The 144179-nt window shown below is 34.5% G+C and overlaps 1 protein-coding gene across 1 annotated transcript; it reads right to left on the bottom strand.

The window, feature by feature from the left end:
- Positions 1-43589: 43589 nt before the first annotated feature.
- Positions 43590-126935, bottom strand: LOC124361886 (inhibitory POU protein). The gene is made up of 8 exons (XM_046815976.1): positions 126759-126935; positions 121229-121286; positions 107838-107984; positions 104431-104678; positions 103730-103786; positions 69180-69236; positions 53420-53602; positions 43590-44679 (listed from the first exon to the last, which is right to left on the bottom strand). The coding sequence occupies exons 1-8, from the start codon at positions 126903-126905 to the stop codon at positions 43921-43923; spliced, it is 1656 nt and encodes a 551-aa protein (XP_046671932.1). The 5' UTR covers positions 126906-126935; the 3' UTR covers positions 43590-43920.
- Positions 126936-144179: the final 17244 nt, after the last annotated feature.

Here is a 144179-nt window from a genome sequence, read left to right as displayed (position 1 = left end):
TCTTTTCAGTGTTTCAAAAATTAGATATCATGTGAGGGAAATTTGTTTTTTCTTGTAATAAATAAAATACAAATTTAACAATACTTATAAAAGCAGTAAAACAAGAACGCAAGTTTTAATAAGTATTTTTATTTTGTTCAATAAAATATTATTAAACCCATTGCAATATGAATGACACGATACACAACTTTTGTAGTTGTAACTTTTATCTCTTTTTAGAGTTTGTGAATATGAACTCGAATGTCACACAATTAAGAACTGATAAAATAAATATTTTTATTTAAAATGGACATAAATGAATAATTAGAATACAAAATACCCAGAAACATTTTACTCAAAATATTTTTCTAGTAGTATCAGTGTAAAACTGTGCGGTGTTCTAATTGGTCCACGCAAGTTAAAACCGAATGGCTAGAAGCAAGATGAGTCTAACTTAAAGTATCATGTCGTCTCGAGTCGTCTCCTTGGCTAAAAGTTTTATCGGATATACTCATTACTGGTGCCTGCTGCAACTTTGATGGCTCAGATTTTTGCTGCCGTCAATCCGCCCGCTCCGCCGCGAATCTGTTATGTCTTGCATTATTTAGTAATTCCTTTTTGCCTCCCCTCCCCCCGCCCTCCCTTCACCCCTGCACTTACTTCATTCATCCCCAGATTATTTTAGTTGATCCTATTTACCGATCAGCCTCCCCCTTCCATCTTTCCCCTCGTACTTCGACTTGCCCAAATGTAGAAAAAGATTTGAATTTGTCTGCAATACATATTTCTGAAAAGCCTTTAGTATCTTACTTCCGTGAAGACTTTAGTATTTATACATTATGTATACAACCGTAATTGAGGAAAAAGTAGTACTGACTTTGGTTTGGGGTAGAGTAATAAAATGTTCCCTAAAAGTTTAGAAATCCCTATTAAATCCACATTGAAAAACATTGCAAATATTTGGGAACGAGTTGTTTGAAGGTCGATGTACAGTACATATTCGTACAAATATGATTTTTAGTCAGATTAACTTAATCAGTAACAGGTAATAAAATAATGTCACTTTACAATTTAAGAATGTCTACTATGGTTACATTTAGGGTTCTAAACTGGGGATACGAAATGCTTAATACCTACGCGCCAAGATTTAATTTTCATCCGGTCAAGCAAAACTAATTGATAAACACAAATTTAAAAAATTCAAAAACTAAACTACTGACTTAACATTTTGGATATAGGGTATTTGAAGAGGAAGAATAAAGTTTAAGACATTTAAATAGAAGTATAATTCATATCGCTCATAAACATTTAATACGTAATCAGAAATATTCAGTAAAAAACCTCAATTTTTAAACCTAATTATGTAGCACATATTCTTGTAGATTATAATTTTATCGTGTTAAGCAAATATAATATATATAATAAAAAATGTACATTTAGTCCTTGAAAGTGCCTAGGTACCTGGGTTTAGCAGAACAGATGAAAATGTGGGGTTGATTACGGGCAGTGTCAGACATAAAAAATAATTTAAGTGATCTAAGCGTAGAATAAACAGACCAAAAGAGGATCTTCCAAAGCCCAATATGTAGCATAGTCCTAAAACGTTCTGACGATAATTTTCTAATTCAGTTTTTGTCATTATAAACAATCGAAAGCCAGCTTAAACCTATTGACTTTTTCAACCTATAAGATGAAACGAAAGGTCCGTTTTAAATAAGTACAAAACGGACAGTAGTGTACATGGTTTCCGTCTTATAATGGTGTGAGGCTTAACAGTACAAAGAATTACGACACGTGAGATATTGCTTTATAGTAGTGTAAGCAGTGTTAATACATGCAAATCTATAGGTTTTATTAGGTACGTGCAACCATGACTCATCAAAGAATCAAATTTAACAAAAAATCATTTATTCGAAGTTTAAGATACAAAATTGATTAACACAAATGTTACAAAGTAGATAGACTTCCTTTGCCAAGTTAGCTTAGGAGGCTTTTTGTTTTTTCTCAAAATATTCGATCCGGTACGCAACGTATCGTATTCCATGCAAGGTATTAAGTTGGGAGGATTTAATTTATTGTTACTAAATCCGATCAACTGCATGAGAAGCTTAGCGAATGTTGCTTTTCCATGCAAACCCTGGGCAACTCACGGTTCGCTTCCTTTGGGTAGTTCTTAGCAGGATATTAGATCTTTTTCATTTTATCGCTATTTTTAAAGCTTATCCTCACTCCGCATGGGTATGTTATTTGATAAAACAACTCAAGTAAAGAAAAAACACACTGTAATTTTTACTTTACTGAAATAAAATCATTATATTCATTCACTGCAAACAATTTACAGTACTATTTTTGAAGTATATTCCAATATTATACTTTCACCCGGCAGTCGACAAAACATCCGTTGTTTTGCTTTGTTCGCTCTCGTCACTTATAGTACTTACATAGGTGAATGTCGGTATGATTTATGTACTATTGGAAACGGGGGGAAAATGCTGAAAATCATAATGCTTTAAAAATAAAAAAACAATCCATGTCAAGTGTGACCCGTTCACACAGTTTTGGCTCAATCGAGTCCACTTTCTTATAGCGGTTTGTGATTGTTTTTGAATATCAAACATGTTAAAATAGTGGTTAATAGGTGTTGAAAAGAGTGCAGTTATTATTAAATAATTTGTAGTGATGTTTTTTGGGCAATCGTATGGTTTAGATAAATATTTATATTAGCGCTTTTATAGGCTAGTTAACTACGTATAAGTTAGGCCACTTTCGAGACAGCAGCTGATTTGTAATTGCTCCTACGTCCTGACCAGAAATAGGGAGTTTATTTTCATTGCAATCTTTAACTCCAATAAGCAAGAGCTCCTCCTAAAAACAAGTAAACCTTGAGTTATACTATGAGTAAACATACTGCATACGATAATATTCTCAGATGATTGTTTTTTTTGTGAATGACTCACTATGATTTGAGGTTATAATAGTAGTATCATTTCATAAACTTACTTATTTCTTGCACACTCTTAGTTCTTTTGCAATTTATTAGGTATTAACTGTTTTTTTTTTTTTTTTTTTTTGCTCTTGTGTTCCCTATACCGATCATGTATTGTCTCAGTACGTGGAGACCCATTGATTGTGCGGCACGTGAACATTATTGTTTTGTTTATTATTATTGATTCCCGAAAATGAGTGTACCTCATGACATTGGTGATACTGTGGACCCTCCTCAATCTGTCCCTCCGGCGAAGAAAAGGAAGGCTGCTGCCTCTCTCTGACCCTTCTTCGCCGTTCTTCTAGTTCCGCCTCATCCTTGACTTTATCCGCTGAGATGGACACGATGCCTTCTACCCAACCCAGGATCCTGCCGCTTTACATTGACCACATTCCAAATTGGCATACCCATGCTGCTGCCCTAGATCGTCTGACTAGTGGGGATTTCACCGCCCGCTGTTCGAAGGGTGAGTCTATTGTTACCACTTCAAGCATCCCGAACATTTGTACAATTCGAGCTTACCTCTCTGAACAGAATGTCAGTTTTCTCACACGTTCACTGCCCGCCACCTGGCCCACGAAGTTGTTTTATCTGGACTTCCCCCTTTGCTGTCACGGAAAAAGTTCAAAACGCGATGTCGGAACAGAGTTGTTTCTCTGGGTCTTCCAACTCCGCACTAGGAGAGGGAAAACAGATCTGTGGCTTGTCTCGCTTCACTGAGACTATGAACGGGACTGTGAGAATACTCGGCCGGCAAAAGAAATTTGCAATTTATACAAGTTATTCTACTTCAAGTTTGCTGTTCGCCCCTATAGAAAGCCGCCTGGCCCCGTCCAATGCCACCAATGCCAACAGTTGGACATGGGTCGGATAATTGCGGTTGGCATACCAGATGTGTGCGATGTGGAGGACCGCATACGTGCCGGTCTTGTGAAAAAAACGACTGCTGAACCTGACCAGCTTCTTCCTCCTGGCCGCCCGGCTATCTTAGCTGGTTATTTTAATAGCAAACATGTTGGTTAAGGCCTTACAAAAACCGCCGGTCGTCTTCTCCACTCCTATGTTTCGACGAGACCGCATGGTTCTGTTGCTGCTTCTGCTACTTCAACTGATTCATACTGATCTCCTGTATGCACTCACTGTTGATTGCATCGTTGATATTTCTTCAGATCACTTACCTGTGATTATTACCCTGGAATCTCGCGGTCACTACAGTCTACCACCCGGGAGGCGCCCTAAGACAATTTGAACTAGGTTTCGTAATTATCTAGTGGACTGTCCACTTCCAGATCCTGACATTGCGTCCACTGACGACCTTGATTATTTACGCAGGGGTCAATAAGGCTTTCGTTGGGGCACTCTACCACCCTCCAGCTGGAAATGGATGTAACTACTCTTGCTGACAACTTTAATAACCGGTATGTTCACCACTCCAATTATTCTGGATATTAGTAAGGCTTTTGACAGGATGTGGCACGAAGGTTTCCTATACAAGTTGGCTCGCAGTCCACTGCCGCGTCAGTTGTTCCGACTGCTTCGCTCCTTCCTGACTGGGCGCCGCTTCTCGGTCTGTGTTGGTTCGTATATTTCCTCCGTACGACCAGTGACTGCTGGTGGGCCACTGGGATCGGTTCTTGGGCCTATCCTCTTTATGTGGTATATCGATAACATGCCTCTGTTGCCAATGATATCCACGGTCTTCTACGCAGACGATGCCCTCTTCATAACCCCGTCGATCCGGCTGCATCAATCCTGCATTTACATGCAGTTTCAAATGGACCTGCTCTCCCTGTGGTTCACTTGTTGGTGGATCAAGATCAACTCGGACAATGTGAGGCGATATGCTTCACCTGGAAAGTACTGACTATCCAGGATAACAGATTCCGGTGGAAACGTCGTCAAGGTACCTCGGAATGGTGCTGACCAGGCGGCTCTCGACAAAGGTTGCTGCAACCCGCAGGATCCAGACTGACCGAGCTGCTTTCATGTCTATTGCTCCACTTCTTCGCCGTTCCTCACTGCTTACTACATTCACCAAACTCCTCCTTCACACCTTAATCATACGGCTATCCTTTACCTACGCTGGCCCTGTATGGCACAACCAGCTGGCCGCTACTCCCAGGAAACAGCTCGAATCATTCTAACATAGAGCTGTTCGTTTCCTACCTGGAACCCGCTTTGTGTTCGGAACACTGTCATGATGCGCTCCCATCCCAAAGTTTGGTGACTACATCAAAACGTAAGCTCGGCACCTCTTTGCCTTGGTCTTTCCGTGAGGGCCCTCCTCCCATGCACAACCTGAGACGCCCCAGGACATAGTTCTTCCTCAAGCTCCGGCGACCACGTACATCTTCTTCATTGTTAATCTACTTTCGTTTTGGCCTTACCTCCATTAACTACACTTCAACAAACAAAAGTTTTTGGTAAACGCTATACAAAGATATCTGTTATGTATTACTTCTAGTTTATGCAAAACTAATATATTTATCACATCCAATACAAAACTGTATACTTTATAAGATTAGACAAAAGTTGTGATGTTCTCAAGATCACATTTCAGAATTTTTAATTTGTTTGTATAACCATTTTTTCTAGGTACACCCCATTCTTTATTTTTTTATAACAAAGAAGTTTCATCAATTGTACAGTTAACCATATTAAATTTTTATTTTCTTCTAAATATAATGTATGAAAGTGAATTGTGAAAAAAAAAAACAATACCACATATAGATAGATTAGCATTAAAAAATATTTTTTACGAATTTTATTAGAAAATACTAAGCGAATCAGCCAAAAACAGCTTACAGGTTAGAGAAAAATTATGTGCCGGTTCGAAGGAAATTAGTTTAGAATAAGAAACTTCTCCCGTGTTCAAAATTTTTTTCAGAACAACATAATTTTAACCCTTAATTGTGTTGTCGGCCACTAGCTAAATATATTTTTAACTTTTCCTCAGATCGGTCAAATAAGAGAGACGTCGGGAAGTGGTGAGTTGTGCCGAGGTAATCCAGGGGAGCCTAATTAGAGATATGTGGACCCGCCATGGCAGGTTCCGTTAGAAGCTAACTTGAGAGGGATTTACTTTCCGGGCCGGAAATAAGGACAGAGCGCTCGCTGGTTTCCGGAAGTCCGGTCAACTTTAGCTTCTCGTCTCGACTAGATCTGCGCCATCCCCACCGTCGGGACAGGGTGAGGGGATGTTGAGCACACACCCTTCTTTCAACTCGTTAATTAACTGGCCACGCTAAAGAGAGGTCAGGATTATTCTTTTCCGTCCAGGAATGTTAGATTTCAATATCTTGGAACAGTTTTTATTATATGTTAATATGCCTTTTAGTGTGCTCTGTTAACCCAAGTTAAACATATTTGTTAAAATAAATCGTATAATAAGCTGAATTTTGATTTTCTTTTAAAACGCCTTGAGTGCCGCGGGGTTTTTTGCTATATGGTGTGCATGAAATGCCGAGCCAAAATGCCTGATTTTGCAAGGGCCTGGTTAAAAATTCATAAAAGAATTATTTATTGATATAATGTCCTGGATTTTTGTTTTTTTTTGTAGATAAATATATTTTCTTTATAATTAATGTAATGAAAATAACTAAAACCCTTTAAATTAAAACGTTTTATTACATACACGTGTTTCGGTTTGTAACCATCATCAGTGTACATTAACCTCTAAATAAATAAATAAATAATAAATAATTTTCTTTATAAATATAATACATTCATTAGTAATTTAACGTCTTTATACCAATAAAAAAAAAACATTAACAAAACCTTTATCAGCAAAAACATTTAGTTTTTTATTTTGACACAACGTAGTGTTATTAAAATATTTTATTTTTTCATTTTCAGTTATGCTATCTTATACTCCATTTAATTGTTTACAAAAAGACATATAAAGACTTTTGTATACTTATAAATAAAGTTTGGAAAATAAATATGAAAATATGAACCGCTACAAAACTAGAAAGTTTCTAACCTAATCAGACACTCTGTGTATTGTCTTCACTGCTAATGCTTGAATCTAATGCATGCAATACTAGGTCTTCATTGTCAGCAATGTTTTTACGACTCATTGTTTATAAATATCGCTGAACAAACACAAAAAACTATATAAATGTATTTCGTAAAGTACTAGCTGCTTACGATCACCGTAACTCACGGTCAAGTCTTTGTTCTACTTACACACAGACTAGAACAACATACACAAACAAAATAATATGAAGATACTAACCCTACAAACCCATTTACACTTAAAAACTTTCAATATTTACAATAATTTGTGAAATAAACACCAGCGCAAACAAAACATGTGACGGCTCGTCCTTGTCGCTGTCGAATCTAAACTCGACTAGGACGCGCTATATTTATAACCACCGTAAAAATCAGAACCAACCCAAAATGTAACAAAACCTTTACCAAAAGTTACGTTGAAGTCTTTGGAATGCGTATGAATAGTCATGAAGCCAATTTAGATCAATACTATATAAAATATAAACGTTACTGAGAAGTCGTAAATAACGATTCTGGCATTTCTGGCATATAATGTAGGATCGCAAATAGCGATGCTCCGTATTCAAAGGGTACGTTGTAAAAGATTAAAAATAATAAATTATGTGTCGCAACACCATTCTTTAAATGCAGCCCCTTTCCAAGTAACAAAGTATTTGCTTTAAAATATTCTATATCCGAGGGCTGAGCTAGAAAAATTTGCTTCTAAGAGATCCTCCACGATTTTCAGTACTGTTGCAACAAATTTTAGAGAAAAGATCGTAAGATTTGCTCCTTTTAATGATTGAAATAAAAACTTCTACATGGGAAAAATTTAAAGGAGTTTTCAATAACTTTAAATTCAATGCCATACTTTTGAACATACAAAACACAAAATTATTGCTGTAACAAGCAGCGGGTAACTTGTGATTTCTGAACGCATCAGTTTTTGAGTGTGGCGATAATAATTCCGTCTAGCTTTACATTTGAATCTTGTTTCTTTTTTTATTTTTTAATCGATTTTAAGTACCCAAACACAAGGAGATATGAAAAAAATTAAAGAACTTTATAGATCCTGAATGGACTCGAGATTAAGTGACAAACTGTAGAAGTACGTCAAATAGAATACAATTTTCCATTTCAAACCATATTTAGTGCAGTGCTTTAAGCGATTTCAGGTAAGCCTTTTTCTTTAGCAAACATATATACCTCTAAATGTCACTAATAGTGATAATATAATGGTAAAAGTAGTAATATCTCAAGAACAAATAAATATATTGAATCACGGATGAAAGCATTTTCTCTGCAAACAGAGGATTGCGATTATGTATCACAATACCTTTTACATCTAACAAAATTCATCTGATTTCAGTATGGTGGATTCTAGATGGCGACCAAAAATATGAACTTAATCAAAATGAAATACTTGCTTCTCAACAATAACCAACTGTTAGTAGTGCGGAGTAGCTAAGCTGCCTTCCAGTGGACAATTTTAAGAAGTTTTATTATAAGTGATAACAATTTTACGGAAAGTACTATAAAGTAATGAATAAACCGTGAATAGTAAATCAAATTATAAATCCATGTTTGTAATAGCCAAGAAACTGTAATTACAGACAAAATATATGGGACTTTAGCTTGTCAACCGTTTTAAAAGTTAGAGTTTTAATTCAAATACAAGACAATAGTAAGTATTCATAGAGGCAAATGGTGCATTCAGTCTTATTATAGTTTATATATGTATTTGTTATTGATTTTTAATGATAAAAGATCTATTGTTTATAGTATTTCAGAACTATACTAAAGTAATATTACAATGAAACAATTTTGTGATTATTGCTAATATTATTAGAGCATAAATTATAACAAATAACAATGTATAAATATATACAAACATAATGTTGCCACGAACAAAGTACGTATTTACTCATACCTCACTGTATTATAATTTCTCAGCCCATAGCGTGAGTTACAACTGATGATTACAACTAATTATATCTCATCAAAATTCAAGAGCACGTACTGTATATTCAAGCCTACTTAACCGAAATGAACTTTGCATAATGCAGCACGTTATGAAATCCGCTCTATTTACATCCCTTACCTCATTGCTTTTCGCTGGGTTGTGCACAACACATAAAATACTGACTTGACAATAAAGAGGAATTATTATGATTGTTAATCAACGAAGGTGCAAAATATGTTTTAAAGTTATAATTAATAACGTTTTTGGTTTTAGAGATTGAAAACGACGTGACTGGGCTATGTTTTTTGCATTTGACCGATGGGTGATGGAGCTAAAATCCAATCATGACACTAATTTTATCAGAACTAGTGGAATCGCGTCTGTTCATACAATAACTTTTGGCTCACCAGCAACTAGATTAAGGTACGGATTTCAGTAGTAGTTCACAAGTCATTGAACAGTTTTTAAGGCTCCAGGTGCCACATCTCTGAAATTTTATAAAATGGACCAACTTCCTTCTGAAAGATTACATTCTGTAACATACACCGACTTCTAATATAACCGAGATATCAATCAACCAAACAGTTAGAACTCACTTGTTCTAACACAGGCACTTGACCTTTGGACGCCTCCGCCCTTTAGAACTACTAGTTTTCGTCTGTATCTGGTTTCTACGAGTTACTTATTCAACAAAAAATTCTCTTCCTGTAAGACTAATTGGTATGGAACGTCTATATTTTATTTGAGATCTCTATGAGCTTCCACCCTTTGGAAAATCTGACCTTTGAGTCGTAATTCACGGAATCAGCGTTCCCTCGATATATATAGCCTAACAAACCCTAGCAATTTTGAGCGCACAAAAATGAATCCTGGAACGATTTGGTCCTAGTCTCTGCAATATAACCATAGAGAATATCTGCCTTATGAGCACACCTTGGAACCTCAGCCACTGAAATTGAAAGGATCTGATCCTCTCCAAACATCCTAGCCTTTAAACCCAACTGGCCTGTAAGAGTCACACATCCTAACATTAACTTACCTTAATAGGCGTACTTGCTAGACACTGCTAGATCTAAGAATTAATTATCAGCCAGTTAGTTCATACCACCCACTTAATCCACTTTTTATCTGCTAGACTAGCACTTTTGGATCCACCTCGCCTCTTGGAGCTACTACCGTCTGAGAGTTCCCATAACTATTGTTCTTGACGATAGTTATAAGAAATTGGGCTGTTAGACCATAAAAGGCTTGAAACTGCCAGCTACCAGACCTTCGGGATCCTCCATTTATTGGTAAACATCAGGCCGCTGCCATTTGTAAAATTACTCCAAGTTAAAGTATAATGTGCAGAATTTGATATGCTACGTTTATGTACTTATTGTAATTCGTTTACAGATAACACTTACAATAAAACTGTGAACGTTTTGATATATTTAACGTTAGTACCACTCATTATTGCAATTACCAGAAGTAAATACTAACAAATAAAAATGAACAAAAATATTAAATAAATATGGTGTTTAGCAGAAACTTAATGAACGTTTAATATTCATGAAATTATTAAATTTCCGTCAACAAACGATGAGAACATGAAAACTGTAATCGAAACGATAACTTTCATTAAATGACAACCATTTCACACTGCTTCTTTCTTCTAAAAGTGGCATGAGACAATTTTAGTCCGCACACATAATATGTTAAGCTCCTAGAATACAGGCACATAGAATAATTGCAAAAAGTATTGGAATAATACAAAATTGAGGTTTGATGCAATTCTATAGAATATTTTTTATGAATGGGCCATTTTCTTCTTATACACATAACATAAAGTTACAAAATTTTAAAAGGGTGGAAAAGGGAGAGTAACACCTTTCATACATGCTGTTCTAGCAAAAATGATATGAATGTGAAAGAATGTAATCCCAAAAATAGGCGTTCATATAACGTGGTAACATTGTTATAGGAAAAAATTGGATTTCCCAACATTATTTATATTGTTTAGAGTTATATAACAAAAGCTAGCAAAGTTTATTTCAAAATGAAGTGTGGATACTAATTGTTTGGATGTTCTTCCAACGAACTAACCTTGGGTAAAATAAAATTTATCTTTATTTTAAAGTGTAATGTTAACGATCGACCAAATTGTAAATGACAAGCAACATCAACAGAAAATTCAGATCTAACTACGAAAAGAAATAAGTTTAAAAACTGGAAGAATTAGAAAATAACAATTGAACAACCGGCGGTGATAACTCCCGCGCTAACGCGGGCCATTGACGGATGAGCTACCATGACATTAAACCGTCAAAGGCATAATTTGGCTCTCAGCACACGGACACACAGACCTGGCCGGGCCGAGCGAGTTGAGAGTATTGACCAATGTGCTAATGGCAAGTGTCCCTACATGAGCGATTTAACGCTTTTTCTCTGTGTGATAGTCCCTAAATCCCCGTATTACAGGGGGTGGGAGGAGGGGTGCACGTCATATTGTGAAAGGGTTGAGAGACACTGCATTGAAAGGGGAGGCTACTATAATCAAGGTGAACCCTCCCCCACCCTCCTCCCATCATGATAGTCTACTGCATATTTCAGCCCCGTTAAGCTGCTCACATTATTATTATCATACGCCACGAGGATTACCTCTCGGTATCGCTAATCCCCCGCTAACTTCCCGGAATTATTCCGCCGATTCTGCTCTCTTAGTGTTATTGGGTTTGCGCCGTACCTCGTTCTCCTCGCGCCGCGCAGCGCCGTGCCGCGCTTTGTAACGACGGGAACTTTCTTCGCGAGGTGAAAAAAGGAAAACTTGATTCAGATACATAGCAAGCTTTGAAATTGACTCATATTAGGCATTTCCCAAAAGCGGAGATGAGCTATTATTATTACCCAATACTATTACTGTAAAACCCAGGACTGGGAAGGATAAGTGTCTAATGATCAATATCGTCAAGAATACGGTTTGTATAGTTTTACAAAAATTGTATTCACTTTTATAAAACATTCCTCTATTGATCTTTAACCAAAATGTTATACTAGAAGAATGTTTATGTTATAAAAATAATGTTGGTTCCCGTGCGATCAACTGAATTGTCACTCAGAACTATAATTAATTACATTGAAAGAATTATTTTTATTTAGATGTCTTTTATAAGATTATAAAAGTCACTTTAAGACTAATCCAACATCCTACTTTATTGTACACTTAAAAGGAGAACAAAGAGACTCTAGGTCAATAGTGCATTCTTATGAATCTTCTCGTATTTTAAATTGTTAAAGTTATGCATCCTGATGTAATTGGACGATTTCAAATGGTCATCTTTGGAAAGGAAATGCTAGAAGAAACATTCTGGCAACCAATTGTGTCTTTACCTTTTAGTGCTTTAGATTTATTTCAGAAGTTTACAGGTAAAACTGGACCAACGTACAAAAATGAAACAAACCCAAAATATAAAATATTGTTGGTAAATAATCAGCTTTAGCCCGATTTCACCGTAAAATACCAAATAAAGTCTAAAAACGCACAAGAGACATGTGCTATAGATGCCAAAAATGGTAATAGATTCAATAAATGCCCTCGAAACTAGTTTAATTTTTCAAAAGTTAGGGAACTCTCAGTATCCATAAAAGACCTCAAAGCCAAGAATTCAAATCTAGTTTCAAAATATATACGTATATATTACTAATATATATATTACTACGGGTAGTCGAAGACGGGCGTTTTTCACTTTAAAACTACCATAAAAAGTAAGGTACATTAGCTTTCATAAAAATCCCGTTACGTATTAAAGTTAGTTTAGTTTTAAAATGTTGGACACCTTATTGTTTTTTTGTAATATAAATTTCACGAACTCTGTAGCAAAGTAGAAATGTCAAAAACATGACATGTATAATATTTTATAAATCAAGGAACAATGTAAACTATTTCACATGAACAAAATTATAAAGAGATTTGAATAGTTTAATTTCGAACAGTTACTGTACTTGTGTGATGTGCTATATACTCGAGTTGAAGTATTAAACTCAAACAGTTGTTCAGGTGGCCGAACATCGAATGAAACTACTGGAACTTGATAAGGTGTTCCTGATTCTGGTACAATCACAGCACTGCCACCAATCCATCCCACCACGCGAGTTGGGGGCAAGACAAAGCGCCAGATCTCTGTCAATTTTCTAGTCAATTTGCAACGAATGCTGAGTGTGTGTGAGGAGGGGGGAGGGTCAGTGTTGTTGTAGTGCCCTACTCCTCCTACAGAAGGCTCTGCTAATGCCCTCTCTGTCTGAGTCTAGTGTGTACTTAGGGGAGACCCTTGCCAGCCACACACTGCCTCAGAGCGTTCAGTAGTATGTGATTTACTGGACGACACTTGTTGTTAATAGTGTTCTCTAATGTAGAATGTTCTGCATGGACAGTTCAATGGACTCTAGACACTTTTAATAGTCTATACTAAACCATTATAGAAGCGACATCAATATCCAAAATTGGAAAGAGTGTAGCTTACCTTATGGTTATCACGAAAAATGCTAATAGTGAAATACTGAAATAAATATAATAAACAGAACGAGTGCTGACCAGCTGCTAAGCGATCTTAGAGTTTTTGAGTTTAATGCATTATAAATATTAATATAACTATATATATCTAAATTACATCCAAATAAATTTCTATCGATTCAAATAACTTGCAAGATTGAAATACGCCACGCCACGATTCGCATAACGGGCCTCACTGACAGTGTATGAGACATTTCTGGTATATAACTAATTTAATTATCGAGATCCTGCGGGCAGATAGACAGAAAAACCACATAGAAAAAACACAAAAATTATGTTCAACCAAATTCCATGGTTGCACGTAGATCACCATAGAACGCACTCTTGTCAATTTAGAACTAAAATGTCATGCTAAATTTGAAGTTTACGGATGGCACCTTTCTCGAGATATTTTGCAACATGATACATTCACATTTTTGTTCACTAAGTTAGGTTTCACAGCAGTTCAAATAATAAATGCTCCGATGAGTCAAATATTGACATCGACTTTCAACATTGACTTTCTACTCTATTAGTTCTTAGTTTTACTCTATGAATAAAAATATTAGATGCTCAAATCGCAAATGCTTGTACGCAGTTTGCTTGTAAATGTATTTATTCTGCTATTTTCTCATTGCTATAAGACCAATGGAAAAACATTTGCTAAAGCTCAACTAAACCGTATAGTGTTACTTGCACAATGATCTAACTCAGTGTTGTTATTATATAAACAAAGCTTTAAGCAACATTTTAAGTCAATATAGGTCATTTTGTTTTCGAAATATCGCTCGGACAGACAAAAAAGATATGCATTTTCCCAGCCTTTCAAGTGATAGGTTTTGTTAAAGCTTAGCCAATAATATGCAAAGGTAAGATAACTCAATCATCATGAACGACTCCTATTGTTTAGGTATCTGGCGTAGCCACACACATTCGGCGTGTGGTGAGTTCGGTACCTATACAGATTAGGTTTGTTTCAGTCACAAAGCCTCTTCTCGTCAGTTCTGTCGTAAGCATCTAATTTTGTGTACCAAACTTGTTATAAAGCCAAGAGTTTCATGTAAATAACAAATTAAACATTTAAATGCTTAATTAAGAAAGTAATCTGACTATTATCTTTTTCTTATTAACCAGCTGAATAAGGTGGTTTTTTTTTAGAAGAAACAGTTTCAATAGGTGCAAGGGTTACGTAGTTTGTCCATCCATCGCACTTGCGGGATATTTTGGTTTCACTATGTTGAGATTCTTGGTTTAACATCTGTTAACTCAAAATGACTTCACAGCCAAGCGTAACTTTTTGTCTTTTATTTCTGTAACAATGTTTCAGCGCAGTGTGAACTAAAAAACCGGGAAGATATAAATTATCCTAATCATCAATTAATATCTCAGGGGTATTAGAGTTAATCTACAAAATATACATGTGAACATATTCCTTTTAACCACAGAATGGCTAAAAGACTAACTAGTACAACATAATTATATATTTGATTAAATGATGAACAACATCTAAGGCCAATCCTTTTCTAAAACCCAATATATGAATATTGATCCATCAAGTAAGTTGGTGTATATATATCATATAAATATATATATATATATCATATAATATATATATATATCATATAAATAAATATATATATATATAAGAATATGATAGCTACGGCAATAAGGAAAGTTAAGACGGTATATTATAATATTCCATTCAGCTGTCATATAAATACATGAAAGGGAGATGTATTATTCTGTACGACTGATACATATTCCGAGCTTCACATTTGGCCACCATTTTCACAGGTAATCGAATTTTATTAAGCATATACTTTGAGTGAGTTGACACAAATTAAAACATTAAAAATTAGTCATTTTGAAAGGTCATCCTTTAATACCGAGACACTGGCAACGTTAAATAATGTTTTCCTTTTGAGGACTTACTTAATGAGCGGGATGTTATCGTGTAGAGATGAGAGTTTGTGTTAAACAAGTCATAAATCTTTAGATATAGCATGTTGATATAATAGTAAGAGATGAATGGGATTAATATTATTACAAGTTTGATTTTCAACTCTTCAAGTAAGATATCGCTTCCTAGTTAAAGGTAATAGTCAGCACTTGCCAGTTGATTGAAACCGTAAAAATTATCCCCCAGAGGAAAATGTCTTCACTCTTCTAATCTCCATTGATTACCTCCCCCCAGTATCTCCCTTCTTCTAATTATTCCCAGTATTTTGTGCATAAACTACGCCGACCCTAATGCCAGTTTTATCGTTGCAGTCGTAAAAATGCTTCTAAGCCCCTCCACTCCCCCTCCCTCCCAACAACCAACCAATCTTCCCCGTCAACAGCTTAATTGTTACTTAAACAAGAACCAAGAACAAAAAAAACGCAAGGGAGCAAGGAGAAGTCTTTTATTACGGACAAATTAGTTTGTCAAGCCAATTGCTGGCTGATGAAAAATAACTTTGCAAAACAGCTTGGAACTTTTATTGAGATTAAAAACAATTACGTTCAGGCCAATGAAAGACAAAAAATATTTTCTGCTTTTAATATTAAACATGGAATATATATACGTGTGCCATGTAAAACTGTATCATAATTAGCAAGGTTATCTATGAGAACATATACTTTAAAGTAAAAATGGACAGTAATAGAGTTCTATGGCTATTATTGCATCTGACAACGTTTGTTACAGAGAAACGTGGCAAACACAAGTTGTTAAGGTAAGCAAAGAATGCGAATTACAGTTTAATTTTTCCAAATGATGAAAAATACAAGGGCTATACTTCAAACTTCTAATATAAAGAAAGTGTAATCATTTGTCAGAAATTACAGTTTTGGCCCGAAGAAAGAAGTTTTCTTCTGTCAACTTCCAAAGTAACTCTGTGATAGTGGAGCTTTTTGGCATGACGTGTGTTGTGACGTCGACATTCTCCTGATAACAGAGTATTCTTGCTAAGATAATGAAGCTATCTGATGTTAGCACCTCATGCACAGCTGGGCATCTCTTCATCGTGCATATTGCTTTCACAGAAAAGAGGTTCGCTGGATCCCGAAAGCAGGTTACACGATCGTACCCAGCAAGATGGTACACGTACCGAATGGCTGTAGTATGCAATATCTGAATCACACCAGCATGTCCTCTGGATATACTGCTACCCTGTGTGGGATAGCAATAGTCGATTTGTGACAGAATAAGCGATTTATATAAAATAAAGTTTGGCGGACTCTAAGTTCCTGTCTCTATATAGGTTTCTCAGTTGTTTCCCTGTTTTTGGACCGTGTAGGTTAAATGATCGATAGAGTTTTGCCGTTATCCAGAATCACACTCACTTGCTTGTGTATATGGTTAGACTTGAGCTCTTTTTGTCCACTTAAGACTAGAAGCTGAGGAAACCTTCCATTGCACTTAGTCCTAAAGGAACCGTTGCGCTTACTTCCAGAGTGACTATAATTGTGACCTAAATTGAGAAATATATCTGACATCTTTGTAAACTACTAAATTAATATAATACTCTTTGGGGTGTTTTGATGATCAGCAAGCTCTTAGGCTAACATATTCAGGGTTTTGTGAGTCATAATGATCTATAAAAATTTCAAACTATTTTCTTCTGAAGAACAGATACTTACCGAATACCAAATAAAAATTTGATATTTTACAGTTTTAGTTATAGTTAGGTATTTTCCATATAATCTAGCATATATGTCAGAGGCGTCATACAAAACATCTACGTCCAGGCACTACACGTAAAAATGTCCATAAAGAGGTGGTTGTGCAAAGTCTCATTAGGCTTTAGCGTTGTAGCTTCCAATAAGTCGATAAACCCCTACTTAGGTAAAACTGGTCAAATATCTATAATTGTATAGCAAACATACATTTCAAACTTGTAAAACATCAAATCTGAATATTGTGCATATTTTGGAAACATTTTTACATAAAATATGGTATTTCATTTTCTAGTACCTGTCCTAGAAGCTTTTCGTTGACCCAAGAGAACGTACAGAAGTGAGTAATGAATTAAACGTCCCCTATCTGCGCGGCAGGCGGTATGTGCCACCACCACCACCACCAGCGTGTCAGTGAGGCATAGCGTGCAGGATGACAGTTTATGATAGCACTTGTACCAATGGCACGCCACACTCTCGTGCACGTGTCAGTTATTGTAATGTTTACCACACAGCTCATAGTCTTTCACCGGGCAGTCGGTAATACTCCACTTGAGTGATAACTTCAATCCAATGCCATGACCTAGTTATGTACCTGGGAGGTATGGACGTCTGTTAAAATGTATACTACACAGCTCATAGTCTTTCACCGGACATTCGGTAATACTCCACTTGAGTGATAACTTCAATCCAATGCCATGACCTAGTTATGTACCTGGGAGGTATGGACGTATCTTGTAATGTTTACCACACAGCTCATAGTCTTTCACCGGGCAGTCGGTAATACTCCACTTGAGTGATAACTTCAATCCAATGCCATGACCTAGTTATGTACCTGGGAGGTATAGACGTATCTTGTAATGTTTACCACACAGCTCATAGTCTTTCACCGGGCAGTCGGTAATACTCCACTTGAGTGATAACTTCAATCCAATGCCATGACCTAGTTATGTACCTGGGAGGTATGGACGTCTGTTATAATGTGTACTACACAGACCGTTGTCTTTCATCGGGCATTCGGTAATACTCCACTAGAGTAACAACCGCAATCCAATGCCATGACCTAGTCATGTACCTGGGAGGTATGGACATCTGTTATAATGTGTACTACACAGACCGTTGTCTTTCATCGGGCAATCGGTAATACTCCAGTTGAGTGACAACCTCAATCCAATGTCATGCCATAGTTATGTACCTGCGAGGTATGGACTTCTGTTATAATGTTTTACACAGACCGTTGTCTTTCATCGGGTAATCGGTAATACTCCACTTGAGTGACAACCTCAATCCAATGTCATGCCATAGTTATGTACCTGCGAGGTATGGAATTCTGTTATAATGTTTTACACAGACCGTTGTCTTTCATCGGGTAATCGGTAATACTCCACTTGAGTGACAACCTCAATCCAATGTCATGCCATAGTTATGTACCTGCGAGGTATGGAATTCTGTTATAATGTATAATACACAGACCGTTGTCTTTAACTGGGCAAATAGGTAATAACTATGTGGTAATATGATCTATTAATTTGTCTGGAAAGTCCCATGCGAGTATTTTAGAGTGTTATAGCGACGAACAGAAAACCTAACTATATCTAGAAATTAATAATGCATGACAACAAGCTAATTATGGAGTATAAACGGATTGCTATGCTCACCGATATGTAAGTTTTGAATTGGAAAGTCCTTATTAGTGGTAGCTAGGATGTTTATGTCTGTATAATTCTATATTTCATTTGCCTAAATTGTATCTATTATCACATCAACTAATTTGTTTACAACAAAATGCTCTAAATCCAATACATCTTGTAAATGTTAGTTAAGACATGTTTAGTTGAGCAAAACTACAGCATTTGCTGTTATATACGTAATATGCATTTAAATCAGTTAAATGCGTACCGATATGGACACAATGTTATTCATTAAAAAGGGAATGAATGACGTATTACAGTTGGATTTTTAGATAAAAGGCGGATTTGATGCATGAAACTCACTCCCAACATTTTCTAAATTTGTAAAAACTTCATTCAGCGGATTTCTTTAATTATTTAGCCACAACAAGTAACAAAATGCGGAACACGAGACAAAAGTAGAGTGTCAAGTAGCAGATAATAGGCGGGACCGCACTGTATGAATATTTTATCTGAAATTTTCACTTCTCTTTTCATGGGTAAATATTATAGAGGAGTTTAAAGTGGAGATCCATGCCGCGTCAGGTTGTACCATGTCAGTTATCATTAAGAGAGAGGCAGAGATGGGTGTGGGGTGGGTTTGGGGGGAGGGAGTTAGGGGGACGGGTTGTTTTTTGATTGACCAAAGTCACGTGGGCTGTGTTGGGATTCAATTTGCAGACCGAGTGATTGACGCCTGATTTCACCGTTGAATTATAAAACAAGGCTCTTCACGGTGATGGATGGGGTTCCGCGTGATATCCGGCTCGGTCATCGGGGTTCTCTGGAGTAGTTCTTGCTTGAGCCTCGGGTGGTTCCTCCGTCAGTCGATAGTCATAGGAGTTGGAAGTGGATAGACATACGGAATGGATATCGTAAGTTGTTTCATTGGATGCCTGAAATATTTGCTTTATAACTAACGACGTGTAACTGAATGGAGGTGACTTTTTGAGGCCAGAGTGTAATCAAATTACGTTACTTAAGATAATATCAGAAGTAACTCTTTTGAAGTATGAAAGCTTTGAATATTGTCAGGGGAAAGGATAGCATTCTTAGTTAAAAGAACATGATGTGTTGTAAAAGTAAGATAAATGAGGTTACATGTACATTTGGTAAAGAAAATCAGCCTATTGGAATTGTTGTCATGGTAGCATTTAAGGAAAAGAGTGCTTTGCTATTACATAGAGGTCAATCTGCTCTTATCGACTATTTTTTATTAGGCTATAAGGGCAGATACGAACTTACTACAACATAATTAGTGAACCTTTTCGAGCGCTCACGTGATCTTAGCTTATATTTATGTAATACATTGAGGGATATTCTTCTTTTGCCAGAAATGTGGGCCACCGAAGCCCGCATTGATGGCCAGGAACATTTCCGGTTGATATTTGTTCGATGTTAATTCACGTTGGACGTTCTGGCACGTGATCAGAGTTCCGATCGGAAATGCCTCTGGTCATTAGTGCGGGTTTCGCTGACGCCTTCAGCGAAAAAATAACATCCTTAAAGATAAGTACCCAAGTCCAAGCTGAAGTCACGTTCGTATAGGTTACCTTTAACTTAGATACCAATATTAACATATTTACGATAATCTAATCTAAATCTACTTATATCGCGTAAGAAATAACAAGTAGTGGATATGTACAAAGTAGCCTCCGTATAATACCAAAGTACAAAGTAGCCTCAGTATAATACCAGAGTACAAAGTAGCCTCAGTATAATACCAGAGTACAAAGTAGCCTCAGTATAATACCAGAGTACAAAGTAGCCTCAGTATAATACCAAAGTACAAAGTAGCCTCAGTATAATACCAGAGTACAAAGAAAGGTTTTACATAACCACCGAACATGACCCCAGAGCCCAAAACCATGCTTCGTTCCAAATTAGAATTCTCAACTCTGTTATTTATAAATCTAGAGAAAATTTTAAAAAGTGATCTGGCATCATTATCACATGATCAGAAGTTTTTGCAAACCAATTTTTGTATCTCATTCAATGTTCGGGATATCAATTAAATGTACATCTCATACAACATCTATTATATATTTCAGTTATGACAAAATCTATTTATTTCTTTTGACTGAGGCGGAATAACTATTTTATATTAAACCCCTGGTACTTAGTGCTGGTCATATTTAATAGATACATGTGAGAAATCCGATGATATTTTTTGCCATAAAGCACGCTTTTACTTAGGCACTAAAACTTTTTTATCATTAAAGATATCAAGTTTTTTTTATTATTACTTTAAATTAAATGTAAATTCATGTGTAAACTCAAAACTACATTTGCTCTCCAAAAAGAAATAAATAAATATGTAAATAACATTTTCAAAAAGTGATTAAAATCATTATTGACTTTTTATAATCTAACATCTTTAATCCAAAATTTAGTGCCAGAGATTGGTATGGTATTTTACAATTATTTCGGTCTATATAAACAAATTAGTAATCATATATTTCTTAAAAGTTAAAGTAGGTACAGCAAACTTTATTTTTTGCGATACCGGTCCAGATTTGTACATTTTGACCAGTTTTGTAAAAGTTTTATTCTATATATATTTTAGCTTGAAAGATATCTAGAAAACTCTACGTGAACTTAAAATACAATATTTGGTTAATGACTATACCACATATTTACTTCAAAACTATATGGACACTATTTACAAGACAACACAAAAAGGGACCGAATATACGGACATCGGCATTTCTGGAAAATTGCTGACGTCCGTACCGTAAAGGGATAAAAATGTTAGGAAGTAACAGCCTTACAAGTGTGTGAAACCATCTATCAGTGTGGTGTACAGCTATCCCAATGTGGTGCTCCTTAGGCACTAGTATTTAACAGATAAAGTCCGAAGACATGTTTAACTGAATTATTTTAGAGTATACTGTTAATAGATTATTAATATATTCATTACCTAAATCACATTAATTTTACCTTTAGCCTTGTTTAGTTTACTATCAAGACATTAATGCAAGCCACCTCGTCTATAGATATAACAAATTCGATTTACTATTACAACTACAGTACCTTTGTGAAGATGAAATCCGTAAAAAATTCCATTGAAAATGAAAAAAATCATTGAACTATTTTTACAGTCCACGTTTTCTTTTCATTTATATTTTTGGCTTTATACATGACGAACTGTTAATACTTGAGAATGCTTGCAATACATTTTCACAGCATTTTTTTACGAACATTACAGCATAGAAGCACACCGCGGAGGAAGCCTGGAGGTTGGCGCGCGGTAAGAAGGATACAAGTAAGCTACTTCGGCTCTGAGCCCCGATTAAATCCCAGGTTTAACCGGTGCCTGGGCGGGCCGCTGCTAATTCACCGGCATTACTGTTGTTATTACAATTCGCCGGGCAATGAGATTACAAAAGCTTAACTGGAATATTTCCACATCCATTAAAGTTTAAGAATGTGGAAGTGAAGGTTGCGGATTAGAGCGGAGCTCGCAGGCAAATTAATTTCCACCGCATTCGCACTGATCAGCGCCGTTGTAATTAGCGTTATAATTACGGCTACTTTGATCGCTTTGATCACGGAAACGAGCTTCGCACTGGGGAAGTCAAATCAGTTTGGTTACGGGGTGATTAGAAGCCACCTCAGAAACAAAGGGATATTGTTGTTGGGCTGAGTAGATAATATTCCTGTCAACTGGAAGCTTGCAACCTTTGAACAGTTTACAATAACAAAACAACACAATACGGAGCAATAACAGGACACATAACAAAAAAATATACAGAATGAAATACCATTGTTTTTCTGCACTAAAACCATCCTCTGTTAAAATGATAAAGTACTTATACCTTATGTAAGTTTATCTTTTACTGATGTTAAAAAATCACACCCAATTAGCTGATTTGATTTTACTCAGTATGAAAAAATGATTGGTTACATAATTAAACCCGGTGTTACACCGCCTCTCACAACCAGAAGCCTGGAATGTCTTCAGATTTTTTTACAATTTATAAAAAATCTGGAACATTTTATCAATTTATAGTGTGTTATGAAGTCTTCCTTTAGCTTTGACGTAATGAACTGATCATGAACTCTTTAACGAGGCTCATAAGGCTAAATAAAAGAAAGTTTAAATTATTGATAATTATGAATATTTATGAGCGTGTGTGCATGTATGCTCCTATGAGTGATCTCGTTTCTACGACCATTATAAAATGGTTACAATCTAACACGATGCACTTGTATAATTACCGGCTCCAATATAGTTTTTCATTAAATATAGGTAGCTCTGTTGTTGGCTTTATCTTTACTTCCTCATCGTAATACATTTTGTATGACCTTTTTAAAGTGAAATTCTGTAATTTTGAAAAAGAAACTTTTATTTATAAAATATTCTACCGTACTAAGCACTCAACGGTTGTTTTAAAGTTAAGTTTCGTACGGGTATTAAGACAGAAAAAAGATGTTAAAGGTTAAACAGCGTTCGTATTCAGGAGATTAAAACTTTACGGTTGAAAAACTGGCAGACTAATTAATTGCAAAATAAATCTTGAGCGAGATTTGTTGAAATAAAAGAGGTTTGCTTAAAGGTACGTACAAGACGAGTTTTGCAAGTTTAGGATACTGTACCATCTATTGAATTTTAACATTACTAATATTTTGTTTTGGGTGTACTAAAACTTAATCATTATTTAATAAATGCGTGCTAATTAAGCTGTAGTAATTTATTCGTTTCTTGATGTGTTATGACAAAACATTGTAAGACGTCTAACTGACCGTTTTAATATCATTGCACTGAATAAACTTCAACATATAGTCCTCTTTCTCTTGTCAGCCCTTAATCGGTGTAACTTTACTTTCTTTGTTTTTAAATAAAATACTTTTCTCCAATTTAATGCAAATGTTAAAGTATTTACAGGCTTTTAAGATACATTGTTCATCCTTCAATGGCACGATGATGCAAATCTCATTCTTCGGGTAAAAGGGCAATGCATAACACACACTCACATGAGGGGCTTTGAAGATACATCCAACAGATACAGTGGCGAGTTGCAGCCTTTGTGGGGGTGGGGGTCTCTGTTTGTCCAGTGGAGAGCAATATTAGGTTGGCATAGTAGAGACAGTGGAGGGCCCTCCAGACCGCCCTCAGATAAGGGCGAGTGCTGCGATGTTATCAGTTGCGGCGAACAGATACGTCCACTCTTCATCCTGTATACACCGACCACCGGCTGTTATCTTTTAATCGTTCTGATGAGTGAACAGTCCCGCTTCCCCTTTGGTGCCGTTATGTCGTGGCATACAAGTTGGTTCACATCATAGATTTAAAATGCTGAAAGTAGATAGAAAATACAGAAACGTGGTATTTCAAACCATGGAATAGTGTCCGGCAAATTTGCACAATATTAGATGATGTCGCTATAACTTCATTACACTTATGCTAAACAATCACTGTGTTAGCTAACAATTATAAAATATGAAGTACTGCAGTTTTTAATTTGTAAGATTACAGTCGCTTGATGAGAAGACCTGATAACGAATTAATAGATTTTCATAAATTACTGATTTATAAATAATTGATTTACTATTAATTATCTAAAACATTAATTCAAATAATTTTTTTATTATATTTTGAATAATTGTGCAATGTTCTGGAAACAAGTACTTCCCTTGTCCAATAATTTTTATTTTTACCTACTAACTAAAAACATAAGAAACGAAATAATCTGTTTTACTCATAGGTTATTTTACAAAATTATTTATTTAAAGTTTGTTAGAAAAGAGAGAGAGAGAGAGATCCACTGATAATTATAATTACTGATAATTTCTCAATATTCTAATTATATATACACTAGTTTAGGGTTAGAGTGAGTTTTTTATGCACGATTTAATAAACATCCGTAAGAAAACAAAGAATGATATGCAACTTAATATGTATATGTATATTAATGTATGTATGTACAGAATATATATATGTACATATATATATATATATATATATATATATATATATCTTTGTAATAATGAAATGTTAGTAAAGTACTATAAAATAGGTGTAATACGTGTGATTGTACTTTCAAAACCAGTTATGTGTAAATATGGGCATTGCCATTTTACGAGCCAAAATGATCTAATATAACAATATAGTTGCACTTTATATAAATATTCTTCTTTCTATAATTTCTCTATTCATTTAAAAGGAATTTAACGTTTATTAGTAGTTCAAATTAGGAGTAGTTTTATAAGAAGAGGAGACAATAGTTGACTATACTGACGCTAAAAATGATAAAGCCAACAAAGATTTCAATATGGGGTTAATTGAAGAACAGATTTTTTGTATTGATAAAGCAAACATTATATTATAGGATTTTAAAAATGGCCAATAGGAGTGGCGTATGTTCAAGAACATAGGATTCTGCAAAGTGGGTAATTTGAGAAAAAACTTATGTTTCGCGTAAAAACGTTGTGACTGAAGTATAAGCATCAATCTGTATATTTAAAGTTTATAATAAATTTTAAATGATCACAGAAAATAAGTAATGCAGAAGTAATTAAACAAAATTAAAAGTGTAGTGCGGTAGTGCCAACTAAATCTTTTGGAGCATCCCCAAAACATAGAGTCATTTTTGGCGGACCTCTTACTAACAACGTTTGTACGTTGGTTAGGAAATGGAATAATCGAGGACATTTTATTTTATTAATGTGTATTCTGAACACATATAAAGTATGAGTAGGATGTAGTGTGACTTATGAAATACACTTCTCATATCGGTATTTGGTTATATATTATCAATAATATATTTTAATACAATGAGCACAAATTCCTATTTTATCTATCCAGTTTCTTTTGTTTTAGAAGTATTTAGAGTCAGAAACTTGATAACTTAGATTATGGAATTTAAAAATGTACATAACTTTAATACATTTTTAATTAATTAAGAAAAGCTATTAGGTAAATAGTTTTAAAAATTACGTGAAAAACTGAAATAGTAGTGTACTTAGAAAGATTTTTATACAAATATAATAATAGGAATAACATTTATTCTAATTATAAAAACAGGTATATTTATTTAAACATTAACAAACTATCTATACAGTATTGACATTTGGGTAGAAAATTAATGAAAAAATTAATTAAATTATTTAAAGAAGAAAGGAAAAAAATTATTATCGTGTCTTCAATTTCATGGCACGTGTACTTGTGTGTAAATTAAAATTGACTTGTTAATTCAAAATAAACCCACTTGACCTTGAAACTTTGACTTGTCAAATTTAATACATTCCATGAAAATTACAAATAAAAAAGATGAAGTAGTTTAAGTATATGTCAGATTTAGTAATTGTACGTTATAAAGATTATTTAAACATTTAAATAACAAAAACAACCTGTAATAATTGTTTTGCATTTTCATTGGAGATCACTATTTCATTTATTTGTTTACTGTATAATGCATTTAATTAAAGAGAAATAGTGATAATGTATATGCTTGTATTTAAAGTTCTTATGACAGTACATTATTACAATGATATTCCGGATGTAATGTAGCGTTGCAGTACTAAGCTCTATTGTCGAATTTCTTCGAATCATCATCACTAACCACAGTGGTGCTTGAGAACACTGTATATTACCTTATGACTAAAGGTACTAGATTTCATCCTTGTTGATAGATGTAACATGACGGCTTAATATTATAGGACGGAATTCGGGATTGGGATTGGAGACTTCTTTCATTCACAATAGATACGGTTATGGTAGTCTAAGTGAAATAAGGATTAGGGTACTTGACACACTGCTTTTAGAGGCCACAAATGTTCTCGGCCAGGATTGGGCACTGTGGTACGAATCTCTCATAATGATATTATAATGACAGAATAGGAGTTCACTGTGTATCTCAACCATTTAGTTAAGAATGTTCAATCCAAATCCTACTCGAGAGGATGAGTTTCCATGCGTGGACAGTAAAACAGGGGGCGAAAAGTTTTCTTCTAGAATTAAGTAATACTTGGTGTTTGTGGATTATCAAGACTAAATAGGTTCATAAAATACAGTTTCCTCCCATGACCAGCTTAGATTTTGAAAGAGTTGTGATAATTTCGCTGTTAATTTAGTGATATCGAAAAACACCCTGTGAACTAGAGTATACTATCTTTGGTTTTCATGATGTTTAAAACTATTTGTAAAAGAGCCTTCAGGAGAAGGGATCTTGGATTTATGAAATTCATGTATTATTTTTGAGTCTTTCTATGGTAGTCGTTCATACCTGAAATTCGTAAAAACTCTTGATGATGTAATTTTGAACTTATGAAAATGATTGGCTTGTCATAAACAAGGATTTTGTTCCTCCAAAATTACAAACACTAAACATATGTCTCATTTATTCCGAACTGCTGTAAGGCGTAGGAAAGGTTTTTAGGAATAAAGGATAAATAATAGGTATGAAGACGAATTATTTAGAAATTACTATACAGAAATGCTTAATTCTTTTCTTATACCCAACTGGCCACATCTAGCAGCAGATACTCGTAGAACATGTTCTCATGTTTTGTTATGGTAGTAAGTGTTAAACATTAACGATAAAGCATCTGAAAATAACCAAATAGTTGAGTGTAAACAATACAACATTGATTCCTGTATAACTCTCATTTCAACAACTTGATGAGAAAGAATATTAAAATTGAACTTCTAAATGTGCAACAATTTGCAAATACCCTTTTTCCATTTGTTACCACCAACTGAATCACACATAAATGCTAAAATCAAAATAGAACGTCTTCCATGGCATGTGTACTCAACGAGCCTTTAATTACTGACACAACAGGCTTCCATGTTAGTATATTTTTATCCCAAATATAAATTTAATATACAAACAATAACAATTAATATTTTTTCTTTTGCAAATTCAGGAGAAAGAACATTATTTCCAAAACTTGACAGAGTACTATCCATAATTTTATTTTTCACAGTTTATTTTTTTTATATAAATTAATAAAAACTTCACAGAGTTCTATAAAATTCCAAAACGAGAGTGATGCCTTGAAACTTTGGTAACTGCTTCTACACCGCAGCCAACACCTTGACCCTCTAAGTTGCACAGAATCAGGCTCTTGCTAACTCGTGTATCCAGCGGTCAGCAGCGATGTTGGGTAACGCCTTGCAACTTTGGTAACTGCTTCTACACCGCAGCCAACACCTTGACCCTCTAAGTTGCACAGAATCAGGCTCTTGCTAACTCGTGTATCCAGCGGTCAGCAGCGATGTTGGGTAACGCCTTGAAACTTTGGTAACTGCTTCTACACCGCAGCCAACACCTTGACCCTCTAAGTTGCACAGAATCAGGCTCTTGCTAACTCGTGTATCCAGCGGTCAGCAGCGATGTTGGGTAACGCCTTGAAACTTTGGTAACTGCTTCTACACCGCAGCCAACACCTTGACCCTCTAAGTTGCACAGAATCAGGCTCTTGCTAACCCGTGTATCCAGCGGTCAGCAGCGATGTTGGGTAACGCCTTGAAACTTTGGTAACTGCTTCTACACCGCAGCCAACACCTTGACCCTCTAAGTTGCACAGAATCAGGCTCTTGCTAACTCGTGTATCCAGCGGTCAGCAGCGATGTTGGGTAACGCCTTGCAACTTTGGTAACTGCTTCTACACCGCAGCCAACACCTTGACCCTCTAAGTTGCACAGAATCAGGCTCTTGCTAACCCGTGTATCCAGCGGCCAGCAGCGATATTGGGTAACGCCTTGCAACTTTGGTAACTACTTCTACACCGCAGCCAACACCTTGACCCTCTAAGTTGCACAGAATCAGGCTCTTGCTAACTCGTGTATCCAACGGTCAGCAGCGATGTTGGGTAACGCCTTGAAACTTTGGTAACTGCTTCTACACCGCAGCCAACACCTTGACCCTCTAAGTTGCACAGAATCAGGCTCTTGCTAACTCGTGTATCCAGCGGTCAGCAGCGATGTTGGGTAACGCCTTGCAACTTTGGTAACTGCTTCTACACCGCAGCCAACACCTTGACCCTCTAAGTTGCACAGAATCAGGCTCTTGCTAACCCGTGTATCCAGCGGCCAGCAGCGATATTGGGTAACGCCTTGCAACTTTGGTAACTACTTCTACACCGCAGCCAATGCCTTGAACCTTCAGCTGTGTTGCCCTTTCTCTGACTAAACATCTACTTCTAGTTTCGAAATGGTGAACTTTTAATATCTCATGAAACTGAATTAAATTTAGATATTATAATAATAGCTTTACTGCCGTAGACAAATACAGTATTGTATGGCGAGCCTCATATCGATTAAAACATATTAGAATAAAAATAAAAGTTACAAAACAATACAAATAACAAACAAGTACCCTTAAAAATATAAAATGCGACTATTTATTAATTATAATTGTGAACAAAGAATGCAAAACGTTTGCAAGGTAAAAAGCTAAAGTGCTACACATAACGGCTCCCCCAACCCAACAAAATTGATTAATCGGCACGATCCGCAAACTCACCAACAGAGTAGTAGGCTCCTTGTACCAGTTGGTGCCTTAGCTTCCTCTTAAACAGTGGTTTCCTATCTTCTACACGCAAGACTAAGGGCAGCTTGTTGAACAGTTTAGCTCCAACCTCAGATGGTAGAGCGTTGTAAGCCTGGAGCCTGGATATCTTTTTAATAAAAATAAAACTCACATATACAGCGTTAGTATCATAATATTTGTAACTGAATTTGAGAGAAAACTAGAAGATAAAACAAGAGATTCCTGACAAATTGAATTTATAAGATTTGTAAGCGCAGATGTGAATTTTAGTAAAATAGTTTCTGATTACCAACTATGCACTACTTGTACTATACTATAATTGTATTATAATTGTTTTTTAATTAGTGATGTTATAATTATTTTAATACAAAACCAATACAGATTATGACCTACGCCGTCGCCAAGGACTAAAGCTGCCGCTTTATAACCAATAGGTCACTCACTGGTTCGATTCCCGGAGAGGCTTATACAAAATGTACTAATGGTTTGGATACCCTGTATTTTAAACGTTTATTACAAACAGTCACAATTACAATTCCATTAGCGTTAAAATAAACACATAAAAACCGCTGTACATTTAACAATTTATAAAGTACTGTTTTATTTTATTTTATGGATGAGTAAGTTTGGTATAAAAATTAATATTTTAGTTAGTAGCCTAATGTAAAAATATTAAATATTATTCGTATAATAAATGATAAGACATAATATACAGTAGATTGCATAAATTTTTTACTGCAAGCTGTGAATAAAATTTTTGAATAATTTAAAACATCGTACTAATTTTTTAATTACTCTTAAATCATGTAAAACACTGCAAATGCTACTCAAGGACTGTAAAGTCTCTCCTTCCATAAAAAGAGCCAGTCATTCATCATATATTTACTAGAGGTTTGTAATAATAATAATAATAATAATAATAATACATAGCATCAGTATTATTCAATAGCGGCCAGTAGAAACATTAATTGTGTTTTTTAACTTACAAATGAATGTTAATCGATGGACCAAAAACATACCCTTGCTATGTAAATTCACCCGTATATAGCTAATGCAGCTAATCTATACAAAACTAAAAATTGAAACAAAAGAAAGACAAAAATGTAGAGTAAATAGATTGACAGATGAAGCGTACTCAATGTTTACATACTCGGGACAACGGCATCTGAAATATAATATCCTGGGGGAAGGGAGAGGGGAGAGACTGAGCACAACAAAGACCAAAGGGTAGGAGCACAGTTGTATTGTAAGCTTGACTAATCTCCCTATCCATCTGATGTGAGTTCAAGTTACATGTTTCGGGACTTTTTGAAGCTGAGCGACTCTCGTAACGATTAGATCTACCTCCTGCGACTCTAATGGCACAGGAATTAGCCGGTAGGGTTAATGTTAGACTAATGTTAGCATTTGTAATAGGTCTCCAGTCGCTTGTAAATAACCGTAAAATGTGTAACTTTGGATAACAGACATAATCCACCTGCCATGGAGTGTCATTAGGTAACCACCTGACTCATGGTAGTAGCATCAACCATCGTCACGCTGCAGCGATACGACGGCCGCGGCTTGATCCATCAGGCAGTGGATTGTGATACAGAAGCAGTTGTTATACATTACAAAAAGAACAAGTAGCCCTTGATATGTTATTGGCCATCAGGTAAGAGGTCCTTGTATTAAAGGATCGGATGTTGTGAGGGCGACAAAGAATCGATATAACTAATCGTCTTCACAACTTCCTTATGTTGAGCTTGTGACTGTATTACAGCAACCGCATGTTGAAACAATCATGCAATGGCATGATATATCGAAATTAAAACCAGTGAAGTGGGGATACTGTCCTGCTTCAACAGGTACTTAAAATCGTGTAGTCGTCTGCTGTCCGATTGAGTGAAAACTTTGATACAAAGGTCTTTGAAACTTAGTACATAAGATCCTTTTGATACAGTAAAGATACCTATGGATTTGCAGTAGGAAGTGAAAAAGGTGTTTTTTTAACTCGATACATGAATATAGTTATATCGACGTCAGACTACGAGATAAATTGACTAGAAGTCGGCTCTTTCATATAAAAATAAAACTGTTGTTACAGGTTTGGCTAGAACTGATTGAATTGTAATATTCGAATCTGATCTTTGCTTAGCCAAGAAGTTTATCAAACTAAGAAGCATGTGATCTGAAAATAGTATTGTGTCATATTTCTAAACCTTTTGTTAATAATCTTCTATGTAGGAAAGTAAGTAGTTAAATGAAGGTTTTTTTACATCATTCGTTAAAGGATGTAATTAAAATTAAAAGGTAATTTTAAAATTACGTTCATCAGCACAAAGGTCACCAAATGTTGTGTAACATAGTCTTGTGCTAAGCCTAGGCACTAAACCCGAGTGTTTCGGAAATTTTTTCACTTTTCTCATATTCTTTTTAATAATAATAAAAAAAAGAAGCAGGACATTTTGTACTAGTCAATGTCATCTTTCTCACTGAGATCAGCTATGCTAGTTTTAGTGGAAGTTGAATATAAAGGTATCAAAGTATTTAAAAACATGAAGTGATAATATGTACCTCAGATTAGAGTTCTTCTTCCTTAAAACATTTAAACCTGACCGTGTAACACATAAAGAATAGTTAAACCACCATCAGATAAATAGATAAAAAGAGTGAAAGTCGCCTCTTTAACTGTTACTAAATGGTAAACCAACGCTTATGTAATATTTATTTACTTGATAGTTGGTATTAAGCATTTTAAGCTAATAAAAGTATGATACAAGAAAATGTTATAATTACATATTATTTACCTTTTTGATACCCTCCCATTTAAAGCTGCACCAAAACTAGCGTGGCTGCCTATTAATTACGTACTTAAAGGAAATTTGTTTATCGCTTTCAAGAAAAACCAGATTGTGATAGACGATGCAAATTGGCTCTCCGCCCCTGTATTATAGCTTATATAGACGAGTTTCTTATCCGGAATATAGTTAAGACAATTAAATAGACAATGAACAGAATTTTATTTTTCAGTACATGTAAAATTTTCAATTCAGGGACGCTGACGTTAGGCAGTGACGAACTGAGAGGACTTGTACTTTTACAGTTACAACTTTCCAGTTAAGAATATGAAAGGCAACGACCGATAGTACACAAGTGGGAGTTGACGTGGAAGTAGTTAGAGTCTATGAGTACTTGCTCCACTATAAGGACTTGTATATTACAGCTAAAACGTTCCTGTTACGAGTATGAAAGGCAACGACCGATAGTACACAAGTGGGAGTTGACGTGGAAGTAGTTAGAGTCTATGAGTACTTGCTCCACTATAAGGACTTGTATATTACAGCTAAACGTTCCTGTTACGAGTATGAAAGGCAACGACCGATAGTACACAAGTGGGAGTTGACGTGGAAGTAGTTTAGAGTCTATGAGTAGTACTTGCTCCACTATAAGGACTTGTATATATACAGCTACCGTTCCTGTATAAAAAGGCATGAAAGGCAACGACCGATAGTACACAAGTGGGAGTTGACGTGGAAGTAGTTAGAGTCTATGAGTACTTGCTCCACTATAAGGACTTGTATATTACAGCTAAAACGTTCCTGTTACGAGTATTAAAGGCAACGACCGATAGTACACAAGTGGGAGTTGATGTGGAAGTAGTAGAGTCTATGAGTACTTGCTCCACTATAATGACTTGTATATTACAGCTAAAACGTTCCTGTTACGAGTATGAAAGGGAACGACCGATAGTACACAAGTGGGAGTTGATGTGGAAGTAGTTAGAGTCTATGAGTACTTGCTCCACTATAAGGACTTGTATATTACAGCTAAAACGTCCCTGTTACGAGTATGAAAGACAATGACCGGTAGTACACAAGTGGGAGTTGATGTGGAAGTAGTTAGAGTCTATGAGTACTTGCTCCACTATAAGGACTTGTATATTACAGCTAAAACGTTCCTGTTACGAGTATGAAAGACAATGACCGATAGTACACAAGTGGGAGTTGATGTGGAAGTAGTTAGAGTCTATGAGTACTTGCTCCACTATAAGGACTTGTATATTACAGCTAAAACGTTCCTGTTACGAGTATGAAAGGCAACGACCGATAGTACACAAGTGGGAGTTGATGTGGAAGTAGTTAGAGTCTATGAGTACTTGCTCCACTATAAGGACTTGTATATTACAGCTAAAACGTTCCTGTTACGAGTATGAAAGGCAACGACCGATAGTACACAAGTGGGAGTTGATGTGGAAGTAGTTAGAGTCTATGAGTACTTGCTCCACTATAAGGACTTGTATATTACAGCTAAAACGTTCCTGTTACGAGTATGAAAGGCAACGACCGATAGTACACAAGTGGGAGTTGATGTGGAAGTAGTTAGAGTCTATGAGTACTTGCTCCACTATAAGGACTTGTATATTACAGCTAAAACGTTCCTGTTACGAGTATGAAAGGCAACGACCGATAGTACACAAGTGGGAGTTGATGTGGAAGTAGTTAGAGTCTAAGCCGAGCTCCTAGCGTAGAGCCACTACAGTACAGACAATTGCCGCACTCCCTAGGGATCTCTCTTACTCTCTCTCTCTCTCTCACTCCCTCCCCCCACGCGTGCTCTCTCACCAGTATATCATCTTCGCGTTTCTGGTGGTGTATTTTAATAGGTTATATAGAACATGTTGTATGTTAAGATGTCTAAATATTGGATAAATCCATCTTAAAATACATTAGAATTTATGTGGATCCTATATTAGGCGTTTTATTTACTTGCTAAATTTAGAAATCTTTACAATGCCTTCCACAAAAAATGTTATATTTCCACGAGGAATTGCTGAACAGTAGTAATTCTGGACAATCTTGAATTCATTAAAACATAACAAATTATTAAGTGAATTAATTAATGAAACTTTATTAACTCATATTAATATTAAATTGATATTAATCGAAGTTATATTTAGTAAACGCTACTCTCTAAATCATAATTCGTATAGATACTGTAAAAAGGTGTATTTTTATCAGTGATGGTTTCCGCATTTCCAAATCTAAAGCTATACTCCACTGCCTGGTCTTGTAAGGTTTAATAGAAACTACTGATGTCTGTTAAATACGGCTCATTACTGAAAACCCTGTTGCATTGCATTTTACGTTACCTGGACATAAAGTACATAATGGACAATAAACGGCATAAATAAACATAGTGATTTACGTTACCTTTCTATTTAAGTAACAACCTAGTTTCCTGAATGTTATCTGTCCTCATGCACTGAAAAGTTCAGGAGAAAGTGTAGAAATTCTAGGAATTATTCACACAAATGTCTTGAAATTTCACAGATAAGTTTTTTTACAAAGAATCACTAAGAAAAAAAAGAAAAATTTTATTTTTGAATTCAGGACTTTACTCTACTGACTTGTTAAGTTTTAACAGAAATTACTGACGTCTCAAATGTATGAAGGCAAGAAAAAAAAGACAGATTTTATTTTTGAATTCAGGACTTTACTCTACTGACTTGGTAAGTTTTAACAGAAATTACTGACGTCTCAAATGTATGAAGGCTGCCTGGCACTGTTATATTTGCAACAATATATGTAACCTCCATTTCACTTCCCGGTTTTAGGGTACTACTTTTTACTAAATGAAAGGTCCTTTAAAGAGCTTTGTTAGACAATAAGGCCTAAAATAAAAATTCTGGAACTTTAAGTACCTCTAAGACAAGTACCACATATTCTCCCTTCTACACGCATTTTCTCTTCTATTTCAGGGTTCCATCCGTCTGACTTTAGTTAAGAAAGTGGCTATCAAGACGGAAGTAAACTTATTCGCAGTTATATTAACATCGTCTTGGCTCTGAATTTTTAAGGATCTGTATTAATGGAGATAAATTTAATAGAAATAATTATCATTATGTCATGTAACAAAGTTTAGTACAAAACCACTTTCTAAATATTTCAACTCATGATTTGTTTTGTACTGGTCAGTAAAATAATTTGTCTGCCAGCTCACCAGCTTTGACTTGACTGGAGCAGACTGCAGGACTTATAGGCTACTACTCTGTTGACCTCTACCAAGATCTTAGACCTCGCATGGATTAATCCTGTGTTTAACGGGACATTATGGGCAACCTTATTTTAACTGGCATTAGGAATATTTCCAACATAAGTCATAGTCACTGGAAAATTCCTATCTACACAAAACTTCCAACCTATTGGACGTTTAAGCTATGGATGAAGATGTCATAAAATAGAGACAGTTTCTTTGCAGGCACAGGTGATCTGGCATGGATTTAACACGTGTTAAAAATTGAATAGCTACTAGATTTAAAAAATGCTATGGAAATATTGAGGACGTGTGAGCCCTAAAGGTCTTGGTCGTTTCTAAGTGTACATCTCTGAGCTGCCTTGGATGTCTGTGTACATTGTTATGACATTTGTTGAAATACTTGAGTTTTCAGTAGTTCCCAGATCGAGTGTCAGAGAGACAGGACCGTGAACTGAGAATGATTTTGATTAACCTTAAGGAACCACTTTTTGGTATGTGGTTGGAAATTGTTGTGGTATTGGCTTCAGTAGATTACGAGTTCTCAGTAATTTACAACGTGAACCAGATTACCGTGAACCAGAGATGGACAGATAACTGAAATTGGAGAGATCTTTACTGTTCTTAAGCTACCACTTCGTGGTATGAACGTGGAAATTGTTTTTTATTTGTTCTTTACTCTGTGAGATTTCTGTAATTTAGTCTATAATAAAATAAAAACAGTGGGTCGGATCTGTTGTGTCCAAAGATATAACAGAGTCTTGGAAGATGTCTATGACTGTCAGTACAAAGTTCATTGGTATTCTCTATTAAGAATATTTGAAATGTCAGTAGCTGGATATTAATAACCAGGACAAGTAAAGAGAGTTTGTTAGTGTTTCACTAGGAACTTTCACTGGTAGAATATATCTCGCCGTTGGTAGTGTTACGTACAACAGTTTTAAAAATTGGGGTAGTGTATTTTTTGTGAATTAGATATTTTAAATACATTTTCTTTTAAAATCTGGTACTAATCTGTGGCAAATAAAAATATTTGTGCAATATGGATATTTAGTATACACTTCGTTATACAGAGTCTAAATATTTGTTCAAAATATTATAGAAGTTATTTTTTTTACGAAAATGTCAAAACTTTACTAGGAATGAATGTATAGTAACTATGAAATAGAAATGATTTCTGCTTTAGCTTCAAATTTCGGAAAATATTTTTAGACGTTTAGTAAATTATATGTTTGCATTCATTATCACTTACTTTTTATTTAATTTTCATGAAGCCTTCAGATTTTAATCCAGTGTTATTTTTTTGGACTATGTAAGCTAGAAAGATTCTTAATGCTAAAATATCAAAATTATTTTAAAAATGATTTACATCTATAAGAAAATTTTTTCAAAAAATAATCTAAAAACTAATTTGTGTAGAATTTTTAAAATTCCGTTTAATAATTTAATTTTATATTTGCAGAACTCGAGCAGAATGTGTACTAAGAAATTTGTATCAAGTTTAAAGAAAGTCAACTGAAATTGTAGTCTTTATAGTAGATGCTAAAAATCGATACAAATTTCACCCTCTGGGGGCTACTTGTGCCAGGCAGCAATAGCGTTTCCATTGGAATTTTACAAATAATGTTGTATCAGTATAATAATAAACTTTCTATCACACTATTTGTATGTGGTTTCTGCAACACTATAATTACTCACGTATGTTAGAGACATGTTAACGTTCAATAATCGGTTATTTACATAGAACTGCGGTGATACACCGTGTCTTCCGGATTAAACAAGTAGATACAAATTCTGAGAGGGATTAACTGAGAAATTCCTCGTAACAATATCGCGAACAGAGTAAACCTGCAGACAAAGATGAGCAGAACATGTCTCTCCGACCCGACCCTCGCAGTGCAAAGTCAACTACAAACCTATTCCATGTATGAATGTGTATTTACGCGAACGTATTCAGGGCCGGGCTCCTGAGAGCAAACGAATCGCTAATTAATTGTTTACAGTAGTTGAAACAACGCATTGTCAGCCCCCGCCCGAGTAAACACCCCCACCCCCTGGTAGTCCACCCCTGCTCGCACACCGCCCCGCCACTGCGCTCCGCTACGCTCTAACTCGATTACTCTACCTATAAATCAATTGAATGGAAAATAATTCACTCCTCTATTGTCGCAGGTTAGTTATCCTCTGTGTCGGGCCCCTGACTTGTTTTATTGCCGGGGAGGGAAGCGCCCTCTAACAGGGGTAGTTTGACAATGATGGTTATGTTTTGAATTCCATAGGGCTGCGGCGGCGCCAAGTTCTCTTCTTGCGTTATTTTGAGATTACACCCATCTTGTTTCTCAGCTTATTAAAATGGTTACTTCACAACGGTTTTAGTCAGGCCGTTTACAGGTCCTGAATATATATTCTATGTTATTAGCAGTTATGTGTTACAGACACTACCAAAAAGTTTGGTTGGATGTCTTATGTTAATATAACTGGGGTTCCAAGAACTGGGATACCTTAACACATTTAAATATTTCTGAATGAATCCAAGGTTTGTTAGAATGCACTTTATAAATAGCTATTTTCAAGTTGTTTCTTTCACAAAAAACTTTACTAAAATTACATGAAGCAACTTGTAATCGTAAAAAAGTATATCATCATTGACGCAGACAAAATAGAAGCCGAATAGTTGTTTTTTGCAATCCAAGTGTTTTTAAAACAGTGTTTGATGAATGAGTTATGTTTACACTTGCCTTTACACAACTTTACTTGGAAAGGTGAAACGTCAGATATGTTGGGTTCAATATGATCGATCATGACCACTTTTCAAGTCTTGCCTCTGAAAACCACGTCAGTTTCTATCATAAAGCGTAAAGCGAAGGCTCTAAATAAACACATCTGCGAAACAAAACGAGCAGTTCGCATGAACGCGAGCGTAGTTAATGGCATTAGGGCAATTATGACTGCCTCGTTTAGATAGGCTTGAAATGAGTTTCATCCAATTAAAAGTGGAAATGACAGGAGAGAGGTAAGGGTGGAGGGAATTGTGGGAATGACGTGCGTGCGAGACGCGAGGGTGTGCGGCGACCACTTCATTAGGTGTGTGGATAATAGGGCAGTCCGACATATTGATATTAGCGCACCTGGCCACAGCCGGACCGGCCGCAATCTAAGGGTTGGCTGAGTCACGCACTTGTTACACTTCCGGTACACTTGTAGCCACTTCCGGGCACCTGTCCCCACCGAGCTAAATCATGCTTTAATCAAATTGATTTGTGTTTTACGTAATTCCATGCATTATGAATTTTTATGTTTTCAAAATAACAACACATTTATAAACATTAAATAGTTTTCGTGTAATTTACTTAGTTAGAACTTAGTAGAATGCTGGGTAACAAAATTTGAAGATGCCTGAGGCATGATTTCTGGTGTACCTTGAACGTATTCTAATCCGAGTTTCGGCAGTGCATGTTCTTTTTGAATCTCTTTAATGAAATTAAAGTCATATGAAAGTAAATTGAACTTCATCGTTTTATCCATGTAATTTTCCTACTGATAAATAAGTAAGCAGGAGGTAATTAGTGTAAGGTTATATTACAAATATACTTTACTCTCAAAAGTATTTAAAGAAGAACCAAACAGATTTTACCAACAATAATATAGTTTCGAGGAAAGAGGTCTACAGTAAATGAAATATCAGCAAATAAAGTTTAGTAATTTGCATACGATTTATTACAATTAGACGAAAACTGAAACCTTATGTTGTTATGTGCTATGTTATGGTTAGCAAAAATATTGAGCTATACAAAATTTGAATAAAGGGTTACATTGAGCATCTTTTAATTATAAAGTTAGACAAAAAATAATATTATTTACTAGCAATATATATTATTCATTACGTAGAAATTAGAGTCAATTAGGAAATTGCATACTCATAAATTAACAGCCTACATTAAAGATGAAAGTATAGCACTAGTCTGACCTACATATATCTTATAGTTCAATATAAAAGTAAGGCAGTAAGAAGATATAACAAAGTATCCAAGTTTCATCGAATAAATGACATTAATATGACGATTGATTAGTAACATGTCCTAAGTGACAGAGTTATCAGTAGCAATGGAGACCCACATAGCCGAGTTGGAGAGTTGCAAGGCAGTAGTGTAACTCCTGTAACCAGGCAACAGTGTTTGCTAGACGTCGCGCCACGTCGTACTGTTGATCCAACCTCTACTGTATCTATCTCCAGTCTCACAACTAGAATACTAGTTACTGCTCCTCTGTAAATGTCAGCCATATACTCTATTAGGTTTACAAATGGTTACATCAGATCGTGCATCATATGAACTCGTCGTTGATGATCTTTAAACTGTGCCAATGTCTGCAAAAACGTTGAAATCTTTATGTTCTTCAGATTAATGTCACTACTTCCTGGGGAAAGGAGAGGTAAGACCCATGTTACCGGTAAATGAATAAGTTAAACTGCTGTCTTACTGTTTGTATTGAGCCTAGTTCATACCATCTTACGCACGTGCTAACTACTGTAGAAATCTGGTGGTTATGCCGAGGATTAAAAAGGAACCATAAAATGTTATAGGTATGCTTATGCCAGAAGCTGGTTGCGATAACTTTGTACACTAGTCAATGTCATCCAATCCGAAGTGTTATGTAATGAAATATATATTAAAGTTTCATTATGCGAGTATGAATTAAAAATTTTCTCATAACCCATTGTAAGGTTTAGGTCTGTAAGGTTTTTGTTCAATTACCTGTTTCAAAGATTGTGAAAGAGGTTCACTTTTGATTATCTGGAAAACCTAGTCGTCAGATGTATTTAAACACAACGATTCTTGGTTTGAAGTTTATTTTTGACGATGGAATGATTGTGAAGGAAACAGGATTTTTCCGGACATTTGCCATCCTTTTAATCGAAAACAAGTCGTACCATGCCACAACGCTTTGGCATGATTTGTTTATTTTAACCTAGTTTGTAATTACGTATTAGGTTAGTTATTTATCTGAAGAAGAGATCAGATTGCAGATCTCGAAACGTAGTGTTACTGATTGTTTGTTTCACTGAACGATAGCAAATGTCCGGAAAAATCCTGTTTCCTTCACTAAACACAACATATGCAATTGAAATAGTTAACATTCATAACAAATGTTAAACACCCACACTGAAAAACGAGGCATAATTCAGTCTCCCTTACATTTATATTTTGACAAAGTGAAGAATGTTAGTTCATGAAATTAACTCATTTTAATCTACAAAAATGTGAGCGATACATCTCAATGAGTCTAAACTGTGGTATCCAGAATGGAAAAGATCTGCTGGCTACGAAAATGAAGGCTAATCAAGGCATATGTTTGTTGAGAAACAACCAATCGCGGGCGAATATCGACTGCACACATCGGTTCGTATTAAAATGTATTCATGAAGAACGTTTAATTATCGCAGTAAGTAGAAGAGAGAGAGTCGGGAGTGTTGCGATGTGGCGGCGGTGATTGCGATCCTAGATTGATCATGTGTGCGTCCAATAATTACAGAGTTGATTAATAATTCGGCCGCAAAATGACGTGATGTTGATCAATCATTGTGGCGGCGGTCCGACGCCCTGGGCGGAAGTCAACAACTGGGCACAGGAACCGTAAGTAGCGTACAGTTGCAATTCGCAGTTTATATTTGCTTTATTTCACTTTATAAGAAGCAGGATGTTCAGCTAAAAATACAGGATACAATCTAGTTTTAATAAACCACACAAGCTGGTAATAAAATTAGAATGATTGTTCAGTTGAAGTATTGAATATCGACAGTGTAGTGTAGAAAGTGTAGAAGAGTGTAGTGCATTTAACAAGTCCTACGACTGAACACAAACATTGACAACATATTAAAGACACTATAACTATAACTATAACTATTTGGTGAAGGTGGATCGCTTGTTCTATAAATACTCTAGGTTATTATTAATATAACACATTTATTTTACTATTCGTTTACTTTTATTGATTTATGTACGAAACCTAGTGTTCTACATTTCGGGTAAAGTAATGTTTGTAAAAACCTTGAATAAATGAGGAACAACTATTTTTAAGGGGATTAACGAGCTGAATTTTGTGTTAAGATAATTATTGTATTTAAAATTTACGTATATAATAAGTTTTAAGCAGTGATTGTATTAAACATGAATAATAAGTCAGGTAATCACAGTTATTTTAAACAATATATTCATACGTAAAAGCAGGCTGTAGGAATCCACTCCCCTTTTGTAGACGACATTACAAGGTACGTGTAGGCTAGACCATAATTACAAGTAATTGGTTTATGTATCTAATTTTGCCTTTATATGATGTCACCTCCCGAAATATGTCGCTATATTATAATAAAATTATTTATTATTGAATTTTGTACAAATATAACTTTATAGTTTCATTAGGGAAAATTGATTTTAAAAATAAAATGTGTATTTAGGATATAAAACATTTTTAACTCATCATACTTTTGTTGTTGACAAAATCTCGGTAATGAAACGAATATGTGGCTCCTATGGCTTCTCATGCTGCAAACATGGGAACGTGGTAGTGAGAATCTTCTTCTTCTTCAGTACAGGAACTAGACGTGATTTCATTGATAGCCAGGTAGCTATGAAGGCATTAGACTGTTGTGTACGGTTGTGAACGGAAGGGCTGACACTGACAACTTTAGACTAGACGTCTAACACAACAGGACCTCAAACGTTTTGTGGAAATCCTGTATGTCCTCTAGAAATGTTCCGAGACGAGTGCACACTGAACACGTGAGAAGGTAGAGGATGCAGCCGGGTTTCTACAGTAATCTTCGCGTGGGATAACGTCTGATCTTCTCTCCTTGAGTAACTTGCTACTTGCAGGTTGTATAACTGACTACAAGGCATAATTTATTTGGTTTGTGAACATTTTATACTCAGAAGAGTAGTGTATATCTTTGAAGATATAACTGATATTTTAGACATAGAACGCAGTTAATTGGAGATTTCATTCTTAATAACATATAAATAACAATTTTTTTTGTAAGTTAAGCTATAAATACACTCTTTAGCTTTGGTGTTATCCTTAAAGTTTATTATGTTTTAAAATCGACGGTTTTTCGATCATAAATTAGAAGTTCTACAAAACAGTGTCATATGAAGTCTTGCTACGATTCCGTTATATTCGAAGTCCCAATAAGGAGAATGACAGAATTTGAGACAAATCCCAAAGACAAAGTGACAAAGTTCACTCACCATCCAAATGCTCGGACCTCAGTATCGTTTCTAAGATAGGCAATGGTTATTTGAAGAAACTTGCTGCACCAAGCCGGAAAGTTTTTGACCTTCACCGAGAGAGGGATCATCGGGTACCATCGCCTATACGGTGAGATATATGGTGGCCATTTATCACCATTAGAAGAAACCTACTCTGTCTCGCTACATACCAGGTTATGAACATATGACGTCATCGAAAACACTCTACATTCACATCAAAGGTTTCGTTGTTAGGGCACATATGTACCAAGTGTCTTAATTTTTAAGTGATCGGAATTAAATTAAACAGACTAACATAGATATATACACAGTAAGTTATAATACAATCTCATACTCTGGAAAGGGGATTGTTAAGCTTGAGTAATGAATAAAGACCCAGGCCAAAGTTTAGATGATCAACCAAACTGACAATCTATTAAAATAGACTATCCAACTTTACAACTAAAATTGGAAAACAAATTTCGTCCTGGGAACATAATGATTTAAATATACTAGCATATTAAATTACCTCCATGATAAATCTACTTTATATTTTTATGTTTTATGTGCACATGAATGTAACTTTTCTAAATACGACTGTGATTATTTCCCGGTCGGATTTTAAAATAAAATATGGATAATTGCTACTTTATTAAATCACTATTTTCCATATATGAACTACAAATAGATAACTTTGAATCAAGTTGGTCGATGTAATGTTTATTTAGCTCTTAATAAATAAATAATAAAACTTATTAACACAGAGCTTTTAAAACGCTTTCGTTTTCCATAGAGGAATGAACAATAAATAATCAACATTTTGTACCAAAGATCACATGTGTTCCCAGTTGTAAAATTCACTGTGTAACGTGAATTAATCTAAAAACCGTACTAGTATGTTTGTATAAATATGCAAATAATTCGATAACATAATTTTTACAATTTCATACCTATTTCTCATTAAAATATTTGTTACTTGTAAGCTTGTAACTAATTTTAGATTTAAGTCTTTTCTTAAAAGAAGGTTAAGTAGGAAAATAAGCGGTGTATAATATTTAAAACCTTTGGTTTAATGCCATACATTAATAACGTATTTACAAAACTAAAGTTACGAACGTTTGTACATAGAACTGACTAGAACTAGAAAACGAAGGAACGTAACCGAACGGAAATATTGAACACCGAGATTGCTATGACATTACTCGCTAAGTTAGAGCTAGGTATACAGCGGGCATTGTTTCTTGGGTTACAAAACGTCGACAACGTCTCTATATGTACAATTGTCTATATGAACGGCACATAGCCTTGATATGTAAAGTTCTTGTCGTCACTTTCAGTGTCCGTCTCACTTATTGCACGTCACCCGGAGTATCCCATCTGTCAGTGTTGCGCAGCGAACTTCATCCGCTTCTGTTTCTGCCTCTGGTTGCAGAACCACACTCTGACGACGTTCTTCTTCAGGTCCAGTTTCTCCGCTATCGCCGCGATCTTCTCCCCTGACGGTCTCGGCTGAACGGCGAAGTACGCCTCCAGCGACCTCTTCTCCGGAGCCGCTATCGACGTCCTCTTCCGCTTTTTCTCTCCCGCGGGCAGCACGCTGGGCGCGTCGGGGTCTCTTCTTTTGTTCTTCGCCTGCGCCTCCGCCTCCTCCAGCCACGCCTGCAGGATGGGCTTCAGCGCTATCATGTTGTTGTGGGACAGCGTTAAGGACTCGAATCGACAGATGGTAGACTGTGAGAGGGCCCCGACTCCCGGGAGCTTCAGGTTGGCCAGCGCCTTCCCGACGTCTGCCTGTGTCACCCCCAGTTTTATCCTCCTCTGTTTGAACCTCTCCGCGAAGGCCTCCAGCTCGCGCGGGTCAGTGTCGGCGTCCGGGTGTTGCACCATGCCGGGATGATGCCCGTGGTGGTGGTGTCCCGGCGGTCCGTGGCCACCCAGCGGACTGCCGTGGTGGTGGTGGTGGTGATGGTGGTGGCCCCCCATCATGGTATTCATGCCCGGGTAGACTGAGGGTGCGTGAAGTTGAGGGTGGCCGCTGGCCCCGACTCCGCTGTCTGACATCGGCGTTAGTGTCGTCATGGCTGAGGAGGAGATAGGATCCAGCATTTCTAGTCCTTCCATGCCATGGTGGTGACTCATCTGGAACAACCACAACTCATAAGTAAACGTTGTTGGTTACTATTATTGTATATATTATTGTAATATATAATGACTTATTTGTACATTTTTTTATGAATTATAATCCTCAGAAATATCCAGTTATTTCATCAGAATAGTTCAACATGCTTCTAAACGATGAAAATATAACTAGTATAAGACCTTTATCAGGTTACAATTGACTTCAATAAACATAAAACTTACAAGAACGGATTGTAATGAGAGAATAACTTTACTCTGGATGTCTCACTTAATGGCCATATATGGGAGCAAACATCATAATTTTACGGTGAAGTTAGGTTATCATGTAGAAAACTATTTTGCTTTTAAAGGAAAACATTTTATGGTATTTTCTTAGCTCTAGACAATCGGATCAGACTTCCATTCACTAGAAGAGTACGCGAGTGGGAAGGACTTAGAATCCCTCGATTCTCAGTATATGAGAAAAGCTAGTTCCTATTGACTCAAAGACAAGCTTTTTGTCAGTTTGCTGGGAACATTTTAAAGTCGGTGTTGTAGTAAACATGTTTAGACATTATTAAACTTTGCTTAAAACCTGTTATAAACAGAGGATGATTTACCGAAGCAACTGGATTGTTACCGACTTTGAATCCTTATGTAAAAACTTGAAACAAAATATTTCGAGAACTGATAATATCATTATTATTCTTTTGAAGACTTTCAAGTGTATAACGAGGAATAAAACGTTTGTGAACCTCTTGTAAACACGACGAAATTATGAATTAAAATGGGGAATTAGAGTATCAACCATCAAGAAATTCACAGAAGTGCACAACGAAGTAAGGAGTTGTAACTGAGAAGTTGTTTGTCTGCACTCCATACTTTGAGATCAAACACCAATATGTAAGATGACCAACCAATTATAGTTAATCTTTGAGATTTAATCTTGTGTTTGGATTCGAAATGTTTGTTGAAAAGAATTCTTATTTGAAGGCCCCAGTGTTCCTGTTATCCATTAAATTTAATGTAATTCATTCACACAGATTTGATATTAACTGAAATATCTTTGTCTTGTAAGCACGCATCTCACTCAGAGCTGGAAGCACATGATCCCACCCTACAACTATAGTATAAACCCAATAATATTAAATTTTATACTTTACTAGGCAGTAAGAGTTGTTGTATAAGGCAGTTTTAACAATATGGGTGTTAGTGACCTCAAAACACCTCAAAACTTCACAAAACTACAAAATATATTGATTAGTGGAAAGTAGTTATCAGTATTACTACGAAGTGAAATAAAAGGAAATGGTTCAGAGATAATCATTGTCACCGGTGTTCGAGTTTCTCTGGGCAATCATTTGGCAATTTAATTGATGGCTAAGTAAATGCCTTATGAAGAATTCCTAGTTTTCGATAAAGGTTTTCGACCTACTAGCAGAACCTATAATGCGAAATAGTTTCTAGGTTGATGCGATGGGAACTAGAAGTTCTTATAGTGCGTGTTTCGTCTGAATACATTCTAACCTAAGTAAAAAAAAACTCAATTGTGTATGTTTTTATCAGTAATAACCAATACAAAGTGCCATATAGTACATTGAACATTTCCCAAATAAAATTAAAAATGTACATACAAATTGGGAGAAGCTTCTTTTATAATTTCTCACATATAAAATATAATTGAATTGATTAATTTATATTATGTAAACAAGGTTATAAATACTCTCATCACGGTTGTATCGAGAGTTCATTGAATCCACCAATAATGTATTGTTGTTTAATGAACAAAAATTACATTAAAAAATTGATTAGGCATAGATTAGAGACCAATCCTTATTTTTCAAATATGTTTCCTTATTACGAAGTAGTTTCAAACATGTAAAATGTCAAAATGATACTAAGTGATTTTAAATCTTTCAGTACTAATTATTATTTCAAGGGATATTTAAGGTAAACAAAGTTAAAGCAGTAAAGCAGTATAATTTTATTTTTAAACACACTACCGCTAATGAAACAGACTTTTGGTGAAAATACAATTTAGTAGATTCCTCATATATAACTCAACGGAATAGTTATGCTGAAAGCAATGACGTACAAATCAACACTTATACAAATTTAATATATATTAATAATTATATAATAATGTTTATACACTAGAATGTATATTTTACGAGGAGTGCGGTTAAATAATTTATAGTTTAAAAATGCTCCACTCTGTATATTTGTATATAACATTTATTTTCAAAATCATTTTGTTGTATTAATTACTAAACTTACATTTTTAAGTTTTCATTAAGTACTAATAACTTATACAAGTTACTTTACTTATATTAATTCCTTTGTATAAGATAAAAATTTGTTTTTCTTCTAGTGCCAACCGACAAGAACTTCAATAGATATCAGGAGAACGCTATCAAGATAAATTAATTTAAATTGCGTTTAGTTTTAAATTTCATCCAAAAATCATTTATGCATATTTTATTTCAATATGTATAAAACGGTGTATGTAAACAAATCACGTACGTAGTACAATTCATATAAATTAAGCAATTTTCCCACTTTTTATAAAATTTTGTATGATCACTTTATATCAGTTAATTAGAACAATGGTTTTAATTATAGCCATAATAAGAAGGAAACTCCCTTTGAAAGTTTCTGCTCTCAAAGCAGTAGTTTGCGTATTGATTAGCTAAAGAAAAGTTCCTTTTTCATTATTATGGCATTATACAACATCACATACTTGTATTAACTACAGAAATGTATTGTAAATGTCGTTTTTGATATGAGGTTCTAAGATATATGTAAAGAAGTATATATTTTACAAATAAAAGATAAGAGTTAGGTTTTGAAATTAAGATATTTCTAAAGTTTATAAAATATTATTGTGAACTATTTTTCACTATTTATATATTAGTAATTCATTTAACAACTGCTACAAATTTGCGTAATGCCTATGAAAATTAAAAATATTATTGTATTAATAATAAAGTTACATTATTAGTTACGTTATTAGTTTGCTTATGAGGAAGGTCACTCGTTCACCATCGCTGTGTAAAACGTATTACGAGTGGATCGGATGGAAATTAGAATTTCCATTTCCATTTGCGACAAGTGGGCAGTTGACCGCAGGGGTGGAAAGTAGCCATTAGCCCGTATGTAGATGTGCTCGCGTGAACTGCGACAATATCGGGGCGAGTGTGCAAGTGTCTGCAGCGTACCGTGTGAGGGCCGCGACTAATTGAAGCCCTCTCTGTCGGTATGTTGCCCCGGCCCCGGCCCCGTGCCGTGTCGGTAATGATGAAATATTCGGCCTGAGGGACGGGGACCGGGTGAATCATGGGCTGCTGTCGATTACCCGTTACAAGGGTTGCGCCACGACCCCCACGGGAGCCTCCGTCAGCTTGCTCCGCTCTAATAACATCATAGAATGACGATCGCATTCAATATTCATGGCAAAACATCCAGCTCCTTGTTGGATTTAACACGGCCGCAAGTGAGCCCTGGAGAGACTGTTTGCTACGGCGGGAATTCGAGTACAGCCTTCTTACTCGAGGTTCTAATATTTTACATTTGAAATAGACTTGAACTATACATACATATGACCTAATTTAGAAGGAATTACACCACTTATATTCTCAAAATTACTTTTTATGTATGTATTCTTTGAAACCTTTGGTAGAAACAGAATATCATCCCATCTAGATTAAAAATTTAATGATTAGCAAAAATTGAACTATAATGTAAAACAATTTATAAATAATTTATCAGACAACTTCATGCTGGCGGTGTTAATATATTAAATTGTATAACCTTGTTTTAAAACTCTTAAATTTATGGTTGAGAATTAACATTATACTGTCAAACCACACATGGTACTACAGTTTTTATTAATGTGTACCATGCTTCTGGTTTCTAGAAGTCTTTATGTATAGAAAGTTCTACTAATTTACATTTTTGTAACAAATATAATACAGTTTAAAGAGTTTAACTCAAAATTAAATTAAAAACAACCATTCAATAATATTAGCAATGGAATACTTTGATCTTTGCCCAAAAACCATGTTTGGAAGTTTATATCAATATTAATTTATATGCGTATATTTGTCCTGAAGTGGAGGATAAATTAATTTCTGATATTACAAGAGCAGACTAGGATTATGCTATACATGTACTCGTACGTATAATGTAATTGTTAGCTTTACAAAATACATCCAAATAAGACTATTTCAAAAAGTTACTATACATTAAAACAATACATAGAAATAAATTAAACCATCTAGAGAACTTGTAAAGTATATGATTTAGAGTGAAGAATACAATAAAATAAAATATACACAATATATAGAGTTTTTCATTTTGGGCGGGTAGATTTTGGCAGCCATGTACTGTAGGCGAGAGAAAAGAAGAGACCTGGCCCGTGCCGGCGCACAGCTGTGTACTAGTGTGTTGCCGCGCGGTAATTTCAGGCGCTTCGCCCCACAGCCAACCCTGCGAATTGTTTATCATAGCAATGGAACAGTGAAACAATAATGGAATTACGAAACAAGGCGCGGCAACATACTAGTAGTAGCGCCTGCAAATTTCAGATAGGCCAGAATCCAGGTCTCCTCTTTTCTCTCGCCATCAGTAGTTTTGGTGTCAGCTGTTTCATTAGTGTATTTTTGTTCAGTGACTGCTGCCATTTTATGACAAGTTATTTCATCATGACAAGTTACACGGCTCACACATCATGAGCAGCACGTTCAGATGATTAAACAAAATTATCAAAATGAGTGTTCACTTGTTAAAACGTTACGTGCGTTGCGACCATTTTACGGCAGACATGGAGGCCCTTCAATGTCAATTCTTCAACGTTTCGTAGCTAAATTCGAGGAGACCGGTTCGGTAAACAAACAGCGTAGGCTTATACCCAGACTTCAAAGGAACAGCAGATCTATCGAGAACATCGCCGCTGTCCGTGAATGTGTGCAGAGGAGCACGAGAATCTTCAACTTGGTGAATTTTGCGTCTGGAGTTAGCCCTGCATCCGTACAAAATCTAACTGACCCTGCAGCTCAAAGTTTATGAGGCCATCACTGTCAATGGCGAACGATGGTAGCGGATTTATTTTGGCCCAAAATGAACGATATGGACGTAAACGACGTGTGGTTTCAGCAGGACGGCGCTACGTGCCACACAGCGATCGACACCATGAACATTCTGCATGAACGGCAGGCAGGCAGGTTGCGACTGGGGGGGGGGTGGATCCCCCACTTCTTTCAAGGCTTCTGCCGGTTAAGCTTTTACCTTGTGTCATTAGGGTCAAAGCCCTAGTAGCCTTCGTTACTTGTCAGTGGTGTAGTGGGGTAGTGTGAAGTTGTAGTCATCAGTCTTCCATAGGAAGACGCAGTTGGGGGACCTCCTGGGCATGAAGCTCCCTGATGTGTTCCCACGGAGAGGACTCAGTGGCTTCTTCGAGGCTCGATGTCAGACCTTCCACGAAGCTCCTGATGGTGGGGACGTTGGACGAAGCCCTGACTACGGTGTTCCTCACGAACCAGGGCGACCCAGTGGCTCGCCGGAGACACACGCTCTGCACTGCGAGCAGCTGTCTCCGGGCGGTCCTGCATGTGGGATGGTACCATGCTGGGGCCGCGTAAGTGAGCACTGGTCGTATCAGAGCCGTGTATAGTAGGACCTTCGTCCTGGTCGGTAGCCTCGTGGAGTTGAGCAGGGGGCCGATGCTGCCGAAGCCCTGTCTTGCTTGACCTGTCTTTTTCTGGTAATCTTCCATCGTTCAGTAATACCAGAAATTCCAAAAAATACGTTTCGAGACTTGCAATTTGGTTTCTTATACAGGTGGATAACTAACAAAACAATAACCATAACCTAGGTTAAAATAACCATATCATACAATAGCATTACGACAGTTCTGAGTGGTCGGTAGTTCGGTGCAGACCTATTGTAACATTTATTATTTAGTTCGGTTTTAATAATCAGTGTTTTTAAGAGCAAGTTTTAGAGATAGTGTCCGTAGAGTTGACTGATGGTCACCATGGTTGTCGTGATTCCTGGTAAATTCGTGTCGCAACGCTGCGGTGTTATTGGTTTATTTTAACGCAGATTTTGGTTGTGTGTTAGGTTAGTTATCCACGTGAGGAAAAGATCAGATTACAGATCTCGAAACTTAGTGTTACTGGTTTCTTGTACGACTGATTGATGTCAGGAAAAATCCCGTTTCCTTCACAATCCTCCCTCGTCAAAAGAAAACTTCTAAAAAAGAATAACTTTAACGGTTAAAATAACACTATTCAATATCTTTTATACCCAGGTAACCTAATCGATAAAAATAAGTTCTACGAATTGTATTTAAAGTATGAAAGTACGGTGTTTAACGTTCTGCAATTATAAATAAGAGGCGATGATCAACAATACATTTACTTACCGTTTTCTTGAATTATTTATGAGCCCTATTTAGAAGTATATTTCTTATTCACTGATTTAAAATTCTGTTTTACCAACGTTTTCTCGTCAATTTAGACTTTAGGCTACATTTTGAACCAACGAAAAATCAAATCAATAATGTCATAGTTTAAGGTAAATTTTTATAATTCACATTACCGATTTTACATAGTTAGTTGAATACATAAAAACATATACTAACATATAAATGTGTTTTTTTTAACTGTTTACTACTCGTACTTAACTCTAAAATAAGAAGCCCTGGAACATTATATATGTTAGCACCAAAATATTTTTTTTGCTCCTATTGTATGTGTAGATAGTAGTGTATATTGTGGTAAGTTTTATCCTTATAAAATCAGCTATGATTATTTGTTGTTATTAAATACTAGAGATGGTTAATGGTTTTCTTTCAGACATGCAAATTTATATAAGAGCCTTTAATTATGCCGTTTAACTTCCTTTTATATTCAGTGTTTTAATTTCACACGAACAGCTTCTATTGTATTTCCAGTTAAACAATCCAAAGTGTAATATATTAAGAACCCATTTCCAGCCCCACCTCAGCATTTCCAGGAAGATTAATTTACCGTAAAGTAGCAACAGTCGGAATAACGCCCATTTAAACAGGATCACCGCAATAATCTAGCACTCAGGGGCGGGTGGAGCGATGAAACTCTATACCTGCTGTAATGGAATGGAGATTTATCGTATTTTAAAAAGCCGTGTAATTTTCATGTCAGTCTCCCCCAGTATCCTCCGACCCCCGGACATCAAGGAGGGGCGCTGGCGATATATGGCTCGACTCGGGGGTCACCTGAAATATACGGGGCAACTTTCCGGCAATTGATCAACTTAGAGACGGAACAGGACCTCCAGGACGCATTATCGCTAAACCTACCGCTTATACATCTTAATTCCAACCTTTCCTGAACGACGAGCGGAGTTTTTAGCGTTAAGTGCACGGCTCTTCTAGAACACACAACCGAGTTTTTTTACGGAAACGAGTAATACAAGTGAAATCCATTAACTTGTGTGTTTTGTTGTAATTTATTTCTTAATGGATGTAGATATTTAAGAACTCTGATAATATTTGAATAATCAGTAAATATTTTAAAATTTCGCTAGGAGATTAGACACACACATTGTAGAAGGTAACCTACGTTTTAAGGAAAGGTTTGTAATCTACGACAAACATTAATACTTTTCGGTCAAATAAAGACATCCTCACATCTGTAAAAACATGTTAGTGTTCCTATTTTAGATTTATAATGGAACCAGAATCCCATGGGCTTTGCAAAAATTCTATATAAAGATTAGTTAACACTAGGTATTTATTGTGTAGTCGCATGTCCATCATCTGAGTTATGGAAATTAAATTTCATAGTTAAATTAATTAAATTTAATAGTATTTAATATTTATAAATTTGCAAGCAAACTACATCGTTACACTTATACTCCAGCGTTATTTCACTAGAAACACTATAAGTAGTTGTATTCTATTTTTACTATTAATGAGTACAGTTTCATAAAATCATGTTACTATTCTTACACATTGAAACATTATTACCGATTCTATGTTGAATATAGACTATTATTGGATGAAGAATTGTAGAGCTGTTTTAAACAGTTTTATTATCTGTATTACTCAATTTTTATTCTTCCATTTTCCGTTTACTAGAAATGATATTATTAATTTCATCCCCTATCGTTTAAGGACTTTTAGTTCGCTGTTTGAATAAATCTTAGCCTAAATTAATTTTTATTATATCTTATAAATTAGAGAAGTGAAAATAAGTCTGTGGCAAAGTTTAAGAAAAATTGTGCTTCTAACAGGCGTTACACTATGCGCGAAGGCAAGTTTTATACTATTTATTATATGTATTCTGCATTTAGTCTTTATTGAAAAGAATTGGTTAAGAAGTAAAGTTTTGGGTTGGCCACATAGAATATCTAATCTATGAATGGGAGTTAAGTAGATAGTTAAATACCAGTACAAACGCGTTAAATGTATACGTTCAGTGGTAAATATTTTCACGGATTTGAGAAATTTCAGATTCTGTTTTCGAAGTCAGTCATTTTAATACAAGTCAATTTAGACGTTTCCAATTATGACATTCCCGAAATATCTTATTGTTTAGGTTGGGAGGTACAGTTGGTGGTACAATAATAGTCCCAATTGAAACATTATTCCTAAATATAAAATTATATTGTAAAAACCATCTTTGATCCTGTATTGCCTTAATACAATCAAATTTTAATTTCCATCGCATCAGGTGTTTAGGAACCACAAAAAATAGCAATAGAAATACAAGTTTACCTGATGTGGCCTCGTGTTTGGTGGTCCGGGGTGAGGCGCGCCCATGCCGTGGTGGTACATCATGTCATGTTTGAGCTGGGGAAGTCCTGGGGTGGGGTTTGACTGGTGTTTGCCGATGTCGACCGCCGCCAGAGCCTCTGCCCGGCTCAGCAGGCCGTCGTTCAGACCGCTGAACAGGTCTCCCTACACAGAAAAACACTACAATTAAAATAATTTGTTTTTGTTATTACAAAATATTCTAGATTAACAGATTTTTCTCTTATTAAATCACATTTATTTTGAACTAATAACTTTACCCACTTAAATTTGTGATTTATTATCCATTTTTCTCGTCAAAATTGGAATATTTATATAATTTCTCGCAGGATTTGTTTTCGAATTGAAAATATGCTAATTTTAAGACTGAGTGGTTCCAGACACTTAACTATCACGGGCAGAAATATTTCTACACCTCAGAGAGAGATACGTAGTTTATGATTATGTAAGTGTTAAAACTTCAGAGGATGAGGTAATTTTGAAGATGTTAAGATACAGGAGCTACCAGACGCATAGTAAATCCTGAAGTGAAATAAAAGTCTAGTGAACTAAGAAAATGGGGAAACGTATAGTTTAAGCAGTTATAAATATCAAGAGTAGAAGCAGGGTTGGATACTTCGACAAAGATTCCTCATATGTCATAAATTCACAGAGACACAAACGTGTGGGTGTTAAGAGGTACTATTCAGCAAGGTAGTACCAAACAAAAAGTGACTCAACCGAGCCTATGCATCCTTTGTGTATTCATTTCTGATATTACAAAATTGCCATTTTTGTAACTACGTAATGGTTTTAACATCCAAATGTTTTAAATCTTTTAAAATTAGTTAATGGCTGGCTATTTATTTGTGTTGTAATATTTACTGTAATGTAACAAAATAGAAATCCACACCAATAATCGTCATACTTTGTCCTAATACGAAATTTGTAATTATAACTTTGAGCAAATTTACAGGGAATGACGCTGATGTGATTTTCAGAGAAAACGGAAATTCATTAATATCTAATCTAAAGCTAATTTACCAGAGTGCGGAGTATCAAGGTAAAGATAACTTGTCTTCAAAATCACCCAGACGGCTAATAAATAATTCCAAAACGGTTCGTTAACAGACAGAAACACTCTGCAAAATATAAAACAATTTAACTTAACATAACAAAGTGGAAAGTTGGGAAAAGTTGGATAAAGTTTGCTCTCTCTAAGTGGACAGCGAAATGGCAGACGAATTTGGTGCCGAGCACTTTTTAAACTCCGAGAAGCGAACTATCAGGGGAAGTAGTGAAATATTAAAGTGGGGTTGAGTTAGGGCTGTCGGTGAGGGGAGGGGGGGAGGTGTCGTCACCTCGTTACAGGAGGTGACATAATTCGTTGATCAGCTGATAAGGAATCTAAACATCCAGTGTGAAATCAACTCTTCTAGAACACTGTTTATGTATCGCTGAAGGAGGACTAAGGGTCTAGAGTGTGCGGCCCCTCGCAAGATGGCGGAACGTGTGATCTCCAACACCCTGACAGAAGATCGCGACAAACACGGAGCCGATAAGCCGGAGCCGGGTGTCATGTGTGAGGAAGATGCCGGCTTTGTCTCAGGATACGAGAGGGCAGATGGTGTTGGATCAGAGTAAATTAGATGTTTTGTCATAACTGAAGAGCGCAATTCAAGACAGAATGCCCCTTTGGTGAGGCTCCTTATCTCAAGCATCATTCGACCTCACTCTCTGAGCTCGTCATAATAGTCTCAGGAGATTTAACGAGCTGAGTGTTACTTGCAATTTCTAAAACCATTCGTGAAGCTCTAAAATTAATAGCACTATTAGGAAAATGCAGATTTCTTATTACAAAAACTTTGATCTTGCGTTTGATCCATTTTAACTTGCGTTTTTGGAAGTGTAGCAAATAAAAGCTCGTGAGTACCGTTAGCCGAGCGGTCCAGGATGTCTGACTTTGACTTCATCGTCTCTCCTTCTTTCTCTATTTAATAAGGACCTCGCAAGGGTCAGTGGCACATGAGGACGAACAGAATAAGAATTAAAAGGGGATCGATCTCTTCTTAAAAGGAATAATGCGATTATGTTAAATATTGTATTGTATGGGTGTAGACAGCACTGACATGATTACAAATATGTAAATATGAATTCACAACATGGACGGAGACTAAAACATAACATGTATGTTGAAACTATTTTTCATTGCCAAAGTTTTGTGTAAATTATTCCTTTACTGGAGCAATACAACCAACTAGAGGGCTCGACCTCGGTGTTCTAATGTCAACAAATTGTTTCATACATTCTCGTCAAGAGCTGAATTTTAGTCCTTTTTAAAGTGTTTAACTCTACCAAATAAACCTGAAGCATCATAGCTGTAAATATCACATATTGAGGTTATAATTAATTAATTAATGAATGGGATTTTCTTTGGCAACATTGTTCTTCAAGACTAACGAAATTGTAATCGGTTTGTATTAGACTGGTTACGATGATCTAAGGGACTTAAGCAGAACTCTGAGGCCGTCAATAATATTTTCAATATCTTCCATAATTTGAAACCGAAACGTCAGCCACTCAAAAAATTCGCAAGCGGAAATAAAAAAGAGCTAATTGATTCAAAATTTTTACAAGAATATATTTATGACATTTATAAACAGATCTAACGTTATCTTACGTATGAATATCGATGAAAGATATCGAAATATAGTTATTGTCTTTTCGTCATTGTCATTATAGCAGTAATCAATAATGAATATTTTCTTCAGCTTGTTATCGTACTAATATTTACAACAGATTGTAAACCGTATTCTATTTCTGAAAATTACTGTAGTCTTTTGGGCATTTTGTATTTCATATCTTTGTTTGTTTGTATACTTTTGTATACAACTATTTAAGAAATATAAAACTTACTTTAGTTGGGGGTAGCAGACAATGCATTCATTGGAGCACATACAGGGTGGTGAATGTCACGTTCTATTAGGCGTGAAACCACTCACGTGAGTACAGAGTATAGGGATAAGCGTGCAAGTTAAACGTGAGGAAATGCCACTTAACTTCTATATTACGCTTTATACTCACTGAAACAGATAAATTGATAAAATTACGTAAAAACATTCAAAACTAGAGGAAATGTCGGAGTAAACGCAGGAAAGTGGCGCATGGTGACGTCAGAGCCGCACTGTAATTGTCTGGTCTACACAGCCTCTGTTATTGCCTGGTCTACACAGCCTCTGTTATTTGTGCCTTCGACTTTAGGACTACTACTTGGGCTGAATTATTGAGCGCGATCGACCGACCGACCCCTCGCGTGATAAACAACTCCGCATTATACCCGTTGTTGTTTTTTCTCCGGACAGTTACAGTTCCGTTGTTTTTGTCTTCGGTCGTTCTTTCCTCTCACAAATGACAACTGAGAGTGAAGACCGATAGTAAATCTTACCAGCAAAGTTTGGAAAGCAAATGAGTGAAGTACATATACATTTCCGATATGAACTTGTGTTGATAATAAAAAAATGAAAATATTTAAACAAATTATCCTAGAGAATGTACATGAAAAGTTACAAGAAGTAGATATGTGTTTTGTTCAAGAATGTATAGGTTGATTAATTTATTGTCAAGACGTTAAATTTATATCACGGAATCTACGTGAATTTTCCTCATGGGTAGGTACATAGTAGTGTATAAGGGGTTTGAATAATCTGGAAAGATTTAACTAGGAAGAACTACAATATAAAGTTTTTTTTTCAACACAATATAATGATAACATTTTAAATTTTAAACGTCACATATAGGACTAGCTTCTACCACAATTTAAGTACAGTACTGTAGTCTTGTTTTAAATATTGTTATGAACAATAAAATAAATAATTTGCAGTTGGGAGTTACGTGAGTTTTCTAAATTAATAGATGAAAGTTTCCACCTTTAGGACGGATTCATCCCATATTCCTAGTCTCGGATCCTCCCACCCTCAGCTACCGCTGTTTGTAGCTTTTGGATATGAGAATTTTTTTAATACGGTAATAGACACCGTATACTCTGTGCTCCATCTCCACATATGTTGCCAAAACCACCATTGTAACCATATTGGTAACATCTAATGCCACTAGTTTGAAAGGCCGCCGAGTCCACATCAACTGGTATCGGGCAATTCCATTGCTTAAATATTCCTTTAGCATTAATAAGAAGCAACGCTTTAGTTGCATCAGGTACGTCACTGTTACGCCAATGTATAATAACACCTTGAATTGTCCTGAATCGTAAACTACTTGATTAAATCAATCTGTATTGCATTATTCTGACAAGAAATTTGCATTAAATCTAAATTCAGAGTAAAACCAAAACGAACATGTAAACTATCCTGCAAGTAAGCAATAATTTGTAGGTTTGTAATAAATCATCAAAAATAAAACGGAAAATGAATTCAATTACAGAATTACTGTACATAATGTCAAACGAATAGTTTACGGACAAATACGTTCCGTCAGTTGAACAATCTAGTTACAGCTCACAATTAATTTATTACCAGAACACAATGAGTGGCTGATCGTGTGGCTACGGTTCCATTAATAACCTCAGAAGATAATACAGTAATACAGTAGCGAGTGTGTATCGAGCTAAGCAGTAACCGCACGGCCGTTCCGTTTTACTCCAGTAGAACAAATCGGAGCTGAGGGGATGTTTAATCATAATGAACCGACAAGAGCCGAGAAGTTAGTTGTTGCTCAGCTCGCTTATAATGGCTGGTATTAATTTGTGGCTGTAATTGGACGGGGCCGTTACGCTTCTAATCCAAACACCGCAATATTGGGCAAGTGTGAGACAATGAAATAACCCAAGATGGCGGCGTGCCCGGCTCGGGGGAGTTAATTTACGGGCTTCATTACAAGTTGGTAAGTTCATCTCGGCATTAACACCGGCATCGCCTGTCATCGCCGCGCCGTGCAAACACAACTTGATACCGAGTTTGATGGAATATTCAAGGATATACTGTCTGGCCCTCTCGTCAACTTGGAATAATCAGACACTACCTATTGAAGAACAGTGTGCTCGTAGAACTACAGAGTTTATAAACTTTGATTAAATTATAACTTTTAAATCCTGTTTTGGAATTTGTGTTTTTGTTAGTTTATTTTACTTACATTTGGTAATACGTTTGTGCAAAATATCGAGCAAGATTCCTTTAGTATGAAATTTTCCAGGACTTTTATCTCAATGTTCTAATTAGCTCAAATCTAATTAATGAAACTTAACATAAGCTGTTAAGCTGGATGAGATCTCAAATAATTCATTCGAACTCACCGAACTGTTCTCTCATGAGTTACCGGTTTTCTTGGTCTTTACACGGCAATGGTGTATAGACGAAATAGAAAGACACTATGATACAATCTGACAACGTAAAATCTTATCATTATAGCTCTATAAAAGAAACAACTTGCTCGATTGCTTGCTTTTGTATTTTGAAGATATCGATTTATCACTGAGACACGATGTTATATTAATACAAGAGCCTTGCTTTTTGAAATATTTATATTAAAATTAGTGCTATGTAATAAACTAGTTATATTATTTAAGGGTGTGATAAATGACGTACATCTATCTTAAAGTTTGAACAATTCTAATTGTCTAGTCAAATTAATTCAAACAAGAAATTGAAAATTATAGAACCCAAATCATACACGTTTAATAAATTCATTTATAGTTATCATTCAAACCGAGGCCATTATTTATATAATAATTTCAAATAACAATTTTTAATCATACGTTTATGTCTTATTTTGTTTACTAAATTTATATTCTATACGACTTAGTTTCAGTTCTTGTTGGAAAATAAATTACTGAGAATATTTTATTCAAAAGAAATTTTACGTGTTATAATAGTGTTTTAGTATATGGAATTCATTAATTTTTGTCTAAATATAGGTTTTGTTGTTATTCAAATTTTAAACAACACTTCCATTTAAATTACAGCTAAGTTTGTAATTAGATGCTCTATTTCCCTTCATTTAAAGCAACTTCAACTTTCAAAAATACCGACTCGATATATACAGATAATAAACGATATACAGATGGCAATGTTTATTTTGTTCATAGGACAAGGATTAATAGATTCACTCCGATGTTTTTCACTGAAATTTCCTTTAGCCTGTGTAGATAGGGCAAAAATCTTTCAAATGCTGCTCTTTTCAAGTCTCTTCAACTAAAATATAAGAAAATACTCCATCTAAAGGGAGACTTGGTAAGGGCAGGTCCAAAACGTTATTTACAATAAATATGTATTTAATATTGTTAAAATTTCAGTCTTTCATCCAGGATGGTGTTTTGGGTTTTCTTTGAACCTTATATTGGCTGACGTCATGATTATTGTAGATTCAGGGGCTCATGAGATCTGTGTACCAACTATCTCATATCCTTTAAAACTAAATTTTTGAAACCTCCAAATAGTTAGTCATAACAAGTTATATATGATTGCACGAATTTCCATGTATATTCTTTACAGAATAACATGCGGAAAGAATAACAGTTCATTTGCTAGAATTTTACTTCCAATGGTCAAATCTTACCATTTAAAAAATGGTCTGAGAGATCCAGACAGCAATCTCCCTTAGATTGTGACTAACCAAAACCAGATTTAGTTTTGTAATGTCCTAGATTCCTTGGAATTATTGATACCATGTCTAAATAATCACTTAATCGATTTCCTCTTGGGTAAGTATTTCTTGGAGGCAGTTTATTGTCGTCGGTCAAGAAGAGAAACTATGGTAAAGCCATCCTCCTGGTATACACTTGGTAAAATTAAGAATTGATGTTCCTTTAGTTTCTTTTTCAACATTCAATAAGATTTAATCATATCATCACAGCTGTAATCCACAGCTATTATATATTAATGAAATACAAAACGATACCATGGTGTCCTAAACACCATCAACTTTACTAGCAATGGCATGTTAGGGGAAAAAGAATAACTTCTTTCTGTTGTAATTCAAAATTTATAAATACAATATTTGAAAATGAATTATTTGTGGTATCCCTTAGAAGGATTTCAACGGATTCTCATTTTGGTAATAATTAGTGAAGTATATTAAGCGTTATAAATAATCTAATCTTAGTACACAGAACTTCAGAATCCCGCGATAATGCTAGAGGACTAACCAAATATTAAGTTTTAGATTGATAATCCTAGATAATAGTTATAGTAAGTCATCAATATACTATATTTTATTTAGGTATAATTTGATATTTAAAAATTGGTGCTGTAAATAATTATTACATAAAACATACGTCTCGATGATGTATAAAGATTTTTTAAGTGCCGTTATAATAATACTTTGTATAAAGTTCATACAGTCCTGTCTATTAGGGATATTTTATAGTCTTATATCTTATGCAATTTAACGCGAATACGCGCACACGATCTAAAACTTTTCGAAATTCAATTGAATTGAATTCCGATTATTAGGAAAATAATAAATATACACATAACAACTTGTATGAACAAATATGACAAGTTTTTTGTAGCCGAATTCTAAGGGTGCGGCAATGTACAGTTTGGATAGACGGCTGCTGTGTAGTGCTATCTCCTACTGAGAAAAGGGAAAAAATGTATAAAGCCAATTAATTTCGAATAAAGACATTCCACCATTTTCAGATATTTTGTAGTTTCATCACCTTAAAGTATAATTCGTATCCTACCTAAAACCATTGCATTGTAAGAGTAAAATATGTTCTGCGATTTTTATAATGCATATGCAAAAAAACTACTTTTTTACCTTCTTCTGACGGTATCATAAGCGATATATGATATTTAATCCTAACGTTATAAAGCGAATGACTTGAATAACAAATTTATTATGTTACATATTTGACTGTAAAAAAATTATCGTCCTTTGTTGCAGTATCTTAAAATAAATTAAACAATTAGATATTCGTCATTTTATATTTAGGTTAGTTAACAATAAAAAATATAAATATAACACATACATCTAAACCAATATCATTATTGGATACATATAAATAAATATCATTTATTTATCCATTTTAGGGTAAATTATCGATACATAGTTTATGAGCAATGCTTTATTATTTAAAAAAAATCAATAACATAAAAGTCATATTCTTAAGATTATTCTAAAATGTTTACTCCCAAAGCCCGGACGCTTCTGAATTTCACAGACTGCTTTCAAAATAAATAAGAGCTCCTCTCGACTGTTATCCGTAGCCCTTAAAATCTTTCTGAATCAACGATCCTTTTATGTATCTTGATTGCGGCAAACTGTTTTCTATAAAGCTCTCGACTCTGTTTGCGGCCCAAGGCGGTGGAGGGGAAGGTAGGGCGGCCGAGGGGGAGGGAGAGCGAGGGGAACTCCACTCACTGCCCAACTTTAAGTGTAAGGCTGCAATTGACTTTTCATGAATATAAAATGGCACGATGAAAATGGCAGGTCCTGATTCGCGGAAACAATTAGCCATCGGGTTTGATTGCCGCGTGAAGAAGAAGGATAATTACAGAAACAGGAGCGAGAGAAGGATATCGGCGGGTCCGAGTGGCGAGTGAAATATTTATGAGACGTTTCAACCCCGTGAAAAAGCGCTGCTTCCCCTCCCCTCCTCCCCTTCAGACGCTTGGCGAGTCACTACAGACACACGTGTAGAAATATGGCGGGTTGTCTTGTCTCCATTATGTATGTACGCGGGACTCGGAGTGCACATTTTACTATGGAAACATATCGTGACCTCGTGTCTAGATTGTAGAGAATATCTTCTAAGTTTATTGAAAATTTTTTCTCTGAAAACAACATTTTGTATTCAAGAAAATGCAATTAATATATTCGTAGAGGTTGGTCTATGTATAAACTTGGTAGACGTAAATATTTAAAACTACGTAACTAAATTGACCTGTATTGCTGTACATTAAAGTATCTGAGGTTACATCTTCCTTAGAATTAAGGTGAGAATTTATGGTCTGTAAAATATTTGTATAGATTTAATTGTAATTCATTCAAAACAATAAAGTTTCTAAATTTCATAATACAATATATCACGTATAGATTGTTCTAGATAGTTGAAGACTGATGTGTAGAATACAAAGCCAATGTGCAGGTGCAATGTTAACATCAGACTTATCTAACTGATTACAATGATGGCAAATGACAATCGCCTGTTTCCACTAATAAAGGTATTAGCGATTTATTTTTAAACACGATTCACTCATTATGGTGATTCATTCGTTGGAACTTCGTCTGTTCCAAACTAACATACATAAACATCTTAAATACATACACAGATCCCTCATTGTGTTTTAGTTAAACGTTAAACATTGGCCCCCAAAAGACATTACTACATTACTCCCAAAATAAATATTGCATTTAATTAACAACAAGTTTGTAGCAACTTTTACCGATAAAAAACAGACCCTAATTTGACGAAAAAATTCTACTTTTTAGATTTAAAGCTCTAGAACCGAATGTAAGCAAATTCTAAGTCATATTTACATGAATCTATCCGGATATATGTAACCGCGCAATAAGTATTGCAAGTGAAAAATTATCTATATTGTTAATATAATAGAAAATGTCTCTAAGGTATTATATTGTCATATGGTTAAGAAGAAAAAAAAACTTAAAATAATAAAGAATCGAATTAAATAGGTGAATCATATTTAGTTACAGAGAGCCTGTCATCTTCTGTGTACATCTAAACTACTCGTGTTTGATTGTCTCCATACTCAATCCTGTGGATGAGATGAAAGGTTTGTATATGTATAATATACATAATTTAAACATATTAAAGTTACTATATAATGCTTGTCTGAATAGCATTTGTGTACAGAAAAGCAGTTTGCAGCTATCAAGGTGAAGATCAATCAGAAAAGCCGGTTTTATTTTTGTTTTCTGTAAGAGATGTGTTAAAGGAATTGTTTCCTTATTTTTCCAACTTTTATTAATGCATTACTGAAGCTACTTTTTATTTCTTATCTATTCCTATACTCGTTATTTGGTCACTTATTGATAAAACGTTACTAATACATCTCAGTTGTTCATAACATAAGTTTAACACAAATATAAATAAATAAGATGTTTCAAATCAAATAGTCTATTTAAGTTGTTTTATTAAAAATAATATAAGTGTCAAAAGTTGTTTCAGTATGATATAAAGACGTGTATCATTGTGATAAAAGAAGTGAAATAAGAAACACGGTACACCGCGCCGCGCCGTGAAGACTGCAGACTGCAAAACGTATACAGCTTGCGTTTTGCATTCTGCCCCTGCAAGCCAACGGGTCTGGTAGAAATCAATGGAACATTTAAGTCATTGGAGCTTTGAGGTTCAAATATTATAATATAAATATATCATCAAACACTGCTTTAACAACTTTTATATTAATATTTGATACGTGTGATGAAGGTATAAAGTATTTTAATATTTTCATTAACTTGTCACTCTTGGATAACATGAAAACAAGTACAAAAACAAGATTAAAACAGTTAATTCATGCAGTAACTTGAGTGTTTTAGATACTACTCATCGACAAAGAACATCAGACTATAGTAATGCTATTTATTGGGTAAAAAAATTTAATTTACTGTACATTAATAGGCAAACATAGTTTACTAGTTTAAGAAAATTATAATCCTTCCCAACCATTCTTCTATTTAAGGTGCAGAGGACTTAAAACTCTTTTATTCAGTGTTATAATTAAAAATTTAGATTTTTTTCACTATTTAATGAACGGCCATTTTGAGGACTGTAGTACTTTTTACCAATAAGTTTTATAGCATATTTAAAGACTGTTATAAAACACATCTTACTTTCTTTTTATAAGTAGTCTTCATAGACCTGTGTCCGTGTGTATGTTCTCGACCGGGGATAAAAACAAACTATGGAACCAGAGTAAATTAGACCGGAGTGAATGCAATAGTTATAAGATTGAAATATGCTTCTTAGACCTACGTATGTGTATATTTTCTTAATCAAAGCAGCAAGACAAACTAAACCACGGCTAAGGAAATATAAATTCGTTCAACTAGAATGCTCGTACAAGCGCATAGTCATAAGAATTATTCGCAATTTTGAAATATACGCAACAATGAAGTAATCTGTACCTAATAGACACCTACTTCCATTTAAAACTTATTTATCACATCATAAGGGTGTTAACTGAAAAGCTAACGACTTGAACTTAGGACTCCTCTTCACTGGCTTAAAATAGTTAACTGTTACTGAAAATGTTGGAGCTATTCAATCAAATATAATGAAGTGTTGGAAACAATCAAGGTTATTTCACAGGTACTTAAAAAACTGTCTCAATCTCCGACTTCAGGACTCCACAACACTTATTTTTTTAAACTTAAATCTAAAAAGGATTATTAGATTGGTATATCTTTCAGTGGATATCATTATTTAGGAGGGTTTAAAATGTCATTTAAAATTAAGATACCCATGGCGTTCCTGTTTTCATCAGGAAATTGAGCGAGAGACCGCGAGTAACTGCTAGTTATAAGTAAGCTTTACGTTATTATGTAAAAAGCCCAACTCATTTCACTGACATAAAATTTCATGTGCCAACAAAATAGAAACATTTTAAGGTTGTCTTAAAACATAACTCCTGAAAGCCTCTCGAGGATCATTACACATAATGTGTTAGAGGAGCGCCAGGCTATAACCCGTGATGGGATGGGGAGGGCATGTCACACTTGCAGGGCATAAGACGTAAGCAGCGAGGGGCTTATAATGATCCTGAAAGAAAATGATTGTGCGCTCCTACAAAGCCCGAACTCTCTCTCGTACTTAGTGTAAAGTGGGATCGAAATTCGAATTAAAAGGCTGGGGTGGAGGCTTTAAAACCACCCATAGCTTGATGCATAATAGATGGGCCTAAGCAGGGCGCAGCTCTGCCGCCTAAACACCCCCTTCCCACCCGCCCCTTCCTTAGCTCCAGCCTTACTCACTGTAGGGCTAATTACTTCTTCTTATTCACAAAACAGCTGTTTTCACTCGCTCGGTAATGACCTAGATATCACCTGTGACGACACCTTTCTTTCCTTTTCAATTCTACTTGTAATGTGAATGAGGTTCGTTGACTTCTTTATAAAAGCAATCAAGAAGGGACTGAAAAGGAAGAAAAGAACGCGATATTAATCTTGAAAGAGGCTAAAAATGGTTGTGGTACAAAATAAATCAGACCCTAGACCAACACCAACTCTTCATAAATGAAGAGTGTTTATAAATAACTGGACTATTTTGTTTATTTCCTAAATGGAGTGTAAGAAGAGAATGTTTAATACGATTAAAATAATGTCAGTAATTTATTTCTTCACTAAATGATTTATAATATAAATAAATGTTCAAGTAATTAATAATCTAAGAGTTTTGTACAAGGAATATTTTATTGGTTGGGTAAGTACCAGGCAAGAACCAAATGTTCATCACAACTTTAAATCCTCATTACAGCATTAAATTGATTAATTAATTAATTTGCTAGTGTAAGTAATTTATAATTCATTGTCTTAAACATACAGTACGCTTTAATTAACAAAATCAAGTAGTTTTAACTTTAATAATATTTTACCCTTGGTTTTCACTGTGCATCCTTTTTAAGCGCAAAATTAATTTATTCCAGAACATGGAGCTTTTTAACTTGCCTGCTAGGGTACCACTGCACGGTGCATAGAGCTCTTCGAGGCTACAGAACGCGGTTTAGAAGGTGGAATAAATTGATTGCGAGGTGAAGCAAGTTCAGTTTGTCTTCCTATCACAAACGCGATAAATTGAAATTATCCGTACAATTAGTACAAGATTCATTCATATAGTCCTTCCTAAGTACCTGCAATCAATTGCTCCCTTTGTGTATCCATAATGTTGTAGGCGATGTTCAAACAATCAAAGTGAAAGGAAGTTTACAAGTATTAGTTGTAAAGTGTTTAGTACTATGTTCACTGAATTAAGTATGATAAAAGAGATGGATACAGATTTTCAGGTTGCATCATTACATGACGAGGATGATCATTTGAGTTCACCATACTTTAATTAAAAACAACAACTTAGGGTTTTAGAATGCTAAACACTTTAGTACTGGTTTTAAGCATAAAAAAACGTTAATTTTATCGTTAAATTTGTGTCTGCATTACTAATAATTTATCTACGAAATTAATCTTTACAACCAGGTAATTTTGAAATAGAAATTAACCATTTTAACACTTCGACGACGTAATGATGTTTGAAGGAAACAGGACTTTTTTCCGGAAATGTTCCATCGTTCAGTGAAACAAAAAAAACCAGAAACCCAGTTTTGTTTCACTGAACGATGGCAAATATCCGGAAAAATCCTGTTTCCGTCTCAATCCTTCCATCGTCAAAAATAAACTTCAAACAAAGTAATGGCGTTTTAGTTTGCCGCTATTAGCCACTTTTTATTTGGTCGTCGTTATTAAATATGTTTGTCTTGCTTTCCCCCCCCCCCCCTTTAGGCGTGAGCTACTATAACGTAAACATTACTCATGACCCTAGTCATTGCTAAGGTCAAAGTGAGCTAAACTATTGTTATAATCACGTGTAAATAAAAGCAAAGATGGTTTACAAGTTTCGGATTACACCTTTGACTGGGTGGTATTTTATGACTTTTTGAAATATCACACTGAAATAGTTTTAATATGATATAACTCATTTATAAATCTCTCAAAAACAGTTTTATTTCATACAAAATACTATCTTCATATCCATAATCATCCTAGTGATGAGTCATGAAATATACGAGAAACATGTAAGATAGATATTTCTTTTATAACTTCGAAGTTTACGTGACTTACATCAATCTAAATGAACGAACATAACTGAAAAATAATTAAGCGTAGCATAAAACGATATCTGGAGGTCAATTTTGAAAGAAACTTTAGGATCGGATGGCAAACATTTAAGATTTTACTACGCATTTTTGAATTTTACGTGAACCAAATAATTGTGTACTTTTTCAAGCTGGCTGAAATATTTGCTAGGCTGAGAAAATCTTGACCATCTGACAATGCTACACCACCGACTCTCAATTTTAAATCAGAGGAGAAGGGTCAAGTGTTACACGTTATATTTTAAGACCGAGAACATACCGGTTAAGTGGGGGCCTGCTCACACACTTCCTGCGCATTTCCCGTACAGGAATTACTCAGCAACTGACAGTAAAGTGTACATTAATAAACACATCCAGTCCATTGCCATTATTGTAGGGGTGACTGTAAATTGGATGCATCTGTAGTAAATAATTTTAATCTGAACTGCAATAAAACTGGCACTAAAAATTAAACAAAATAGGTGTGTGCAAAACACGTATCTGACAAATATGACAAAACTAAATGAGTTAGAGTTTTCCAATTAATTTAAACGGAACTGCGATGGATGGAATGAAATACTATTCCCAGCCTGAGCTAAAGCTGTGGCCAGGTTAGGGCTGTGGAGGGTTGGGGGGAGGGAGGGGTTCCCATCACAATGTTTTATTTAATTAATAATTGAACTCCCAACGGGGTCGGTGTCAAATTATGTCCAACGAAAAATATATTGAAAAATAAACTATTTTACACAGGTGAGCGGGGAAAAAGAGATAATGGAAATATCCACGTGGAGGCTGAGCGTAAATCGTTTTTAACTGGTGGCTTATAGATCACATTCGGATAAATAAACACTTTTAGAGTACGCAACAGTTAAGTACTCACCAATCCCACACAATATTGTCTTTAAAGCGATTACTTTATTATTGAATTATCCAAAAATTACTTTAATTCAATCTGTCAAAATGATCTATTTAACTGTTTAGCATTATCAAATTTAAGGATTGTGTAAAATTTAGAATTATATCGAACATTATTTAAAGGTCTGATTTCTAACTATCCTTGTTCATAAAATATATTTTTTATTTGACTTGAAAAAATAATATTTTTCTCAAGGTGTATGCGTCTCAGATGAAAACATGTTATGGAAATATTGAGATATATTCAAATCTGACTGATATTGGCAAGTAAATACAACCGAGTTGTACTAGCTTACAATATAACGCTTCGCATAATTTATGTTGATAAACAAGATAGAGATAGAATTCAAATATTCTGCGGAAAAAATAGATAGAGGGATAGAAGTAGAATGGTGTCAGTTATAATAGTGATAGCGAAATGCAATTTAAATTCTATAGATTGATTAGTTCTGGAGATATTCTGCAGGAAGTAAGGCTTCGCTAAGGCTCAGAAAAACCCTATGCAGAAACATCCACCATCATAGAAATACATTTTTTCTATACATAAGTGAAGCTTCATACCAAATTTCAATTCTATAGATAAATTTTCCTCGAGATATTGTGTGAACAGATAGACTGTTAGGAAGAAACATATTTTCAGCTCCCTGAGTGATAGGCTGAGCGTTAGGAAAGGTAATTGAATTTAAATAACTATCCGAGGTTTGCAGAGAATTTCAATTACAGTAACGGTGATACCATAATTAAACATGAATTCTAATAAACATCGTGGACTGACCCATGCATACTTAAATGTGTTCTTAAATTTTAAAATTAGTTACAACATATTTTAAAGCACGCAGCATCAACTGCGTTAAAACGTAAAGTGCGATGAAGTATATCTGAATGTGCTCAAAAATATGTAAAAGTTACTGGCAAAGTTAAAACAAAATGAAAGCTGTAAGTTAGCAAAACATAAGCTTAATTTATAGATATTCATGCTCCAATACAGAATTGATAAGGAGACATACATTGTGTCTGGGGGACCAGGAGTTGCACATGATGGAAGCATCCTCCAGGATACGACTCTGTAACAGAACACTCTATGAGACAACTTTATTCCAGGTATCTAGCTACTAGCTAAACATGAAGGATATAAGCATAAGAAACAATTTAAATGGAAGGTAATCTAAAATACTGCTTAGTTATAAATATTACCAAAAAAACTTTATTTTTCTATAGCAACTTTAGATATATAAAAGTACTATTTTATAGACAAATTTGGCATCAGTCGGAAGATCTTGCACTTTAGATATGCTCTTTTGAAATACGCCCGACAAAACTAAATTTTAACAAAAACTATTTTTTATTAAAAGCTGATTACTATTACCCATACGTGTTGCTTAGGCAGATATTCTCACTCAGCTAACCAACTTAATATTAGCTGATTAGTTATTACATCATTTAACATACTTAACTAAAATAGTTAAACATGTTTAAAATAATCTGATGTGAGAACTGTCTTTAAATAATCGTTTTAGTAATTATTTTCAATACAAAATTTGTACATAGGTGTCAAGTATCAGTGTTTAATTATCTTCACAGGTTATTAAGTTATCTCATCAATTATTCCTACTTTTTAGGTATGAATAATGTTGATATAGTATGGAATACCATACACTTTTCATATGTGTTAATTTAGTGTAAAACTACAATTTATGTAGGCAGATCTTGTTATATCATATTTTAATTCAGTATAGTTATGAGAATTCTAGAGATTTTCCTATATTTTCTAAAAATACCTATTAGAAATCATATAACTATACTTTTGTTTATTAACATATGAATTTCTTGTAATGTCATGTAATATTCTTTTGTATTCTAAATATAGTAAATAAACATAATTGTAGTGCAATCAGAATGTTATAATAAATAATATAATTTTAAGTATAACTCACCAAATAATTAGTTTTCAGACATATGTAGCTTTAATTTAGAATATTAATTTCAAACTGTTACTTGAAGTTCATATAATGCTCCTACTTGCATAAGTGTTCAAAACTTAAAATACGAGTATAGCGAGTTTAGTTGACCTTTACAACAGTACTGTTTGTAAGCTTCGGTTATGAGCTATGCAGTGTCGTACCTGACTTATTTTTACTTAACTTACGCTATTTTATTTATTTTCTGATCCTATAGAGTTTCATACTGAAAATCTCTTATGCAAAAACTTTATATTCCAGGCTTTAATTATTTTTTGTTAATTCTTCACAAACATAACATTATTTTATTTCCTTGTGACTGTACATATTTTTGTGATCTTTATCTGGGTTTATTGCCTTGAAGTGTGATTTAACTGTATGAATATTTGTAATCTATATGGCTGATTTTGAGCTGTATGAGTGTTTATGATCTATATTTGTGTATGTGGTTTTTATTAGTGTTTATGACCTGTATGTACGTTTTTCTCAGATTTATCCTATTAGTTGTTACATTTCTAATCAACGTTTTAGGGGCGTCACATTAACTCCTTTCTAATAGGTGTGAAGTATTCTTGTAATGAGTAGTGTGTACAGGAACATATCTCCACCACTAAACCAATTCCGAATCATTGATAATTGTTTCGTAACGGCCGATGGGTTTCAGACCTGAAGGCGGATAATGAAACAGGTCATACGAGAACCTGACATATCAAGAAATTCTTTAGCATATGCTGAAGTAGTTCCTTAGGTAACAATAGTTACTGGTGAAGTGGGGAACATTTTTATTCGAGTATTGTTTATTAGAACTAGGCATTCAGCTAAACCATACATTGAAAGGAATAGCTTGCTGTGTATAGTACTATAATAAGTGTATACACTGCACGGAAGGCTTCATATGTACGGCCTTCTGTCCGTAGTCCGCCTGCCTCCACCTGTCCTGTACTAGCGAATAGCTTGCTGTGTATAGTACTATAATAAGTGTATAAAGTGCACGGAAGGCTTCATATGTACGGCCTTCAGTCCGTAGTCCGCCTGCCTCCACCTGTCCTGTACTAGCGCGTGCCTCCGGGTGGCCGCCACTTAACGAAATGAGCCACGGAACTCGCATTAGTAGATTGCAACATAACATGTTTATATCAGCGGTAGTACGATCGCGATGCCGCCCCAGCGCCTGCCGGCCGTGTGCGCCTGTAATAGAATTAGGCGCGGACGTCCTGATTATCGCCGCGTGGCGGGCGTCGGTTGACAAATCGGCCCGGTGCGTGCGTGTGTGTGGCCGACATGTGTACTCTCCCCGCACGTTCCCACAGAGCGGGGGTCGGAGTGGCGGAGGTGACAGTTGACGGGATCACACAGACTGATGAGAAGCGGTTTCGAGTGCGAGGACTCTCGAGTGTTTGGGAAAAAGATTTATGGCGGGAGTAAAGGGTTTGGGAACGTTACACGGAGCGTACTGAGGCCATTGTGAGCGGCGCGACACAGTGACGTCATTACGATTTTACAAAATACTGTGTGACCCCGAGCAACACAAGTATGAAAATGTTATTGATTGATACCTTAGATTGTAATAAAAATAAAAAATTTAATATTCATTATTTACAGCTCATACTGACGATCGATGACTGAAAGGACAAAGAAAGTCGGAAATTTTCCACCGCTATCTATAAAAGTACAACCTTTACCTGGCATCTTCTTCAGATATTAAAACGTAAGACAGGGTTAAGATGCATAACAATTATAAAGATGGTAAGACTCAGTTGACAACAGAACATTTTTTGTAAGTCAAAAATTCAACACAAAAATTCAAAGTCCAGTATCAGTTAGGCGAATAACAAACAATGTCTACCGCGCTGCAAAAAAAGTAGACAGGTAGGGAACTGAGCTGATAATGTTTTGTGGTACCGTAGACTATTGTTTCGCTTTTCTTCACCGGCTCTGGATTTTCATATACATGCCTAATTTTCCTGAATATAGTTTTCTTTTTCTTTATTTCGAGCTTATTCAATGTGTTCTTGATTTGTTTGTAATTATAACTGTCGTGGATGATTAAATTTGTCTAAAGTATTGGTATATGACGAAGATGACAGATTCCTGCTCACGAAACTTAGTTTAATTCCACGAATAACTGTAGCAAATTTTCGAGATCCTGGTAGTATTTTAATTGATAATGTTAGTTGATAAAATACTAATGTATATATTGAGGTTTATTTAAAAACATCTCTTCCACTTACTATAAATCTATTTAACATTTACTATACATCTATTCTTATACATTTGAAATAGTTATGTGTAAATTATTTTGCGTGGGGGATGAAACATATTCAAAATTTTAAGAGATTTACCTTAAGTTGATTTCGTTATTTGTTGTAGAATCAACAGTCACAAACACAACATTATGCCAATAAAAATGCCTAGAAATGTATAGTGATAACTAATTATAACAACTAGACTGTGTATTGTTTTTATTGTATGAATGTAGCTTTACATTTTGCGAACTTTTAAAAATTTTTATCGTACGTTAAGAGTATAGAAAAACGTTGCTAATATTCACTTGTAAAAAGTGTATTAATGACATGGTGAAACTGTAGAATATGTCTAGAAACACGTTGCTAATATTCACTTGTTAAAAGTGTATTAATGACAGGGTGAAACTGTGGAGTATGTCAATAAACTGTGGAATATTGACTTGTTAAAAGAGTATTAGTGACATGTCGAAACTGTAGAATATGTCTAGAAACACGTTGCTAATATTCACTTGTTAAAAGTGTATTAATGACAGGGTGAAACTGTAGAGTATGTCTATAAACTGTGGAATATTGACTTGTTAAAAGAGTATTAGTGACATGTCGAAACTGTAGAATATGTCTAGAAACACGTTGCTAATATTCACTTGTTAAAAGTGTATTAATGACAGGGTGAACATGTCCTGAAACTGAGCGATGTGAAGCCGTCGACCGCAAGTGTCCCCCGGTAACATATTGCCCCCAGTCACGCGGTTGTAGCAGCAACAGGGGATCGATAGGGAAGGACAATATTTGGAGAGGGCTGGACAGGTGCGAGGGGAGACTATTGCGAGCCGCAGCCGACCCACAAGATCCATAAGTCATCAGATGCAGCCCCTGCCCGGGCCGGTTAAAGTAGTTAATCCTGGAACCTGCCATTTGCATTAGCCCCAAGCTGTCCATCATGTCAGCGGCGGTGACATCTATAATTTGACGCCAATGACTCTGACCCCCCCCCCCCCCACAACACTGAGCCCGCATTAGTCGGCTTAACTATTGCTATTGTCGCCGGTAAAACTGCTCAAGCCTACTGAGCCCGACGATAGCCGCAGCTGAGTATCTCTCGTCATCTAACACTGGTGATATAGCACGATGCCCTGGGATGATTCCCGCAAAAACATATCAGACTTTGTGAAAGAAAGTCAAATATCTTAAGCACAAAACTCGAACAATTCTTCGGTAAACGTAATAAGCCCATTCTGTTTAATTCCTTATTTACAGATACAGGCTGTATCATTGAAATTTCCAGTTAATAATTTGAGCATTATTTTTAGCAGGCTCAATTTGTCGTATAAAATATTAAAATTGTTTAAAAAACCTTGAACACTAAGAAATAGTCCAACGTTCCCACAAATGTTTATGTTAACAATGATATCTTAAGGACTAAAAAATACAATCTCCTGAAAATGTTGTACAATAAACAGAGAAGAAATACAATAATATATCAAAGTCCCGAATTTATAGACTAAACTTACGTAAATTAGATCTCACAATCTAATGAGGACATTATATTGTCAATCACAACTAAAAAAGTATCAACTACCACAATATTTCCAGAATGTGACACTTCACAGCATCCTACTCAAAATATTCATAGAGTAAATAAATCAACAAATTTCAAGCAAAATGTCATATTGAATCATTCGTGCATAGTGACATTCATACTTATTTAGCATGAAACATCATGCACGGTATATGTAGTTTAATCGGTGTTCACTTGAATTAAACTATCGATATTAAATACCGCACTAAAATTTAGTTTATTAGAATATCATAATGAATGTTACTGTTAATACATTTAGTAGAGGCCAACTGTTTGCCTGGCTTTAATCGTCCAGCCAACTGTGCAGTGGGATGTCTGCATCGACCCCTCTGTATGTCAAACTTGTGATTGGACAGTTAATCGTTAATTATATTCATGCTAGGTTTTCTGGCCCCACTTTAATTAGCTGATAGTACGTATGAATACTTTCTAATTCAACGTAAGAAACTTTAAGATGTATATATTTACTTGACGAGGTACGCGTTAATAAATAAATAATTCCTGCAATTACTACAATAATCTGTTTATAATTGGTCCCGTAAGGTACTGTTCCTAAGGAGGTTAGCAAATGTTGGATTAATTCACTTTGGAGGCAAAGTCAATTGAAGTATTCACTGCCTATGAATATGAACATATGTCTTTAAGTATAGAACGAGACTTTGTTGGAAGTACAGTGCTTTGTAGGTATTAGCAGTTCAAACAAGAGCGTAAGGTTTATTTTTAACTACAGTTCCGTATAAATTGAAAGGATCTTTAACTCTGTTGTTGAGATGTTAAAACCAGTGATGATTGTGAAAATCCACTCCTTTCGTCTCTTTTCCAAGATGAACTCTTTGAGTGAAGCCTGACAAGGGACATCTTCTAGGGAACGTTACGAAAGAATTAGCAAGACGTTCGTAAGTAACAAAAGATTATTAAAGTCAGGTCTGCATATCGCAACAGCAATTTGGAGGGCTTTGTGTGACGACTGGCGGGCGTTAATAATTTACCGGAGAAGCGACGAAGGTGAGTTATTAGAAGCAAAGGGAATTGCAAATTGCAGATTAACGGCTGTTGGAATTGGTTCCGCGCGCCATCGAATACACTCTTAGAAGCGCGACGACGCGTCACCTCGCGACGCGGCGCTTCGGGATGTTAGAGACAACAGCTATCAGACCTTACAGAAGTTACAGATCAGATCATACATGGTGCAGTTATAATAGTTATCACTTGTAGCCCTTCCGGCTCAGTCGGAAGACGTATAGAGATAGAGATATTTTTAATGCGACTCACTTAAAATGTCTCAAAATCTGTTTAAGATACAAAAAAAAGTTTGTAGGGAAATGCTTTAAGTATTCAAAATACTTTTTTAATTTTTATTTCGATCTATAATTGAGTTATGAATTTTATTAAATTTGAACAACCACATGTTTTATGTATATTTAAACATATTTAAATTTAAATATATATTCAATAATTATATATATATATATATATATATATATATATATATATGTATATAATTTCAATAAACCTATATATACACTCACACACTTTGGAACAGGGATAGTTTAGGGCTTTGAGGGTCATGTTCGGTAAAGTTATGTAGAAATTCAATTTACGTGCTACCACGTGTAGAATTGCAATTGAAAACATATAATTCATATGATAACGGAATTCTGTATGGAAAGGTAGCCAAGTGAATACAAGTGTTTCGAGTTGGAAGGGATTATTTTGTATTCATACAAATGCATATTCACATTCAACGGTATGAGAATGTTAAATTTTGTGAGATATTCAAGGTAGGCTCACATTCTTCCAGAATTTGAGTCCTCCCATAAGGGTTAAAATAGAGATGGATAAAACAACTAATGGATTTACAGTAAAAATATTGTATCGCTACTTAGATAATTTTTCTAAACTAATACCTACAAACCTTTTCAGATGTAGTAACTATCTAGAAAACGCATGGTCAGAATATATGCAGTCTATGAATGTATATGTTTATGCTATTTTATGACTGAATGCGGGGATTCAAGGACTGGATAGCGAGCGGATCTCACGTGATACCGGGGACATGACAACAGGCATCAGGATATGACGAGCCGAGGATCTTCCTCAACATCCCCTGGAATGCTGGACCGGGTTCTTGCGTCACACCTAGAGGAATGCTTATTCTGCGGATGGACACGGCTAAGGCGCCGTGATAGATATAAGATCACTGAACTGAATGAACAACCCCCGCATTTAAACGAGTTAGGGTTCCTTTATAACTAATACTATTTGACATGTGTAATGCGAATAGCCTATTCTTTTAATAAGAATAAGCATACAAATAAATATTGCCAAATTGAAAAAAGCCTTCTGGTGACGTGCAAATCGTGTTAGAACTATATAGACTTAGTAGGATATAAACTCTAGCCTCTTTTCCTGCCTAAAATGTCCAACTGGATAAATGGTTCTTGGTGGGTGAAAATATGTTTTGTTATAATGCTACATAAATATGATACGGTATTGGATAAAAACAGTTTTCTCCAAAAATTACCTTTTTAATGAAAGATAAAACTGAAAAGTAGTGAATTTTGACACAAATGTATTTTGACAATTATTAGACAAATGTAACAGTTTTTAGAATCTCTATCAAATTTACAATCTGAAAAAGTTATTGATTTGAAAGGTAAGGAATGATAATTAATCTTCAGAATGAGTCAAAATGCAAAAATTCTAAGTTGCAGAAAAACTGAAAGAGCATTGAAGTTATATTTTTTATCACACCTTGTATACAAATAAATATAAGTTTAAATGTTATAATTACCTCTATTACTTATATATTAAACACTGTTTCCACAGAGTCATAAAGTAAATAATCTATGACTATTATAACATTTAAATTATTTCATTCTAAAAATATGTTAACAGTCACAATTGTTTGGATGGTTTGCCAATCATAAGAAATTATACCAGAAGGAAATGTCAATGTCAGCATTCCAAAGTGTCTCATTTACATATGTCCCTCAGCAGCAAATTTGTAAGAACTGTGTGCAGCAAAATTTGGACTGGCAAAATTGGTGAATGTGTGAACTGTGTTCTGAAGACACTCGTAAGAGGTGCTAGTTCAAAAAATGGATATGGCCAAAAATGGTAGAAACTGAATGCCGAGAACGTAACGAGAACTCTTTGCTAGATTTCATGCGTCCATTGATAGCATCGTGATCACGCAGGGCCCTGGTGATGTGACATCAGGCAGAAATGGTATGGTGAGGTGGTCATGGAAGAAGAATGGTAGAAACTGAATGCTGAGAACGTAAAGAAAACTCTTTGCTAGATTTCATGCTTCCATTGATAGCATCGTGATCACGCAGGGTCCTGGTGATGTGACATCAGGCAGCAATGGTATGACGAGTTCGTCATGGAGGAAGAATGGTAGAAACTGAATGCCGAGAACGTAATGAGAACTCTTTGCTAGATTTCATGCGTCCATTGATGGCCTCATAGTCACGCAAGGCCCTGGTGATGTGACATCAGGCAGCAATGGTATGACGAGTTGGCCATGGAGGAAGAATGGTAGAAACTGAATGCCGAGAACGTAATGAGAACTCTTTGCTAGATTTCATGCGTCCATTGATAGCCTCATAGTCACGCAGGGCCCTGGTGATGTGACATCAGGCAGCAATGGTATGACGAGTTGGCCATGGAGGAAGAATGGTAGAAACTGGATGCCGAGAACGTAAAGAGAACTCTTTGATAGATTTCATGCGTCCATTGATAGCATCGTGATCACGCAGGGTCCTGGTGATGTGACATCAGGCAGCAATGGTATGACGAGTTCGTCATGGAGGAAGAATGGTAGAAACTGAATGCCGAGAACGTAAAGAAAACTCTTTGATAGATTTCATGCGTCCATTGATAGCGTCTTAGTCACGCAGGGCCCTGGTGATGTGACATCAGGCAGCAATGGTATGACGAGTTCGTCATGGAGGAACTGAATGCCGAGAACGTAACTAGAACTCTTTGTTAGATTTCATGCTTCCATTGATAGCCTCATAGTCACGCAAGGCCCTGGTGATGTGACATCGGGCAGCAATGGTATGACGAGCTGGCCATAGAAGAAGAATGGTAGAAACTGAATGCCGAGAACGTAATGAGAACTCTTTGCTAGATTTCATGCGTCCATTGATAGCCTCGTGATCACGCATGGCCCTGGGGACTGATACGGAGGTGACACGCTCCCTCTCACAGAGCCGTTGTGGTCACGCAGACGATAGATAACAGTTCCAGTTGTGACGTCAACCACCGTTCCTCATTCCAGCTGGAAACAAACCTTTATTCTTTCGCTTCGTTAATTGTGACAAAAATGTGCCAGATTATTTAGATAAAAGTGGTGTTTGTTTAGTAATGTTTTGTAGGACTTTTACTATAACAGGAACATTAGATAGTTCACGTACATGGAGCTATAAAATTTTTTTGAAAATCGGATAACTATTTTTAGGAGTCACGTTTTGACGAAATGAGCTTTAAATTTTCTATAATATAGGTGTTTAAACCCTCACAACATGGACAGTACGTAGTTATGATGATTTAACTGAGATGAACATTATCAAAATATAAACAACATCAATTAATAATGATTAACTTTCGACTAAACTTAAAATATTTTTCTAAAATAAACTAAATGCAAGTGAAATATAAAAAGAAAATCATCATTAAATACATGTAGAGTTAAAGCTGGATTATTTAGTGTTTAGCTGCTGTGTCCAACCGTTTTAAGGGTATTACATAGTATTTAAGTTCAATAAAAAAAAACAAAAAAAAAAAAAAAACCGTGGTAAACATTAATTTTCTCAGTTATTTATTATCTAATCACAAAAATAAAGTACACTACACACTTTGTGTTTTACAAGCTTGTTTTTATACGTCTTGACAGTTAATTGATTTTTATATCGGCTTTATTTCGGCCAGAATATTTGAACACGGCCGACATTTCGTAATTAGTGATTTTTTAGCTTTTACTGTAAGTAAATATAAATTATAGTTGTAGTAATATAAATTTAATGATCACTCCAAATTATAAATATTATTCAAACTTATTTTGAGCCACGCCTTTTTAAGGGGAAAAACAAACACAGGTAGGCGGAAGATGAACCATTTTGGAATTTAAAAATCTTTTTCTTATTTTAATGCAATAAACAATAAACCGAAATTTCGGAAAAGTAGATTGGAATTACTTTGTGAGTATTTGCACTTAGAGTAATGGAAAACAAAGAACACATATCTGGATACATATACAAGGATACATATTTGGGTTCTAGAAAATGTTCACATTCTTTTATGAAATTGTCAAGCATAGTCTTATCAGTGCATATTGATAAGAAGCAGTATTTTTGCAACAATGTACGACGAACAGTTGTGGTCCAGTAGTGTAAGGATATACCGGTGTCAGGACAAAGAGACATGCAAAGTGACGACAAAAGAAGAGAACAAAAGGACCGAATAGAGGAGATTGGAGACTTACAAAGCCTGGAGAAATCGTGGCCCCCAGGGACAGAGATATACACTGACACAACGGGCGCGGCGCAGGAGACAGTGCATACACTCGTGTCAGTACAGTGTATTAGCAGTGTTCTAGCCTACAGTTGGCGCATAGTAGTACTCTCGTCAATATTAATGTCATCAGTTAATAGAAGGAAAAATAAAACCTTACAGCTCATTAAGCAACCACAATGAATCAGTCAATAACATAGATAATTCGGATACTTACACCAAATATATTGTTTAAATTAAACAACATAATTTCTTTTACAATGTTGCGATGAATTCAGTTCAGCATATTCGTAAAATAAAGCCGTCAAATCGAAATATGATCACATTTTATTTCAATGGAAAAACCTTTTATTGAACAACACCTTTTTTGTAGAAACGATTACAGCTTGGATTTCCATGCGTAGTTTACCGTGGATCCTTTGTAGTTAAAAAGAGTACTTAAAACTCGAAAAGGTTTTATCAACCAACTAAGGTGGTAAAGTAGATTTATACGTTTGTAGCTCAAATACCACACGAGGTGAAGCGCAAAGACTAAACTAAAATTATGATTCCACTTAGTCTTCTACTCTAGTGGCCAATTTTCGATCATTCCTTATAAGAGATTTTGGTAAAATGAGTCCGACAAAGATAAAAAAGATTTAGTTTTACTTGTTTTCTACATTTAGTAATTAGTATTTTCGATTTTATCTGAAGGCGATACTGCTACTACCGCCTAATATCTTGACTAATATATGGACTGTTTAATCCCCTTAGGCTGTGAATAATGTAACCAAAATATAGAACAATTGTGTGCTATTAATTATGTATTTTAGTGGGGTTCCAGTTCTATTAAATTCTAATGCATTAATTAATTAAATTAAATTCCTACAGTACAAAAATATATTATTATTTTAAATACAACAGCAAGTATGAAATGTTTAATTACAATTGCGATGCAGAACGAACCTTCTTCTGGCCTGAACAAGTTTTTGACCTACAACACAAGATCTAAAGACATATTTGAGAGAAGTCACGATGCAACAAATTGTAAAATAAGCAGTGCTGCCGTCATAATTTAATATCTTGTCATCATAATAACCTGTGGATATTGATAATTTTTGTACAAAAAGCATTATTCGTAGCGATGTCAATACAATTTTTAAAAAACACACGATTAATGGAGCACATTCTTAATACATTTTTTAATATCTTTCAACAGGCGAATCGTCTTGCAAACATGAGCTATAGTGGAATAATGTGCTGCAGAATACAGTGTCCATCTGGTTAAACAATGTTCTCGGGAGAGAAGGACAATCAGAGTGATAACTGGCATGATACACATTCTTTGATTTAAGGTGCACTCAGGCTTTGAAGGGATGGGACAGTTGACAATCTTATTCTGTACAAATTTTACAAGGATATTCCCGGTAGGTCTGTTGAAGTCCCACTCTTAGACCAGGGTGTCAGCTGTGTGATAGCAACTTTTCCATTAATCCCATGTATTGTCAATTTGGGTTTTATGTTAAGCTAAAACCACATTTATATTTGACCTCATAAAAGAGCATTACGAAACGAGTGTCCCAGATGGAAATGGTATTTGATTAACCGCTTCCGTCGATGAAATTATTAAATGTTGCAATGAGGACAGATTCAAGATCAGTGTTACTATTGTAAAGTGACCGATCAGACCATGACTCATATCGCGAGTAAGTGCTTTACATAAGGTTAAAGGGCAGTGAGATGGGTATCAAACAGTTTCTATGGGTATCAATCAGATGTGTAAAATTTATATGTGAAACTCCATAGTATTTGGTTAGTAGTTTCCCAATATCTCACTGTTACTGTTAATAATTTAAAATCAGTGTTGTATCATTGGTTTTAAAATGAAAGTAAGCATCGGGTAGTAATCATAAGTTCTTTGTGAACCTGATGCAAAACGGTGAATGTCCTTGCTTTCCTTGTCCACGATCACTGTATCCTATTTACTGGGTCCTCGACCTAGGATTATCACTCAGTATCATATCTCTCGGCACTGCAACACGAGGTCCTGCACTGAACGTTATGGTTTAATCGACCTTGGTGAAATATTTTATATGCCAATGGTATTGGACAGGGCCGTCTGCATTCATTTGGTACGATCTGAATTTAAAACTAGTTTTGAAGTGAAATCTTCAGTTTCTGGAATACAACACGGAATGAATAGAAATACTTTCAGTTCTCAAAATTCAAATAAATATTTGATCTTTTATAGGTTTTAATTAAGGTTATACAAAATTTAAAATTAGTTGCTTTCGTAGTGTATGCGTAATGAAGGGCGAAACTCAATAAACTTCACAATCCATCCATCCAAACTTTTCATATTTATAATATTAGTAAAACCATACTGATTATATATTAGGCATATATTGTGGTTAATCTTCGTACTTGAGATAATTTGAGCGCAGTCTTGTATATTTAATCTATCACACAATTATAGAACGGACTCTAGAACGCTTTTTTTCAACAAAAAATTGGTACTTGCAAAAAAGAATTTACAAAGAAAGTTGGGTCTTACAAGGGCCTTTTAACGGTGAAGAACAGACATAATTTATGTATTATTTATGAAGCAACGTCGATAATAAACAAAAACAGTTATGTTATTAATTTTGCATACTTGTGTGCTAAATACTGGTATAAAAGTAATCTTTACGAAACAATTGTTTTATATTTAAATGCTAATTACAGACTTAGGCATAACATTATATTCAGGATTGTTTTAAGTAATAATCATAAAGATGAGATAAGAACTTTGTAAACCTCAAAAGTTTATTAATTTCACTATTTAAGCGTAAAGGTTTCTTTGTAGAAAATAAGTAGCTGATTCATATGATAATTCCCTTGGTAATGAAATTTGCTAAAATAAATCTTGCTTACACGGATTGTTAAAATTGGAATTTTTGAATTTTCAGAAGACAAATCCAATACATTTAGGAGGTAAACTCAGAAAGACATTTTTACTTATTCAACAATATAAGGACTATGATCCCGACACGCCTGGAGTCAAGACAATCTCAAGTGTTATTCTCGGATAAAGTGACGGGAGTTGAAATATTTATTCCCTCTGAAGGAACAAATCACAGAAATATGAGAATCTGGTGCCTGGAGCTCAGATAAAGTGAACTCAGTTCTATTGATCAAAGCGGGATAATGTAGTAATTCAACTACTCTTGGGCGTGTGAAGTCTTTAAGGTAAGAATGACTTCCTGAATCTAAACCATCAGGAAAACTACGCTTCATCTTTCAGATCCACACTACTGAGATAGGAATGCGGTCTAGTGATCACATTATGCGAGTTAATGTTCAGTGTGGTCAGACCATTTTCTTATAAATGCTATGTGCAACGTTTCAACAGCAAAGAAAAAACAGTGTTGTAACTGTATGAAATTATAATACATGTATAAAATATGCAAAACAAGTGTATCAATTAGTAATAAGTTAGTATAATATTGCCAAAGCGGAATATGTATTTTGGTTTTGTAATTTATTTAGCTCTTTGTAATACTGTCAATATCAGTTTTCTTGAGCAAACAGACAGTTCGGTTTTGAGGTCACAGTATTAAGAAACATTAAGAAATGGTTGATATCTGAAAAGAACATTTAATTTCTTCAATATAAATTTATTGATTTATTGAAGATCTTGAATATTCATATTCCATATTCGCAATTTCACGATTAATAACTAACGAATACTAAACGCACATAGAGAAGATATAAAGCACCCTCGCAGTGACCGCGAGGAGCGGCGCGCCGGACGTGGCGTAGCGGGCAGTTAAAGACGACTATTTATCGCTCGCTCGAGATCCTACTGGTAATCGCACTGGTACGTGGAAAAGCGATGAAATCGTGGGCAATATTGTCGGAAATCGATTGTGATTTGTCGAGTGTACTGGAAGTGGAGTCAGTAGAGGCAGAGGTGAGCCGTGCAGCAGCATGGAGGATCGATCTGCCTGCCTCCCGATTGGTCGGCGAGCCGGCAGAGGGGAGGGTGGAGGGGATGATCGCCGCTTTGTTTCTCTCCCCCCCTCCATCCCGCTACTTTCCCTCCCTACTTCTAATCGACCACAATTTCTTCCCTATAAATAGCCTTATAATCATCGGCAGACTTGAAGCCTTGCCTTCATCTTCCGCAAGCAATGTAATACTAGTGGTGAGCTGGTTTGGTGTTTTAGGCACTAGGCCTACAATTTACATCTACGCTTTTGTACCACAGAATTTGTTGAGGTAGATATGAGAATCTAAACTAAAATTCATGCGGTAGATGTACATGCATACATACAAATTTATGTAGTTTACTGTTTAAAATTTTAATTAAAGATAGTGCACTTAAGAATGCTAGAAAACGTACAATTTTTGTTTTCTGCTGACGCATCAATTCATACTATTAAACTGTTTTTAAACGGCAAACACCTTTATTTGTTAACACGTGATTTGGAATTAAAACATAGCCGACTAGACCAAATGATCACATGGCTTGAAATGGAGAGCCCTATGGGGGTAAGCCTTATTTAGGCTTAGCCCGAAGTAATGTAAAAAATTCCCAGGTTAGATCCCTAAAGAGTAGATGAGGTTTTTTTTAGTGAGTAACCTGTAGTGTTCATACTACCGCTTAGAGGAGTCCCACACTACAGGCTGTCCACCTGCGTGCATAAGGCACTTTCCGCCTCTCCCTAAAAAAGAAAGAAACCGAAGCCTGAAAAGAAACAGTATTATTTCTCCTAAAGTAATATTTCAATGCGTCCAGATAGCACTGTTAATTTATAAAAACTTTTTATTTGAATATATAAACTAATATTTGGATCAATACTTTATTTTAAAATAATAAAAGCAATATTTTGAGTATTGTATTTAATAGGTATTTTGATACGTTTTAGCCTAACTATTTAATAACCATTTATATTAATTATAACCGTATAAACGTAGTCTAATAAAGAATACGTCCATTTAGTTATTAAAATGATAAAATTATAATTAGCAGATTATAAAAATTTAATATTTTTCCATTTGTAATGTATATTATTGTCTCTTTTGTTAAACTAGATATATAAAACTAATTATTAGAATCAGTAAAGAGTGTTAAATTATTTTAAAAATGTCTGTGCAACGCTTTTGGAGAGATTGACAATTACAATATAACAATTAGTACAGTCTACATATAAAAATAAAACTTCAAGTTATTCGTACACTTCAGTAAGTCCAATAAGAAGAATTAACTTATAAGAGTTAATTATTTCACACGAAGACATATAAATGATATAGCATTAAATTAATTATTTATAGCAATTGAAATTATAAGAATTTAATAATAAGTAAAATTCATTATTGGTAAGAAATCTTGAAAAAGTAATACGTACGATCTTATCCTTTTTACATTTAATTGTCGCAGTAAACCCATTGCAAATTAGAGAGAGAAAAAACAAAAACGACTGCGCTAAGCAGATTAAGCTAGAAAAGCAGCGATCGTCTCAGGTCTGTAAGAAATAATAAGACAAGGAACTTTAAACAAAAGAAGTTGTTGTAATGAAAATTAAGAGCGAAAGTTGTGAGGCAACGACTTGATTATGGAGCAACGGCTGTCGAGTAGCTGACACTTATTAATAATTTGTCGATTCATTAAATGTCAGCTGAGAAGCAATCTTTCTTATCGTCTCCAGAGATAAGCTCCACCCCCTCTCACCCCTCCGGATTGTGCCTAACCCTTCTGTTTACGCCAGTGATTAATGAAAATGAAGCAGTTGTAGTAACCGTTTTACTTCGTTAATGAAGTGATCTATTGTTTCAGCGAGATAGACGACCCCTTGCTGCTGTGGATTTACGTCAGAAACAACAAAGAACGCTGTCAACAACAGAACTGAAGGAAGGAACATGAGATGATTAGCTGATAATATTATGCAAGTAATGGAATTATTTAGTATATGAATATTTTTAATTTATAAGGAAAATGTGTATACGCTTATTTTAAAGTTAAGAATTATATTACAACAGACCTGAACTTATTCAAATATCCATGACATGTTTATAACTTCAAATTTTTTAATTAAAAAGATATTTCGTTTTCTACCACTCTCATCTTGAAATCACTATCTTGGCAACCAAGCCAAAACAAATGAAACAATTAGGCCAATGAGGTATGAAAGATATGATAATTAGCTTTCATTTAGTTATCATGCATGATGTTTTGTTTACATAACACACACAAAAACAAACCAGGTCTTTACCATATTATCTTGATTTATATAGCCATGAGATAGACGTTTATTTTATTTCAAAGCGTCTAAATATATCCGGCGATTTTATTTTATCAGTTTGCCAGGATGTTAAAAACTGTTACTTAATTGTGAATTATAAGATTTTAAAAATGCTACAGTATTTAAAACAAATCATTATACATTCCACATAACAGATACAAAAACTATATTTTTTAAAGAAACTCTTTGATTTTTGAAAATCAAACTTACAAAACGTATCGTACTCACGTTTCCCTCAGTTTCGACAGAGAACGCATGATCCGAGTGTCGTGAAAGGCCCTGAAGTTTACCCCATAAGAACAATGATACATTTCAAGCACTTTTACACCATGAATTTTGGTTATAGGATGAGAGATGGGTCATTTTGAAGATATGGTTAATACGAATCCAAACCCTTTCAGTTTCTTTTGTACGCTTGGAATATTTTGAGCGATAAAATAAAAACAGTTTCAGCTTTTCCAAGTAACGAAGAAAAATATGGGATAAATCAAAAAGTGTTTGACGGATAACATCATATCTTTAAAATGAGACATGATTCTCTATGGTTAAAAATAAGGTCGTATCATTTTTGAAGTATAACATGTTATTATGGAGTTAAAATCAAGATGGCCACCAATACAGCCGACTCCGATAACATGTTATTATTGTTACTTTTGATTAGTACACCACCTTCCAATACCTCACTATAATTTAAAGGCCATGAGACGGCAATCGAACTTTATAGGCCAGTTCTTACGAGGTTGAACAAAGATTAAAAGACAAATTTTATTCATATACACATACATTTAAACCTCAATTTGGAACCTTCCACCAAAACATTCGTAATAGGCCTAGATGTTATGTTAGTGTAACACATATCATGATTGATAAATGAAATACAACGCAGAATTGAAATAAACAAATGTGTAACTTGATGAACTACAGGGCTGCTGTGTAGACGAACACGTGTCATGTTTGTAGGACCATAAAACAAAATTATTATTGGCAATATACGGGCCGGGGTCGGTCTGGCGATAGGGGTGTGATGACAAATGGTGCCGTGTCCATGGAGGGGTGGGATGAAGACATGATGAGATACACAAAGACAATAACGTTACGAGAGAAGCAGGAGGTGATATGTGTAAGCATCATTGTGGGGGTGGGTTTACACTTCAGCTTCGACATAAGATTTTCTTGATATATACAATCGCCAGCCCCCCGTCACAACAATCTACCCTCGTTAGTCGAAAATCTTATAGTACATTGCATTGTAGTTTTCATTAATATTGTTCTCTTAACTTTTCTAATTTATAATTTGTTGTGTGGGTATTTCATATTCCCTTTTTCCTAGGTTTACTCATGAACCTTAAATTACTTCAAACGACATTTTTGTCAAGTATATTTAAAATGTTTTCCAACGCTATAGTAAAACGATGTTATCACTGAAATTTTACTCATTATTTAGGTATGAATTTCTTAAAATCGCGTTATTGCCTGCCCGTCCATCTGTCCGATGACTATTATAGGGAGGACTTAGAGAGACTTGAAACTTCGTAAATAGGTACCTCTTGATCTGTGGAAACACTATATTGATTTTGGAATGCAAATATAGAAATATAATGCGGTAGTCTCGTCTGCGCGATAACTCTTGATAGAAAGGTCCTAAATACTTGAAATTTGGTACATAGGTTCCTCTTGGTCCAAGGAAGATTGATCAAAGTAAAAGGGTAGTCCGTTTTGAAACGTACAAAAATTCATTCGTTACCTACGTTTTTCGTTTCAACGCTCCACTTTATCTGTCAATTTTGTCGAATACTATACAATTTTAGAGTGATCTTGACTAACGTTTTTAATCAAATTAAGAAGACTAAAGCTATTAAAATGTGAGCGCGTTTGACCTGAAGCTCGTAAATTATAAATTTTGGCCTTTTAAATTATGAACAACGTTCAGTATTTGTAACACATCTTTTAGTAAAAAGTAAAAATGAAGTAGGAGAAAAGAATAAATTTATGTGTCGACATACCGTACACCCTTTACAGTTTACGTATTGTATAACTAATTGTTGTTTATTCCAGTTCGAACATGATGCAGATTTGGGAACATTTCTAAGTGTGTATCAATTTGCAGGCGTTTTTCACGGAAGTGCCGTGGTGATAGTGTGTGGGGGGGAGAGGGGGCGCGATGGCAGTCTCAGGGGTAACTGGATTTGGATGCGACACCACGCTGACATGCGATACGGCACCTGAGATATGACAGCGGGGGGATGTTCTGAAATATTGGATACAGAAATCCGAGCTGCGAAACGTATGCTAACGTAAGCATCAAAAGCTCCACTTCTTGGAGTTGGCTTGAAATGTTTTGAGTATTCCTTATTCCGATATATCCTTGAGAATTGTAAATATTTGTTTTCATTAATTTATGTATATTCAGTTTGATTATCTAAGTAATAATAATTATTCAAAGTTCTCTTAATTATATAGCACTTGGTTATATTATTGGTGCTATACTTAAGGAACTTATGTAATTCATAAGTGGATAATGTAAATTTTTAATTTCACTAAAATAGACAATTAAATAGCCAAAATGTAAACAAGTTAATTAAATTCAATCCTCCTTTTGCATTTTGTAACTGTAGGAATATTTTACTCTATGGCTCCCAAACACCATTTTCAATTATATTAGACAATATATTACTTTTGTATATAAAAACAGTTAGGAAAATTATTTAAACTCTGTTCGCTTATGTGGTTAGATTGTAGTGGAGCTTAAGTGAAGAGAAGAATATTCGGTTGTAATAATTACAATACTTATTTTATTATCCTTGAAGCTATAATTAATCAGACTGCATTGGCCAGTAAACCAATATAAGATAATGTAATAACCAACTTAACACATTCATCGACGTCAATAGGGCTATCAGTCCCGGGAGAACTTTGATGGAAATTATCCATCCCAGAGGCAATCCATGCTGTTTTTCACATAGTCAAATGCATTTACATTAAAACATATTTGATTCAAGTTTGTGTGAAACGTAGTTTAATTGACCTCTTGCTGGAACCTTCAGGACACCTTTGATTGAATTGACCTTAACTCGTAATGGCATTTGAATGGTTAGTCTTCATTACTGTAAAATTACTTTATGTCCATAGGCAAAGTAATTTTTTTTTCGAAAAATCACGATTCTTTTATATAGCAAACAGGAAAGTTATTGTGCAAAAGTCATTTTATATTTACATGTAATTGACATCTTCTGTTGAAACTTTTTAAAATATTAAAACTTTCAAAATGCTGAAAATTAACAATGCTCAACAGAGTGTTACGCAATACTCGAAGGAATAGTGATTAACTTTTCCAAAGTATAGTATGTAGGCTCAAAGATTATGCCATTGCAACTCCAAAGTACAAATACAATTGAGATTCAGGGACGACATGACTAAAAAAGTATTATCAGTGCAGTTCAGCCTTTAATTAGTGTGTCCTTAGAAATTAGTTGGAGTTTGATTCATCTCTGTGTTTTTTATTAATATCACGCTTCCGATTTTCGGTCATCACCCTCAGTCAAAAAGCAAATGTAATTGATGTTGAATATTTAACTCTTAGATCAGTTTAAATGTTGTAAAGTCGATTAAATGTAATTTATGGCATTATTAATTCTGATTATTGATCTGATTAACTCAAACAGTTGATTACTCCCAAATAATTACTTATCGAGTTGGATAAATTAGACTAGGTGGTTACCGTAAAGAAACCGATACTGCATTGTCTCTGTTGGGCGCCATAATGGTTTTTACTTTTCTTTACATGATAGCAGCCATGACCTCAAGCATTTTAACTGCTATATTTGTGGCCGTGTATGTCAGACGTATCATTTTTTTTATTTATAATTACTACTATCAAAAAGTTTTTTTTATTGTTTCGATTTATTTGTTTGTTTTTAAATTTAAAAAAATCTCAAACATATTTATATATTTTATATTTTAAATACTAAAAAAACAATACAATAAAAATGGATGAATATTAATCATATCTTTAAAATGAGGTAGGCTATCAACTATGATTCTACGACCAACAATAAGGGCGTGAAAGTGTTGGGATTTAATATCGATTTTGTGAGTAAAACTATGGCATATATATTTTGTGGTATATCACACTACAAGCTGTCCATTGTCTCTGATGTTTGGTATGGTCCATTTTTATGTGTGACAGATCAGATTTCTTTTCTCAGACACATGGCAGGTGTTATAGCTATAATCTAGGTTTATGATTCACATCGATGCGTTGAAAAATTGCTAATACAACTCGAATTTTAAAATATTCCAGCCAAACCCTCACAGAGAGGGAAAAATATGTCAGTATTTTTACTTGTGTCAGTAATTGTTTGACGCGCTCTGAAAACGTAAATGATACTTATGGCTTTTTTGTTTGAAGTGTGTTTTTGACGAAAGAGCATCGATGAAGATAACATGATTTTAAGGCATTTTAAATTTTTAAATGGAATGAAAATATGAACACTACGTTTCAAGAGCTTTTCCAATCCGATTTCAAAGTTTTTTTTTTATTATTTATTACATAAACTACGAATTGAGTAAGTGAACAAATCATTCCAATGCGTTATGCTAAACATATATCAGAAATGGTAACTAGCATAAGATATAAAAATACACTTACTTAATAAAACTAACGTTATTTATTATTTACAAAAAGAATAATAATAATAAAACACGTTACACGTCACAATACAAACATGTCCATTAGTTTGAAAAATATTTGCAGGAGATTCGGTCCTACTAGAACTTGTAGAAAAAAACTATAATGTCCAGTGAAAAACTGACAGACTTCATAGATTGGTGTCTTACGAAAATAAGTAGAAATACCATTAATGTTACAAGGAGCTTGAGTTTAGAAGTGTTAATGCGTTGATATCAAAACGACATAGTTTAGTAGATTCTATGTAGCTGAGGTCTTACATTTCCATGGAGATTAATTACATCTCTGTAAATTAAAGTGTTGAAGAAAAGTCAAGTATTTCTAGATCTTGCTGCTGAATAATTTAATACATTTTGTACGTCAGGTACAGAATAACCTTACATCCTTAACCCGCACTGAGATGAGACACACGTGGTTGAATAGTCCAGGAGCCTATAAGCACACGACCTGGTTTTCTTGAAAACGAAAGAAAAATAATCTAATCTGAGAAAGAAATCGATCGTCAGCTGCACTGGTTTTGTGGAAGTCGAAATTTGAGGGTGTGTATGTATGCGTAGAAAAAAATGGAACATGTAAAAATAAATAATTTAATTTTTTAACCCGTTGATATCCTTTTATTTTGACATCCACCAAAACTATAGCGTAGGTGATGATTGGTTTATTAAAAAAAATCTTTTATCGATTTCAAGAAAAATTCGGTTTATATACGCTTATAAAGTGCGAGTTGCATCTCGGATCTTAGACTAGACGAGTGAATGAACTTTCCTGCTTTTTGATTAAGAAAAGTGCCAAATCACAGCATGGTCGCTTATGAAGGAATGGTTGCCACTGAGATTTCCTGGAGATACGGTGTTCGGTGGGGAGGGGGGAGGTGAGGGACAGTGACAGCAGAGTGACGGCTGACGTCGCGCTGCAGTTAATAGACACCAGCTGATCCGTCACTTAGCTAGGTAACGAAGACAGAGACAGTACACGGCGGGGAGAGCTCACCTTCTGAGACAACAATTAGCTACGTCTTGACACGACCTTCCTTACCTCTTGGGGCACGGAGGACAACGCAAGTTTGTTGCAGAGTAATTGAAGTTGATCTTTCAGTTTTGCCAGTTTTATCTCCCACTAGGCTATGGATTTTAAACATTCTTTTGTAATTATTTGAGAAGTGAAGTTTTGTGGGCTGTTGCCATGTTGAAAGACCAATTACACTAAGCATTGATTATAAACTATATAGGCCAATAATTGTTTTAAACATTAATTTTTATACGATTGGGTACTTTTTGGCTCTGAATCTTGTTTTGGCGTGACGATTATGTTGCAGCGTTTGAAATAACCTGTTAGAGATTAATCTGTATTCATCTTAACCGTTCCATTAATCGCAGTGTTTTTTTAGTGCCATTGCTTCAAATAAAATCAAGACTCATGGTTTGCAAACCATACAACGATGAAATCCCTCCATTGCCAATTTTATATATCAATTTTGAAGATTATTTTGTGTGTGAAGACGATCGCTACTGTTTTCGCCATAATTCTCGGAAAAAATAGATCAAGTTTATGTCTGCTTCATAGTTTTAAAGTCATGAACAGTAACTTTTATATATTGAACTGACCATGTAAGTTCTATTTCGTGATCGTATATTTCAATGTTGAACTTTTATTAAGACGATTCCAAGTTAAATTTAGTTGTTTTAATTCCAAGTGAAGATAGTTGTTGATCACTTTCTTTTTCTAGCTAAAATGGTTGAAGACAAAGAGTTATTATCAATGTGCATTGAAAGATTTATATATTTTGTAGAATAAAAGTTGCTATTGTCACTGGTTGGAAAAATAAGCGAAGTATTCTATGAGTTCACTTGTTGCCAATCCATTTAAAATAAATACAGACTCATCAAACAGTACAGTCAAATGGGTAGTTCGCTGTTGTAACGAGTTACTACAGAAAAGTATGAATATTGCTTAGTTAATGGATGAAGTAGACTTGTGGAACATTATAAACCTGAAAAGATTATAATTGTTCATCAAACTTTGAATATTTGAATGTGTGTGTGTAAGTTTTAAAATACAAATATATTAAATACATTTGTTCAATTAAAGATACATTCTCATTCGCTCCACGTCGGTAACCGCGGTTCGATGAATTTCCAAGTCAATATATTACGCCGCATTACACAGACGCGGTCAAGTGGAGCGCAAACCGAACGTTTCCCCGTACCGCTTAGTTCGTCGCTCCAAGCGAAAGAAAAGCTCCAGCGGGAAAAAACAAAAGTCAAACAAATCCGACCAAACAGAACAGAACGGGTGCGGGGCGGAAACGGATCGGCTGGGGGACTTAATTTGGTCAGTCGGAATAATTGTGTGCAATGTAATATTTGCAATTGGGTTGAAAATTCAAATGAAACACTATGATGTTTGTGTTTATAGCGAGCTGGGGAGAGCCGTGCAGCTGGGAGGGCGCATGTGCCCGTGTTACGTCCCCTACAACAACTAACACTTGTTGAACCTGGCTCGATATTCCCACTTCGCGCTTCCCCTGTCCGCCATCACCTTACTCGTCAACTATATATAATTATATATGTCTAGACAATTCATGTATGCCTGCAGAAAATCTGATTTATATCTATTGCAAGTTGTAACGATAAAACTGCCAAACTGATCAAGTAGAATACTACGCAACATTATTGTTTCAAATCTAAATCAAATATTTTAATAACTCTCCAGGTGCATATGATAAGAGCGATAATAAACTCTTCCTATACACGCGATTCTATTAGCGAAAGCTTCAAATTGGGCCGTGCACAGGACATGTAATTGTATTAAATTATTATTGCCATCCAACACGAGATTGATCGATTTTCATTATTTTAGCGTATCATATAATTAGTTATATTTTGCTAGGCAATTTCCATTATAGTTTTAAAATTATACTATTAATTATTATTTTATTAACGATTCACGTTATTATTTATTGTTATACTAATATTTAATTATATTTTATGTTAAAATTAGGTTATAATTTTAGTAGAGTTCCATTTCTTTGTAGGTGAATAATACATTTAACCGTATATGTTAAATTTAATATGTAATTATTTATAATGTTAGTTAATTATAAAATAGTTTTAAATCTTTAAATTTATGACGGATAAAAAGGGCAGAGATGCCTAAAAGTAACAAATAATATATTTAATCACACAATGTTTACTCTCTGATATTTAAGATTTAGATGCCTTCATAATTATCTGTGAATATTAAGTATATACTAATGCGGAAAATTGTGGATTCCAAAATTGAAAATGGGTTTTTTGTAAAAAATAAGACTTTATTACATTGTAAAGGGTCAATCTATAAACATATACAACGTTCAGATAACGCTGGGTTCATTGATAGGCTGATTACGGCAATGGAACCATTCATAGATTCTACTTCTAAAACTTTCCACTCCTATATATTATGGAATTTGCAATTTAATATGATTCTAAATTACTTTTAGTAGTTATAAAGTACAACTAACATAATAAATGTGTTTAAAGTAATTATAAATATTAATTAATTTAAAATAAAAACATTAATAATTATACTTTTTATTTTGCCAGGTCATTCAAAATCAAAGCTGTCCTCACCAGACTTGTAAAAGGAAAGTGATTACAGTCACAAAATAAAAAGTTTAATAATTGATTAATTTGTTATTATAAATTACTTAATATTTACAAATTAACCAGTAAAAACACCATATTTAAAATTAAAATTATTGTTGATGTGAATTATCGAACAATCTTATCGAATAATGACATCGAATAATATTTGCAGTCGAATACGACTGTACTGCGGATGTTATTGGTTGACTATTGATATTTAGTACATTGTCCCCGATATAATGAAGTGTGCATAACGCTGAATGTATGCCAGAATACACGGTTTACCTGCGATACTATTGGTCCAGCCCTGAGCTCAATCGATATCTACAGGAAACATAACCTTTGTGGAAGTGCTGCAATTAGGTAGATTACTTAAATGGAATACGTGACAGAGGCAATACTTAATATGTAGTTTTAATCTACTTTTAATTTAAAATATATCATTTTTATTTATAAAATCTTAGTGAGATGATTTTGAAGAACGTAACTGTGTGTTGCTGTACATAAAATAACATGATATATAAGAAATATATGATAAAATTAATATTTGACCATTGATCAAAATCCCCAAACTCAGACTGTCAAATCATGATCATTTCAATAACAGTAATTGTTTTTCATATTATATTACAGACAGTTGAAAGATATATCTATTTCAAGACATTTTTACTATCGTAGTCCACGAAAAATATGATTTTGTTGTTACAAATTGTACAGGGTGAATTAGCTAGGGTGTCTAAATGTATTAAAAGAGAGCAATTACAGCTGTAACAGAGGAAAAAAATGAAACCCCTTAATATCACGGGGAATTTATATTTAGTATTTTCATCGGATTTTATGAACAAAGTGTGTCAAACTGGATGTCCCGAGCTCCAAACCCACAAATTCAACTACAAAGTTGTGGCATGTGACAATTAAAGTTTTAAATCTTTTAAGTTTGTTTTCAAAATAATTTTATTCTTTCAAAAAGGAGGACGAAAAAAAATTATGGTGTTACAGAAAACCCGGTATTTTGTACAAATGTAACCCGTAATAGACTAGTGAAGCAATACGGAGACAGTACGATGTTCTATTTTCGCACAGAGTGTTCATGTCTCGCTTTATTATCTGGGCAGATACTGATTCAAATATGTTCAGTGAGAACTAAAACATGTTTTTAATGTTGAAAATTATGTACACAGTATCATTGCTGAAAATTATAACTGTTTTACAAAATTTTCAAACGTAACTTTTGCCACATGATACGTGGGATTAACACTCTTGTGAATACATATAGTTAGCTATCTTTCAATTGATATTTATCCGTTTCAAAATGGCTAGTGAAAACACGTTTTAGTACGAAAAATCCCCTATTTTATATGTTTTTACAGTAAAAATAAAATTGTACACCTTGAAAATAGTCAATTTGTAATGAATTTACTTCAAATTGCAGTCACATGAACATATTTTACAAACCTTTCCTAGCCATAAAAAATAGGTATCTAGAAAAACGTTCAAACTGTCGTTCAAATAATTATGAAGTGGTACGAAATGTGCCACCACGATTTAATCGTCTTTGAATAAGCATTTTCTTTACTTTTTTACACCCTTTACTTGTGGCATGTGGCAACAGGCACAGCACCGAAATGTTATTTTCCCTAAATTCCCTTATGGAGTGTATCTTTGTATAGAGGATTCGATTCTAATGTGTACGAACTGCTTTGATTTCAACTGTTTGATTTCGGCTGTGGATCAATAAAATTAAGCAAAATATATTGAACTAAACAGTGTATAGCTATGTTGCTGAAATTCTCTTTAAAAGATATGGATATTATATAATCAACAGAAGAAGTTATTATCAATAATTAATTTCATAAAAATAAAATTAGGGAATACCTTGTAAAGAAGGGTTTAGGGAAAACCGTGTAAAAGCTAGGGGTAAGCAGTTAGCCTCAAAACTAAACTGATGTAAAGAAACTATTTAGTATTTGCTCGTTATTTATATGTTTGAAATGTAAATAGCGCTGATCATGACTTGAAAAACTTTTATTTGCACCAGGTTCCGTACCAGGTAATTTGTCCATTTGCTGTATAACAATAATACATAATCTTGTTTAAAAAATCTGAAAATTTATGAATAGCATCATAGAATTATATGTCTTCTTACATGGGGGAAGTAAGGAAGTTAATTCTTCTCGTTCGATGTACACGTCGGAAAATGATTGAGAACGAAATTGAAGTAATTGGGGCAATGAAAGAAGGCAGTAAAAGGCAAGGAAGTACAGGAGGTCTAAGAGGTCTCTGGCGTCCAGGTTTAATTCATTTAGCGGCCTTAACAGCCAAGGGGTGGGATGTGCTTGTGAGTTGGTGGGTGGGGGGGGGAGTAGCTGAGCCGCAAATCGGGCTATCGTATCGCCAAGACGTCGGATAGGGAGGCGGACCCTAGATATAGACCCTTACTGTGGGACTATGAATGTATGCAGGGCCCTGTAGTGTGACTCCCTAGGGATCCGGTCCCTACACCGCTCCCTGCTACACTTGCATACAAACACCCCTCACTATATCGCGGTACCCTCCTCCGCGCTACCACTGCCACAGCTCTGTCTGTGTTTCAGCCATACAATTGTTTCCGGTAGACAGACTGACGTGATTGTCTTCCCGATGGAGTATCGAGGACATTCTGGGAAGGGCCGAGTTTATAATACTCCCCTAAATGTAATTTACAGTTTGCGTTATTCCATGAATTTCTTAGACCAAACAATATTAAATTAAGAAAGCTATACAATTGCTATGAAAATTTGAGGTTATTAGCCCTTAGTGCAGTAAATAAGTACTATACAGTGACAAGAGACGTTCGGTGTGCTCGAAGTAAAGCGCTAAGGTTTATAGCCTAGGAGACGAAGGCCAATCTCCATTGTATAAACACACAATTCTTGTTTTTCTTGAAATTGATATAAATTTCTTCCCACGACAGAAATGGATGAAATAATTTTTCAGATAATATCTTTCTTACCTTGACATACTTAAACCCACCGTCAGACTCAACAGTATTAGTTATATCAATCACCCTCTGACAACTAGATAAACGGTCAGAAAGTTTCCAGTTTCAGGGGTCTGCATTTGGCTCGCTGGCGCTGATTTATTTACGTGTCTGATGTTTGGGTTTTAATTACATAAGCTAAGAATAATATGATTTAATAACAACTGGTTTTAATTTTGTGATCCTTTTGTTACCCTCATACTTCGATCTATAATACGCGTAAAACTAATGTATCTGATGATCTACTTCTTTCTTAGATTAAATCTATATATCGATTTCATAAAATCTAGGCTATGTATTTATATAACGCAATTCGACTATCGGTTCCTGAAATATTCCTGGACATTCTTCAAAATTAAAGTTAATCTACATGATTCTCAGTTAGCAATACACACTAATATTTATCTTTTTAAATACTTTTTTACTTTAAAAGATCACATTGACATGAGAGTACTTAGGAAGTTTTGTAGTGGTATGTGTTTTTATTACGATAATCGTTCAAACAAGACCACACAGTAGTATAAAAATTTTTTGTGATATATAATCATAATTCCTGAAGGACCTGTTCGTTTTATGAAAGGAAATGTATACAGTTTATTTCAAGTATTCATTAATATACCCAGACAATTTCTTCTGTCACCTTTGCACCTGCTCTTTTTCACAGATAATATGTAAATAATACTAAAATTGATACAACAAATGTTTTGAAATTCCAATAAGCCACCACTCGGTCAAGTCGGAGTTGTGACATTGTTTCCTACTAATAAATACCTTTAATTGTACGTACTACTTAACCTATGCACCCACTAAAACATTTTCCTTGATTTCCTACGGTCCTTCCCCCCTGGTCTACTGAATACGTCCACTAAAATAGTTTTCATATACACCAACAATATGTAAAGTTTTGTAGCTCTATTTGTAATAGTTAAAATAACATTAAGCCGTGCCACGTCTTGGAACCCGATGTTTTTGCAGTGTCTTGGCGCTTTGATTATGCCTCCATTACATATAAGTAATACGTTCTAAAATGGTTAAAGAAATTGAAACACTTTTATACACCAAATTCTTTTTTAAGTTAAAGAACGACTGTAAATGAAACATTTTTTGAATATTTCTGAAACAAGAGTAATTTTTAAAGTAAACGATGTAGTCTATAATTTACGTATTTTGGTTGTAATTTTCATATTTAAAATTATGTTTAAAATGGATCCTGCAAAGCACTTCTTATATACACATTTTCTTTCAAAAAATATCTGCACCAACAATACTAATTGTTTACCATTTGTTGGAGGTTCTATAAAAAAAGCTGAGTTTTTCAGGTAAAAATAATGTTGTTTTCAGGATCACGAAAACACTCAATACCTTTGCAAATATATTAAGAATGCTGTGTACACATTTCACCTCAATAACATTAAACCCTTTTGAAAAAACATTCCTTGAATTTGAAAAATGTTATTTTCGGAAAACTTGAAAATGTTTATAAAGGTATAAAATTACGTGATACATTTTTTATGAACCACTCAGTCTTTTAATGTGTCGCTTTTCCTATGTAATTATAGACAATGTTCTTACGTTATAATTGATATTTCAAAATCAAAATAAACATTTTTCGTAGAGTAGCGTACATGTAATTATTGTATAAATAATTGTTCTATTTTTCACAAAGATCCTACCGTAGGTTTATTAAACCAAGACTGTATTCTCATTTGTAATTGGACTAATATTATTTCAACAGATTTATTTTCACACAGGTTATTGAAAAATAAACATTACATCGTGCGTATAATAATTGAAAAAAAAAACAATTGTTACTTTTATAATGTTACTAAAAAAGAAATTAAAACTAAAAATAACTAAATCATATTTAACGTTTCGTAAAATGTACAACTGGTACATTCATTTGACAGTACAGGTAATGTTTTAGAAAATGTACCCAACGTTAGCATGGTGAAGTATAGGATCACGGCCCAAATTAAACGTATTACGGTTGGTGACAATGTTTTTATGCATTTGTTTGGTATTATAATTCTGTATGAAGCAACAGTGCTATTATACTAAATCGTTTGCACTATGAAAAATGAACTATAATGATTGTAAATGAGCTGTCAAAAAATGAAACACACGTGGTTTTAAATTCTTCTACCAAACAGTAATCATACTAGTGACCTTGCAAAATTAAATATTCTAAATTAGTCTTTAGAGATTAATGTTAAAATTATAGTTTTGCTTGGTTTATTCATACTAAGAATTATAATTTGCGTTATTTCCATTATTAAATTGGAACAGATTTATCAAAGGTCAGAGCTAAGTACATCCTTGTTAAACACAATTATTTCAGTTATACATTATATATGGTTTCAAGGCTCATGGACTAAACGAAACACTCGTAAGCTAAGTTTACGCTATAAATCATATGATACAGAATATTTATAATCCCGACTAATTCCCAATAAACGACAAATTTTAAGTAAGAAAGAGTGATGCCCTAATGGGTCATGATTTCATTCAGCAAATGAAGCGTTTTCAGTTAAACTCGTTAATTTAGTTAGTTAATGAAGCGCGTGACAAACTACGTTGGAAACCAGGGTGATTTTAGGTGGTTTAACTAAATAAACAGATTTTACATTTACTTGTGTTTGTGAATAATCTATGTTTGTAAAATTAGTAGGATAAAGTGGGGGTTATTTCTGAGTGAGAGATACAAATAAAGTGATTTGTACAAGTGTTGGAGATAGAGTTAATGTATTCATTATCGCAACTCAAAAGGGTTGCGTTGAACTGTTAAGTAGGAATCATATTTGTTGGTTTCAAAACTTAAGTTAATTACTGTTATAAAGCAGATATTAAACTAACTGATATACAAAATGTTTCAAAATGATACTTGATGAGTTTTTAGGAAGTCACTGGTAAGTGACCAGGCGCATGCCAATAAAGGTTGGTTGCATGGAAGATGCTTCTGGAATTTCAAATTTTAAACTATATCCCTTAATTAGTATTTAATTACCACAAAATTGTGAGAAAAAAGTAGTAAAATTCGTACCTCTTTCAAAAATGAGTTTCATTTGCCACAACAGAGATGTAATAACCTTAAATTTCTGGAATAGTTTAGTTGAAGACGAATAAATAAATGGGTTTTATCTCGAAAAGTTTTGTTCAAAATAGTAATAATTTGTTGCACATTTGTGTTTATTGATTTGCTGCAGATATGAAGACACAAGTATTAACGCGTTTGATTCCGTCAGTCTGTCCGTATTAGAATTGCTAAAGATACTACAGTTACTAACTGCTATTACCACAGGATTTTAATTTCCCCCATTAAAAAAAAATAATTTTCCAGCTAAAGGGCGGAAAAATCCAGGCTCTAACTTCTTGAATATGAAGTTGAAACCCAAACAATTACCTGCAGTGACTAACTATCATAAATTAATAATTAATAAATATTAATATTTGTATCCATTAGGGGAATGTATTCAATTATGCCGGGACATTGATGATGAAGTTACTCAAGTTCCTGATTGGTAAATGTGTAATACTTTGGTGATAATTGACAATGACAATCAATGAAGTGTATTTAGTTGTGTTACTAATTATTGTATAATATCAGTGCGAGTTGAGTGTGCATGGAATGTGGTACATGCTCTACACTACGCGACACTATCACACCCTGCACCACTTGTGATATACATCCGTAATACATCGAAATTACAAGTTCCCTACATTGTTACTCATATTCCACAGATTCACAACATTGGGGTATTCTATAAAAAAAGTGTTTGTTTCCATATTTAACATTTGTATGAGTTGTGCAATTAAATAGTGACCATCAAAATACAATCGTTCAATAGCATTCCAATAAGCATTCCATTAGTTTTCTGTTGTGTTTGACCAGAGGTCTGAACATCAGCTGTTTGCCACGAGAGGAGGAGTTGCCGGATTGTTTTCATGACTTTGGATAATCGGTCATTTTGTTATTGTGCATTTCAGTGGTGGTGGCACCTCATAGTGATCATCGTATCGAATTCCTGTTTAGAAAGATTGCAATATTACTAAAGCTAGTCGTCAAAAAGGTGGTCATTCGTGGAAGATTAAATAAATCATCAGTTCTATGACCTGTAAACAATTTTTATTACATAGCGACAAAAAGACTAGCTAGAACAGAGTGTTCCTAAATGTAAACTGTGGGTAACATTTGTATGAGTTATTTTGAGATAAGTTTCATTAATTTTTCACGATAAACCACCACAATTGCGAATATATATGTACTTGTAAATATAAAATTGTTAAACATATCAACTTCGTTAAAATAATATAAAGAGTAGAGTAAATATACAATGACAAATAGTACAAATCGAATCAAACCACATAATGTGCAAAAATTACTTGATGTGTAAAAACATCTGATGTAATGTTGTACGATATAATTGAAGTATTTTAAATAAAAAAGTACGTGAATTTCCCCGGTGGTATACATTTAAGTTAGGAATATTCTAATTCTAATAAACATAGGCCCATAATGGCTCCTTTTGGACATGCTGGTCTCATAGTTTTATCTAAACATCGATAACGTTTGAAAGCTTTAACATAAATAATTACATATAAGAAAATTATAGTCATAAGAAGTTTTGTGACATTACATCTGGAATGATTTTTAGTGTTTATTGTGAATTAAAAACTATAAGTAGAGAAATAATACTATGGAAGAAATAAACCTATGTGATAAGTACATTTAATTGGAAGAACAGAATTTAGTTCCAAACGGGTGGAGATTGCGAACCCATTTTCATGGAAACAGTCTTATTTAGACCGTTTCACCAGAATACGATCCTCAAAATTTTACATGGTTTAAAAAAATAAAATGTAACTTGATTGAAACACAATTGAATTTTAATTCAATTCTATGCTTGTACTGTTATTTTTATGTCTAAAGCTTGCAATAAAAATTACCTTAGTTAAAGCTAATTCACATAATAATAATGGTCTACTATTATTAAAATGTAAGATATGAAAGAACCTTAAAATGACTTTATGAAATTTGAGAAATATAACCTGATTAGGTTTTGTTGTTTAAGCATAAAAGAACTTGTAGACAACTCTTCTGTAAAGAAAGTCAATTAAATATATGTTATTATTATTTTTGCTTTAAGTGAAAAATAAAATACACACAAAATGTTTTTCTTATGGCACATGAGTTTGTGTTATCAGATTAGTACGAGCGCAGCGCAACTCTAGTTGTGTATTGAGTGTGTTGGGGCATTTCAGGACTGGCGGAATATTAGGAGAGTAAAGTTATAAACAGTGGCTGGTCACCAGTTCGGCAACAATAATGAAATGGCAGACTCAATGAGACCACAATTATTGTGGCCTAAGTCTCAGGGGACAAAACCCCTCCCCACTCATTGTGTGGCTCGCGCGGACCCTATACAACTCGTACAGTGTCATAGGCACTGCATAACTGGCAATTGTGTTAAACTCTAAATTCCTTATCATTTAAAAGTATTGAAAAAACTACTTTGGTCGTTGTCCTCAAAGATGTTTCTGATAATATCAACAGTTAAAGCAGTGCAATAAAATAATTATATGTCACAAACCTCAAAACATTTCTAATATTAACAATTGTGGGATACTATTTTGCTTTTTCTTTCAAAGATAACTAAAACATCTTGTATCTCATACGCAATTGAGATTTGTCTTAACTTCCACATATTAAAAATTCCACAAATGTTTTCATCCTTTCAGGTTTGTTCGTGTCTGGTGCCATCTATTGCTATATGAGACAATCATTTTCTTATTTAACTGTGTTGGACTACATTCCAAGCTGACATATTTACGTACTGATTTGAAACAATATTGAACTGTTATATTTTTATTAAAGCCTCGCATTTATTATTTCTTGGACTCAGTATAGAACACTAGTTTTGAAATAAACATAAAAACTAATATTATTACATTACACACTGGAAACCGTGTATAAAGTGATTAGTTTGTCTCTTATTCTACCCATTAAAACTCATGTGTATAGTGCAGCAACAATTTACAAAATTCACAAATGCTGATTAATTATTCTTAGCCATACTTTGAGTGGCCAATGTTTAAGAAAATGCAAAATGATTGTATCACAAGACTAGCAGGTATCTTATTTTACAAACCCAAAATAATGACAACCTTAGTAAAAAGTAAACACTATATTCAAAATAATATAATAGGAATTACTAATAGTTGTCCAAAAACAAGTGTCATCGCTATCTGCCTTTTTAAAATCTTATTTATGTCTAATTCAATAGGTGCGGAAATTTTAATTTTAGGTGCACTGATTGACAATCAATCTATTTTCTACCCCCATTTTGTTTTATTAAACGTTCTTTCCCTTTCCCTTTATGTTTACTCATAACTAGAAATACTGTATGTACAGAAAATATCTTTAAAAACTACATTCCACTATGGAAAATTGTGTGAAACGGTACCTTTAAATGGAATTGTAAAACCATGTTTCCCCAAAGTAAATATTTTAGGTGAAAATACAAAGTTCAGTAACAATCCTGTCACTGTCTGCTTTCCCAGCTTTATATATTTTGCCATCTAACACTCGGCAGTATATTCTAAATAAGGGAGCACAGAGAACAGGTTATTCCGACTAGTATTGATAAGAAACCCTAACTTACCGGAGGAGCCGACTCCAGCGACCTACCAGTCCACGGATCATTTTCGACCTTGACATGCTGCAACAACAAAAATAATAACGGTAACAGAACAAAAATGACGGCTTCTCCCAGATACAACAAACAATAAACAGACGCCGTTGAAAGTTTCTAAACTATACAGTCATTGTAATCATCTAATTCCGACTGTAGTGCTGTCATTCCAAGATTGTTGGTGGTTCCAGAAATCTTCTATTAATGTATGTTTTTAATGGAACACCTTGATTTTTGCTTTCTTTAAATATTAACATTTTAATTTTCCTCATATTTTTGAGGAAGTATATTAAATATAGAGTTTTAACAAAAAATTGTATGTATAGTCTATACATAGCATGTATAATTAGCAAGTATATTCAGAACATTAATTATGTTTAAAATTCGCACTTCCAAATATGTAAACTAAGTGCGTCGTAATTGCTATTTGAATGACGAACATGAAAGCAAATTCAAACTAAAATTATAAATTTACAAGACATACTTCGTTAATATACATTTCTTAGAAATAACATGACGTGCAGTGCACGTTGCCTTATATTGATTGCAAAACATTTTATCCGCACTACCACTGCTATTTCCACTGTCAGCATTGAACGTTTAACGAGTTCTCTAATGAAGGCTTGTTGATTGAGAACTAGCGAGAAAAGTTATCGAGAGACTGCCCCGACTGTGGGAGCATCGAGTGTGAAGTTGGAAGTAAAATGTCCGGCAGAGTGGACAGGACAGGACAGTAGAGCGCGAGGAGGGCGCGGACAGATCGATGTGCAAGTGATTTGTGAGGTGACGACGACGACGGTGGTGTCAGCGGCGACAAAGGCTGTCATTTGTTGCGCGGCAAGAGCGGGCCCTGGGCCGACCAGTGGCTCGGAACGACCAGCTGCTGTCCGGCCTGCGCTGTGACTCACCCCCGCTGGCACTCGTTGTCATAGAGAACACATTTCTAACATTCCCCCCATTCCTCTATCAGTTTGATACGAGCAAAATTAGATAAAGAGAATTTAATTTCAAACTGCAGCCCGATGTCGATCCTAACTTTATTTTTCAAAATTAAAAAAATTCCATTCAAACAATTTTAGCCAACATACTGTATACTAATAACACAAAGAAAACACTTCAATGACGAGGTTATGATTTATGCGCAGGTGACAACAGCGTGATACAATTTAAAACAAATGTAGTAGTTAAAGTTATGTGATAATATTGTAACTTTATGCGAGGATTACGTACAATATATTTAGGTCATTAGCAATATTTATTTAATATTTAGGATTTTAAGTATATTATACTTTAATGTACTTTAGTGTTTAGTGTAATTCATAAGTTCTAACGATTTCAGAGTCGAGATAGAATTAAAAACTAATCAATTGCATGTAATAAAAACTTACATAAAAAGAAGATCTAATAAATAGAAACAGAATTTCTTTGAGTGCAATAACAGAAAGTAATTGATATAGTGTCTTATAGTTTAGGTTTATTCTATATGTTCCTTATGAGAAAGCACAATTTCATTTACCTAGTTCTTTAATTGTCTAGAATTTTGTGTTATTTGTAATTGTTAGTAGTATAATGCTCAAACATTCAATAGAATTACAAGGTTCTATATCCGGTAAAATAACAGTTTTATCCAAACCAATAGCCAAACATTCATGACTCATCTTGAATATGTTTCAGTTCCATTATTATTTACGATGTCTACGAGTGTCTTATGGCCGGGTAAGATGGACGGGCGCAAGGGTGCGGGGCTCATTAGCAGGTAGGGCTGGCTGTTACAAATGCACAATTATAGAGGGAATAAAGAGGCATGGCCACAATCTGGTAATAAAGCAGCGTTTATGTAGAGGTGGCGAGATGTATGGGCACATTAGCGCTACGACCGGCAGTAACTCAGCTCGCACCTTATTTATTGCCCGTTCTAAATACATAATAACTACAACTTAACTACCTTCCTCCCCCATTTAAATGAAACTCTTTTACTGCACCACTACCACCGTTAAGGAGATTGTCTTAAGAAGCTTATTCTTCACTCGGCTGTTTGGGTTTTGAGTGCTGTCAGAATCTTCTCCCCTCTCCGGCTTGCTCGCGCTGGAATACATTAGCGTAACACTGCATTAGGGATAGTCTGCGTTCCACTTGAGTAATATTTATTTATTAAACGCAGAATGGATGACACCATTTACATGTTGACGTCATTTCAATAACTATTATGATCACTGTTAGAAGAATTCATAAGCTAATTATTTACTTTTATGATGTGTCTGAAGAAGATAGCCTCGCTATCGAAAGGCCTCACGAAAACAATAAAAGTCTTAAATATTGGTTTTATGTTTTTAATGAAAGTTAATTATTTACTGTTTTTTATCTCTACAAGAGGTAGGCGTACGCCACAACACGTGTCGCGTAACAGGCTCCGCTGGGGTTGCATGCAACTTTAAAATCTATGGCTCATTCCATTCTGGAGACGTAGAAAGACGGACACCATAAAGAAATTTTTACATCCCTCCCGGCAGGAAAAAAGAAATTGTGTTAGCCTGTTAATCATAGCCTTCAATGACGCTCAGCCAAATTTCATGGTTAGAAATGCAACATCATAGAAAACACTCTTGTGTATGAAGAAATGAAGTTTCAATTAAAAGCTTGAGTCAACAGATAAAATGTCTATATATATATATATATATATATATATATATATATATATATATATATATATATATCTTGCCACATTCCCATTTTTGTTTATTAAATTAGGTTTCATACTAGTATTAAAACAATAAACGTTCTGATGACCTAAGGGGTATGCTAGAACGCAAAAGTGCGCTGAAATAAAAACATTGTCACCGAGTTTTATCAGCTTTCAAATCTTTTACTTTTTACTCTGTGAATAAAAGTCAGATGTTCAAATTTGATTTATTTATTCTGCTGTTTCTCGTTGTCGTCATGGTTGCACATAAGACTAATGTAAAAATATTCGCGAAAGCTCAGCAAAATCTCATGGAATGACATTTACCTTCATCAAACCCAGTGTTACCAATATATAAATGAAACTTCGTGTAAAATTTCAGGTGTATTCGGTTCGTTTTCGTGATATCGTCCAGACAGACAGATAGATATACATCTAGAATTGCAAACTTCCAATTCCACGAGTGGTATAAGCTACGCTAAAACTCAATAAAAAAATAAAATTTGTATCAATCAAGTTTTTTTAGGCTTCTTACAAAATATATATTTTAAATGAAAGTGTCCACATCTTTGTCTACTATCCGTACAATAGGTAGCATAAGTACACGTAGGTTCTGGAAGCACTGGAAGGTTGGGAAAGATGACAGTGAGCTGAAAATGTGAGCATATGGTTATCAATGTTCGTCTTAATATCCTAAGAAAGTAATACAGTAATTCTCTTATTAGATTAAAAAGAATTTCAAACCTTTCGTCTAAGGAGGTGAAATCTCCTTAGATTTCTGAACGATCGTTGTTAAGACCTTCAACGTTGAATAGGACTGTCCGTGATTATACAAGACAGATGAAAAGCAAAGCTAGAAGTTGATGGAAACCGTGCATCTTTCCATAAGAAAACTTTTGAACCATGATAAAGAGCTCGTAAAAAATATATCTTGTTAGTGTGCACATAAAGCCTGGTTCAACGAGTTATGCTACCCTGCTGAAAAAGATACAGACCATATCATCTAACTATAGAAATCGGTCACTAGCATACTAGAGTGCTTTAGGATCTAAGTACTCCCAAGCGGGAGCGGTGGTAATTCATAATATCCCTCTCCTGCAGAGTATCCTTCGTCTAATAGGTCCCCTACTATGGTTTGAGGTAACAACAAGTAACACGAGCAAGAGCAAGGGAGTTGTAGAACTAACCCTAAACACAGACTTCTCTATATTCTCAACATTTCAGGAAAAATTAAAGAGAGGCTGGTGAAAACTAAGAGCAGAAGAGTAGAAGAATTGGCAATGAATCTTCTGACCGTTGGTACAGCTTTCGAGCAAGTGGTTTGGCATTGGGGTTGGTGATGAGATTTTAGTGATGCAATCAAAACGGCTCAACTAGTGGGGTGAAGTGCTGACTAACCTTGCATGGCAAACATAGTGTTCCTGCCCTCTGCAAGATGGTTCTCAGCTACGTAAAGGATTTGTGGGAAAACGCATGCGACGGTCAACGAATCATTCCGGATGTAGAGCTCGATCTGTAACTTTAGGAATCTTCCACTTGTTGTAACTGGCAATATCAACACAGTTATTATCGTGAGAAGAGACAGAGTTGTTGCATGGTTGAATCTTGAATGCTGTCCAGGATGGGTGAACACGGCCTGACTAACCGATATTGTCCTTCGAAACTGATCATCATAAGGGAGCAGACCTGCCAAAGACAGGTTGGAGTGGAAAGTGAAATTTTGCCTAACCCAGTTATTCGCTTGCCACGGCAATTTCCGAGCTTACATTTTCTCGATAGGTAAGTTTGGAAATTAGAAGTGCTCTTAGGGGGATTCGTAGCGTAACGACGTCCCTTACACTTTCTTTTATCAAAAAGATGGAAAGAAAACTTGACTCTGCATAGACATTTTTGATCTTCGCCGTGCCGGAGATTGCAGAAAGCATCGAAGAAAAAGTATACCCCTTTTAAGACAATTTAAAAAACAAGATTAATATTATTGTTATCATTGAAGCATATGAATACCCAGGGATTTAAATAAAGGCTAAAGAAATATATCGTAAGTACCTCTGTTACGATAACAAACATAAATATATTTAAATCTATAATAGCTCCTCTGAAGTAACATACTGCAATCAAATTAAAATATTACGTAAATTAGAGGACACAATTTTATCAATCTGATGAAGGTACATTTTATAAGGGATTCTTCAGTTCCCATTTCTCTTTGTACATGTACCGAAGCGTGGATGGAAAGCTGCATAGCATGATTCATTGACCCCGTTTTAATAAAATAGCTAATAGCTAATAAAATATACAATTAGAGTTTCCAGACGTGACAGAGATTCAAGCAATAAGTGCTCGTTGTGTTTATAAACGTTTAAGATTAAAAGGGCGTGGAGCAGCGCGCATGAAATAATAATTTTATTGTGACTGCAATAATTTATTATAGCTAGGCAATCAGTAAAAGATATTCTAGTGATAAACCGACTGAGGAAAAATAAAACTAATCGAACTACAACTAACGAACGATTGATCCAACAAACAAGTTGCGGTAATGGCAATTTTTCTTAAGTTGAGTGAATATACTTAGTATCAAAAACAGGTTTCAATCAAAGAAAAGAGATGATCTACAGAAGTCTTTCAAATAGAACAATTTACAGCACGATCAGAAGGATACACCTATTATTTCCATTTTCGGCGCTTAGGGCATTACAGTCAATCGAGCAACCGGTTCCGGTTACCAACCTCGTCGATCAAAGTCACTATCAGTAACACCCAAAATATTAATTTTAGTCAATAATCAACAAAATTATTAGTGAAACAACTATGTATGGCGCGATCTAGCGACCAGATCTAGTATTACAATTGCGGCACATATGTAAGAATAGCAAATTATGTTGATTGGTCCTAATTACGAACCTTTATGACGGCTATATTGGATTACCTTTGTTCAGTATATTTAAAAATAGGTAACAATATTATTAGTTCTTAGTCTAAGTGGCCAGTGTCACAACTTTACTGTTCATGTAAGTTTTCCGGTTCACACCGAGCCGAACCAATGTCAACGCAATTAGAATTCTAAAGAATATTTCGTCCTCTCCGTGTACAGTTTCCGTTAGTATATCGACTGAAGATGGCTCATAATAGTGAGGCTGAATATTTTCAAGAATTTTATTGCGTTAACATGTTTCGGATCGATGTGAACCCGGAACACGTAGTTGATAGTAGTTAGAGAGTGAGTTTATTGGATGTATATGCCTATAATCAAATCGTGATTACAATTCATGACAATAAATATTTGTTTATACTCCGCTACTTTTACGTAGTTTTGGACCCTAATAAATTTATTAAAGAAGGCCACCGGCGCGAGTGTAATGAAATGATTCCACGCCACACCATAGCGGCCCCGCATAAAACCTTTTCATGTAGAAATACAGCGTGCAGATTAGAGGGAACAACAGGGAGGAATGCAAGTTATTATCTGTAGTTATGTAAAATTAAAAAAGCCTGGACGGGGAACAAAAACAAAAGGAAGGGTTGTGAGGATTGCGGGTGGTGCAGGGGCGGTCCCAAGTGAGCGGCCGCCACTGCAGCGTAAGCGGTCACACTGCCAGTGTGGCGAGTATGGCGAAACACTCACTGCCTGACTTTGGGTTAAATTAATGTTATTTAAAATAAATACTGAACATGTAATGTAGGACAACTGAATAAGAGTTGGGAATGTGATAATAAATGTATAGTAAAACAGTAAAATACAAATATACTGTGTTAAATTTAACTATTCCTTTGAACCGACAGGGAGATATTTTATAGTAATTAAGTGAAATTTTTTTTTCCAAATCCACCTGACAAAAAACTCTGATTCAATATAGATTGTTTCCGGAAAATTAAAAACACATTTCTATAGAGTCCGAAATTGTGTGTTTTATAAATAAATTAAAATTATAGCAATTTTAATATCCATTAAACCCTCTATAAAAATATGAAAACTGATTTCATCATATACCTACGCAATACACCATACTTCCAGATTATTTTCAATTAATGGTAAATTGGAATGACCTGGGGTATGTGATGAAAAATTAAACACGTATACCTGTAGTGTTGGTAATTAATGGAGAAAGTCAAAGCAACCAAGACTGAATGTTGCATATATATATATATATATATATATATATATATATATATATATATATAATTTTTCAATAAACATTGAATCACAAAAAGTACTTGCTCCGCCGGGGCAAGTATATATATATATATATATACATGTCGTATATACATACATATATAACTTATATATATATATATATATATATATATATATATATGTATGTAGGTATTGTATACATGTTTTAATCTGTACAGTTAACCCAGTAATGCATTTAATCAGTATAATTACTTATATTCATTATTTTTGGTGATACTTTTATTCACCTTCTTCGCGTGACTATTTGTTATGGACATCAAAGATCAGTTAAAATACTACCAACGAATTTGAGTAGTAATTGCAAGTATAAAAAGGCTTAAAAGGAGATCGGCTTCTCCTTAAAAAAAAAAAGTATTCCAAAATTAATTAAAATGTACTGTGTACGTAATTAATCATGAAAACCCCATCAGAAAGCACATAACAATTATTAAATGTATTAAACAAAAAAATATAAATTTTTAAAGCATATTAGTAATCCTAAATAAATAATGGATTAAGAAAGTGTAATACATTTGTAACACTGGAAACCTGTAATTGTTTAAACACAATAATCAGCGTCGTGATGTGGCAGAAGGGGTTGCAGTGGCACTGCAGACGTAAGCCACAACTGGAGCTCACTTGTCTTGGATTAATCTCTGATTGTGACGTAAAACCCGTAGTGCCTGTAACTCGCTTACGAGGGCACATCATTCACTCCTCTTCTCCTACCCATCCGCGTGATCGATGAGTGAGAAACTCGGTTATGTCTACGTAAACTTCGCCGATAGCATTGTAAAAGTTAACAGTTTATCGTCTGGCAATTTTAGGGTTTCATGTCGATAATCTATGTTATTATTTTTAGTGGCGAATCATCTAAGTAGCATTTTCACAACCATAACAGTTTTGTTATAAAAGTTCTTTGTTACTAAACTTTATTATACATTATATATAGTATTTGGTTTTCGTAATAGTGTTATTTGAACCACACTAAGATGCTTTGACTAATTCAAAGTATCTAGGTACTTTTGTAAACAGTATATTGCTTAATAAGTTGTTTACGTATAATTTCTAATAAATATTTAGTTCAATGGATAAAATAATGGTTATTCAGAGTTTAAGCATCTGAGTTCGAGGTACTTGTTATAACAGATAATCAGATAAATGTAGAGTTTTCATTATCAAATACAAATTTGTGAGAAATAATAGTATATATATAAGAAGGAACAATATTATGACTATATAAATACGACTTTTTCATTATGTGTTACTTTATAATCATGTAGTATTTTGTAACCCAATAGTGATTGATAATTATTTTTATTTCATTCATAGGTGTTATAGTACAAACACTTTTTTAACTTTTTTATAAATAGTTTCTGAATAGTTTCAAATGTATATGAATGTTTTGCTACAGGATACTTCTTGGGGAAATAAATTAATAGGATTACAATCTGGTAAAGTCATAACACTAATATTCTCAATCAAAACATTAAAAAACGCCAGAGAATAGAACTGCCATATATTTTCTGTATGTGTATTTTTTAACGAAAGTTTACTAAGAAAATTAATTAACTCATTGGCATTTTTTTTCAGTTAATACTCTTAAAAATCAATCATGAATGATTAGCTAGAAATCGAGATATGCTGAGAATTTTTGGGGATCGAGTCAGTTGTATACGAATATTCTATCTCCTTACTACTTCTCGTACTGACTTCCTGTAAGATTGTTCAAATCTTTTCAATTCCAGTGTACTAGTTTCAACTTATTCAGCTGTTCATGATGTGGCATAGGCTTTTTGATTTAAAAATGGCATCAATTAGCACTTACAGAACAGTATATATCTAATATATCTAAAATCATCTATAGATATTGAAGGGAATGAATCTTCCCCTTGCCGTAGTTTGTTCTTTGTACAAATCTATAACGTCGAGGTAGCCTACGCGTATAATACGGTGTCTAACCTAGGTGTAAGGTGTCTAGGACGATATCAAGAGTCCTGCAGTTATATTTGGCTAATGAGGCATCCCTAAACATCTTTACAGCCAAGATTCCCACCTCTACACAACATCCACATCTCTACACAAGACTATTAAGCTCCAAAAAGTATAATCGGGCATCCTTACTCCATGGTGACATCTTTCCCGATAACGTTTTTTCCGGAACAGTAATGATAAGAATTCCCACAGTTTGTTTTCCATCCCTTTGTATATGCCTTGGGATCCCTTAACTCTCAACCAATAGAACATCAACATCTTTGCCCGCTGTTTGATTAAGTATGGGTAATATGATTAATCACCAACTTCTTATTTTATCCAATACTGTTTGTAGAACACTTTTTCTTAGTATTCAGTATAGCTAATTAATAAAGTGTATCATAAATTTAATAAATGCTATAGCATTTTTCAAAATATCTCTTTTTATATTCCTAGAACTTGGATGAACAATCTAATTTACTTTCACAATTTGAGTTGCATTAATACAACTAAGATAAATTTATTATTAGTTAATTTGTTAATTAAAATATAGTTTTTATTTCTTGTTTAAAAAGGATACATTTTAATTTTGTGTTTAATAAAAAATACAAATAAAAGTTAAACTTTATAACTTATAACATTTAACAATATAATTTGAGCTTAAAATTAAGCTTAATAATAGCTGAGAGATCTGTGTTACAAAAAGTTTGATAGCCCAATAAAAATAAATGGTTAGGTCCATTTTGTTTGTGAATGCTTGCGCTTGACCATGCGCTTGACTTTCTGAGTGTTAGTGAACGGCTATTTGAAATAATTGGGCAGCTAAAGTTGGATACATCATATAGTAATTTTTTAATGCCTCTTCATGGTTCCTTCTAAATTTAAAATATGTTACTTAATTTACAACGTTTATATGAGTGGAGGATTCATAAATACTATACAGCTAAGTCTCTCCATTAAAGTAATAACTAGCCAATGTCTGCTACACTGTTTTCTAAAGCCAAATTGTTTGTTGCTTAATAATGGTTTTCTGTCAGATATTTGTTGAACACATATTTCTCTACAATCTTTTCTAGGTAATGCAATATCGCAATAGGAAGTTGTACAAATTTTTATCTTTAGCGTTGAATATTAGTCTAACGGCAAACTCTTCAAGCCTGTGGAATAATATTTTGTTAATTTATTACTTAAGATACTTTATATAACTGTTTTAAGTGATTTATTTTATATACGTTTATTTTTAATAGCATTTATATTTGGCAAAACGTTAGCGAAGCCTGTCACTCGTGGGGCTGGAAAGACTTGTCTCTTTTGTCTGTGTGTCTGTCTATTTGCCTCGACTTAAAATTTTTCATGAAGCTTAATTTATACATGAGCAACACTGAGGTTAATGACGGTGCATGTCACTCCATGGGAATAGGATGAGTGTTAGCGAATATTTTTACATTGGTATATTGGGCTACCATGATGGAAACGAGAAAATAGGTAAATAAATACATTTTTTAACAAACTCTATACAATGTCAATGTTAAAAGTCGGTGGCAATATTTGACCTCAGTGCACTCTTACATTGTAGTGCCATAGCTAGCTTACCGGAAGTTTGATAAAAAACTTTTTTTTATTAAAAACTGTTATAAAACTTAACTTACTGAACAAAACTATCATACGGCAAGATATCTGAAGAAAGATTTCATCTGTACAGATTTTTGCATAACATTCCTTTCTTTTCACAGTCCAGAATGTGTTCTATGATGGTGCACGTCCAACCATGGAATTAGGCTGAACGTCATTTATACCTATCGCTTAGTAGATTAATCAAAGTTCTCTCTTGTCATCCGGAAGGATGTAAACGTTTCTCTCCTGTCTCGTTATATATTTGTCTATATGTCGATAGGACATTTAGAGAATAGTAAAATCTACATAAATTTGAAATTGTGCATGCGACCTTAACAAAACTTGTTACGCAACACGTGGTGCGGCGTACTCTTACCTTGTTTTATATAATTGAAACCGTATATTTGATATAATCCATCGTCGCAAATTATAATATAACTTCGGCATCCTTTATTGCTATCATTGGATTACACTATGTTCATCTTATGTGGTGACTTGATATCTAATTTTTCTCTTGAAACACAAAGAGAAAAATTGTTCTCTTTAGTGCTACATACGAACAAAACTAGGATTTTAGATCCATCTGATTGCTGGTATATCGTTTAAAGATATTTGCAGAATTAGGTGGTAGGTTTAACATAATATAGTGCATTGCAAGCAGTTTTGTTAGTTTTGTAGCAGAGCGTGCTCTTCGATGATTATATGGGAGCAGCTCCATCTGTGTGACTCATGGTCACGAACCCATCGTCACGCTGTTGGGTTTGTTGTGTTTATTTAATTAAGAAATATTTTGCAGGTTAATGCATTAGCATGTTATCAATTATTTTAGAACTATGAAACATTTCTTGATAAATAACACGTTGTTAAAGAGGATTTGTGTAGAATATCTATACATTAATTTTACACATCATATACCAAGAAAATGCATGCAAACAAATAGTGAAATGTTATTTTTTAAATATTTTATAAGGGAAATTTCCTAGAATTTTGTATTAAATGATTAAAAGATAGGTGTTGTTTTGTACACCTACCAAATATGTATTAAATGTACCTGTATTATATATAGTGATTATGTTTTAATCTAATTGATTATTACTTTTTTTGAAACTATCCCGTTTTAGTAATACGAGTATAACACTGTTAATATTCTAAACTATGATATTAGAGTAAGCTCTATCGAAAGCTTGCGGTCTTCTAAAGAATAGTTGTTATGTTATGTGATATGTGTATTTATGTAATGGGTTTTTTATGAGTGAAATTTAAAAAAGTAAATGAATGGAAGAGCCTCGATTAAATTATTGGGTGTTTTACCTGGATCCCTGAACTAAACTCTTTTGCAACACCCAGATTTGTATATCATGTCCATATCACTCCGTGCATGCTCAGGATTAAGTTATGGCTGGGTTTACTCTTCTGCCTACAGGATATTACTACGTTTCTACGTGGAACCTGAGTAGCTATGCTTTGTGCGTCCTTAGTTATGCCTAGTTTGATATCTAGCACGAATCTTTTTAGAAGGACGTTTTCTCATAACGGACCAACAACAAACTGCTAGGGCACTTCATGATTCTTAGAACGTTTTAAGATTAGTGATAATCCAAAACGACACCCTCCAAACAGCAACGGAAGTTATGGTGGCTTTGCTATCACTCTTCGGGGTGAGAATTACGCTAACTTCATGAACATTAAAAAATAATTTTATGTTTCATATAGAAGTCTACAAACTACGAATAACATTTAATGACCCGTGCCATGTTACTTGTTATGTTTGGGAGAATTTCGGTGTTAACTGTTAACTGTGTTAACTTACCGTCGCGTTAACTGTCTTTAGGCAATACTGTGACTGCACCCTTCATACAGGACGTTGAAGAACGTCGCGTCGTCCGTATGCCTGACTTGTATGTAAGCAGCGATATGTTCTTTGTGTCACTGCTACGTGGCAGAGATGACTAGTCACTTGGACACAATAACTTGATGAAAGCTCATACATGATCACTTGGTTCATATTTATACATGACCACTTGGTACAGGTCCATGCAGAAACACTTTATGCGTAACCTGGTCTTCTCAAGTACGCAATTATTAAAGATATTCCTGTATCGCTCACATAGACTGTTGTGAGAACCATGAGTAGATTTTATTTAAGATGACAATGTGATTTTCATCATTTTGTTATACAGCTCATATAGATTATCCGTATGTTGGATTACCCTTCATATCTCTCTTTCTGTTTTTTTTCATTCTAATTTTTACTGTTTGTATCCTTTAAAAAACCTTCTTATTCAGAGAAAATATACCCTGGTTTCCTTTCACAATAAAAAAATCAACGAAAACCCATACTAAAGAGCTCTACGGAATATGTTTTCTTTCAAATTCAGTTATCTATGATGCTACTAGACATGAATTTATATTGTTCAGGTAGTTCTTAGAATGCCCCTGCCAAACCTTACATAATGTACTTATTCATCATCTATGCAATGCTAAAGAGTTATAAGATTTGGCAAATATGGTATTGAACATTAATTTTAATATAATTCTATAAACGTTGTGACATTTTAGTGGTTAGATATTTTATTATTAAGAGCTTCCAGTACATTGGTTTAACATATAAGTAAAGTTATTTCAATATACTTACATTTTTAATTAAAATATACCCATAAATAATTGATAGTTCCAATCATGACCTGCGTTTTATAACGGAAACCCTGTAGCTTTTCCTCGATATCATAAATATCATCGTTACTTTGACACGCCCTACAGTGATGAAATTTCTCACGATAGTCCAACTAGAAAGTTTGATTTTCATTAATACTGGAAAATATGATCGGGTTGAAAGTGAATTTTGAAACAGCAAATCATCAATCACGTAACAAAGACTCAATGACCAGTTGATATCAAAACACGGATCGGACGTAGTAGCGATAACGAGATCAATCATCTGATTACCGGATGCAAGTGTTATCCGGTTACTTCGGATTAACGATTACCGATTACCGGATCTCCCGATTGCAATTCGATGCTGAAAATGTTCCATCATCATGGCCGGGATTTCATTTCATTCTGGCAACCCTTCCGATTCACTCTGCAATGTGCAGTGGGGTCCTGACATATGTAAATGTCTTACATTGTTTTAAGTTTCCAATATTGTACTAGATAAGAATAAGGCTAAAATTAAGCATGGCACAATTATTAAAAAAGCGTGAATACAATTTATTTAGCAAACAATTTCATCAAAAACTATACTTTCCTTGTTATACAAGTCAGAAATACTATCTATCTTTTGTCAGTAAAAATATTTATGTTTTCTTTTAACAGTGTACCATGGTTTAAATTAAATGTCATTTTAATATGTAAATCAATACATGTGTTCAAAATCAATCTTCCCGCTGCGATGTATTTGGCTCGGAAACGTTGAAAAAATAGATATACATAAAGTCCATACTTAACAAATCTCATAAATTGTGCTCGGGGCTATTTGTAAATGATGAGGCCAAAATATTATTCCATGGCAAATCTATTCTGCTTAATAATAAATATTGTATTTCAGGTATGTGTTCATATTTTTATAGTTTTATGCAGTCAACAATTAGTATAATATTATAATAACAATCTTTGTCGTTTGAAAAGAATTATGTAAAGTTGAAATAGTTATAGGTATTCGAATAAAACCTGTATGGTATTTATATATAAACCTGTTATTTGTGTTTAGTAACAATTTTATGTTATAGTCAAAACGTCAATTTCCGAATCACAAGAGGTTTTTATTTCAAAATGTATTATGAATAATTAGACAACAAATACTTGATACTGTGATACATTTAAAAAAAGCAAGATATTTAAAACGTACTGATAGATGAAGAATTTTTCCAACAATCATAAAAGTACCGCGGGGATGCAAGAGTAACTTTTACTGCTTAGGTAGAGTTCATACACCATCTTAACTATCTTCCATATGAATAATTTTTAAGCAATTAAAACGGTTTAAAATATAAAACGATTAACTGTTTTATCCCTCTCAATTACTATAATCTCCTGAATAATCTCTTGTTATAAATAAATAAACTGGAAAGCAGAACAAAATGTAAGGCTACTGTTTTTACCAAATGAGCACTTCAAATTTTAGCTATTTTACTGTGTTAACTTTGGATCAAATTCCATATCAGGTATTTTGTATAGTAAATTCATTATTGACATAGTGTATAGCATAAGTATATAGTTTTAAACGGTACATAAATAAATACTATATTATGTTCATTAATACATTCAATGTGGGCTTAAAAAAATAAATATAGTGCTTATGACCGTCTAGATTTCCGGTATACACCACTGTGAAGCGTTAACAAAAATAATAAATCACGTTTGAGGAAGTAACATGTTTGATGCGAGTTCATCAGCATCAGATATTAGAAATCTTTCCATTCTTATCATAATTTCAGAGATTGTAAAATGTTCTTAGTAAGTCTCATGGCGTTATGTTAATTAGCTAATGGAATGATACCAACTAAACATACAGATACTGATCGAGTGAACCCTCAGTCGTTCTTGAGGTAAGACGGCCGTGACGAATAGGATTCTAGAAAGCTATACAAAGGTAGTCTACAATATAGACTGATGCGTAACTATAATGTTTGATTAGAATCTTATTTATTATTATTATAATTTCTGCAAATATAATTTTGTTAGGTGATTCCTAATTTAACATAATTTAAGGAAATGCATGCCAACCATTGCCTGCTTAATCAATATAGCCTACAACTTTCAATTTCATACTTTAAGATTTTTATTAAGGCAGGAATCTTATTGGAAAGAGCTCGAACAGAGAGAAACGTTATTATATCAAATTAGGGAAAGTAAATGTTATTAGTTATTTGACGTTATACTGTACATTGAAACTAATAAATAGGGCCGGAGTTTTATGTGCTTCACGAAGTAGTTAACGAGGACGACTAATGGGGTAAATTAAGTTTTTTGTGTCCTAGTTCTTGATATTTTATTCCGCGTTTTCCAAACATATTGCATATGTGTAACCTTGTAGTATAACAAAAATGATGCTCCATCCCGCCAAAAAGATCATGCCCTCCAAACTCAAATTCTTGATAGGAAACGTTACTAAGTTGAAGATTATTAAACGTGGATGGGTTATGCCATTTATAACATCTGTTTCGCGTCCATGCGTTTGAATATTTATATCCTTAAAAAATACTCAAATGCAAGGATACATATTTAACCCTCTTTGTGCTTCGAGAGCGACCGTAACAGCTAGAGTTTCTTACAGATAATAGCTAATAAATAAAATATTATCAACTTAACTTCATTATGCCTTATATAAATATAAATAGCAATAATATGTTTAATATGGTCACTTTATCGTAACCTAAAGGGATCAGTATTTTGTATCCAGCTAGAATTCTAAGTAAAAACACGTTAGTGACTTGCTGACTTCGAGTGCTAAGTTTTAATGACAACCGTGGATCGCATTTTCCGATAAATTGTGCAAAAGATAGTATGCTGACATAGTGAAGTATCTGCACTACGTCACACACGTACATACAGGCACTCGTCGTATTTGTAACAGAAATGTTTGTGTCATAATGCGTTACAATTTTTTTGCAAATTACTTACTATATTCAGTTGTTCACACTAATTAAAAAGTGTGTTATTTTAGAAGATAATTATTTCATTATATAATATTTTGAATTTTTTGAATTAGCGATTTAATATAATTTATGTGATAAAGATACTATTTAAAATAAATTAACAAAAGTTACAGTGGTCAAACCACCAAGACAATAAGTCATAGGACCAAAGACAAGCAGACTCTGCGCTATTTTTAGATTAAACAGTTTAGTTAAAAACGTATAGAATCGTCCATTAATCAATCGTACTTTACCGAAAATGGTTTATAGATCCGCCCTCCCAGTAAGAGCGCTTTATGTTTTTATTAATTGCTGTACGATTGTTTCTGATGAAAGTGATCAGGAATACTACCATCGTCAGGAGTGAAATGTGAACACAATAGGTAGGTATCGACCCATTGCGGTATTGACCTCCATGTCAACATGGCTGGGCGCAGTTGTTTATTTTTGTTCAGTTCAAGTAGTGGTCGGAGAATTACGGTACTGGTACAATACCACTACACTGCTACACTGCTACACTGCTACACTGCCCCTTACACCTTTCTCCCTTTACTTCAAACTGGTTCATTTAACTAGTACAGAACAATAGACTGTTCGTAAAATACAAAAACAATATTTATCAGAGAACTTTGTAAAAAAAATTATAAATTAAACTTAAAACAAATTAGAATAAATAAATTAATAATAATGTACAAGACACACAAAATTATTATACACATTTATGTTTATTTCATCAGATACTTCAGAATATATAAAGCCGTAATGTTGTATTTTATCATAATTTTCTATATTTGTGCGTTATTCTGTTATTTATTTTGTATTAACATTAAAAGTTAAAATACTTTAATCTTTGTATTTTAATTTTTTTACTTTTATAAATAAATGGTTGAATGTCGGAGTCATGTGTTTCAAATAATTAGTATTTTAATGAGTGTAACGTATTGAACAATAACATAATCTCAGTTTTATACATTAGTGTATAGAAATGTTATTTGAAGTATATTATTAAACCTGCAATCAAGATCTTACATTATTTTTCTTTACCACACTCAAATAAAGTTATTTGACAAAACAGCAGCCAGCTATTTATGTGTAGTAATACAGATATTTATTTTTATTTGTACTAAAATATAACGCGTTACTTAACAAAACCAGTTATTTTTTCAACCAGTTTTTAAAAAGTAAATTTCATTTTTGGCTATGTAATTGGGTAATACCAAGATTCAAACTAAATAAGCAATTAAATTTATTACAAGCAATCATTAAAATCAATATTTAAGTTTTAATATTTATATTTTGGACAACGAATTCAAAATATTACCCTTCATCAGGTTGCTTATCTTGTATTAAAGTATACATATGATAAATAATAAACAGAACATGCCGGTACATACTAGGGTAACATAAGTTTTGCGTGGACATGCGACTTACATTCACAGCACATCCATATTGCTGCAGAGGAAATATACATTTCATTACTATTGCATAACAGTGTTGTGACATGGTATATATTAGAATGTCTATTGTAACACAGATGAGTTCAATTCAATTTGTATTTCAAACTTTTTACATTAATTGTATATCACAATTGGAACTAATGATGAGGATTACTTACTACGTTGTATAATATAAAAACCTCTTGAAATAGGATTTTATTCAGTGAGTTTTACATTTCATATCTTGTTTTAGTGGTTTTTTTTAGTAACCATTGGGTTGTACAAGTTTATATACACACAATAGTTTAGTTATAGTTAAACATCTTGAATCACAGCTTAAAATAAACATGGTATTGGTTAAAGCTCAATGTAAATAGGCTTTAAATGTTATTATATTATATATTTTAAATTTCTTAATGACAGCTGATTTAATAATAATTTCTATATTTAGCAGATTTATGCCAACTAAATTTATGAGTTGATGTGTTCATAAAAATTAATAGTTCACATGACACATATTTTTATAACATAAATTTAAAATACACAGTAATACATTCTTTGTAAGTGAGCAATGCATTGGTTAAACTTACATAGTAACATTCTGTTATAATCCTACATTTCTTTCTTTCTTTCTTTCTTACATTTTTAATTTTATAAACATTTATTTATGTTTTTTTGTCAAACATATGCTTGGCCCGAATATAATTTTGAAATGTTTTATGATTTTTAAATAGAGGAACATGAAAACATTCTTTGTTTAAAGTTTGTTATTGACGATGGAAGGCTGAAAGGATAACAGAATTTCGGACATTTACCATCGACTCGTATATAACTAAAGGTGAAAACATTATTCTACAAATTATTTGTCCAAGAGTAAGAACTAATTTTGAAAATCAAGATAAAAATCTTTAGATGTTTGTGTAAGATGACAACTTTTCTTTAGCAATGAAAATAATACATTTAAAGACGAACCATAAATATTGTATTTATCTCTAATTTGCCAGTTATTAAACTTGCGAATAGCCAAAAACAAAATTATCGTTACATTACAATGCATAAAGGTATTTCCAACCGAGTTAATACAGTTAAGAGTGACTCCTTTCTGTATTTTCACCTGCAAAGACATTTTTGAACACGATTCATAATTTTTATATGATCTACGCAATCGATCGCATGATTAGATTTAATCTCAATGTGAACATAGGTGTGAGTTATTACGAGTAGTAACTTGTATTTATAATAATCATTAAGATTTGGGATCTACGTATGGTTTGTAATCATTACGGAAATTATGGATTAACTCGCGTTACAGTTGTGTTTCTCATTTACGTTGTCAATGTGAACATAGGTGTGAGCTATTACGAGTAGTAACTTGTATTTATAATAATCATTAAGATTTGGGATCTACGTATGGTTTGTAATCATTACGGAAATTATGGATTAACTCGCGTTACAGTTTGTGTTTCTCATTTACGTTGATTTCAACATCGCAATGACAAAGCTTATGTATTAGTTCAATTTATTAAGGTCGTTGTTGGATTTTTAAGAGGCTATTTTTTAAATTTTATAATTAGAGCTCTACTATAAGATATATTTTGTTAAGATAGGAAAAATAAAAATTTGTTCATGCATGAAAAATTGTAGCAATCACTACTAAAATATTTCGCATATAGGGTCAAGGTAAAAACTTTGAAGATAATAATTTTTATAGTATAGTATGTAAATCATAACAAAGGAGGAAAGCATATTTTTAATGAAATATTACTTTAAAAAATTATGTATTTGAGATAAAATATGTCAATATGGATAAAATATGTTTAACCATATCCAGAAACATATTAACTCTGTAAAAACTTCATTATTCTTAACAGTTTACGCTGTGTCCAAATAGCCTATATCAAACCAGTCAGGTTAAAAGTAAGAAATTTATCGTTGAATCCTTATTTTGTCTTTCCCAAGAGAAGGAATCTTAAAGGGCTGTGATTATAAATTTAAAAAAAAAGATAACAGAAAACTGACTACAGAACGCCAGTACTATCCTATACTGGCTGCAATCAGTGCATGTTTGCACTAGGGGGTATTCTAAGGCGTGCTTCCCTTTTCGTAAATTTGAAATGGAACATTTTCTACAATACCTTTGTAGTCTGGAAGGCAGTATTTTTTATTAAATCGTTATACAAATTAGAGTTAAGAATATTCATTTTTCATGGAATGAATTCATTGTTAGATGTAGGACTAATAGTGAATCGGCTAACAGTGTTTTGAATTGTAATCCTAATATGTCGTATTTTTTAATTATACTCAATTTACAAAAGGAGAGAACAAGTAACAATTTACAAAGAGTGAACTTTTTGACATCCTGGGCTTATAACGGATACAATGCTACATCAACAACACAAGTAACATTAAGCTTTATACTCACAACTTTGTTTATACACAGTTATATGTTATCAATTAGTTGCATATAGGTACATAATATACTAACAAGGATTAGAAGATATTTCTTAACACGATTGTTTTGATTCTAAAAATTTCACAAAACATTACACAACAGATATTTAAGATTATTGGCATTGATTTTGTTGACAATGTATGTCTAACATTACACACAAAAAATCGAATATGGATGGTATAAAATGTTGTACCTATATATGACAAAATTGTAAATGCTACTGAACTTAAATGGACTCATAATTATATATACGGCATATTCTTGAAACTTTCTCTGCATTATAAAATAAATACAGAAGTATATATATATATATATATATATATATATATATATATATATATATATATATATATATATTTATAATATGTAAATATAATACATATTAAATATATGTAACACTATGTGGTTTTAGTTTAAGGAAGATATAATTTTCATTAATTATCAAGAAATAGCATTCTAACAACTAATAATACATATATTTAATATATAGTAATTATTTAAGATGTTTCTCTTTTGCAAGTTAACATATGTTAAAGGTACCTACTCTACTATTAAATAGTATTTAATTCAAAGTATCAAATTCCATACATTTCACAAGACCATTGCAATATGCGGTTTCAATATTTATATTGCTAAACAATTACAAATCCTATTTAATAATTATTTTGTATTAAATTAACTAAAGTTCTGCAAATTTGGTTTTGTTGTGTTATGAATGTACATTTTGATTGGTGAAGTGACTTGGGAACATCTGATGGTTGATCGTGTTACACGTTAATTCTATAACACTGTTGGTTTCCTTTTAATGTCAATGTTTTCATTAATATGTAAATATTTTTAAACTAAAATAATTACGGAATATTGTGTCAATTGATACTTAAGTTTTGTAACTGAAGTAGTATAAAATAATTGCGGTAATTTTCAGCATACAGAATACAAACTTAATTTAATGATGCTTTATAACATTGCACAGATCATTCAAATCTCCCTTGTTTGCATTTATAATTTTTATGGCATAAATCGCAAACAAATATAATAATAAGTATTAAAATTATAAAACAAACTAGTTATACGATATTAAAAAATGTATTAGTTTAAAAGGTAAAACGAATTATACGTTAAAATGCGAGAAAAATCCGACCTTGTATATCGTCCTAGATTGTTTACATACCTTAAGTCAAGTAATAATTTCTCCAAACAATGAGAAGTTTATAACAACGATTTAAATTGGTGATAGCCTTTAATCTAAGACCAGAAAAATCATATTCTTCTCTCTCTTCCTCTCTTTGTAGTATATTTCCGGGAAAAGTATTAATTATGCAATAATATTGTAAAGTTTTTATTCAATTGAATGTTTTAATAACTGGTATTTTAATAGCACTTTGTTTTTATTGGTGAGATGTAATTGGTTGTATATAATGTGTAATATACTTTAACAAAATGTTGTAGAATATAGTATTGCCAGTTTAATAAAGAGTATTATAGAATCTGTTTATAGAAATATAGACGAGAAAAAGGATGAGCCCGGTTTAAAAACAGTTATTTCAGTCTGATACTGTCCCACAAAATGTTGTAGAATATAGTATTGCCAATTTAAGACAGAGTATTATAGAATCTGTTTATAGAAATGTAGACGAGAAAAAGGATGAGCCCGGTTTAAAAACAGTTATTTCAGTCTGATACTGTCCTACAAAATTGTGTACTTTGAAAACACGTATGAAGGGCTAGGATAATCTGGGGGACTTTAAGTAATATCGATTTTGTCCATCTAAAATTTGGTGTTAGTTTTAAATTGACACGTCAAAAAATATTAGTGTTAAGGTTTATAAATTGAGAAGTACAAATAAACTACAAATCTGTGTACAAAGTATATGTTGTTGTTAAAAGAGCCTATCTTGTCATTTATTTTAGTTAAAACTAGCAAAATATTGTGCCTATGTGGTACAAAAAACTAGTATTTTAGCTTTAATAATGTATAATATTCAAAATGTATTTAATTTTTTATTCGTAGTATTATCTTAAGTTTCCTGTTATTGCCTACTTTTAATTAGTTTATATCAATAATAAGTTTAATAAATGTATATTAAAATATTTATAAAAGATGAAATTAACAAAACTATTTTTAAATAGAAGATTTTGATTTAGTTTTATGTAAAGCTGCTATGGTGGTAATAAATTGACGTTTAGAAGATATTCAAGTCTAAAGTGAAGGAGCGAGCCGGTTGTTTACGTTCCGCAATGGCGGCTACACGCTTGCGCACAGGCGCACATTTTGGTACTTTTTACCCGTCTTAGTCATGTGACTTATAGGGCACAGATTTAGACATATCTTGAGTCAATAACTTCTAGCAGTAACTACAGCCTCGCGTGTTGATGGCCTGGGAAGTGTCTAATGTAGTCTATTAGAGGATTACTTTACCTTTTTTGCATTTCTTTTTCTGTTAGCTATTGGTTTAAAAAAAAAAAAAAGAAATTAAGTTATATTTTATCGGTTTTATAGGCTCTTAAGTCATTTATTTTTAAAGAGAAGGTGCAATAACGAAATACCAAGTAAACAATTTGATATACCCTTGATAGTTAGCATAATACAAATTTAACTTAATTTAGATTAAAATTTTCTTTACCTCATAAATTGAACTATAATGACAGTATTTAGGTTTGTTACCTACTATCTTGCAATAACACATGGTGTGAATATTAATGTTTATTTATCTATGAATAACTTCTAATTATTAAAACTATATGATGAAAACAAATATTTATTATGGATTAGTTACACATTACTCAACATAGTTAAATGTAGTTCACCACGATTAAGAATAGATGAAGGTTTGCATCAAAAAGACTTTTGGATTGCAAATGTTGTGGAAAAATAAATCGATATTGAAAAAGAAACAACCTTGTATGTCAAATGTCTCGCATGGTTTAGTGTGGGGAATAGTGTTGTCCTACTACAGTAAGCCATCTGTATGGAGTTATACATGTTCTAATGAATGTGTTGCGGTGTATATGCACCAGAGAGTGTAAGGTACTCACCGAAGGGTTGGGCATGCAGCGCCGCATGGGGTCGGGGCTGCGGTAGGTCGGTGAGTAACGACCAGGGAAGCATGGCCCAGGAGCCGAGATGGGCAGCGGACTCTTGCCCGTCATCATCTTATCAGGCGTGTACATCATGAGGTCCATGGCGCTGTAGGGACGTCCGGCGGGCACGGGCAACACATTACACCTGGCGCCGCGGCGGCGACGGCCGGGGGCGGGAGGGTGGGGGCGGCGTCGTGTGGCGGGGGCGGCGCCGGCGCACAGGACACTCCCACCCACCTCGCCGCCATGCTACCCCCTCCACCGCCTCCCCTCCGGACTGAAAATTTAATTGAACATTTGATTTGCCCATTATACGGACTATTGTTGCAGGGGGTTTAATTGATATTTATTTCCCGAGCCGGTGACACGCACAGGCGCTGCTGTACTGCTAGACCGCGGTGAGGGATGAGGGCACCTGCCACGGCCGCCGACGTCGACGAGAGAGGGTGCTGGTGTCGATGAAGCGTTTTATTTATCGGCGACTCCGTAGGTCGGGTGAGGGGTTGCTCGACAACTTCCCCAACCACAGCAGTGCGAGGTTTACGGAAACGGCCGGAAAGGATAAATTTGATAAAGAATCCTATTTTACTGACGTAATACGCTCATCTCAGACCGTGTTCCTATTTGGAAACATTTCTTGTTGGAAGTAAGATTCCACAGTATATGTGTAGATCACTAAAAGATATTTATAAGTAGCTATAATGTGAAATTGGAAATTTTTCGTAAGCCTTCAATAAACGTTAATTAGTCATTATACACATAACATTAGATGAATTAATATTTAATTATATAGTTGCAGTGTGTAATATTACGATGACAACTACATTATAAAATCTTCTGTTAGTCTTACTTGTTATAGTGTAAATGGTTTGCTTGTTAAATCTCAGACACAGTTTTATTGACACGCCACTTTCACATCACGTCAGTATTATAAATTCACATGTAAAATAGTAGGAAACATTGCTGATGTTAATCTGTCTACGAAACGAATTGCATCCTCATGGGAAACGCTACCATTGTAACCCTCAATAGGCCAAATAATTTAGTCACGGCTTCGTACGAAAAAATAACGTAAGGCAAAATTACTAACTTAACCTATAAACATTTTCAACTGAGAGGGTTGTTTTCTCTATATAAACTTGATCTTATTTTAGTAAACGACGGTATAGTCTAAATGGTTTACAACTAAATACTATGCTAAAGAAAATATATTCAATAATTAAAAGTACGGCGTTGTAATTGATAAAATATAGTTCTGCTATATTTGAACTAAATTAATTAGGCCAAATGCAGTTCCAAATATAAAAAAAACACAGTCCTGAAGACATATTTCTTAAAAGCTCATCTCCTGAATTCTGCACTAAAATGCGAGTTACTGTTGCAGATAAAAGATGATATTACCGTATTTGCACAGTTTGGAGGTAAATTATGGCCGTCTGCACACTCAAATGAATCAACAGTTGACTGAGGAAGAAAAATTCAGAGATTGGTAAAAGAAAGATCTGCTGCATATAATCGGATATGGTGATTAGGACACAGAATTTATATGATCGATAGATAAGAATAAATAAAACAAATCTAATGTTCTAGTCTCATAATAAATCATAATAGAAAATTACAGAATGCAAACTTTTGAAATTTTTATTAAGATATATTATATGTAGGGCCTACTAAGAGGCAGCTGAAAATGTGAGCTTTGTCAATAACAGTAATAGAAACATTCTGAAAAGCTTTGAAGCAGACAGAAGAATTAACATCCACTAAAGGTTATCTACAGTTAACACAGCTGTGGTGAGAAGGGTGGGTTCAATGTGAATGTTGAGTTTTGCTTCAGTTCACATTCAGTGCAGTGTCTGAAATCTGATGCTGGCTGACATAGACTAGACTCCTGGATTCTGGAGTCATGTTCGTCTGATCTAAGAGATCCAAAAGAATTTGGTGGCGAAGGAAGCTCAAAACAAACGATTTGCATTATTTCGACATCGTTGAGACAAATAGACTACAAAATATAATGCAGTCTATGAGAAAATAGAGGAAAATAAAATGCAATCTTATTGCCTCATCATGTACACATGTATGTACAATTCGATGTTCTAGACACAATTTCAAAGCACGGTGGAACATCGTATAAGAGTTTTCTACAAATAACGTAGCTATGATGGAAAGAGTTGGTTCTGTGTCAATGTTGAGTTTAGCTACAGTTCACCTTCCTCTTAGTGCACCGTATGAAATCTGACGCAGTCACAACTTCAGACGTTGCATTAAGAGGAAGATGAACCGGAGCTAAACTTAAAATTTACACCAAGTTCTCTTAAGATTTCTCTCCGAATTTTTATTTATTATATATTTCATTGTTAATTTATCAAGTTTCTAATATTTTAGTAAGATAAAAAAGAGACTCTCGGCTAAGTAAGACTTAACCATAAATGGGACACATAATAGTTAAAATGCACAAGAGTTCATTCCCTACTACAAGTTATTTATTATCTGTAACTAATTATGAATAATAAACTTAGAAAAATAGTCATGTCACACAGAAAGATGATACAGTGTGAAATACATGTCTGCATTCCTTTGGTTCAGATAGTCTCCATAGGCTAATGGTGCAGCTTTATTGATATTGTACGATTACATAAGATAAAATGTTGAAAAATAGTACGTGGACAAGCCAAAATTTAACAAACAAAATAGATTATTTAAGATATATGAAAAATGTTCGATAACATAAAATATGTAAATATTCGTCCCGTAACGCTGACAGTCAAAAACAGCAGAATCTATTTGTTGATCAGTTATTACTCTTCTCCTCAGTAAGTTTAGTTGGTAAAAGAGTACATTCATGTTTTCCTGAGATCCAAAACTTGTAGCAAAAGTTCATACATTGGTATCGCTTTCTTCTGATCTTAGATAACATGTTAATACATAGATAGAGGAATGCATTCCATTGGATTTTTATCCATCGACTTGCTCTGCTTTGTTTCCTGAACCTCTTTTGTTTATTTCGAATATTTGAATTCATTAACAGCTCAACTCAATCCTTTTATAGTCTACTATTATTTTTTTTCATACAGGATCAGCACATTAATTATACGGTAAATGTAGCCAGCGTGATTATAATTTCTTTTTCCTCACTGTGGCCACTTTTTACGTGACAGTGTGAATTACTATTATCGATAAAGTGTTAACTGCGTTAACAAAGTCAAATGTTTCCCTCAAGAACATAACAGAGGTGTATTTAACAAACTGACTGCTTAGCACGTATGAGAGTATTGAAGGTTAAATACATAAAGTGGACCCGCTGTGAAGGTGTTATTAGAGCTGATGACGAATGGATTTCAACAGTCCTTTTAATAGTAGATGTTTTGATAGGGGTTGTACGGATTTGTATTTGAAGGTCACCCAACTGGACAAACTTTTTGAGCAGATGGGATCAGTTACATTTAACTTTCAAGGTGCACTTTTTGTCTTGTCCCAGCCAAAAATTCAAAACCCCAAAGTAAGGTGAAGCTCCGATCTTCAGTCTAGAACAACGTTCTATTCCAATGGTTGAAAGCGATATAGTTTTGCCATTTGAGGTTAAGGCTATAAACAGTTTCTAACTTGATGATGATGATCTTCCAAAATGTAACGTAATCTTTTCTCGGTGGAATTGAATTACTATGGAGTGATCCTTAAGGTTGTATCGGAATAAAACAAGTTGAATGAGGAAATACTTTTTGATTTTTATTTGATAGCGTAGAATGCTTTCCCTGAAAACGTTACAAGTCAATTAAAAACATTTTCCACAGATTTCTGTTTGAAAATTCTAACTAGACAGACTTTTCATATATCTTGTATCTTGTATAATTGATTCAGTACAGTAAAAACTCCAATCGTACTGTAAGTGATTATGTGATTACAAGGATCCATATGAGTATTTCACCATTCCTGGTTGAATAATTGGTGTACGGCAGAACTAGTGGAATAAAGCACTTCGCATTAAAAAAAAAAAAATGATTTTGAGTCGGGAGAGAGTCCGAACGGTGACGCCACTTAACAGAGTAGGTGAACAATGCTTTTAATTAGCAGGAATGTGTTCAGTTCCTCCACCGCTCGATCAACCCAGCAAAAGATGAAGACTATGATTTAGATACCCTCTGCTGGATTTCATGTGCAGATGATATCTAACACTGCTTGTAAAATGACCCAAATATGCAGCATATCTTTGATGATCGTGTCTAGCACCATAATACTGAATGCTACATGACAACAGGTAGTTTACCCATGCTGGTTGCACATAATTACTTACTCGATATTAATGCATTTATTGGACGACGACATGTGTTCACTGGCATTTCCGTAGTAAGCGCAGTGCTTGTTTTGATGAAATACTTATACTTTAAAAGGGTGACTAAATTTTTGGATGCATATTTTTGGATGGCCTCAATCTCTAAGTAAAGAACTCTAATTAAATAACGAATTAGTTGAGTACATTTAATGAAATAGTTAGTATGTTGGATTTTCCTAACAATCTCTTAAAACTGTGTTTATAGGATTAAATTAATTGTTTATTGTTGAGATTTTTCGACTTTTGAAAGAATATTTTATCAAAACAATAATTTGGAAATATTTAGACAAGTATGACTAGATAGACAGATGACATACCATGCAAAATATTTCATAAAAAGCACAACCTATAGAAACAAACGAATTAAAAATCAATTAAATCAGTATTACACCTACACCTTCTAAAGCCGAAGTGATTGGGTGATGCGCCCATTGGTTAGCGAACACCTTGCATACCAGTCATTGAATTCATAGTCCGAAGACAGTCGAAAAAAGGAACCGGGAAATTGGAATAGCCATTCAAATGGCTTAAATGTGTTTCCTAAGTTAAATGCGATTCAACTAGCAGTCAGATTTATTGAAAATTGAGCTTAGATTGGTTAGCAAATCGGTAATTTGTTTTATTTCTGCCAAGCACAAAATGGCACGCGGCCGAGGCTATAGGCTGAGGTATCCTAGTATATGTATTCAGGTTAGGTTAATAGACTTACTTTGTACTGTACTGATACACAAATGTAATGTCACATTTTATTTTATTTCCTTTCAACGGTCAACGACCACTTTATAACAATACACATAGTGCAAGGTAGCTAATTACAATTATAATAAAATAAATAAATGAATAGAACATTTCACAATACAAACTACCATCCTTAACAGTAACGAGTGAACAACACATACAAAACAAATGCCAAATATAATAATAAATAAATAAATAACAAATGTACAAAGCATATAAATAAATAAATACGAACAGCTACAATTATGGCAAAAGTAACAACTACATAGCGCTATGAATAAATTAATTACTTCTTAAAAAAAGAAAAACATTTATGCCATGCCCACATCACTCAACAAGTCCCCCATCTATTTCACTGTATACTGGAAAGCAGCCAGCACACGTCCTCTAATAATTGCTGCCCTATCGTTGAAGACGTCAAACCTGTCGCAGAAACCATTTCCGAGCCTGACCATTCTGGCGAGTGGACCGTGGAAGGACGTAGGAACGCGCTGGCAGTGGCGTCTACTGAACAAGTCGCGTGATCGAGTCCTTGCCAAGGGAATACGGAAGTCCACTTGTGATAGGAGCATCGGACAATCCAGTTGTCCACCAACCAGTCCCGTCAGGAACAGAACATCCGCGACGCACCGCCTCGCTTGAAGATCAGGGAGAAGAAGATCAGCCTGCAGTCCAGCAACAGGGGACTTCCCTATAGAGCAGCCCCTGTCGAACGCCCACCATTCTCACGAACTTCCTCTGCACAGCTTCCAGTTTTTCAATAAGAACCCAGCTGGTAGGGAGACCAGACTGGGCTAGCATACTCCAGGAGTTGACGCACAAATGATGAATAGAGAGTCTTCAAGACAAGGGGACTTTGTCATACCGCGGGTTGACCTAGTGATGAAGCCCAGCATCCTGTAAGCTCTTCTACATAGGTCGTCAACATGCTCATTGAATGAGAAGTCAGATGAAAATGTAACACCTAGATCCTTTATCGAGGACACTCTTCCCAGGGGTTGATCCCGCTCAATACTGTACTGAAAATGGTGCAGGTTGTGCGAACGACAAAGGTCATGACAAAAAACACTTTGAAGAGTTTAACTTCATGTTACTGGAAACGCACCAATCGAATACATTATGAAGACTTGTCTGTAGACGTGCAATGTCCTCATCGCTGGAGACCACAGTGTAAATCTTCAACATCATCAGCAAAGAGTAGAGCATCCACCAGAAGAACGGAGGTTTATGTCATTAATGAAAATGATGAAGAGGTATGGGCCAAGAATCGATCCTTGAGGTACACCGAAGTTTGCAGAAGAAATTCCTGGGAGAGCGCATCAGGTAATTTTACCCTTAAGTGCCGGCCAAGCAGATAGTCGCGGAACCAGGAGAGCAACGGGCCATTGATTCCATATCCCTCTAACTTATTGGTGAGGGATGGAGTGGTCAACCTTGTCAAAGGCCTTGGCAAAGTCAATAAAGGCAACGTCCAGCTGTTTACGTGATCCTAGTGCAGATAATATACTCTCTTCGAATATCATTAGGTTGGTGACGGTAGATCTGGAGGTGGTGAAGCCATGTTGACTAGGACAGATTAGGGGTTTCAGAAAGGCTTTAAGACGAGAGAGCACTAGCACTTCGAACACCTTCCCTACCGTGATAGGATTGTAATAGGACGGTAGTTCTCGACCTTCGATAGAGAGCCCGCTTTATGAATAGGAACAATATGCCCCCCATCTTGAAAATTTCAGGATATATTCCTTTTGAAATGGACCAAGTTGAATAGTTTAGCCAGAGGTTGGGCCAGGGTGTGTCACTGCAGTGCTGCAAGAAGGACGGAGATACATTATCTGGGCCAGCACCCTTCCTGACATCAATTTTCCTGAGGACTTCCAAGACCTCTAATACAGAGAACGAAATCATCGACAGGGAGGAGTTGGCATTAAAGTTATAATGGTGGTGGTGAAAACTACGGGCTCCGAGAAAACAGAAGAAAAGAATGCTGAAAACATATTAGCTCTCTCTTGTGGATTATTTGAGGAGTGGCCATTAAAACTAATAATAGATGGAATAACAGGAGATTCGCCAGAGGAACGAACAAAAACTCCAGAAGCTTTTTAGGGTTGTACGGAATTGAGTCCTCTATGTGCTTCAGATAGTTTCTATAACAAGTGCGACTAAAGATTCCTGCAGATATTACGCAACCCACAAAACCTTGTGTAGTGTGCAGGAAAGAGAATGTTTGCTTGTAACGTTTGTGGGCTATCTTCTTCTGAATGACCCGATTGATAAGCTCCACAGAAAACACTTAGGGAAGGGTGAAATGCCGATCCGTTTAATGGGGACTGCATTTAACGCAAATTTCACCAAGCAATGAGATCATTCTTCCAAAGCCCTCCTGGACGTCAGACAAATCACGTACAAAAGAAAGATCTACTGCTGAGAGCATCTCAGAAGCAGCACGTAGGTTACACTTACGAAGATTTGGACAGGTGTAAAATCTAGCAGGAGGGAGACTTCGAGTAACTGGCAGCGAGAAAGATAGAGGAGGATGATGGGGATCGGCTTGAACCAGATACTCATCTGCAGCATGGACGGGGACCGACTTTAGGCTGCAGAAGACCAAGTCCAATGTTACTTGTCTAAAGTTCCTGACGTGATTTATTTGGTCCAAGGAGTGGAGTTCAGCGAGGTTCTCTAGGAGTTCCTTCTTGGGTCGATCAGTGATGGAACGTTCGGAGGGTAGTGCAGTCATTGGAGGCGATGTTAAAGTCACCAGACAGCAGCAAGGAAGATGATGGAGGTAAAGAAGATACTACTTCATCCACCAACTGACAATATGCTTTGTATATGGTGATAGGTTGTCCTGGAGGAATGTAGACACATTTCAGCACCATTTTGTAAGTGGGCAAGGAGATGAAGAGGCTCTCAATGAAAGAGTCATGAATGATTTCATGCGACTGTATACTATTCTTGATTGCAACTAAAAACACCCCCACCAGAACGTTTTGCTACTTGAAAGAGAATGCTTCTATCCTTCCTATAGATCGTTATAGTTATTGTTTGCCTGAAGTTCTGAGCTGAATATATCCGAGGATAAGTTTGTTTCACAAAGTAATAGTACATCATATGTGTTGCAAGCTAAAGCATTTTTTAAGTCCAGCAGTTTGGTTCGAAGGCCATTTACATTTTGAAAGTATAAATTTAAGTGGTTATTGCCTGTACATTTCGTGTGAATCCACAGGAACATGTCTTATGCAGATCTAAAAATACACTCGGATGTTACTAAATCTAAAAATTATTCATGTGAAGCGTGTGCACTTCCGTGGCGGTGCAGTTGTTCGATGCGGAGGCAGTAAAAGGCCACACGGTCAATGGGAGCGTGGCGCGGCGCAAGGCAGCTGTGAATGGAGGCTCGCCGACCGCGGGTCCCGGCGTTACTAATGCAGACTAAGCCGGCCGAGTAGCGAGAGGGGCGAGGTCTCTCGGTAAACGCATCATAGCGGCCTCGGTGAATAATGCAGCACGGTCCCGCTGCAACCTGGGACTGACTCGCTGCTGCACTCTCCTGTAGCGTGTCCGTGCCTTTAACTTAATACAGAACTACAGCAGAACTGTCTAAACTGTATCCAAAATAATCAGCTATTTAAAAAATATACTAAAGTTTTAATTCACATAATTCATAAATTTATTATAGGTCTGGCTTTTATCAGATGAAGCGTTCTGAATGTCCCTACAATTAGACTTATAACTCTCGGCAAGAGCATTAACTTTACTTGTTTTATTGAATGTGGATTCGTAAATAATAATTTTACATGAACTACCGGATTACTGCTCAAGGAGACTTAGGCCTAAATGCGGGGTCGGTAAAGTTCCTAGAATTAGCAAAGTATATTTAGATTAACGAATGTTTCGTTATTACTACCATGCCAATGTAAAGCGTTGAACATTTTGAAGACAGCAGTATGCTAATTTCATATAATTCAATAGAGGTCATAGCATTCATTGTAAGCGGTTTAGTTTCATCATAATAATCTGTTCGTGAATTTATTTATTTTTATTCTTAGCAGGAGTTTTCAAATCAAGTGCTTGGTTTAGAGGCAAGTGTTTTTCCAACAAAAATATCATCATTGGTTTTTTTTTTTTTTAAATAATTTATTTAATACAAACAAGAATCCTTAGTTCAACACCAAGGTACTATAGGCTAACAATATCCAAGATCCGAGGTAGTCATATATAAAAATCTTTAGTTTTCTTAGCCTATTGTCAGTATTCCAGAAGGATGGCGATTTATACGTGAATCCGATATTATCTTCTTCATCTAATCGCACAGTTGTTTCAGAAAATTATTTCTAGGAAGGGCATCATCATTCAACACGAGCGTTTGAGCGCCTTAAGCGCTTTTCTGTGTCTCTTATATTACTAAATGAGTTGTGGCTTTAAAAGGAATTACCCATTCCAATAGCGTATTATCCTCTTTAAATAAGGTGCATAACCAGCTGACTACTGCCAGAAGTATTATCGAGCACTAGCATAGATGGTGTAAACCTAGTCTTTGTTACGTACTTGTCTTTAAAACCAATTCCAATCTCTAAGGAAAAATATCCAATCTCATCCACTTTATCGTGGTTCCAAAGAAGGATCTCACAGAAATCTCTCAACTCTGAAGGAGTCAGTAATGCTCATTGGCAAAAATACCCTTCACCTCCCTCATCACAGGCCCTCATCGCCCTTCATTGAAGGTGTAGTCTGGGTCCTCACTAACTAATGAGATGCCTTCAAATATCCCTGAGGTCTGTTCTGTCAGGCCATCACTGTGGTCTGCATCTTTTCTTGCCGATTCAAACATGCCTGGATTATTAATAGTGATTTGGATAAATCCAGGTCTCCAAATGGCATTTAGACCCATCTGTGCAGTACTTTTCTCTCGTTACTAGTAGGCTCTATAAATGTCTAATTTTGTTTGGTATATGCTACGTAAAACACAAAACATATGATATACTACTTTTTAAAGTATCTCTGTTCTTTTAAAAATTCCTCAAATCTTAATGATCTACCTGGTTTCCTTTCATAGTTTAGTAACTATGTTATAGGTCACCATACAATGGAAATTCATAACTCGTTGATTGATTAGAAAGGGAATTCAACACACTCAATTTACCACGCCATTTCAGATTTCACTTAAATTTAGTACACTCATAATGAGTACTAAAACTAAGTATAATACAAAATTTTACATTTTAATCTCAACCGTTTCCGAAAGATAAGTATAATGTTTCCAAGAAATTACCAAAAAGACATGAATACACTATTGCTTTATGAAATTGCTTTATGATCTCACCTAATTGATGATCTAGAGAGGTGAAAGAAGTGTCATTTTCAGCACAGTACAAGTGTCATGCCCTGTGCAGTAATACGTAACACAGCATGGGCTCTAATAAAAATGTTTTTGTCAAAATACTAGGTAGCTTTTTTCAAGAAGTACCTAATTTAAAACTTTATAGCTTATTTAACCTTTTATTAATGAATCAAAATTTCTGAAATAGGGTATTTTAAATTCCTTTATATCATGTACTTTTTGGAAAACATCAAATAAATGTACCTATTTTTAGTGGTAGATAAGTATTATTATTTAGTAAAAACAGGCTACTTGTGAAAAATTGGATGTCAGAAATAAATTTTTAATCGGGTACTATCTATGAAGATGTTATATTATGTATTTTGTTTTGAAAAAATCAATCAAAATATTGATATGTACTACCTTGACAAAAAACATTTTATACCTTTATTATTACAACCCATATTATACCATATATTAGTGGAAAGAGTATAAAAAATACTGCAAAATGACACATCTTCCAGCTCTATAGGCCAATTAAGAGAGTTCCTAGAAAAATGAAAATAATATCTGTTCTCGTCTTTTTGGCAAAATTTTGTCTACTCGTATTTCAAAAACTGAGACAGAATTTTAAAATATAGTATTTTGCTCAGTCCTTTCACTGACTATAAGTATACCAAAAATTTAGAAAACTCTTAAAAGGTGAGGTAAAAGTTTTATTTAAAGCGTGTTGATTTGACATGGAAGACTGTAGAGTAACATTATATAATTAATACACAAAGTAACATAATATGCACATATGTTTTTATTAAATAGGGTTTTTATATCAGTATAAAGTAAACACACCAAGTCACCATAGTGTGATGTTAGATGTGTTAGTATAATTAGACAACATGTGTTAATATGTTAAATGTTAAACTCAATCACAATACCGAGTCAAAAAAGAACGAGTATGTGTCTAAGTACCAGTCCAATTGCTCATAAACGAGAGCATAGTAGTGGTTTAATAGGCATAGTCAATATACAAATCAATTTTTATTAATAATGCACGGTAAGAAGTGTATCTTTCGTGTTTAAGAGACTCATAGGAAGGGGTGTCTTCGTATATCCAGTATTTCCTATTCCTTTTTATTCTCCATCCTCGTTTTTCTCCATCCAAACTACGCTTCAAGCAAATTGTGAAAATTGTATCGTACGATCACCTTTAAATCAACATCTTCGTGGTATATCCGTCTCCATATATGAGATACTAAAGAGTGTGAAATTAATCATTCTATTATAAAAATGTCTTTTGACATTGATAAGGACATTTCCATGTCATCAATACATTTACCAGCGACATTCGTTTTGGAAAAAATAGAAGTTTCGGGAGTAGCAAACGAGCCTCTATGTGCAAAGTGTGAATTGCAGAGGCAAACGAAAAGTTTATTGTCTATACAGGAATTACGAACGTAGTTGATTTGGTTTAGCATTATGGGTGTACACATAACGCACAAAAGATTACAAAAATGGGTGTCTCTGATTGCGAACGATGTAAATTGTTCGTTTTCGGCTTCTTCGTCGTCGACATTTTTTGTATCTCTTCAGACGAACATGACTCCAGTTTCCACTATCAGTCTGTGACAGTATCAGATTCCAGACTGTGCGCTAAGAGGAATTTGATCTAGAGATTACTGAACATTCATTATGTATTTTAAAAGTCTGAGATTGAGGTTTCGATATTAAAAATTAGAGATGTAACTTTTGGAATTTTGTTGAAAACCGTCTCTTGTTAGTTAAAATTAATCATCTTATATTATAAAGAGTCTTTTGAAAACTGATAAGTTATTAAGGGGTTAAGGGAGTAAATTGATAGAATGTGTATACTTATACACTATAAATGAAGTTAGTAGTATATAATATTCAACATTTGTAGTACTTCGTTGAGAAGATTACACCACAACATTTAACTGTGAAACTGCCGACAAAAAGTGGACACCACAGTGCTCTTGCTCTCCCCAGGGCTCTGGCCCCGCAAAGGTTTAGTAAGGATTGTCTGTACGTGTACAACAAGTTGTTGCAATGTTATAGTTAAAAAACTTTTATGACAAAATCCGACAAGAGAGCCTATGTATTGTAAACATTTTGAAATTGGTTTTGATAGCCGTACCGCGAGAAACATTGCATAAAACAATTGAAAACGTTAACCACTATATATTGACAACCAACACAACAATACTATGCTTGTTTTAAAATATACGCCAATTAATGACAAAAATGTACTTTAAAAAGAAAATTTACTGTTTAAATGGTCGATTCACATAAAATTCTTGATCGCTATAACAAAAAACTTCTTAACAATAAGTTATCAAGACATTCAAAATAAACTCGGTTACTCATTTCTGTATAAGGTTTACTTAATTTTAATTCTGAAATAGCTGTAGTGTTCTTAACCACCGTCCAATGTAAAATTGTTTTAGTCAGATTATTAGAATAATAAGTTTATTAGGTAATATGAGCACATATTGTACAAGCTAGACTTGGTAATGTGTTCGTTAAAAGTCTCTGAGAACTATGTTGCTCTACATGTTGATGTATGAAAGGGACTTGATAAGTTCTGATCGTGAGTTGTACAAGCAGAATAAACATGACGGAGAGCCATTCGATTGTAATGATTGAGGGCCTCCAGCGATATAACCAATCAATGCGTTACGATAGCGCAGCGATGCAGACACGTGCTCGTGTTTGGCCTGTGCACGTGTACGTGAGCCCGAGACACGCGCACGCTCGTGTACGTGCGTGGGTCATTACTCGCCAGCTGGCTAGCGCCGAATCTCTGCCATATTGTTGTAATCATCGACACCACTTCCTGAGTATTGGGGGAGCAGGGGTACCTTTGTTACGAGTGTAAACAATGTGTAGAGTGAGCCCTTACTTGGCCCTCATACGGCCAGGACCGATTTGTGTCGGCGGAATACAATCGTATAGTCCTGCAGGATCGGTCCTGGCAGTCAGGATCACGAGACAACTTGGATATGATGGAAATAATCTAGGGAATACATATAGGGTTAATAAATATATAAGGTGTGTTTGGTATAAAATTAGTTCATGTGATATGTACGTTTAACATAAAGAGACTACTAATCTCACTCTATACAAAACGCTGTCTGTAGTAGGTAATTACACATTTTATAGCTAATAGATGTATCATAGCAAACGCCCACATAATGATGAAATCTTTGGTGTTTCAACCATTATTTACCATTGCTTAAAAACCCCCCATCTCTCTAAAATTCAGCTCTAGTAATAGAAAATGCATTTACATATATTGTTGAAATTCGCTGTATCTTGAAATTCGGGACGGTATTAAAAAAAAGAAATAATAGATTTAAATGATTGAGCGTTATCGAGGTCGCTAAACCTTGTAGTATAGAAATGCTGTTGGTTGACCAAAAAAATGTGTTACGTATAGTTTGAACTAGAACGACAGAAATTGCCATCTTTAGGAACATCTACTACGGAAAGACTCCCAGTTACGTATAACACTCAGAGGGGTACAAGTAAACACTTAACTTACATGAAATACTATGTAAAGACTTTAGGACGTATAAACAATTTATGACAGTAACGTACTTTGTTATTATTTATAACAAAAAAAATATGTAATTAATATTGCTAGGTGATATGTCTTAACATATAGACTCTTTTGTGAAATTTCGATCACAAAATAAAAAATAAGTACCATTTTCAACATTATAGAGGAAGACCTAGCCTGTTAATTGTTAATAATGAATAAAATATCAAGATCTAATTTAAAAGAAATAACAACAGAATGGTAAGTTTTACAAAGTAAATTAAATTGCCTGGTACAACAACGCCTTAACAAATAAGTCGCCTTAAATTATAACAAACAACCCGTAAGTGAAATTCCCGTCTAATTTTGTTCATTACTATGTATAGTAAAATATGGGGTTTAGAAATCAAGAGATTTTTGTTTTGTAAATTAGTAGACGCAGGGACAAAAGAAAAAATACTGCGATTAACATTAGTAATCACAATTTCTGTGTAGACACTTCTAGGACTGACCCATAGATCTCACAAATTGTTTTCAATTAGATAGCTGGTTTGAAAATGAACTTGAGAATTATAAAAAATAGGCTAACACTTAAAGATAGTAACCAGTTTGTGAAAACTTAATCTTTTATAAACCGTCTTAAAGCATTAAATCGTAAGTACCCTCCTACAGATATTAAGTACGCTTAGGAAAAACATGAAATGTTTATGATATATATGAAATTTCATATTTTATACTATACTTATATTTCTTTAAATATTATTCTATATACTATCCCTTAAAGTGGTATATTCCTTATCACAGTTGTCCCATCTTCTCATCAAATCCATAAACCTCATGAAATTCAATTTGAACTTTCTTGCTTTCTTGAACAGAATTTTAATAAGAAAGCCGTTGAAGTACTTAATAAATATCGAAATTTAAGTTAATTTATAAGCATCATTTCCAAATCGTTATATTTTTGAAAATTGTGAACGAATTCTTTGAACTCATAACTTTATACGCTTTTAAAAATATAGTAAAACTAATTTCTTTCATAGTGACCAACCTTAACCATAACTTGTCGAACCCCATAAATAATAATATTTAAAAAACAGCTAAAATCACCGTAATTTATAAATGTTAATGTGGATGTTTGTTATGACCTGTAAACTCAGTAGTTAATACTACAATTAATACCCTACAATTATTGTTGTTTCTTTAATTTTATAAATTTTAAAGATACGATTTCTGAAGTTTGCTACAAATAGGAAGCAGGCTCCTTTCAATTAATAAACGGGAAGGCTCCACTACTTCTGGTGCGGAAACATAAGCTATGAATGTATTAATTGCACATGCCAGTAACGCTCTTTCTATTAACAAAACAAAAAATATTGTTCGAATCGGAAAAATAGTTAATACATTTCAGTTATCATAATGTTGTTATGTTGCGATAACCTTCTTTAACTATTATACTTTTCCGATAACCTGATTCTATAGTCCAAGAAAATCAACGTCAACTTCAAGTCTAGTTTGCGTGATATACCAGAGGTATCATGTCCCGATAAGTGAAACAGTATTAGTGTGGATCGTACTTGAGTTGGAGGAGCGGCACGCGAACACGGTGACACCAGAGACCACCACAAGTGTGTGTCATCACCGGTAATCACCGGATATAACCGGTAATGACCGGAAGTTGTCCAGCGGAAGTGACACGCAGCAATGATTGTTTCGCGTTGCCTGGCAACGCTGCGAGAACCCTTTGTTGTTGACACTTAGCTTTACTCCACTACTCTCGCCCCTCGAGTGGGCCAAGTCGACAAACTAGGGAGAGGAAACCCACTCGTATAGACATTTCGCCACGTTGCTTCACATTCCCAGGGTGATTGATTGATACAGTTCTGGCATCCAAAATCCAAAACAAGCTCAAGATGAGTATGTTGTAGTTAATGATGTCGAAGCTTATATTTCTTGTCATTCTAATTGTTCGAGTATTTCCAATTTATAAGTTATTTTAAATTCATATTCTACCCATAGAACTTTAGAACTTTGTTATTGTGCTTGGTGATATATGCTGTTTATCAATAGTCGACGCCAAAGTATAATAAAGAATGAAAAACATTATAATTATTGCATTTTCGTTAAGGTAGTGCAATCAGTTTTCGGTTTCATTAATTGGAGTTTAAAAAAGCCGCAGCTTAAAAAAAAAAAAAAAACACACACACACACAAACAGTTATGTAATAGTGAGAGTTTGAATAAGAATTTCGGAATATCTCATAGTCAGGCGTATAAATGGTTTATATGATTAAAGATTAATTGAGAGAATGGCACGTTTTTCATTTCTAAAAAAACATACAAAAGAAAAATTTTATGTAATAAACATGCCATTTCCAAATATAATATAATATAAATGTCTTATATCAGTAAATATGAATAACATTTCTCTCCCTGGAGTTATACCTCATGTAAATACCGTATAAATTTCACATTTTCGTCTACAGCAGTTTTTATTTTGACTTGGTTTTGAAATTCCATAAATCTTCTACTCTGTAATTAATGTGAGTCATAAATAAACATTGCTACTTTTTCTGTCTCAACGAAGTTATCTTAAAGGGTTACGATCAAAAAACATTTCTCGGCCTAAAATATTATTATTAAACAAACGAATATGACAATATATAATAATAAACCTCTTTAATATTTATAACACCCAAAATATTTGTAAATATGCACGTTAGAAAATAGTTAAACTTACAAGCTTTATAGTAACAAGTAACGGGCACAAGCTGGTCTACTAAAAGGACTAATCACAGGTGGGGAACGGGACGAAAGGTGCAGAGGGAGGGTCTCTTTTGGCTCGGTTAATAATGAGGCTTCAATTAGCAGCAGGCGACTATTATCGGATGAATGATAGAAGACTGACAATTAGTAGCGGGCGAGGAAGAATGGCAAACCACGCGGTCGCATTACGCCACTCTCGACCCCGCCTGCATTATTGACCAGGCCTGATTGCCGCGCATAATTATAACAGACGGACACGGGTGCGATAATTGCTGATTCTTATTTAAGCAGAGGTCAGCTGACCACTGAATTCATTAAAGAGGTCTCTCCATCTTTCATACGGCCTGTGGTAAGAATTAATTCTGCGCCCATGCAGAATGTAGGGGCAATCCTGTTAGGACCGCAGACCCCCGCAACGGTGGCTCGAGTACCGCAGGTTGACGCGGATTTGGACTCGGCTTTTGGGATTGTAATTTACCCCTTAAGGTGGAACTACGAGTACATTATTTGCTTATGAAACAGCGACTGATGTCACACGTCAGAAATGCTAACTGAATTCCTCTTGAAATCTGTCATCCAGATGTGTTTTGCCCCTTGACGTGGCAAAATACCCTTCACGGATCTTTTGAATGTTTTTTTTTAATACTCTTGCAATCTGTAGCCTACAGTGTTTTTT

Source organism: Homalodisca vitripennis, chromosome 1, assembly GCF_021130785.1.
Source record: "Homalodisca vitripennis isolate AUS2020 chromosome 1, UT_GWSS_2.1, whole genome shotgun sequence".
In the NCBI taxonomy this organism is placed as follows: Eukaryota; Metazoa; Arthropoda; class Insecta; order Hemiptera; family Cicadellidae; genus Homalodisca; species Homalodisca vitripennis.
Note: the sequence above shows the minus strand (reverse complement) of the source record. Positions and strands in the feature narration are given on the sequence as shown.

Excerpts from the sequence above, each read along its gene's own strand:
- LOC124361886 (XM_046815976.1), bottom strand. The coding sequence starts at position 126,905 with ATGGACCTCATGATGTACACGCCTGATAAGATGATGACGGGCAAGAGT. Across the intron at positions 121,287-126,758 it reads GCTGCATGCCCAACCCTTCG|CAATATGGATGTGCTGTGAA; the intron begins GTGAGTACCTTA and ends TTTCCTCTGCAG. Across the intron at positions 107,985-121,228 it reads GCAAAACTTATGTTACCCTA|TTACAACAAGTGGAAGATTC; the intron begins GTATGTACCGGC and ends TGATATTGCCAG.